General features: G+C 34.7%; 1 non-coding gene across 1 annotated transcript; it reads right to left on the bottom strand.

The window, feature by feature from the left end:
- Positions 1 to 38,157: 38,157 nt before the first annotated feature.
- Positions 38,158 to 38,260, bottom strand: LOC113260674 (U6 spliceosomal RNA). Its single transcript, XR_003318054.1, has one exon. It is a non-coding gene; the product is annotated as a U6 spliceosomal RNA (small nuclear RNA).
- Between the last annotated feature and the right edge of the window lie 105,919 nt (positions 38,261 to 144,179).

Here is a 144,179-nt window from a genome sequence, read left to right as displayed (position 1 = left end):
CTTGCCTGAGTCCCATCTCCAGAAATTCTGATTCAATTGGTCTGATGTAGGTCCTAGACATTGGATTAATAATAATAATTTTAAAACCCACGAAGTTCTAATATATACCCAGTATTATTGAAAACTGCTCTAATTCATTCACTTCTTTCTATTCCAAATTTTGATAACCTAATACAAACGAATACAGGCTAAAATCATCTCGTTTTTTAATTACTGCAATAAGATTTTGAGGAATCTCCTTGCTACTACTTTGGTATACTTTTTTTTTTATTGCGGCAGAAGCACTTATTATTTTATTTATTTTTTAAGCATATATGTGATCATGTAATGTCCATGCTTAATATCATTTAGTTACCTCCCATTGTACTTTGGTTAAAGACTAAAACCTTATACATGGTTTAAAACAATAGGTATAATTTTGTTGTTGCCTAATTCCATAGCCTCATGTCTTGCCACAACCCCCTCTTCCATCTCCATCCTTTATAATCCAACCACGTGATCATTCTTCATTTCTTCAAACATATGGTATTTTCTTCCTGTCTTGGGAAAGGACTTGCTCATGCCAATCTTTCAAACTGGGTCACTGACACCCTCCTCCCCCACAATGTGTACTTGCCTAGCTAACTGCCTAGATAAAGTCATACCTCCTGTTTTACATCCCCTTAGTACCCTTCTCTGGCCTTCATACTGTACATTGCTCATCATACAGAATGTATTTGTATTGCGGATGATATTACTTGCAAAAACTTATTCAGCACTTCAACGTGCCAAGCATTATGTTAAGTGTTCACAAACACAATCTCTTATAAACCATGAAATAATGTTCTAAAGGAGATACTATCAATATTCCCATTTTAAAAATGAGTAACCTGAGGTACAAATAGATTAAACACCTTACCCAAGATTATATAGCTAGTAAGTAGTAGGGATCAACTTTGAATTCAGGACATTTGAATTCAGAACACACCCTCATAACCCCTAAACATAAGTACACAATTATACCTTTATTTTATTTTATTTTATTTTATTTTATTTTATTTTATTTTATTTTATTTGTTAATTAACCACCATATTGACATATGATTGGCATGCCAAAAACTGCACATATATAATGTATACAATTTGATAGTCTGGACATGTGCATACACCGGTGAAACAACCACCACAACCAAGGTAATAAACGTAATTATTACCTCCAAAAGTTTTTTCATACCCCTTTGTTGAGTGTATGTGGTAAGAGCATTTAACCTAAGATCTACACTTTTAATAGATTTGTTAAGTGCATAGCACAGTGTTGTTAACTGTAGACACTATGATGTACAGCAAATCTATAGAGTTCATTCATCCTGCACAACTACACATTTATACCCAGTGAACAACTCCCTACTTACCCCTCCGCCCAACCCTTGGCAACCACTGTTCAATTCTCTGCTTTTATGAGTTTGACTATTTTAGATACCTCATGTAAATGTAATCATTGAATATTTGCCCTTATGTGACTGGCTTATTCACTTCACATAACATCTTCAAAGTTCATCTATGATGTCACATATTGCAAGATTTCCTTCTTTTAAAGGCCAAATAACATTCTATTGTATGTACATGCCCCATTTTCTTAATCCATTCATCTTTTGATGTAAATTTAGGTCTTCTCCATATCTTAACCATTGTGAATAAGTATATAATGAACATAGAAGTGTAGATATCTCTTCAAGTTACTGATTTCAGATCTTTTGGATATATACCCAGAAATAGAGTTGCTGGATCATAATCTGGTAGTTTTATTTTTAATATTTTGAGGAATAGCCATACTGTTTTCCATAATGGGTGTACCAATTTACATTCCCAAACAAGTGTACAAAGGTTCTAACTTCTCCTTACTCTTGCTATCACTTATCTTTTTTTGTTTTGTTTTGGTGTTTGCCACTCTAACAACTGTGAGGTGATATCTCAGTGTGGTTTGCTTTGCAGTTCCCTAACAATTAGTGATATTGAACACCATTTCATATACCTGCTCACCATTTCTTTGGAGAAATGTCTTTTCAAGTCCTTAGCACAGTTTTGAATTGTGTTGAGGTTTTTTTTTCTGTTTGTTTGTTTTGCTATTGAGTTGTAGGTGTTCCTCATATATTTTGCATATTAACCCCATATCAGGTATATAGTCCACAAATATTTGCTCCCTATCTGTAAGTTGCCTTTTATTCTGTTGCTGTTCTGTGCAGAAGCTTTTCAGTTTGATGTAGTCCCACCTGTCTATTTTTGCTTTTGTTCCCTGTGCTTTTTGGTTTCATAGCCAAGAAATCATTGCCAAAAAAAACACAAAATTAATTGTATGACTTTGGAATTATATTAAATCTTGCTGGTTTTCATAAAATTTGATATGCTATTCAATAAAATCAAAAATAAAAGGCTAATGACACCTTTTTCTTATTAATAAATAACAAAAACACACTTAAATAATAATATTGGGCCATAGAACAAATTTCATAGACCAAAGAAATTTCAGCCATAATTCTAGACAAATGCATCTTACTGGTATCCTTTGAACTCTATTTTTACCATAATTACCAAGAAAAAAGCATTGAATATCAAGATTAGCCAGTTGTCATTACTTTCTCTTATCAAGTCATTACAGCTCCAAAGTACAATCAGCATTTGAGCAACAGTAGTTCAGCACAAGAAAGTCTATAGTTACAATACAGATATTAGTTTGTACTGTTCCTAGATTTAATTTAAACAAAAACTTGTAGATGGATGACTATATGACCACCCGCCAATAGCAACCAACCAACACCTGGCCACTTACTATGGGCCAAGAATTGTGCTAAGTGTCTTGAATGGTTTACTTCATTTAATAAAACAACATTGAAGTAGACACCATTATAATCCACATCTTACAGCTGTGGCTAGGAAGTCTTACAGATGGTGAGTAATGTATTTGAAATCACACAACTCATAACCGGCAGAGCCAGAGCCAGAAACCCAGACACGCTGATTTAAAATACAATGCTTATGTTTACCCTGGCAAGCACACTTCTATAGATGTTAGTTCTGGATGTTTTGGTGAACCAGATGGGAAAAGATAAGATTTGCTGGACATATCAAGAGTGTAAGGAACTCATAAACACCTGGAGGTGAATGGTAAGACAGTAAAAAATTTTCAGAATAAAGATGAAGAATATGGAAGTTGGCTAGGAAATCTGTTTCCTGCAGAGCTTAAAAATATATCTAACTTCAACTGACATTTTCATATGCTCTCTTGCAGAGTTATGTTTTATGTATATATTCTTTCTCTGCAAGAAATATCTGGCCTAATTAAGGTCAGGGGTCATTTGTTCCCCTTTGTATCCTACCACGTAGCTCCTTGATTTACACTTGCTACAGGAGGTTACAGAAATTAGTTCATGCCATGCTCTACACAGAGAAGCCATGTGACAAAATGAATGTCAGGTACTTAACGCTTTACTGGCCTCAGAATCATGGTAGAATTCAAGGAGTAATGGTATAGACAACTTTCATCTATACAAAATACATTGTCATGTTTTTAATCAAAATCTAAATGAACAGCCCTGTACTCGTCTTGATGCCTTATGATCAAGGGTTCTAGAAAATGAAGCCTTGAAATTCCTAATTGATTTTTTTTAAAGGTGTCCTGATTTTTCTTAGTTTGCCTGCACCTGCAACTCACATAATGAATTTTGTTTTCATGACTGAATTTGCTGTTTCCCTTCTTCACACAATTAAGCACAGAAGGTTGATAAGTATTAATGAGGTATTTTCAAAGTAGCTTTACATATTTTATAGAATAAATAGTATGAGGAACAGGATGTCGGTAACAAATAGACACATATAATGGTCTTGTGATTCATTTGAAATTTTCAAAGTTTACTTCATCAACTCACCTAAATGTGCATTAATTTTAGTCACCTTCAATTATTCTAAAATTTGAAAGTGTGAAAATAATGACACCTGATTAATATGTGTTAAAGAAGGCATTTCTATGTATTAATGATAAAGACACATTATTATTGAAGCCACACTTCCCCTTGTTTCCTGTAGTACCTGCTTTTCCAAACATGCCTCAAATTATTATTCAAACATTCAGGTGACTGTTCTGACAATGTAATGATTAACACCTACTCATTGTTCTGTCATCACTATCAAAATGGAAACCATCTCTCTGGAGATAGATAAGTATGTGAGCATGATTATGATTAAGTTCCAGCCACATAAAGCACCATGCTGCATTGACATAGTTAAATACTTTTTAATATATTCTTACCAAAAATAATACCTAAGAACCCAATAGAACCTAATAGAAAAAAAAAAAAAAACTTTACATGGTAATGGATTCAACTGCCATGAAACTACTGTTTAAAAATTCTACGCCTTCTTTATATGTCAATGTTTTTTGATGAATACTATAACTTTTGGTCAGCTAGCTTGTTCATGTTTTCATAGAATTAATTTGTTATTGGTTTAGACTTCCTTCCCGCAAGCAGGAAATGTACCTGCTGTTACAATATTTTTATGAAAATTTGCACCCAGTATGTAATTAACCTGAAGAAAATTTTAGGGAGCAGTTTTTAAGCAACATTTTTCAAGGGCAGGACTATTAAACATTTTAATTTCTCTTCTCAACCCATTCAGAACATGGGCAAAATAATCACCCACTTTGATTTATAAAGATTTGCATTCAGGACAGGAACTTCACCCAAGACATTGGTTTTCAAACACATTTCGAATTCTTATTTAGTAGGAAGAACTGAAGACCCCATACCTTATCAGGAATAAATTAGTCTCCTGTTAAACTGGCTGCTAAACAAGGAGCTACAATCCTATTAAAATCCAATTAAACATGCATCACATTTGATAGATATAATTAGAACAACTGTAGAGGGTAAATGCCTCCAAGCACTGGAGCCGGAAGAACTGTAGATCAGTGTTAAAAGGGAAAATAATAGACAATATGCTGGGGATTTGTTTCTTCAATGATACCTTCTTTATTGTGGCAATTTTATTTATTACCTTTTAGCTATTTTTAATAGTTTCTCTAACTCATCAGGGAATGATTGCTTTGCTTTCATGTTTGCTTCCACTAATAAGGATACTGTATTTGCTTTTATGGGGTAAATAAAACAGCGTAATAAAAAATAGCAGATCTTGCAAATACTCTAAAACTTGTAACATTTAAAAATGGTTTTAAAACCTCTTTCAGAGGACCCCAGGGTGACTCAGTCGTTAAGCGTCTGCCTTTGGCTCAGGGCGTGATCCCAGAGTCCTGGGATCGAGCCCCTTATCGGGCTCCCTGCTCTCTGCTGGAAGCCTGTTTCTTCCTCTCCCACTCCCCCTGCTTGTGTTCCCTCTCTTGCTGGCTGTCTCTCTCTCTGTCAAATAAATAAAATCTTTAAAGATAAATAAATTAAAAATAAATAAATAAATAAATAAATAAATAAATAAATAAAACCTCTTTCAGGTTTTTAAATGTCCTCATTGCATCATATACAATGTAGGTATGGATATCTCTACAACTGTCTTTCTCAGAAGGATGTAATCACTAGGAATTGCTGACCTAGACATTGTAACAATTAGGTGGATATGCAGTCATTGGTTTCCCTATACACTCATGTATTTTCCCATAGTAGCTGTTGACAGTGTCTTTGCTGAATCCTTCCAAGTGGTTCTTAGCAATAATTTGTACTCCTTATATCCTATTTTTGCTTATCAAAATGTAGAGGAATATTTTTGGACTTTTCATATGGCTATAAACCAAACCTCCTTTTATATTGGGGTTAAAAGGAAATATTCTAAGCAGAGCCATGACCACTGCACAATATATTTTTGTAAAGTATGACAAGTACTATAAATGCAACCATGGAGGACATAAATAGAATATTAAACATCAGTATACTTGCACTGACTTGGTAATGTTAGAATTTAATATTCAGATAATAAATATACTATGAGACATTTAAGGACAAATCAAGGATGATACTTGACCATTTTTATGTGTTGCTTTCACTTTTTAAATATCAACTTATTTTTACCTATTAGGTTTTATAATACCAAAATATTCAATCTCTCTTGAACTTCCTTGTAATTGTAGTCCCCACTTCAAGTGAGTAGTTTAGTCTTGGCCCAAATAACAGCTCCTAGCCTGCATATCTATTCATTGACACATCAGATGGGGGAAAAAATGGACATGAAGAAATTAGGAACCTGAGAGTCTAGAATTCATCTTTCTCTTTAAGTCTTATATTTCTGTTTCTCCACAATTGGCCTCCTTTTCTCTTACTGAATACATTATTATCTAAGCAAAAAAGAGCCAAAGGCAGCTCTCAAGATATTCTAGGAGAGCTAACCAGAGGAAAAGAAGTTTTCCTATCAATGTCTTGTAGTGAAGTTCCTAGGAAAGAGCTCACATGGGCCCTATTTAGCCCAAGTACACAGTCATTGTGACCATGATTGACTCAAACTTCGTCTCATGCTCACTCATAACCAAGAAGGATTCCATTAAGGCAGTTGGGTTGGGCACGGGATCTGTGTGCAAGGTAGACAGGGATAGCAGTTATAGCATGTCTATTCCATGAAGCTGCTGCCAGACAATCTTTGAGATTTCCCTGCCTTCAGAGACTCTGGGCCCTGTTATGGCCACAGGTAGCTTATGGGCTTCTTGCGAACCTGCAAACATTTCCCTGATTCTTCAAGCAAGGGAGGGGAAGTAGAAAAAAATTAATCTGTTTTCCTGGGATTTCTGCCTCTTCCAATGCTAGTTTCCCCTCACTCTCCATAGAGTACTTTATGCTATACTATTTTGTCATCTAATTGTCCCTCTGTTCTTCAACCTTCCTCTATATATCTATAATAAAACATTTTCACATCAGTATTAATAAACGTACAATTATATTTCCTTACAGTTTCACTTGAAAAATGTTAACTAAAGTGAGAAATTCATTTGTATGAAATAGTTAAGGTCAAGATATGTCCATATTAGGCTTTCTTTACGTAATTTCCTTCTAATATCCTGTGTACATACAGAATTGCTTGAGTCTTTGGATTCCAGCAAAGAATAAGCTCTTATGGTAGAGGCATGTCAAAATATTTGGAGCTTAAGAAATTTCAATGTACAATGTGAAATTTTTGAGAAACTATCAAATTATTTATATTTATTAAATATCTAATAGACTAATTTGGTAGACATATACTCAAAAGTAATAATTCATTTTGAGCTAACTTGCTCTTAAGAACTTTTTTTTTTCAAAATACCTTAAAGGCTCTGTTGACCCTATAGCTGGTCTATTGCTTGTAAGTTCTGGCTAAATTATTATATTAAAAAGACATTTTATGCTGTGGTATTTGAGTATTTTATGATGACCTGTATTTTATGGCATCAGAAATGTGAAAGTGAAATTATCAGAAATAAAACTTGAAAGATTCATTCTTACTTGTTAAAAGCAAAAATGCATTCATTTATGTAATTATTTTAGAATTACAAGTACATGATTAACGTATTCTTTATTTTTTAAAAAAGTTTATTTTTAATTTTAAATGCATGACTTTAAAAGGAAAAAAACATTGAAGAATCACTGGGGCAGGGTTAATATTAAAAATGTACTTTGTGAAAATAATTTACATAAAACCTGACTGTCAATTCTAAACTGATAAAGACTCAAATGCATTTCAAGAGATATAAATCAAAATCATACTTGTATTCTAGTCAAATAACAGAAAACCTAACTTATGGAAAAACAGTTGTGTGAAATCATGTGTAAAATTAGGCATGATTTCAGTCTAAAATTAAAATTGAACGTTTACTAAACAAATGCTTCTAAATAATTAAAACTTAGAAATAAGTAACTCTTAACATTTGGTGTTTCTCTTCCTAATAAGCTCCTGAAACTTTCCTTTCAGAATTGGTGTCAGTAATTTAAATATATATGTATTTAATTTTCTTATTCTATAATCTGCTTAACCACTGTCAAACTTGACTCACACTTGGAGTATAAGTAAGTTGCAAGCATGAAGTTGCTATTTGGCCTATGCTTTCATTTTCTAGTAGTCAACTTCCAGTCCAGGACCTTATAATGGAAAAGAGGAACCAAAGATACTGTCAACAGTTTGGGTGAAGGTATATGAAGCACTTGAACAAAAAGATGAACCTATCTGGGTAGAATTTTGTTCCCTTAATCTTGTTTTCTTAATCTTTTTTGTCTATGTATTAAGTAAATGTTAGCAACAAAGTGACAGGGGTGGTAGTGGTGGGGATACATTAGTCAAAAATGGGAACTGATATGCGATATATGATCTCACAGGATATATAGCTATATTTACTTATATATATATATAAACCAAACAGATTTATTTTCAATTTATTTCCAATTTTGTTTTCTCTCATTCTGATAGAAATTAATACATGTTTATACAAAAGCTATAAAGTAGAAAATATTTGTAAGATAAATTAAGAAATGACTATATCCCTTTTATTGTTAATTTTTATCTTTGATGGTTTCATAATTATTATCAATGTTTGAAAACACATCCCAAAAATTGTTTTGTGTACTCTCTCATACACTATTTTGTGACACCATTTCAAGCGTAAATAAATTCTAAACTTTTTTTACCCTAACATTAAATATTCAGTGAAAGCATGGTTGTTAATGACTACAAGTATTCTATCATGTGGCCATAATACAATTTATTTTATTCCATTCTCTGTTTTTCTTCTTTACTTTTATTCATTTTACGTTCTTACCACTTTAAATAAAATGGAATTATAATTACTGTGTTTATTTATTATGTTCCATTTCTGATTATTTCATTGAGTTATATTGCTAAAAATTGATTTACAGAGTAAAAGATTAAAAGCATAATACAACTTTGAGGTTCTTTATTTTATATTGGCAATGTAGTGTCAAGAAAAAATTTAAAATTGAATTATCTCCTTACTTTTAGACTGAGAAAAACCTCTCTGACTGCTATTAGTTCTTTTTTTTTTTTTTTCAAAAATAATTAGTACTTTCTCCATAAGTTCTACTATGGGAAAAAATCACAACCTTTTTGTAAGAAAATGTTTTCAAATCAAATTTTGGATTATCTTATTAACTCTAATATTAATATATAGAAAATAAGTTAAAACTCTGTTGTGCAGTGTGTATAACATTTTGTTTAGTAATTGAGGAAGCATCAGATAATAAAAAGAACACAGGATTAGTAGTACTAATTTGGGGTCAATTGTCTACAAATTCTTACTAATTATATCAGTAAGCATTTAAAATGATCTATTATTCCCTTTCTGGGACAGTTTGATTGATATTCATCTCTTTACTCATCAGTATGAAAATACCAGGTTTTTATGGATGTTGATCATTCTGATTGGTCAGTATTCATGTCATTTAGATTTCGGCCTCCTTCCAATTAATCAGAGTGAGCATGAACAACATGATAAACAGTTTCCTGCTAAACTTTCTCTTGTGGCTTCCCATGTTTCTCAGAATAAAATCTGGACACATTCTTATAGTCCATAAGACCTTCATGATCCACTTACAGAAAGCTAAATATGCTCCAAATTCCAACATTTTTGCTTTTATTTTTCTTTTGTGGGATTACTCTTTTGCCAATGTTCATATGGCTTACTGTGTCCCTTAATAGATGTCTTTGTGCAAATGTTACTTTCTCAGTGAAACTTACCTTATCCATTCTATCTAAAATAATGTCATCTCACACAACATACTCCACTCTCTTTCCCAGATTCTTTTTCTTAATCTTCTTTACCAATACTTTCAGCTGCATATTTATTATGTGTTTGGTTTTTGTCTTTCCTACTAAAATGCAAACTCTATTAGGTCAGAGAATTTTTGTTTGTTTGTTTGTTTGTGTCTACATCCTTAGTGCCCAGAGCATGCCCAGCATGAGAAAGTTAAATCCTTTGGAAGCAAATCTTTACTAAATTTATTTAGTTTCCTACTTTTTCTAATTTTTATATTCTGAAAAGTTTCTTTTCTCTCTTAATACCAAGAGTAGAAGAATGATTTGACTTAATTATAGGTCATAAAATAAGTCCAGTACTGCTAATTCATATATATTCTCATGGAAACAATATCATCCATCACAAAAAGGAAAATTAATAGAGTAATCTTAGACATTATTATAAGGGCTTAAGTTACTGTAAACAGAACAGTTAGAAACTTTCCAGTATAGTCCGTTAGAACTAACAAAACTGTTAATAGCACAGAAGTATTTTTCATCAATATTTTAAATAGCTCCATTATGTAATTATTATTCCTGAAAATTGTGGTAACTATCGTTCTCTATAAATAGGAAGGTTACATGAAAAGGATAAAAATAAAAAGTAAAAAGTCAGTCTGCATCTATAGCTGCTAAATTTCATCATTGTTGTAAACTCAACCCTCATAAAATTATTCATTGTGTGAATCAATTCTTCTAATAAACAATGAACTACTTATTAATAAAACATATAATAGCTATTCTGGCATAGAAACTTTACCATTGTTTCTCAAAATGTTTTAAATACCATATCTCAGGGAATAAACCCAATGATAGAGGTCTAGCTATCGTGGGGACAAAAACTTCATTTACCTCTTAAGTGAGGTTTAAACCAGTTAGCTGGCTTAAATGACCTTTGTAATTTCTTTTTTCTTTTTTAAAGATTTTATTTATTTGACAGAGAGAGTGAGAGGGCACAAGCAAGGGTAGCAGTAGAGGCAGAGGGAGAAGCAGACTCCCCCCTGAGCAGGGAGCCCCAAAGCAGTGCTTGATCACAGGACTCCGGGATCATGACCTGAGCCTAAGGAAGATGCTTAACCAACTGAGCCACCCAGGAGCCCTTACCTTTGTAATTTCTTAATAGAGGACAAACTCCTAAATTAATACATCTTCTTTATCTTATACTTAAGTTCATATTTGTATTCAAAAATCAAAGTTGTTAAAATACTCATATATTTATGCTCTTTGAAATGTGAGAATGAAGATAATTTTTCCAAAGTTATAAAAATATTTTATATCCAGAAACTCACTTACATTATTTACTTTCATGTGAAATAACTTTTATTATAAATACTTAGATATAATTTCACATTATATGGGGTACCTATAAATTCTTCTAGATTTTTCCCCAGAAAAATGAATTTTTAAATTAAATTTAAGTACATTTAAATAAATATTGGAATATTAAATACTGGAATTCTAATAAAAATATGGACTATAATTACATTTCTGCTTTATAAGTATTTGGAATGAAAATTAACATAATAATATGAAAATACCCTTTATCTATTTTAATACCATCAATCTAGTAATCACTACAACTTCAAAATATGACTATATGTAGAATTTCCTTTCAGTGAATTGACTTACTCCCTCGTCTATATTTTCCCCATAAGAATTCTGAAGAATGTTAACTGTTCAACGGAGAAAACTATAATATATAAATGTATAATTCCAAAAGAGAATCACCAAATTAGTGTTTATCACTTTTCTTTCAGTAGCATTCCAATGATGCAGTGAAGGGGGAAAAGTTAGTTGAAGACCTGCTGGGAAGTCCTTTCACCAGTCATGTTCAAGTGTTTCGCAAGCTAAGTTTAATCTAAGATTAAACTTATAATTGCTCTAAGCACATATAGCAATATTGTAATTTACTATAATTATATCTGTAAGGAAAATGGTAAATAATTACAAATATGTTAATGTTAATATGCTTACAATTAAGCACAAAGTTTAGGAAAAGAAAAGGTACATCACAAGCAAATGCTGGTGCTCACTGCTCTCAGCCCCAAAGAGTTAACACATCTTGAAACTGATTTACTTTTGTAATTTATTTTCTATTTCTTCTCACATGTCATTTCTCTAATTTTCCTCTTTCATGGATAAAGTAAGAGGGAAATCTTACAGTTTTAGCAACCACTTGTACAGAAGCAAAACTGTGGTGGTTGTTCTGGAATGTAAGTATTCTAACTCTGTAATATACAGGCTGAAAAGCAAGCTGCCTTAAACTTGTGAAAAGGATGTCGTTGTAGGGTAAAGTGGAAAATATATCTGTAATAAAGACTCTGACTTCATTTTTGATGTTCGCTCACAGCTTTTATGCCTTACCCCTTACACTTACTTCTTTACCCCACAGCTGGGCAAGCCCCAGTACTCTCTCTTTTGCCACCACTGGGAAGTTCAAACCCATGGGCAGGAATGGTCACACTCTTGACCACAATAAAAACCCTAGGCAAATCTCCTTTCCTTGCTCTCTCAAGGCATTTTCAGAAATGCTGAGGGCCACCCTACTCTCCCTGGAAAATCTCATTATGTACGTAATGAACCTTTTCATACCCTCTCTGTGTATGTGTGGCATCATCAGGCTTAACATCCAAACCAAATTTTGGGTAGGAGTCCATCTTGCTTCTGCAGCCTATCATTAAAAATATTTCTTTTCTTTGTGTAAGTGCTTCTTCATTTGGATATTCTTTTTTATGTTTTTTTCTAGGTGACGAATTCTTAGTATCTAGGTTTTCTCTGAATGGTTTGTCTACTACAGATATAACAAGATTGATCTCTGCTAACAATCACACACAGTCCCAGTTTAATGAGGGTAGATATGCTCTGGAGCACAACTTAAAGTTTTTAATCAGTTGTGGATATGTAGATGTGCAAAATATGTTAATCTTGGAATATAAATAAGTACTGCTTTATTAAAGCACATAATTTTTAAGTCTGCCCACCCCTGTGCATTCCCATAAACACCTTTTACAATCACTTTCAGTGTAGATACTCAATGCTTTCATTCTGTCCCCTCGGGCAACAATTTCCATCAGGATTTAACATGTTTTATGAGACACTCAGGCCTAAGTAGATGCACTTTGAAATTGGAAAATGAGTAAAAAGTAATATTTAATAGAAAAGAATTGGTAAAGTTTAGAGTTTCAAAGACACTAGTGCTTGGACGGAGCATCTTTTTGAGTTTGGTCACACAGTCAATGACCTAATCTACCAACATTCCATACCAGCAAATTTACTGAATATGTAATAGTATTTTTTTTCCCAAGGAAAATGATGAAAAGACGTAGAATTATAATTAACATTGCATTCCTGGTTGTAAAGGTATTTGATTAAAGCATCCTCATTCGATTTTAAGTTACCCAAATAAAGGAAGCCTGTAACAGGCAAGTAATAAAGGCTCATTGTATAAATGGTAGTTGTTACAAATTACGATGCAGTGGTCCGTTTGGAAAGCTAGGGCAGCATTGAGCATGGACTTAGAAGAAATTCAGACCTAGATTACAATCTTTGCTGACTAGTTATGAAATGTAGATAAATTACAGTTACTCTCTGATTTTCTTTACCTGTAGAATGGAATAATAACATTGAGTTCCCATGGCTGTTGAAAGTATTAATGCACATGATGCAGAACCTATAATAATCGTTATTGTTTCTATATTTGCCCTCATTTTACCCAGTGGAAACCACTTATATGCATTTCATCTCTACACTAAAAAATTATTGTGGACAAACATTATGTCCTTTTGTCATTTTATTTCTAACAAAAACTTTTTCTAGGAATATGCCAGTAAAGCAGCAAATGTGTGATGCCTTAGTTTTTTATGCTTTTAATTTCAAACCAAGCATACATTCATTGGTCAATTCTTTTAACTGTATATGGTATTGTTGCTGAAATTTTCCAACAATTGTGCATCAACTTTGCCAGGAAACATTTTGTCTACTACACATTCTCTTATCTACTTCTTTGTTGTAAAATACATACAACAGCATTGATTATAGTAATTTCTTCATGGTGTACACAATCATTAGGAAAATTAAAAGGTGGGATTATTATTTTAGATAGCGGTGGACTACGAAAAGCCAGATGCTCTTATTTTCTAAAACCCTATAAATCAAATCCAAATTAACAGATTAAACATTAAAACTTGCATTTGAAGCTACATTACTAGGCAATTAGTTTTGTAAATGCGAAGTTTTAATATGAAGTTCATGAGTGTTACCTACATAATAGTATTTTCAGAACAGTGTTATCTAAACCCAGTTTCCAAAAAGTAATTTGAAAAACAGTCCAAATAAAATGGTTGAAAAAAATTGGCTTCCTAAGATCCAGCATCCTCTCAACACTTTTAATCCTAGGTAAATTATGCAGACATTCTAAGGTAATACTTGGTAAAATGGCTCCAAAAGAGTAGAAAAATAAAAATATTTGTTTAAATTCCAGAAGCATTTATTGAGTGCCTATTCCATGCCATAGACTATGAATAAGATGTGATCCTGACCATGAAGGAACTCACAAGCACATATGTAGTTGAATACAATTTGAGAAATGGATTAATAGAGCTGTGTAGTGTTCCAGTATATGAAAGCAGAGGCTCAGGAAATTAATTCTGCTATTTGAAAGGAAGAGGCAAGAAAGTCATGATAAGGGGCTTATGTTTGAAATTAATCTTGAAAGATAAATAGAGGTTTGAGAACAAGAACATTTTCAAAAAGACAGTATTTACAATGTTTAACAATATGAGAAAGGATGATTTGCTTGGGGGAGAATAACAAGTAGTGCATTATGTTAGGAGCATAAAAAAGGTGCCAAAGAAGAGAAGTGTGAGATGAGAACAGAAAAGTAGACCAGGATTTGACAATAAAACACCTTTTATTCCAGCAAGGAGGCTTAGAACTAAAACTATAAATTGAAGTGAAGCCATAGTGTTGAAGAACTGTAAGAATAGGACAGATAAAATTAGTGCCACATTTTAAGATATCCTCTGGTTACAAATTTAGGAATGGACTGGGGAATGGTAAATTTAGAATCAGAGTAATAAAGGTGATGCAATGGTCTAGGGAAAAGATTATCAAGGTTGAGTAGCAGTAGGATAGTAGTTGGGTTGGAGTTGAGGAAACAGATATGAGAGATATTTAGGAACTGACATTAATAAAATTTGATGATAAGACATGGAAAACAATAGCAAGTGAAGAAGTGTAAAGATTAGCACTTAGTGTATAGTTTAAATAAGAAGGTAGATAGGATCTTTAGTGCTTTCACATCACAATATTTATGGTCTTTCTCCAAGAACATGGATATTGCCATTTGTGGGAAAGTGTGGCCACATGACTTGCTTTATCTGATGAAATTCAAGAAGTAACATCTCTACTTTCATGAGGAAGCTTTAGAAGGAGAGTGTGATTTTCCATCTTCTTTCTCTTTGCAACAGTACCCAGTATTGTTAATAGTTTATGCTTCAGCAGGCTAAATCCTTGAGTTAAAAGTTATGCTAACCAAAATCCCCAGCCAAGCCAAATAGACTGGTAAGATTATGAAATAAATTCTTGTATTTTTTTAAGGCACTAAGTTTTTATGGTTGTTTTCTACTATACCATGGCCTTGATAATACTAAAGTGATGACGGAATAAAATTAAGTGAGGAATAGATGGGTTTACAAGTAAGATCATGAGATTAGTTAGAGACATGGGACATTAAATGTTAGGTGATTGGGTGATGGGCATTAAGGAGGGCACATGATGTGATGAGCACCAGGTGTTATACAAAACTGATAAATGATTGAACACTACATCTGAAACTAATGATGTACTATAAGTTGGTTAATTGAATTTAAATAAAAAGCAACAACAAAAAAAATGTTAGGTGATTATATTGGCAGGTGCCAGATTTATAGAGTTGGGTTTTCAAAATCTAAGTGTAGATGGGAGATATGGACAGGTGTTAACCAAAGTCATGGAGGCAGACAAAATCATGTAAGGAAAATAAAGAGTAGCAGAGAAAACTGCCAAGAACAGAACTCTGAAATACAGCAATACTTACTGTTTTGAATTTGAATTTACCTTGAAGAAAATGGTTTGTCCTCAGAGGGTTAAAATAGAGAAATGACATGGTAAGAGCTATGATTTTGAAAAGACACTCTGTGGTTGGGATAATTAAGAATAAGGATAATCTGTTTATTAACAATTTTCTTCATTCTTTGTTTATTCATTAAATATTTATCCAGAAATTACACCTTGAAAACATATGTTTTTCCTAACACGTCCTCCTTTGGCCATCCTAAAACTATATCATAGGCAATGGTTAGAATTTGGGATTGCACTTCATACCATATATAGCTTCATGGCTTCTGAATAGATCCAGAGGACATATACCTTATTGAAGATAAAATATTTCTTTTTCTTTTAAGATTTTATTTATTTATTTGACAGAGAGACACACAGCAAGAGAGGGAACACAAGCAGGGAGAGTGGGAGAGGGAGAAGCAGGCTTCCCGCTGAGCAGGGAGCCTGAAGTGGGGTTCGATCCCAGGACCCTGGGATCATGACCTGAGCCGAAGAAAGACACTTAACGACTGAGCCACCCAGGTACCCCTGAAGATAAAATATTTCTAAAAGATGCGTGTCCTTGAAACCTGGCACATGTGTTTTACAGGATACCTCAGAACATATCATCCTGCCAATCAATTCATATATTTTCAGCAATCACACAGCACTAATCACTGTAAATGATATAAAAGAGTAATAATGTACATTGCTGACCTCAATGTTAAAAATCAAGGAAGAGATTGAAACAAAATATCTGTGAAGATCTTTCTTTAGAAAACAAATACCTTACATGACGTTGGTAAATAATGCCTAATGGTCGCACAGTGTTATCTCTTGAGTATCATGTTCTTCTTTAATAAAAATTCAATTTGATTTTTGTTTTCTCTATTTCATATATAAAGTGCTCTATTCCCAACAAAATTTTAATTTTTTCACCTTTCCCCTCATCCACGGATCAACTAATTATCTAGTTCTTACTTTTTTTATTACATTTTCAAGATGCTCAATTTTAATAAGCATTTCTTATTTTCTCCAATATTTCACTACCTAACACTGAAAAATACTAGCAATAGCAAAATATTACCCACATAATATAGTAAGCTATTTGAACCTAGGTCAGGAAATACTTTTCATAGTTGAATCATCCAATTAATGAGAAGATGATTAGGCATATATTTTGAAAATCAAAAATAATGCTATATCTATAGCTTGATCACAGCCTGCTGAGTCATGTTAAGAGTTGAAGGAAATAGTCTGTTAATTGGATGCATACACACAACAGACAAGAGGAAGAAAGACAATACCTCAAAAATGGCATAGGAAGGATTGTAACAATATAGAAGTTTGGTTCTTTAAAATAAATGGGTGGCTGCAGAATGCTCCACATAGACTGTTGACCTTGTCAGAACAAATACAGAAGAGGAAAAGAAAGAAAAAAGAAAAAAAGAAACACAAAGTATATAAAATGACCTCACATTGAATAAAACAGGAAATCCTCTTTTCTAAAATAGCCCTGTAATCCCTATTTGAGTGCAGCAAAAGAAATATTTCTATTTTATACTTTATTTTTCCTTCCCAATTTATAATAGTCTAATTCCATTTTAAATTAATGCATCTACAGTACTATTTTTCCTATTATACCCCAGTCAGCTACATGGCTGCCTGTTCTATATTATGAACAGGTTAAAAGTCTGTAATAGAAAATGCCATTTTTACTCTAGTTTCTTCTCCTACATAATCCTTTTTTTTTAGAACAGCCTGCAAACAGTGGCAGTTTCCCTTAAATTAAGATCTTATGATTATCATTAATAGTATCCTAATTTGATGCTGGCATTTGCCCTGCATATGGATTAGAATCAGAATGTAAAACAGACATTTTGAAAAACAGAAAGGAACAAACTGAAAATCTCTTCAATACAGTGAGTCTGGATATGCATCAATGCGATATGTTATGTCCAGCAGCTACTTTTTTCATTTAAATCTCAAAGAAAATATTTTTAAGGCATTACAGCTCTATTTTTGCAAGTACTATATCTAATTTTTTTCTAAACTGCATTTTCTGGTAAGTACTAACAATAGAAAAACTGAATGTATGTAATTATTTCCATGTCATCAGGCAACACATTTTTATTGCCATGAAAGGATTATACTATTCTGAACTAAATGCTAAGAAGCAGATATTTTGATATAAACTACTGTCATATCCTCAAATATGTACAATCTTTCATTGTACCACCTGGAAATCCTTAAGTGCAGACCGGTTTTAAATGATGGTGATAAATTTAACTCTCTAAGGAGTTTTCTGAAATACAAGAGAAAAACACAATATAGTCATTATAGTTTGGTAATTATCAATTAGCACATTTATTTCCAAAAACTGGACATCCAGCTGTAAAACACAGCATAATTCTATAATAACAAAAATCCACAAGAAGTAAAGATCTGCCCTATCAAAGTAATTAAGCTTTCATTTATTTATAAAAATACTCAACACTGTTTTAACCAGGTCTAAGATTTGAAATTCCCATAATAGACATACATGTTAAAACACTTCTACTCACTTTTAACCTGCAAAGACTTATATTTTAACTTCCATTTTAAAACTATAAGAAACATGTTTTTCTCATGTTTCAAATTTATTACACTGACATCTTGTTTCTTTTGGTGTTTTCAGATTTGTGGCACTTCCTAATATTAAATCAAACATGCTTATGAGCTTCCAATCACCCAAGCAGCTCTTGAATTCTTGGCTTTTCTATAAACCTTAAAGAAAATCCTTCAGCAAATGCTTTTGACAATTTCCTAAAGAGGATATGTTTCTCTTTTGGCTTGATCATTAGTTTTGGAATTACTGGTTTAAGTCTCAATTTCTACTAGACTACAAGCTCCAAGAGGACAGAGACTATAGCTTTGTTATTCACAGATATGTCCACAATACGTAGGTTATATGTTATATGTTATTCACAGATATGTCCACAATACGTAGGTTATATGTATAACATGATAGAGGCACAATAAGTTAAGTAAGCTGTAAGTATAGCCCATCTGCACAGAGTTTACCAAGTGTGGAACTGACAGTAAATTGAGGATTTTATGATTTTGTGAATTATATTGTCAAAGCTTTAGTGACGTGACTTAGATCACTGATGTAAACAAGAATATAAGACACATTATCTCTAGTTATCCAAATATTTCTTCTTGCCAAATGACTGACTCAGATTCTAGTCTTTTATAGTGACAAACCCAATAAAGGCTGAGGAAAATAGTGCATAGGGAAGAATAAGTCTCCTTGGATCTTACCATTCTCTCCCCTGTTAGGTTTCCCATCAGTGTTGGCATTCTCAGCAGCTGATTTCTTTTGGAAGTCTTTGTTGTGGTGATCTGCTATTATTTATGCTTACTTCTGCTATTCACTGAGATGTTTAGGCTATACAATATGAATATAAGAATTATTCCACATGATTTTTTAAACCTTTAACTACATAATCTACTTTGCAAGTGTGGAAATCAAGACATAAAAGAACATAAATGTAGTTTGTAAATAGCTTATGAAACACTTGTTTAGCAGGTCCTTTTAAATTTACTTTAAATTGAGGTACTATGCATTCATAATTACTTAATGAATTCTAATGACAGTGGAAAATCATAGCGATAGTCATACACTGAAATGGATATTATCTCTAGTGAGTTAGTTTACCCAGAAGTGCATATGTATGTGCCCTAGTTACTACCCCTTCACAACCTAGTATTTATTAAAAATCAACAAATTAGCAAGTTATACGTTGCCCTTGTCGCCAATACAATAATTTATTTACTTAGTTAATGTATTCAATCTGTTTAAAAGGGTTTATAACATGTAAAAAGGCATTTAAAACAATTAGCTCTGGGAAAACACAGCACGTACATCATTAAGCTTGACTTAACAAGAAGATTTTGATATATTAAGTGGTCCCAGTAATATAGGGTGACAAAGTGTCAATGTGGGATCAATCTATTAACTTATTAGTTAACAGCATCCTGTTATCTACATTAACTTCTGTCACTCATAGATATAAAAATTAATGCCTATAGGAAACAAACAAATAAGTACATAAACAAAATAAAATCTATCCCTATGTGATCAGACTCAACCGCAGAGTGAAGGTATATATTTAACTCTTTTGCTGATATTACTTATCATTTGCTTGATTCCAGTGTTCCTAGCAAGTTACATGGCTTATTAAATTTAAGGTGAAAGGTTTTGCGAGAATCAAAAAGATGAATAGTTACAGATGGTTTTGAACCCAAAGCCCAAAGCTACTAACAATTTTTGCACCTAATACATACAGAGTCTATGACTAAAAAAGGTATTTGAATAAATGACTGCTTCATTAAGCACACAGAATCACTGCATTACTGTGAATACTTGTCCTTACATTTTTAAAAGTGCCTTGATAAATTTTTATATATGAGCTCTAAATATCCACATTCCATATCTGTAACCTCTATCCACTATTAACTTACGGGAAGGGAAAGTCTAAAATTCATTGCTTTATGGTAAATTTGAAAGAAAGGTGATATCTTACTCAAGAAAATTATTGATATTTGCTTTTATATTGCTTTTTAAGATTTTTACTTTAGTTGTCCATAATATTTATATTAAGGTTTCCAGATTGTAGAAGCACAAAAGGCTATAAATATCCTAGAACATCCCTATACAACTAAAGGGGATAATCTTACAAAATAAGAACCCTGGTTTCTGAGCCCTGAGAGATGTTATGTAAAAAAGGTATTATCAAAAGCAATGACAAATAGCTACATAAAGCCAAGTCTTGCATAAAAATAGGCATCATCCATCATTACAATGAACTACTGAACACCTACTGAGTTCCTGATAAGCAGTAGTATAACAATTAGGTAACCTTACTTCCTCCAGGGCTCCCTTACATAGAAGCTAATTGCTAAAATTCTGGATTAACTAGGGAATGGGGAAGATTAATTCATTAAAATATGCTGAACACCTACTATGTGGCCTTCAGTGTGCTACGGAAACCAACACAAGAGATCAGGCTATGATCCATAATCAAAATACATACTCATGGTCTAAAATACACATGTGATCTCTTTTACACACTTCTGGGAACGATAAAAGTGCCTAACACTTCTCTAGAAGTCTATGGTCATTTAAAGATGTGCCCAAAATGATGTGCTCCCTGTGGAATCTGTTTCCAACTCAGGATTCTCCAAAGAAGAAAAATCAGTTGCCCTTCAAAAAAGGATAGACTGTGGGAGTCTTTACATATTAAGAAACATCCAAACTTCCTATAAAATATGGGAGTTGAGGGGAAATTAGAGATCATCCGGTTTATTCCTCCAGAATTATTTGACCAAAAATGGCTAATAAATTTATTAATCTAGCCAGTTAATGGTAGACCAGAACAAGTCTAGACCTTCAAATTCCCAATTCAGAGCTTCTTCTACCAGAATATAACCTTCAATTGTTTACCAAGAATCTTATATGTAAAATTGGCTGATGTTGAATATAAGGTCAAGAAAATCATAAGTATAAGATGGCATTGTGAATTTGGTAATTAACAAATATGAACAGGTTTTAGAACTATTTCTTAAGCCCCGGAGAAATCTTTCCCACAAATACAGTTAACAAGCATTTTCAACAATCTTTGAGTCCATTAATGACCCCAGAACTGTTACTTCTGAAGACCATATTATAAAAGCTTACAATGATGGCTATAAAGAATAAAAAGTACAGAATAAATAGGAATATAGTTTTATAGGACAGACTTTTAACTGAAGTTATCTTAATTTGTTTTCTGATGCTTCTTTCTGACAATGACTTAAATCAACCTACTAAATATGCTGCAATGAAATATCAGCAAGAGTTCTATCGTCATTTGCCACATTGCTCTTCTCACAATTCTTACAGTGTAAGCATGTTTGTTTTACTGCTCTGTCACTTTTCTTTGATGCAAGAACAGTGAAATTGTGAATGATTTGGCTGGTCGTTGCTATATATGTTAATAGGACTTACATTTTCATAGTTATTCTCCAGATTACTATAGATCTTATAAACTGATCTGAAGAACATTTCAAAAAAAGTATGGTTTACAACTAATATTTTCTCTATACCTTAAAAAAAGTCATTAATTATCAGAAGGTATTCTTTATGTAATATTCAACCATGAAGAGAGAGAAAAAATCTTTTGGCTTATCTCCTACTTTGATTTAGAAAAAATAAAAATCTCAATATTTGCAAATCATACAGATTTAATTTCATGGAGAAGAGAGAAAAATAGGATTGACTTAATTCAGATTCTCTATTTCCTAATGAGAAACTTTAATGAAGGTAATCTGTTAGCAGTTTTGGAGGTTTAGATACAACTCATTAATCTACATGCATAGAAATTTAAACCCCAAAGAAGCAAATTTATAGTGCAAGTCTTAGGGAATCAGTAATGCCATCTCCATCACCTAGATCGCAAAATATAGCAGCAATGATTAAATCAGTATGGCAGAGGGAGCTTGGGGAGATGGTGGACTAGGAGGAGCTTGAGTTCACCCTGTTCCACGTTTTCAATTAGATATCATCTATATCCAAGTCAATAAACCAGAGAGTGATTTGAAGACTGGCAGAACAAACTCCACAACTAAATATAGAGAAGAAGCTGCATCTGAAACGTTGGCGAAGTGAGAAAGGTGGAGGGAGGCTGCCAGCAGGAGACAGGGAACTGCATGCACACAGAGGACAGAGGAACACGCCGTGGCACTAATCCTTACAATGTCTGGCTTTAAAAACAGGAGGGGCTGAATTCCATGAGTTTGTATAACCTGTAGGACTTGGAACTTGGAGCTTTAGTAGGCAGCTGACTCAGCATTGGGCAAGCCTGGATGGTCACCACCCTTAAAGAGACAGCAGCCTACATGAAAAGGAAACAAAAACTACGGTTTACATGCTGAAGGCAAACGTGAGACGGATCTGTTCATACCCATTTTGGAGTATGTTGGAGGACTTCTATGAAAATGAGGGAGCTGGCAGGTGCCATTTTCCTCCCCTGCCCCTCAGCATAAACGCTGCCAGACGCTATCTAACATGCTAGCAGTGCATCATGCCCACAAGTTCTCCTAAGGACTCGACTACTCCAAGCCTGCTGGCCAAAGTCCTGGGCTCAGGGCAAATATTATTAAAGCTGCATGGGCACTGAACCCAACTGCTAGGTGCACAGCTGCTACCAGGGTCCACAAACATCCCTTGAACCGTGCTTAGCGTTATGGTCCCAGCCACCATCACGCACCCAGCCAGTGCCCACAGGAACCAGAGCCGCCTCCAGGACTCACTTCCCCAGCTGGTCTTCCATAGGTACCTTTGCATGCACGCTCAGTTGCATGCCCCTACATACTCTCCACACTGCACCCAGCCTTATGCTCCTGGCCATCCAGGCATGTAGCCCCCAGCTTCCACTAGTGGCCCAGTGAAAATTTTGCTAATATCACCAACTTGCTCCCAACTTCCCCAGCAGGAACATCCCCACCCAAAGTTGGCCTGCCTGGGTCCCACTCATACCACAAAGAGCGAGCACAGATCATAAAAGGCAGAAAATCAGTGCAGATGAGTACACTGAACAGAAAAGTGACTCAGACACAATAGCAGAGTGTAAGCAACACACATAGGATACTCACCTGAAGGGCCAAGTTCTGGTGTATAGAGGACACTGTACTGCAGGGCACTCCAGGACCTCTTTGTAAAATCACTACCATCAAGAGCAGAAAACACAATAGATTTTCTTTTTTTCTTTTTTCTTTTTCTTTCCTTTTTCTTTAAGATTTATCTATTCATTTCAGAGAGAGAGAGAGGGAGAGCACTAGCGAGAGGGGCAGAGGGAGAGAGATAATCCCAAGCAGACTCCACACTGAGCACAAAGCCCAACACAGGGCTTAACCCCATGACCTCAAGATCATGATCTCAGCCAAATCCAAGTCAGACACCCAACCAACTGTGCCATCTGGGTGCCCCAACAGAACAGATTATCTTAACACAGAGAAACAGACACAGGGAGGTAGACAAAATGAGGAGACAGAGAACTTTATCCCAAATGAAAGAACAGGACAAGGCCACAGCCAGAGATCTAAATGAGACAGAAATAAGTAATATGCCTGATAAAGAATTTAAAGCACTGATCATAAGGGTACTCACTTGAGAAAAAAAGTAGAAGACATGTGTGAGACCCTTAACACAGATAAGGAATAACATAGCAGAGATAAAGGGCTCAAGAAGTGAAATGAAAAACACACTTGATGGAATGAACACCAGGCTGGAAGAAGCAGAGGAATGAATTAGTGACCTAGAAGACAGAGTAATGGAAAGTAATTAAGCCGAACAAAAGAGAGAAAATAGTTTTGCAAAATGAAAATAGACTTAGGTAACTCAGTGATTCCATCAAATGTAATAACATTTGTATTATAGGAGTTCCAGAATAAGAGAAAAGAGAATAAGGAGGGAAGGAGAAGAGAATGGATTCAAACTTAAACAAGCATCAACTTAATGTAGACTGCTATAGGCAGGTCAGGTTGTACACAAACCTAATGGTAACCATATATCAAAAACCAGTAATAAATATGCAAAGAATAAAGAGGAAGAAATCCAAATATATCATTAAAGAACAATAACCAAAACTTGAAGGGGAGAAAGAAAAGACCAGAAAAAAATCTTCAGAAACAACCACAAAACAAGTAATAAAATGGCAATACATACATATCTATCAAGAATTATTTTAAATGTAAATAGATTAAATGCTCCAATCAAAAGACATAGAGTGACAGAATTGATTAAAAAAACAAGATCCTGGGGTGCCTGGGTGGGTCAGATGGTTAAGAGCTTGCTTTCAGCTCAGGGCATGATCCCAGATTCCTAGGACCAGGCCCCATATCAGACTCCCGGCTCAGCAGGGACTCTGCTTCTCCCTCTGTCTCTCCCCCTGCTTGTTCTGTCTCTCTCTCTCTCTCACTTGAATAAATAAAATCTTAAAAAAACAACAACCCAAGATCAATCTATATGCTGCCTATAAGAGGATCAATTTAGACCTAAAGACATCTGCAGATTGAAAGTGTGGGGACAGAGAAATACTTACCATGCAAATGGATGTCTAAAGAAAGCCAGAGTAGTGATACTTATATTGGACAAAACAGACTTTAAAAACAAAAACTATGACAAAAGACAAAGAAGAACCCTACATAATAATAAAGGCGGGGGGGGGGGGGTACAAACTAAAAGTTATACCAATTGTAAATATTTAAGCACTCAGCATGGGAGTACCCAAATACATAAAACAGTTAATTTAAAAACATAAAGGAATCAATCAATAAAAATAGAATTATAGTAGAGGACTTTAAAACCCAACTTAACATTGATGGATAGATCACCTAAACAGAATATCGAAAAGGAAACAATGGCTTTGAATGACACACTGGAACACATGGATTTAACATATATTCAGAATACTCCATCCTAAAACAGCAGAATACATATTTTTTTCAAGGGTACGTGGAACATTCTCCAGAATAGATCACACATTAGCATATAAAACAAACCTCAACAAATTCAAGACTATTGAAATCATACCATGGATATTTTCTGACTACAATGCTATGAAACAAGAAATCAACCACACACACACACAAAAAAAAAATATCTGGAAAGACCACAGATACATAGAGGTTAAATAACTTGCTACTAAAGAATGAATGGATCAACAAGGAAATCAAATGAGCAATAAAAACTACATGGAAACAAATGAAAATGAAAACACAACCATCCAAACCCTCTGGAATGCAGCAAAAGTAGTTCTAAGAAGGAAGTTTATAGCAATACAAGCCTACCTCAAGAAGCAAGAAAAATCTCAATCTAATCTTATGCCTAAGGAGCTAGAAAAAGAGCAGTGAACAAAAACTAAATCCATCCATCAGAAGGAAGTTAATAATGAGGATTAGAACAAAAATAAAAGACATAGAAACTAGAAAAACAATAGAACAGATCAATGAAACCAGAAGCTGGTTCTTTGAAAAATAATCAGTAAAATTGATAAACTTCTCTCCAGTATTATCAAGAAAAAAAGAGAAAGGTCTCAAATAAATAAAATCACAAATGAGAGGAGAAATAACAACCAACACCACAAAAATACAAACAATCATAGAAGAATGTTGTGAAAAACATTATGCCAACAAATTGGACAACCTAGAAGAAATAGATAAATTCCTAAAATTATGTAAACTGCTGAAACTGAAACAGGAGGAAATAGAAAACTTGAACAAATAACCAGTAAAGAAATCGAGTCAGTAACTAAAAACCTTCCAACAAATTAAAGTCCAGGACCAGATGCTTCACAGGTGAATTCTACCAAATATTTAAGAAAGAGTTAATACCTATTCTTCTCAAACTATTCCAAAATATAGAAAAGGAAGGAAAACTTCTAAATTCATTCTGTGAGACTGGTATTATCCTGATACCAAAACCAGATAAAGATGACACAAAAAAGAGAACTACAAGCCAATATCCCTGATGAACATAGATGCAAAAATTCTCAATAAAATACTATCAAACCCAATTCAACAATACATTTAAAAAAATCATTCACCAGGATCAAGTGAGATTTATTCCAAGGTGGCAAGGGTGGTTCACTATTTGCAAATGAATCAACAAGATGCATCACATCAATAAGAGAAAGGATAAGAAAAAGTTGCAGAAAAAGCATTTGGCAAGGCACAACAACCATTCATGATGAAAACCCTCAACAAAGTAGGTTTAGAGGGAACAGACCTCAACATAATAAATGGCATATATAAAAAAACCCACAGCTGATATCTTTCTTAATGGGGAAAAACTCAGAGCTTTTCCCCTAGGGTTAGGAACAAGACAAGAAAGTCCACTCTTACACTCTTAGTAATGGAAGTCCTAGCCACAGGACAACAAAAAGAAATAAAAGATATCCAAATCGATAAGAAAGAAGTAAAATTTCCACGGCATGATACTCTATATAGAAAACCCAAAAGAGTCCACCAAATAACTACTAGAACTGATAAACGAATTCAGTAAAGTCAAAGGATACAAAATCAATGTACAGGAATCTGTTGCATTTCTACACTCCAATAATGAAGAAGCAGAAGAAGAAATGAAGAAAACAATCTCACTTAGCATAATCCCCTCCAGTTCCATCCATGTTGATGCAAATGGTGGGTATTCATTCTTTCTGATGGCTGAGTAATATTCACTCATATGTGGAACATAAGGAATAGAGGAGAGGACCACAGGAAAGGGAGGGAAAACTGAAGGGGAAAAAATCAGAGAGGGAGACAAACCATGAGAAACTATGGATTTTGGGAAACAAACTGAGGGTTATAGAAGGGAGGGGTGTGGGGTGAAGTGGTGACCGGGTGATGGGTATTAAGGAGGGCATGTGTTGGGGTGAGCACTGGGTGTTACATGCAACTAATGAATCATTGACTACAACAAAAACTGATGATGTACTATATGCTGGCTAACTGAACATTATAAGAAAAAAAGAAGAAGAAGAGGAAGAGGAAGAGGAAGAGGAAGAAGAAGAAGAAAGAAGAAGAAGAAGAAGAAGAAGAAGAAGAAGAAGAAGAAGAAGAAGAAGAAAACAATCTTATTTACAATTGCACCCAAAATAATAAGATCTCCAGGAATAAACCTAACTGAAGAGGTGAAAGATGTATACTCTGCTAACTATAAAATACCGAAGAAAGAAATTGAAGACAACACAAAAGAAATGGAAAGGCATCCCATTGTGGATCGGAAGATCAAATATTGTTAAAATGTCCATACTCCCCAAAGAAATCTAAACATTTAGTGTTATCCTTATCAAAATACCAATAACATTTTTCACAGAACTAGAACAAATAATCCTAAAATTTGTATGGAACTACAAAGGACCTTGATAGCCAAAAGATCTTGAAAAATTAAAGCAAAGCTGGAGCATCACAATTCCCAACTTAGAGTTATATTTCAAAGCTATGATAGTGAAAACGGTATGGTACTGGCACAAAATTAGACACATAGATCAATATATCAGAATAGAAAACCCATAAATAAACCCAACAATTATATGGTCAATTAACCTTCCATGAAGCAGGAAAGAATATCCAAATGTGAAAATGACCATCTCTTCAACAAATGGTGTTGGGAAAACTGGGCAGCAACATGCAAAAGAAAGAAACTGGACTACTTTCTTATACCATACACAAAAATAAATTCAAAATGGATGAAAGACCTAAAAAATAAGTTCTAAAACCATAAAACTCCAAGAAGAAAACAGAGGAAGTAACCTTTTTGACATTGGCCACAGCAACTTTTTTCCAGATATGTCTCCTAAGGCAAGGGAAACAAACACAAAAATAAACTATTGGGCTACATCAAAATAAAAAGCTCTGCACAACAAAGGAAACAATCACAAAACTCAAAGGCAGCCTGCTAACTGGGAGGAGATATTTGCAAATGACATCTCCGATAAAGGGTTAGTATCCAAAATATATGAAGAACTGATACAGCTCAACACCCAAAAAACAAATAATCTAATTACAAAATGGGCAGAAGACACAGACATTTTTCTGAAGAAGACATCCAGATGGCCAACAGACACATGAAAAGATGCTCAACATCACTTATCATCAGGGAAATGTAAATCAAATCTACAATGAGATATCACCTCACACCTGTCAGAATGGCTAAAATCAACTAGATTAGAAACAACAGGATGTAGAGAAAAAGGAACCCTAATGTCCTCTTGGTTGGAATGCAAACTGGTACAGTTACTCTGGAAAACAGTATGGAAGATCCTCAAAAAGTTAAAAATAAAATTATCTTTCTGATCCAGCAATTGCAGTACTGGGTATTTACTCCCAAAATACAAAAATACTAATTCAAAAGGAATACATGCACCCCTATGTGTATAGCAGCATTATTTATAATAGCCAAGGTATGGAAGCAGCCTGAGTGTCCACTGAGTGATGAATGGATAAAGAAGAGGTGATATCTATATCCATACCTGTATCTATATCTATATAATACATGTAATGGGGTGATACATATATATGATAGAATATATATTATAGAATATTACTCAGCCATAAAAAAGAATGAAATCTTACTGCAATGACATGGATGGAACTAGAGAGTATAATGTTGAGTGAAATAAGCCAGTCAGAGAAAGACAAATACTATATGATCTCGCTCATCAGTGAAATTTAAGAAACAAAAGAAATCAGTAATGGGAAAAAAGAGAGGGAGACAATGCAAGAAACAGACTTAACTACGGAGAACAAACTAATGGTTAATAGAAGGGAGGGGGGTGGGGAGATAGATTAAATAGGTGATGGATATTAAGGAGGGCACTTATCTTGATGAGCACTGGGTGATGCATGGAATTGTTGGAACACTATATTGTACACCTGAAACTAATATAACACTGTGTGATAACAAACTGGAATTAAAATAAAAACTAAAAAAGAAAAAAGAAAATAATAGTTGTAGCAGGAAATTATTTATGTATTTATTTACTTACTTATTAATTTTACTTTTCTTTGGTGAAGGAATTTCATGTATTCCAACTTTAAGGGCATATGATTCATGAGCTAAAGTAACAATTTTTTTCAAAGGTTCTTTCCTCTAATCCTTTCAGCTTTTCCAGATGTTCTTTTGTGACGGTACCCTACCACTCTCCAGCCACCATCTGGAGCTGAATTTTCTCTTGCTCCTTCCTTTGTCTTGTCTAGTTCTTTATTAAATGGGTTGAAGTCAATTGTAAAAGTTTTATCTAAGTGAACCGGTACTGAGCTGAAACAAGGGTGATAGGAAAAAAATGGTTCTTACACAGGGTTTATACGATTATTTAAATATTTAAAACAAAACATAATTATCTGTGTGTGTAACTGTGCCTATATATTTTGCATACCATAAATTATAAAGCATTTTACAAATATTAACAGCAATGTTGGTGTCTGCTATTTTTAAAAAGACATACATACCTATAGTTCACATGACTGAATCATGATTTGGGACAATATTTTCTACTCTGAAACAAAGTAGGCCAAACAAATGTTTATGACTGCTTTGTTGATTGTTTATCCACACCCTGAAGTCCATTATAATATTTACTTTTTTCTGAATTGAGAGAAATGCCTGCTAATTTTTGAAAACTTAGGATATAGAGAAAGAGAAAAGAAATTCTACTCTCAATTTTTTTACTGCTTAATTGTATACAATCCTTAGCTGCACAATTTCCTATGCTTTGACCTCTCAACAGTATGTTGTGGGAAGCAGTTCCCATTTTATTAAACTTTCCTTGAAAAACATGATTTTAAATGTTGGCACAATATTCCATTGAAAATGGGTACCATTATTTAGATTAGCCAATACTTGCTATTTTGAAGGTTATCATACATATATTTTTGTATATTAATTACATGAATCAATGATCACTTCCCTAACTTAGTTTCCAAGCAGGAAATTAGTGATTTGATGGGTATTACCATTGATGGCTTACCATAACTATTGCAGGAATGATTCAATGGTACATAAACTGATTCCTTGTCATTACCCACAAATTTTCAATAAGTACTCAATGCCCTCTAAATGTCTGTCATGAGAAAATATTAGCTCGGGGCTTCATATAAAGCAGGTAAGCATAAAGGGCATATGCATGCTGTTCTCAGCTGAGATCTGGGGGAGGGAATAGAAGTCATAGTTATGTATGCACTTTTTTATTGACTCCCCAAAATGGGCCACACCTATATGCAGGGTACTTCACACACATTTTCTCAAACCATTATCTGAACTCTGCAAATTCAAAGAGCTGCTGCATTACGTTGGAAAGTTTTCAATCCCAGTCTCTGGCCTAGGTAGTAGAAATTGAGGGGGAACATAAGGACTTTCTGTCACTTTCTCGCAAATGGGATTCTTCTATTTCATGAAGTAAAGTGTTATTAGACCATCAGTGTCCCCCACCTCAATATATTTGCATTTCACTTCTATTCCTTTCTATGAAAGTTCTCTTATACTCTGATAAAAGGCTCTCTCTCCATCTTTGCTTTCAGAACACTGTTTGCTTTTCAGTCTTTCTATGTCTTTTAAAAACATTATCGTAGCAAACTGGTAAATCTGTGTCAGAATCTGCTGGACAAACGCTATTTCAATTTAATGTCCTTTAACGTTTACCACTTGTGTAAAAGCAGTTAGAATTGATGTGAATTAGCCATTCTTATTAGGGAAAGTGTGTAAAAAATGCACTCTGCTTTGGCAAGCACACCACTTTATTGTAGGGAGGTCAAGATACTATTAAAGTCAGTACTATTTTATTGATTAATTTGATGTAGCTATGTAATAACAGAAGTTAAAGGAAGAAACATTGTATTAAAAAAAACTTCCAGTTTTTATTATTTTCCCAGAAACTGACACCAATTCTGATGATTTTTTTCAATGGATTTTTTTCTTTAAAAACTGAAAGTTTGTATACTTGAGGTTTTTCTAATCTAACTCAGCATTATTACAGGGAAGGAAATATCAGAAAATTGAATAAGAAATGTATTTACAATGATCTAAGCCTTTCAGAATGATATGCTCTTTTCAATATTAAATCTCTTGTTATATGTGATATAATTATCTACCAAAAAAAAGTCTCCCAGCTTTTGAACAAATTGTCTTGAGTATTATTAATATCTTAAAACTGAGTGTTCTTAAAAGGTATTTTTGTCCCTGTTGGTGACTACTAAATACTCAAAGATAAGGAAATACATTCTAGTTATAATATAGATTCAAATAATGTATCATTATAAAATAAAAACACTGATTCATTATGCTAAGTCAGACTTTCCCCTTCTTTTTTCTTTGTTAAAAATTACAGGTCTAATGCCCTATATTGAGGTTGCTCAAAATAAAACAGGCAATTCTTATCTGCTTTCTCTGAGATGTTTATGTCATCTGGTGGTTTAAACATATTATATAGGACAAGTAGAATTAATTTTTTTTTCTCTTTTACCTATTCATGCTTAAAAATTCTGTGAATTGGGCAGGTACTTCAATAGTAAATACAGTTAATTTAAAGGGAAAATGTTTAGGGTTCACAATTAAAATAACTAAGAATGTAATATCTCAAATATTTTATGAAGATACTAAAAAAATCCCTGTACATGACAAAAATTACTTTCCACTGAGCTATATTTGTATTTTTAAATATAAAGTCACTTAGTTAAAGCCACTTGGATACTTATTTTCTGACATGGAATTTCTTTTTAGTCTTTATTTAAATAAATAGTACAAGTTGCCTGATCCCTATAAAATTCTGTGGGTAAACAAGTACTATAAGATGAAAGGTGTCAGAACACTGATGATACTTTGCATTCATTGACCCAGCAAAGGTGCTGGACAAAGGCTCATTTTTAAAATGGAGCATAATTCAAAATTATGGACTAGGCAAATCAATAATTCTTTATGCACATCAGGTAAAGCAATTTTTTTAGTTAGATAATTGGCTTTAAGGAAAATATCTCACTAAACTAAAGACTTTAGAGGTGCAAATGAAAAATATATCTTTATTTCCCCTTAACTGTAAAACCAAAGTCTGAATATCTTAATTTGGACTTTCCATGATGTATTTATTTTTCAAATTAAATTTTCTCATTGTTTTCTAAATTCTTTTTGTAAATTTCTGAACTTAGAACACAACTGAACTCCAAAAACAGATAAACCTATTACACTTTGCAAGGATTTATGAGTACTCTTATAAGTGAACGTGAGTGTATATTTGGAAGAATTGATTCATAAAAGCCGGAGACACTGACTACTTCTTTAAACTCCTTGAATAAGTAAACTTTACATAAACAGATTGTATTACCTGTAAGAATTGTTCATCTGATATGCTGAAATATTTACTCTTTAATGCTTAATGTAATTTGTAAAATACATAAATGTCAAAGGTGAGGCCAGAGAAAGTAGTTCTTTAGGAACTTCTACAAATAGTCCCCTTCTCTGGTAATTAGATGATTGAAACTATTCCTCCTACCCCTCCAAATGGTATAATGCCACCAACCAAACTGTGAAGAGTGTATTTTGTTACTAATTTCAAACTAAAATGATGTCAGTTGTAATTGTTTTAGAGTGTCTAACCTATTAATTTGCTTCTATGTGGCCATGTATGGGACATGTCACAATTGGATGGATACTGGCAAGTTGAGTCCCCTTAAATTGCTTTAGATAAATCATTTGATTTCAGCTTCTCCTTGACTGATGTAAATAACAAACCTGGGAACTGTTTATATTGCAAAGGTTACCAATCTAATAGAATCAATTTTTTTTCTAGCCCAGTGGACTTCCTTTCCATCTGATCAGCCTATGGCACCCATTGACTGACAAGTAGTCCACAGTCAGTTTACCTTTAAAAGAAAGTAAGTTTTATCACTTATTTCTGTACATGTTTTCCTTTTATTACGGCTTACATTTGAAGTGCCCTGGGGGTCTTTGGTATCTTATCTTTTCTTTCCCTGGACTGCTTGCAATTCAGTTGCAAAATACTTATTCTCTCCCAACATTTTGTTTATTTATTTATTTATTTTTAACTTCTCACACCCAAACTAAACTACATCAATACCTTATTCCCTGGCACTTTTATAGAGGAGATGAATGAAGTAGACCACTTCTGATAGAAATAGCCTGTTTTCCCTGTTTCTCTTAGAGTTCTTTTTAATTTTGGCCATGTGGTCAAGGATCTCAGACAAGCAAGTTTTTTTTTGTGAGTGACTGGTGTGTAAATAGTTAACTTAGGAAACTTGGGATGGAGACTTGGCAGGGGGCCCATGGTTCAGAATATTAATATTTCTCTATCAGTTTAAAGATGGAAAAACAGTATGACCTTCTTCAAACAGCCAAGCTATAATTTCAGCTGCTCCTAAGGATTTGTGTGTGCTGTTTTATTTTTTTTTCCCCTCATTTCCTCACAATCTAGAGAGTCAGCAACAATGTTCCTATAATAAACCTCTTTGGCTTAGAGCCAATAAATTTTTATAGGTAGGCAGAACCTCAGCCATCATTCATTTAGGAATTTTTCATTCTGGGTTCTGGAGTGCCTTTATGTTACATTAAGAATATCTCAGGGGCGCCTGGGTGGCACAGTCGTTAAGCGCCTGCCTTCGGCTCAGGGTGTGATCCTGGCGTTCTGGGATCGAGCCCCACATCAGGCTCCTCCGCTATGAGCCTGCTTCTTCCTCTCCCACTCCCCCTGCTTGCGTTCCCTCTCTCGCTGGCTGTCTCTATCTGTGTCAAATAAATAAATAAAATCTTTTAAAAAAAAGAATATCTCAGATCTTCTCAGGGGAAAAGGGAGAAGACAAAAATTAAGAGTTTAAGATCAGAAAGTGTTCACCCTTTTATGAGAATACCTCCAATTTATCTGATATTGGAGTGGTACTTCAAATTTTATGAAATACCAATTTTAATGATTAATCACTTGGAAATCCCCTATTTTCTGTTTTTCAACTTTCATTGCTCAAGCATGATAATAACAAATATTACTTCCCTGAGTCTAGCTCTGTTTATCATTGGAAGACATCAGAAACCATTCTATTCATTCTATATTTGTCTCAAACTCAAAGAAAGGCCCTATCCTTCTCCAAACCTGTCTATAGGGACATGCACAGTGGAATTCAAAACATCAAAACTTCCACGTCTGTGTCATCCCTGCAAAACCGCCTCTGGTAACTGCCAAAGTCGCACTGAGTCAGTGCCCCACTGTGCCTCATCGGATGGAAACTATTCGGATGTGTCAATACCTCAGAACGGTTGGAGCCTGCAAAGAATGTTGAGATCTCTGAGCTCTTAATATAAAAAGAAACAAGGTGTGCTCTCCTCATATGTGGGGAATCTTACTTCCTAACTATGCTAATCCATGAGTCCCTAGGCAATGCTTTGACTTTCAGAGATTTTTGTGGAATAACTGTATCTGTACTTTCTACCAAATTCTTCTCCTCAGAGAATATCCACACTGGTGGATATTAGGCTAGAAATAATGTGATACTTAACACTGGGCTGTTCAACCTCCCCCTTTCCTACCTTCCCCATTAGACCCTGAGATAGTTTTTTAGGCCTTGTATGCCTGGACTTCATTTTTCCTTGTGATAAGATATTGTCCTGGAGATTCTACAATTCCTTACATAAATTGCTCATGGCTAGACATGGCCCTCAGACCCTCCAGTGGAGCTCCTATATGCATGCATCCTATGATATAAGCAAAGCTAAGGTTCAAGCTGACATAGGGAATTGAGGTCCACACAGATGAGAATGACTTGCCTAGAGTCTCAGAGCCAGTGACAGGACCAAAAACATGATTTACTGTGACGAGTTCTCTGTAATACACAGCTTCTCAGGAACTCTTGGTCAACATCTCCTTAAAACACATTCAACCAATATCATTTGACACCAAATTACGTAAATGTCACTTTGAAAATAGAATCAGTAAGAAAGAGATATGAGAAGAAGAGCTAATTCCAATTTCCTTGATTTTTACCTAATTATCTTTTCCAAGACCCTATTTAGGATACCACATACATTTAGCTATCATCTCTCTTTAGGCTCCTCTTGGCTATGATAGTTTCTCAAACTTACTTTTTCATGATGTCAGGAGTTCTTGAGGAGTGCTGGTCAGGTATTATAGGATGCTTCTCTACTGGGACTTGTCTCCATGTTTTTCTCCTGAGGAGACTTGGGTTTTAGAGAGGAAGAACACAGAGGATCACATATCGTATTCATTATATCATATCAAGGGTACACAGCATGACCATGATTTATGACTGCTAATGTTAACGATGACTACTCACTTCCTAAATGAATGTTTGTAATTTTCCCCACTGAAGTTACTCTTTCACCCCTATTTCCATACTTCACTTTTGGAACAAAGTTTCTGTGCACAGCCCACATGTCATGGGTGGAGAGTTACATTTCCTCTCCTGTAGGCCAGGAAATCTAAATCAATTATTTGGAATTCTGTATGGAAGATTTACCTCTTCTTCCTCTGTTCATTAATTCATTAAATCATTTATTTATATTCATGGAATCATGGACATTTATTTTATACTTTGCATTATAATCTAATACTACTTTATTTTGTTGTTCTAATTATTCCTTTCAGCTTTGGCCACTGGAAACTCTTTCCATTAGCTCATAGGCTCTTTGACAAACCTAAATAATGTGAGTTTTTTGGGAAGGGGTTAATATGGAACACTACATGTCTTTTTTCCACCGGATGTTTTTTCCTTCTTTATCAAAGATTAGTTGCCCAAAGAGCTGAGGGTCCATTTCTGGGTTCTCTATTCTGTTCCATTGGTCTATGTGTCTGTTTTTGTGCCAGTACCATGCTGTCTTTGTGTTCACAGCTTTGTAGTACAGCTCAAAATCTGGCATTGTGATGCCCCCAGCTTTGTTTTTCCTTTTCAACAGTTCCTTGGCGATTCGGGGCCTTTTCTGGTTCCATACAAATTTAAGGACTATTTGTTCCAGTTCTTTGAAAAATGTCATTGGTATTTTGATCGGGATAGCACTGAAAGTGTAGATTGCACTGGGTAGCACAGACATTTTAACTATGTTAATTCTTCCGATCCATGAGCATGGAATATTTTTCCATCTTTTTGTGTCTTCCTCAATGTCTTTCAAGAGTGATTTAGAGTTTCTAGACTATAGGTCCTTTACGTCTCTGGTTAAGTTAATTCCAAGGTAACGTATGGTTTTTGGTGCTATTGTAAATAGGATGGGATTCCCTAATTTCTCTTTCTTCAGTCTCATTATTCGTGTATAGAAATGCAACTGATTTCTGAGCATTGATTTTGTATCCCACCACATTACTGAATTGCTCTATAACTTCTAATAGTTTGGGCGTGGATTCTTTTGGGTTTTCCATATAGAGTATCATGTCATCTGCAAAGAGAGACATTTTGACTTCTTCTTTGCCGATCTCTTCAATTAATGGTGCTGGGAAAATTGGACAGCTACATGCAAAAGAATGAAACTTGACCACTCTCTCACACCATACACAAAAAAACTCCAAATGGATGAAAGACCTCGATGTGAGACAGGAATCCATCAAAATCCTAGAGGAGAACATAGGCAACAACCTCTACGACATTGGCCAAAGCAACCTTTTTCATGACACATCTCCAAAGGCAAGAGAAACAAAAGATAAAATGAACTTGTGGGACTTCATCAAGATAAAAAGCTTCTGAACAGCCAAGGAAACAATAAAAAAAACTAAGAGGCAGCCCACGGAATGGGAGAATATATTTGCAAATGATGCTACAGATAAAACACTGGTATCCAAGATCTACAAAGAACTTCTCAAACTCAATATGCGAGAAACAAATAAACAAATCATAAAATGGGCAGGAGATATGAACAGACACTTTTCCAATGAAGACATACAAATGGCTAACAGACACATGAAAAAATGTTCAAAATCATTAGCCATCAGGGAAATTCAAATCAAAACCAGACTAAGATACTACCTTACACCAGTTAGAATGGCAAAAATTGACAAGGCAAGAAACAACAATTGCTGGAGAGGATGTGGAGAAAGGGGATCCCTCCTACACTGTTGGTGGGAATGCAAGTTGGTCCAGCCACTCTGGAAAACAGTGTGGAGGTCCCTTAAAAAGTTAAAAATTGAGCTACCCTATGACCCAGCCATTGCACTACTGGGTATTTACCCCAAAGATACAGACGTAGTGAAGAGAAGGGCCATATGCACCCCAATGTTCATAGCAGCATTGTCCACAATAGCTAAATTGTGGAAGGAACCGAGATGCTCTTCAGCAGATGAATGGATTAAGAAGTTGTGGTCCATATAGACAATGGAATATTACTCAGCTATCAGAAAGAACGAGTTCTCAACATTTGCTGCAACATGGACGGCACTGGAGGAGATAATGCTAAGTGAAATAAGTCAAGCAGAGAAAGACAATTATCATATGGTTTCTCTCATCTATGGAACATAAGAACTAGGAAGATCGGTGGGATAAAGAAAGGGGGGGTAATCAGAAGGGGAAATGAAGCATGAGAGACTACGGGCTCTGAGAAACAAACTGAGGGCCTCAGAGGGGAGGGGGGTGGGGGAATGGGATAGACTGGTGATGGGTAGCAAGGAGGGCACGTATTGCATGGTGCACTGGGTGTTATATGCAACTAATGAATCATCAAACTTTACATCAGAAACCAGGGATATACTGTATGGTGACTAACATAATATAATAAAAAACCATTAAAATAAAAAAAAAAAAGAAAGGAACGTAAAAAAAAATATGGAACACTACATGAATTTGCATGTCATCCTTTTGCAGGGGCCATGCTAATTTTCTTTGTATCATTCTAACTTGAGTTTATGCTTCCAAAGCTAGCATTAATGTGTTTTTGCTTTTGTTTTCTTTCACCACTTCCTTACTTTTTGACACAGCAGGAGTCTCTAGTCTCATCTTAAGTATTTCCTTCCCTAGTCCTAGAATCAACCATGCTTCAAGGAATATTATTCAAAACCAAGATTTGGGCCTTAGGGTGTGTTCATTTTTGCTGGGGTGTTATTTCTTTTAGGCTTTCTCATCTGACAGAGCAAAGAAATATATGTTTGTATACTAACCCCTATATATACACATATCTACATATATATGTAGATATAGGTGGATAGATTATGTAACCTTCTGTAACAATACTAAGCTAAACATAAATTCTTACTGAGAGTAGTTACTTTTAAATTTCTCCTGCCTCTCAATTTTTATCTTTGCACATTTCCTGCTTTTATTCTGTCTTCCAATTATCTCCTTTAAATTAGGCTTGCTCAATCTAAATAACAGTAGGCTGGAAGCTTCTAAAAAGCCACCATCAACATACTGGTAGCTGCTAATTAAAACTCTGAAATAAATGAGGTAACTCAATAAAACCTAATTGAGAGGTAGGAGTCTGATGGGCAGCCCCAACATTTTTGTTTTTTGTTTTTAAGATTTATTTACTTATTTTGGAGAGAGAGAGAGTAGAAACAAGGGGAGGGGCAAGGGGAGAGACAGAGCACCCTCAAGCAGACTCCCCATTGAGCACAGAGTCCGACTTGGGCTCAATCCCAGGGCACTGAGATCATGACCTGAGCTGAAATCAAGAGTCAGTCGCTCAACCAACTGAGCCACCCAGGAACCCCACAGCCCCAATGTTTAAGATACAAACCCAGAAGAGGAACACCAATAGTGAGTGTTATTATTGAAGCTATCAGAATGTGTTTGTTCATAGCCAATTAATCTTAATTCCCCCAACAAGTTTTATTTTTTCAAGCCTCCATGCCTTTGCATGTGTTGTTTTTGCTCTGTCTAGAATTCTCTGCACAAATTATTCCAGTTGGTAAATTTCATCTTACCATTTTTTAAGATTTTATTTATTTATTTGAGAGAGAGACATACAGAGAGACAGAGAGAGAACATGAGTGGAGAGAGGAACAGAGGGAGAGGGAGATGCAGACTCCCCCTGAGCAAGGAGCCCGATGGGGGGCTCCATCCCCAGATCCTGAGGTCATGACCTGAGCCAGTCAGACACTTAACTGAATGGGCCACCCAGGCACCCCTCTTTTTACCATTCCATACGTCCTCTCCCATCACCTAACTCCCATTTAAATATAACTTCCAGCAAAGTTTTTTGTGATGTCTTAACCCAAATGGTTATGTGTACATTTCATTCTAATTTTGTAGTAACTGCCTTTCTTATGATGTTTACCTTACTGTAGTGTAATTGTGTGTTTAAATGCTTTTGTCTTTCAACAAGTTGTGAATTTTCTGTTATCATTTGCTTCCAATTCTAAAACAGTATCTGGCACATAGTAGACATTCAAAAAAAAAGTTTATGAATTGAGCAATTGAATTAAAGAAGAGAATATTTCATAGGGATTAAAAGGGCAAGCATATAGGTGAATTTGACAATGAAACTTGGAACAAAGTTATATTAAGGTTATTAAGTCTGGAAAAGTCTCCAGTCCCAAATTATCTATTCCATTTACCTGTCACAGGGTCTGAAATTCACCATTAGAATTTCTTTCATTCATTTCAATATATTTTTGTTCAAAGTATCATTTTTCAAAGTGAAAAAATATCCATCCAGGGTAACCTTTCAACTGATAGTTAATGTACTGTCAGTCCTTAATGCTTTAGTGTGTGAAATCATTAGATTTCCTGATGGCTTTAATACTGAACACTGACTGGATAGGCAGAAGAGAGTTTATTTGGTTCTTAATGTTGATATTAGACTGGTGCAAAATCTGTTTTGCCCTTTATAATTTTTGGCTTGATAATAAATAATTAACCTCCCCAAATCTCAATTTTCTCATCTGTGAAGGTTTCTAGAATCTGTATAATTGAAAATTGTGAAGATTAAACAAGATTGCACAAATGTTACCCCAGTGCCTTATACACAGTAAGAGTAAGCACTCAATAAACATCAACCATTATTATTATTTTCATATTCCTCAGGAATGAGAATTTTGATAAGAGTTTGGTAGAGAGAGATTATTTTCCTGTAATTATAATGGATTGCCCATACTGGAAAACCTCAAGTAGGATATTAAAGGGATTTGTAGCATTTTCCTAAAACCCAAGGCATCTATTAGAGAGCTGGAAGCTGGAGGAAGCAGACTAAAGAAAAAGGAAAGATTGGATTGACCGCTAGTATAGGTTAGAGTATATCCATGACGGATGTTGAAAAGAAACATTTTTGTCCATTGTAAAGTATTATGGAGGGTTTTGTTGGCTTGGAGAAACTGAAAGTTGACCAGTGATTCATTCTTTCAACAAGCAGTTACTGACAACACACTATGAATGGCCCAGGCACTAATCTAAGCACTGAGGATTCAGTAGTAAACAATAGAGAAAAAGGTCTGTGCTCACTTTTAAATGTTAGTGGAGGAGGCAGTATTTCTCTATGCTGGAAATAAGACTCCAATGGCAAATGGTTTTTCATGTTACCATTAAAAGTAGGCTATGCTTTACTCTTTTGAAATACATCAAAATAACTTCTAGAATACTATCACATATCTCTCACACACTTAACATGTGCAAGGGACTATGCTAACCCCTCTATCAAATAATTAAACTCTCACAACAAATTTATGATGTAGGTTATCATTATTATCTTAATTTTTCCAATGAAAGAACTGAATCCCAGAGAAGGTAATTAACTTTTCTGAGGTCACATAGCTGCTGAATGTTACAGTCAGTATTCACAGCCAGAAGTCTGACACCAGAGCTCTTAACCACCACCCTATCCAGTAAAGTTTAAGACAAATAAGAATGTCCTCCACCAGGCTGCTGCTGTCATCATTTTTCCCTAAGACTCCACAGAGAATAGTCTATTGGCACATCTCCAATACTTTTTCTCCCCGCGTAGTCATTCCCTTCCAAATCCATAGGACATGAGTCATTCAGGAAAGAAATCTGAACCAAAGTGGGCCGCGTTTTTGCAGCTTAGGTCACACATGATTTTTATTTTTAATTGAATACACAAAAATCAATACACTAGTCAGTCTGGGAACTCTTATTTTTTTCTCTACTGAAAGGATATATATTTTTGAATAATCTAGAACGTGCCTTTAATCATAGTTTTTAAATACACCAATTCCATAACTACTCTACAAAAAATACATCAAATTTAATATTTTGTACAAATAGCATAGCCACGGTAACATTAATAGGCTACTCTAACAGTAGTTGGCAAGAAAAGCATTCTGTAAGAAAGAGGAAAAGAGCAAGAAAAAAGACTCCAGAAATATCCAATAAGTATAAAAGGAAAATTGCTAAAATGCATGAATTCTTGATTTCTTTAATGGTTTGCCAGTTTCTAGGCAAGGAAAGAGTACTAATCTCAAGCCACTTACACAGAATCTAAAATCCATATTTTAAAATATCTAAATCACTCACCTTATTCCTATATAGTAACTGTCATGAAATGAAAATTTTGTGGGTTAATAGAATCACTGAAGTACAAACAATAAGAACATGTTGAAAATAATAAGGGTACTCTCTCTAAAACCCAGGGAATATCATTAATTTGTTTCACAGAAATCGTGATTTAAACCAAATGATCAGCTTTGAGGTTTTTTTTTTTTTCATTTGCTTATTATCCACTGATATTCTTTATTCTTACACATAATCTTCAACTAGGACTAAAAAGCATGCCAGTATACAAGGATTTATAATATTTACCTCTTAGTTCATTTTTGCTTTGAATTTGAATTCAATCATAATTAGTCTCTGACAGCCATCCTTTACTGTCCCAGATTATCTCTCATGGGTTTTTTTTTTTTTTTTTTGGTTTACCTAGAACTTTTTTTTCTTTAAGTAAAGTGTCTTTCTCTTAATCTTTGCAGATATTTTTAAATATCCTATTATAATTCTAGTTTCATGTATAGAATATAGAATTAAGTGATAGTTTCAAGCTTCATCTAAATGCAGGGAACAGACATGAGAAGTTATAGAGCCATTTATAGGAATTAAGTATAACAGAATTTCTCATTTAGTATTTTTATTGCTATTTCACATTTATAATTACAGTACAAAAGTGATTTTAAATCTTTCTTACGCTACTCTTCTTTGCAGTACCATGATTTAATGTAAGTACTTCTATTTTCAGTTTTAACTTGTTAAGTACAGAAAAAATGCTAACTTTTTGATTCTCTTAAACTAAAATGGGCAGTACATCATAATTAAATACTAGAATAGAGAATCTTAGCAGAAGAGGGATCAAATTCCACCTCCATTACTTACACATTGTGTGATTTAGAGCAAGGCACTTAACCCCTTTAAAATACAGGCCACTCATCTGTAGAAGTGAGGTCAATTATATTTGCTTCATATAGTGGTTGTGAGAATGAATGGTACTGCAAATAATAGATGTCTTGGCATAAAGTAGGTTGCTCTCTATGCACGTGAACTTTGGGTTATATTAAGTTATTCTTCTCTTTTTCAAAGAGTATCCTCTTCATTTCTGAAACAAATTGGTAATTAAATAAATATCGGTACTGTAAATTTAAATTCTTTAACAAGAGAATGTAACAGAAATCCTTTTCTATATTCACAGAACACCAGGCCATGCACCTTTGGGACTCAGAGAAATTTTAAAAGTCGTGTTAGCATGTAGGTAAAGCAGGTTTCAGCCCAGCTGTGTTTGTGTATATATATCACACGTGTGAGCATCTCTGCCTCTGTAGATCTTAATTGGGAGAGGAATGTGATTCACTTTGTCAGTTTCAGTTTCAAGGTGTTTTTCACATCTTGAAAGTGTTGGATTAGTTTAAAAGTTGAATATAGCCTTTGGGGGTTTGCAGAAGAGAAGAACTGAAAATCTGGGTTAAGGTATTTTAAAAGAAACATACTACATACCATGTCATTTCAACAACGTCATGAAAGAGGGTCTGGGATATTGATATACAAATTCAAATTGATTGCAATTGATTAGAGGCATTATCTAGAAATAATATTTAGTACGGAAAAGTATGAATGAAAGTGATAGTTAACAACCGCTAACAACTTGTAGAAGTGGTCAGATGTAAGGGGCAAAGGGCATGGGTCAGTAACACAGTGCTGTACTTTTCTTTTTCCTTGAGAAGCCCCCATGGTTTGTTAAAATTAACAGAGACACATTTTTTGAATGGAAGTGCAAGCAATGTCCTAATATTTCCTCTGTATTCAAAACCCCTTTACCTAAACATGAATTAAATCAAAGTGAAAAGAGATAGCAATGATTCTAATCAACAGTTTTGTTTATTTATGACTTGCTTATTTTGTTTTTTGTTTTGTTTTGCTTTTTTAATGTGACGATTTTCTGGAAATAAAAATACTAAATGAGAAATGTTCTTTAAGACCACAAGCATATGAAACTACCTTATTAGAATATAATAAAAACAGGAACAATAATAGTGGCAACTTATTTTTTTGTTGTTTTAAATACCAGTGTGATATATTTCATTGAATTATTCCCTATAGTTTATCAGTTCATTCATTTATCAGACAAGAAAACTGAAATTTGTAAAGGGAAAGTTTCTCATGGTCATATAGGGTATGCACATATTGATTTCCATTTGCCTTGAGAATGTGAGCAGGTGAAATGAGTTTAAGTTGCAACTATAAAGGAACGTCATTAATATTAGAGATTTTTAAAAAGAGAAGCAGTTGCCAAGGTGATGCCACTTGACCCATTCTCTTCCTCTTGAGTTCATTTAAGTGTTGTTCTTAGAGGTAGGTTTCTTAACGTGGGCTTCAGGAATTTTGGCTATGCCTGAAAATTGTATGCAAAATCATATGTGTATGTGAGTGTGAGAATGTCTGCTTATCCTTGTGGGTTTGTATTTGGATGTGTAGGTGACTATGGATGTGTTTGGATTTATTTTTTTTAGGGACAAAAAGACCAATAGTTATCATCCAATTTTCAGAAGTTCCTATGATACAAAAAAATGTTTAATAAGCAAGTCATTGTTTCATAAGTAGCAATGTTTTAAATTAGCTAATGGGTAAACTGAAGTATATTAAACATTTTAAGAGTTTTATTTGCACAAAAATGGCTTGGAAATTTGATTGGCTACAACCTTATATTGATTGATGTTTGCCTAATTCGGAAAAACTTTGTGGGTTGTGTGTGTTTGGTTGTTGTTAGATTTCAATTTGTTAACTCTGAGGCATTTACAGGCTTAGGTTTGGGTTTGCTTGTGTAGGCTGCTAAGGTATTTGAACCACTAATCTAATGTCCTCTTTGATTAATTAATTTAATAAGATCTGTGTTTCAAATATTACAACCCTGAGATCAAGACCTGAGTTAAGATCTAGAGTCCGACCTTCAACCGACTGAGCCACCCGGGAACCCCAACAATTGTATTTTAAAGATAAGAAGACTGGTCCTTAAGGAATTTATTGATATATATTCACACAGCTAATGTTAAATGACACTGGGATAAACATCCAATATTTTCTGACTCCAGAGACAGTAATCTTAACCCCTATATTTTCTCTCTATTCTTGTATTCCTGGCTTATATTCCTTGTCTGGTCAGCTTCCCTAACCTTGTAATGGTCAGGAAAAGGAGGGATCATTTCTCAAAGCAACTGGATTCGCATGGGTCTCAAACTGAGGGCTGTTGGCCCACTGAGCTATTTAGAGCAGCATTTGGGAAGGGTGATAAGCAATGATTCCAAAAGCAGGAGACGCTGGTTTTAGCCCCAAAAAAGTGCTAAGAAGTCCCAGAATAAAGAAATCCTTATTGCTTATCCAAATATCTCCTACCCTATTTCAACCCAGAGTATTTTTGTTTGTTTATCCTCTCTGGAGAGCTACTTTTCTAATTTTATACCAAATACAAGTCACATTAGTTTCAATGTAGCATTTACATTCCGTGTTATCACCAAGCTTAGGAGACACATGAGGAGTTCTTTTTTATGATATCTGTTTTATCTGTACAGAAAGAGGCTGGTGGAACCACACACTGAAGCTAGTATTCATTGGGATACTGCTAATGGAACAAATACTCCATCAGATAAAGTAGCCTCTCTCTCATAAATACATCTCATACACGCACACACACACACACACAATCTATGTGTATATTTGTATTTCATTTATGCATATATTTATATGTATATGTGTGCATGCATGTGTGTATGAATGCATATGAACATTACATTCCTGAGAGTCATGACTCCCAAATAGTGATATCTCATGATAAAGAATGATTCCAAATAAAAGAAAGTAGCAATGATTCATTCTCACCATTTTAGTCTTAATGTAATATTTCAGATCTCTCTACATATCCACTATGTTAATTATGATTCACAACCTCTAACTTCCCTTACACCCCTCCAGGAAATAATTGTGTTTTCAGGAAAAGCCTGTAAGTGGTATTTTCTGTGAGTGAATGAAAATACAAATCTTCTATGCAGATATAGTAACACATGAGAATGAGTCATAATAATGTGAACTTACATGTTACCTTCACAAAGTTCTCTTACGTCTAGTCTAAGAACTGGGCTTTGCATCCATATTCACAGGAAAAGATTATAACAGTTGAAACAACACAAATATGGGCAAGTTGGAGAAACAATTGAAACAACAAATGTGCTCAAAAATGCATATTTAGATTTAAGTGTTTAAATATTTATACAAACCCTCAAAACTCATCTTGTTTTGTGTTTAGCTGTAACTAGGTTTCTTTATAATACCACCCACCTCTGGCACCAGTTTCCCTGTGTTTATTTTTTTTTTTTAAAGATTTTATTCATTTATTTGACAGAGAGACAGCCAGTGAGAGAGGGAACACAAGCAGGGGGAGTGGGAGAGGAAGAAGCAAGCTCCCAGAGGATGAGCCTCACATGGGGCTTGATCCCAGAATGCCAGGATCACACCCTGAGCCAAAGGCAGACGCTTAACGACAGAGCCACCCAGGCGCCCCTAGTTTCCCTGTGTTTAAATCATACGTATGTATTCAACTCCCATGCCATTCAATGGGCATAACTGTATTTTTTTAGCTACTTTGTATGGGACCCATACAAGTCTTTCTCAGTAATAACCAGAATATGAGATGGCTTTCTTTCAGATGTGCAAGGACCATTATCCAAAGTGGACAAAAAAACAAAACAAACGTGTATTTTTTTGCCCCACTTGGGAGATAGTTTTTTACACATATTTATATGTGTATATATTTATCTTATAAGTGTTGTTTGGTGTTAGATTGGCTCTTTTTCACATTCTTTATATGTCGCTTATTTTTATAAATCTGTCTTTTTCTTTTGGTCAGGTATTCGTTTATTTTTAACATATTCTCATGAATATACTAATATCATTTTTAGTTTTATCTCTTGTCATTCCATTCTCTATTGGAATACTATGGTGAAATACACAGAATTCTCATTATCTTGATGTAAGTCTTTTTTATTTTATTATTTTATTTTATTTAAATTATTTTATTTTATTTTATATTTTCCTTATGGGTTTGTTTTCTGTGACTTGTTCATTTCACTGGTATAATATAAATGTCTTTCAAGGCATTTTTCCTCCTTTTCCATTGAGTTTTAATGATCTTGAATCTAGACATAATTTAGGATCTAGTAAAATTATATTTCTGTTTTAACTACATAATGTTATAAATACAGATATGGTGTATATGTTTGTATATTTATGCATAATAATATATGCTTGTAAATAGGTAGATTTTTTCCATTTTTTATTTGATAGCAATAGATATATGGCATAAATGTTTAACTTTATGTACTATAAATATATACATAAATGATAATTTATTCCTTTATAAAATGTAGGTATCTCATGTGAAAATAAATTGTATTTTAGTTAATTTAATCAGTTTTGGGGCACCTGGGTGGCTCAGTCAGTTAAGCATCTGCCTTTGGCTCAGATCATGATCTCAGGGTGCTGGGATGGAGACCTATGTGGGCTTTCTGTTCAGGAGGGAGTCTGCTTCTCCCTCTCCTTGTACTCCCCACCCCCTGCGCTCTCTGTCTCTCTCAAATAAACAAAGTCTTTTAAAAAATTTAATCAGTTTTCATTTCAGTACACCATGATGAATATAATAATGGGATGAAAAATAATGTTAGCCCTATCAGATTTTCATGATCTGGGCCTGGAGTTAAATAAAAGTAATCCAAGAATGGTTAGCATCTATAAAGACAATTATTTGTAGCATCAAGTCGAATAGCAGTATTGATCCTCCCATAGATAATTCCTGCTGCTGCTATTCACCAATTTAATGCTGGCTTATTGGCTTATTGTATCACCTCTCACTAATTCATGGGCCCAAAGACATTTTGATTCATACCCTTAGACTTTCCACATAAACATTGTGTGATAAAAGCTGTCTGAATCTGAAATGTAAATTAGTGAAGAATTAATCAGTTTGGCAAAGGTGTTAAACAACACTCTAGCACGGTGACAACTTCAAGACATTTATCCAGCAGGTAGTTTTAAGATTAAATTTACTACTGATGCAGGGTTGGGTCAGTAATTCAGTTGTTAATAGGAACTCAAATGTGTAATTTAATATTTTGACTTAAGTGAATTGGATCTTAATATAGGACTTAAAATCTTATAAAACTTTATGAAAGTTTTTGGCCAGCTATATAACTTGACTTTCTCCAATACAGACTTTCCTTCCTTTCCCTAGGCTTCTGTCTATCTTTGTGCATATAAGCAGCTTGATGGTTTTACTCTGGAGATTCCTGTTTTGGAAAATTTTTAAAAAGCTTAGCTACTCTCTTCAATGTGAATTTCAGCCATAACAGCAAGCAGCTTGATGCTGTTTGTTGGAATACCTTTCTCATACTATAAAATGTCAAACCACTAGATAAAATGTTCAGAAATATAGGACACAGAAATGTTTTGAGCAGTGTTGTTCTCACCACTTGGAAAATAATTGGGATATGTTTCACGAGACAGATCTGTTAGAATGGGGTTATGATCAGAAAGGAAATTCATCTGAACTCAAAGCTCATAATTGTCCTTGATTTTAGGCGACGGTTCCTGGATTTGAAAACATACCCACCAAAGTATAAACATAATTCAACCATTGACCTTATATTTTGAATATGAAATCTGAGTATCCAATTTTTACCTAACAGCTACTTAGATTATACATTCTTGGTTTTTAACTAAAATGAGGCCATTATACCTCACTCTCTAAAATTTTCTTGATACCAAGGAAACAGAATTCCTAAGAAGGCAAGAATCACTGGTGATAGTCAAGCTCACAACGGTTGTTCTCAAAACCTCTTTTGGAGTTATCTCAGGTCAGCAATGACATGTTCTTTGTTTCTATTGTCTTGGGTACAATTTCTGCTTTAAGTTATGATATTTCTTAGCCTCATCTCAAAATAATAAACGCTTATAAGCATAGAGAGGTAAAGACCATAACTTAACTAACTACAGTCTTAAAAGATAGCAGGCTGTTATTAATAACTGAAGAATGTTACCATTCTCTACCTTCCTAAATTACAAACTATGTGTTCATACAAAACACAAATTTATCACATAGAAACATAGATAGGAATACCATAATGGCTACTAAGTTTCCCCCAAACAATCCATGAAAATCTATCTAATTTGCAATGAGATTCAAATGTAGAACTATAACTAGCCTATTTCTGGTATCTAGGAGCAGTTGGTCACATGATACAAGAAGGAAAAGAAAGATACCTCCCCGTTCCTTCCCCACACACTTTTGAGTCAGGAAAAACATAAGAAAATGTTCTATAACTGTTCTGTTACTTTCCTATGCTTTTTTCCCTCTATATCTCTTCAGTTCTATTACCATTTTTTCATTGTCTCCCTTTACTAATACTCTTTCTAAATCATTTGTCTCCACATAATCAAAACTTCCACATGTCAACTAATTATTAATTTATAAAGATTCCCATGATGCCCATTAATTTTTTTTTTATTACTCACATTAAGTGGGAATACTATCTAGTTCCTCATGCTGGTCAATTGAATTTTCATTTTGAAAACTGGTAGTCTTCTTAGCAAGGTAAGATAAATACTCAGGTATTGTGAAAAGATGCATATTTGGGCAGAGATCCTAAAAGATGAGGAGGCCTTCTTTGGAATGTACACTTCACCATAAGCTTCTGTAGGTGCTCTTTCTGCCTTTCATGGTTTCCCCCCTCTTCTCCATTTCAGAATCTAAAAATTCTTTAAGAATTCTTAGGTATTTTTATAATTGGCGCAATGGCTGCAATAGTAGGGAGGTTCGCCAGAGAAGGGCTAAAAATAGCTGCTTTCACATTCAGATTATTTGTAATTTGTGATATCCTGGTAGAAACGCAAGGATTTAAATCTGTTTGGATAAAGAAAAGCACACATTGATACTCTTCTAGGTCCTTTATTTTTCATTTGTCATTAAGTTGAAAGTTAAATGAGTCCCTGAGCTCTGTAGTCATGGCTGGCAGAGTTTTTCCAGTTTACTCTAGCACCCCCCTGCTTAAGCTCAGTCTGCTACTTTGCTCTATTCTCATTTTTATGCTTGTTGTCTGTGAATAAATAGGATCTTGTTATAATCCATCTTTACGTCTTTCAATCCTCACTTTTTACCCCAGTCAGGTATCTATACTTGCCCTTTCTCTAAGTAGATTAAGTGTTGGTCTGGACACATCAGATATTTATTTCCCAGACAGAAGTATGTGGATCTATTCTGAAGTAGGTATTTTCCCTTTCAAGATTTCTACGTTCCCTGTTTACAGCAACTTCTCTCTTAAACTCAGGCCTTGTTTCTGACATTGGCTCTTGTCTTAATCAACAGACAATGAGTATTCCTAGACACCTAACATTTATTTTTAGCATGTGTGTAGTATGTGGCTTGAAGTCACTTGTTCCATTTCTGACTTGCTCCTTCAATTCAATATATAGCTTTTGGTGACATATAGTAACTTAGTAATCCAAATGCACTCTTCTATTTGGTTTAACATTGGGAAGTGATGGTCAGCTAACTTGTTTTGCCAAAAGTGATTTTAAAGCAGCAGTTTAACCTATAAGATCCGAGATTTTAACTCTTAATCACCCATACATCTAGGTATGTATGTATGTATGTATGTATGTATGTATCCAATCTGTGTCTGCCTTTACAAACTTGATTGAGGTATGTATTTATGTCTCTTAGATAAATACCTTGGATCAAATGGTAGGTGAAAGTTTAACATTTTAAGGACCTTAAAGGTTTCTTAGATTTACAGTGTATTGTACTGTTTTATATTCATGTTAGCAGTGTAAGAGAGTTACATAAGAGTTCAAGTGGTTCCATATAATCAATAATACTAAATATTGCCAGCTTTTTAATTTTAACCATTCTCATGGGGGTGTAATAGTATAGATTATAATAGATTTTAATTTGCATTTACCTGATGAGAAACCGTCACATATGCACTGCATGCATGTAGCTATTTGCATAGATTTTTTTGTGAAATATCTGTTCAGATATGCTCATTTCTTATTGGGGAATATATCTTCTTTATGACTAGGTTATGAGTTCTTTATATATTATGCATATAAGTCCTGTGTCAGCTATATGTATTATGACTATTTTCTCTCAGGGTGTAACTTGCTCTTTCTGTTCTTAATGGGGTCTTTCCAGAGCAATTTTTTTTTATAATACCCAATTTATTATTTTTTCTTCTATGGCTTATGCTTTTATGCCCTAATTAAGAAATCTTTGCCTACACCAAAGTCACATCGGTTTTCTACTACATTTTCTTCTAAAAGTACTATACTTTTGCTTTTACTTTTAGACTCATGATCCATTTTGTGTTAATTTTTATGTATGATGTGAGGGAAGGGTTAATGCTCATTTTATTTTCCCTTTCGGATACTCATTTATGCAGCACCATTTCTGAAAAAGCTTTCCTCTCCCCATTGATTGCCTTGGCACTTCAGGAAAAAGTCAATTGGCCAAATATGTGCAGATCTATTTCTGAACTCTACTATTTCCCATTCACCTATATGTCTATCCTTCTCCAAGTATAACACTACTGGATAAAAACAGATGTAAAATAAATCTTGAATTCACATAGTATAGGTGCTGTGGTTTCTTTTTCTCTGGTTATTGCTTTGGTTATTCTAGGTAGTTGACTTTCCATACATATATTAGAATCAACTTGTCAAATTTTTAAAATAAGCTTAATAGAATCCTCTTAAAGAATATAAGCTATATCACCAAAAAAAAAAAGTCTACATTTGCTTGCAGTGTTATTGCTAGATTCTAGAAAAGGCAATCATATAGACATATAACAAATATTCGTATGATCTGCAAATTGATGGAGAAATGACCTTTCCTTGTGTAGTTTAGTAAAAAAGCAATAGAGTTAGAATCAGAACTGAGAGATTTTAGTATTAGAGTTGTTAGCATAAAGAATTTAGAGAAGGTGAAAAATAACATTTTTTTTCTCACGCATAAACAAGCATCTTTAATTCTGTAAGTTCTCTCTTGTTCATAGGTTTCAGATGTACTTTTTATAGACTTCTCTAGGCCAATTTAACACTTTCCTAATATTTTAATTTTCTCCTACCATAGCAATTACCACACTATATTATAATATTTTCTTTATTGTTTCCCTCTTGTTTTTTTGAGCACAATGAGGGCAGGGACAGTATCTTATTTTCATCTTTATATACTGATCACCAGACACAGAGTCTGCCCCAAGCACATTTCACAAAGGATACATGATTGAATGGCCAAGCAAATTTTTGGTGATTTTTCTTTCGAGTGCGACATCAGGTAGTGCTGATAAAACTACTCAAGATGATGAATATGGCATTCTTGGCAGTTATATTTCCTGTGACCATATAGATTAGACACAAATACTACTCCAGAGACTTAGAGCTTTGCATAGTTAGTATATCATGACTGTCAACTTCTCAAAAGACATACTGACCTTTCTTAGTGCATCATTTGGAATTTGTGGCAATGGAGCTTCTTGACAACTTTTAAGCTTGAAAATTCTAGTCTGCATGTAAAGATTCCCTTGTGAAAGCAGGCCATGATTTTCATCTTCTTCATGCTTGTCATTAGTAGCTCTTTGCTGACCCTGCACATCTTTAACATGCAAGAATGCAGTCACTAGCAGTTTCTGGATCACTGTTATAAGGATTTATGATGATCTTCATAGCCTGTTGAGTTAAAAAAAAAAAAGTTTCCCAGAGGACCAGAAGCACACTATGACACCAGCTTCCAATTTTAGCATATGTCCCAGGGTAAATTTAATGTACTGATGACGGCTTTAAAATAAACCTTTCTTTCACTTAAGAAACATATACCTCTTTTAATTAAAAGTATTCTGTCTTCTCTAATGAGAAAAGAAAATTAAATGGCAGACGAGGAAAGAAAAAAAAAGAAAAAGAAAACAAACTTGACATGAGGAGTAAATATGTAATTGTCTCTTCATATAGTTAATTCAACTATCAACTTTATGTCCTAAAGATGATGATGCATTAGGGTGATGATTATCTATGATTTAGGTTTGTTTTTGCAAGAGTTAAAAATCTGAAGCATGCAGACAAATCACTCATTATTTTTCCTCTCCCACTTACTCACTTAATTATTGAGTTTTAAAGTTTCAGAATGTTATATCTGACTACATGCTATTAAAATATTTCAGCCATTTGGTAACTGATTCAATAATTTACAAATGCATTTCAACCATTTTATGGTCACATATCTTTAACAAAAGTCAAATAGTTACAAATGAAAAATCATCCTATTACATGGGAACTGATTTCTGAGAAATCATGTCTGGGATTTTGGGTTGGTTTTTATTCTTGTCATGCTTATAGAACCAAGTGCCAAAATGTCCCAAATAAAAATGGAAATGATAAGGTCATGGTATGGATAAAAAAAATGTTATTTTGAGAACAAAAGAGTCATAATGAATACTGAAAGATAAGAAGATATAGAAACAAGTACAGTAGCCTGCCTGGTCTTTCTACCACTATGCATGATCTCCTACCCGCTGTTCTCTATCCAGCAGGGTTTTAAAATATAAATTGGGTCATACTACTCCCTTCCCCCAAATCCTCTAGCAGATTCTCATGGGGGAATCACTCTTTGAATAAAATCTGTAGTCCTAGCCAAGGCCGAACTGCCCCACATGACATAGTTAGCCTCTTACCCCAACTTTGTCTCTCCAGCTCCACCCCAGCTCATCATCTGCTTTAACCACCCTGGCTTCATTGCTGTTGTTGAACAAACCAAACATGTTCCCTTCTGAGGGACCTATTGCTACAACTTTTGCCTAGAACATTTTTCATCCATGTATTCATTTGGCTTTCCTGCATTTCATTCAGAGAAGTTTGTCTGGCACCTAATTAGAGTATCCTCCTAATCATACGTCTCTTTACCCTGCTTTCCTTTTCTATTTAACATTTATCACTATCTATTTTATACTTACTTACTGCTTCTCTTTTAATAGAATATAAACAATGAGTGCAAAGACTTCACTACTTGACTGTACCTGTCATTTTTCCATTTTTAGTTTACCCCTTGTTTTGCTAAAGTCCATTTTCCAGTAGATTTCTAAAAAGTGGCTAGAAGAGGTAATCATTTGAAGGCTTGAGTGTCAGAAAATTTCTTGAATCTATCACCCACCCATCCTTGGAATAATAAGAAAGGCACTGTTTTATAAGATCCAGTATGTTTTTAAGAAATGATATCATTTTTTTCCCTGTAATGTTTCTGTGAATTTTTTTTCATGTCCTTATTTCTGGACACTCTTAAGATCTTTTTTTTCCTATTTTGGTGGGTCCTTTCATTCTAGAGACTGGAATCCTTGGTGTTAGGGGAATAATTTTCTCCTACTTTGTAGGCAATTTCCACTATCCTTTATCTCTCTCTTTTTTTTTTAATTTGAAATGTTGAAGATTTTTAGATTGATAGTCCAAATTGTTAATTATATCTGCATTTTTCAACTGATTGTTTTTACCTTTTCCTACACTTGGAGAGATTTTAACTTCTCAACATTCTGGAAGGGATAGAAATATGGAAAAATTATCTTTCTAATTTGTAAGGGCTTCCCTGTTTTCTAAATTTATTTATAGCATATCATTCTTTTTGTTTATATGCAACATTTTGCTTATCTTCAACATAATTCACTTTTGAGGTTTTCTTTTGGTCTCTGTTTTTTAAGTCACTTTGTTTTGGTTTCGTTTGTTGTGGAGCTTTTCCCTACATTGCTGGGGATCCCTAACTGCCCCTCCCTAATCAAGAATGAGTTGACTGCATAGACACAGCTGGTCACCTGGTGGTGTTTAATTGTTAATCTTACATCTTCAATGGGAGCTTTAACAATTCTTAGTATCTGAAATCCCCTTGTTTAGAATTATTTTGTCAAGATAGTTTTCTAAACTTTGGTGGGGGTATACAATTGTGGTAGATGATATATACTTGACCTAATTTTTTGGGAATCAGGTAGGGAAAGAAAGTTGCGGTTCCCACAATTTTATATGCAGTGATTCATGTAATCTCTCCTCTTCCTATTTTCTACAGTTCTTGGTATCTCCAAATCTATTCTGTTTTCATGTAGGGGACAAGTACGTGAGGATGTGAGACAAGAAAGTCTAAGTGCTTTTTAAGCAGATTTTCAACCAATCTCATTGTTTTTTAAGGCATTAACCATGTTTCTCAGCATGTGTCTGTAAATGCTGAAATGTTTAGGGGTTCTGCAGGATTGATTGTCTTCCTTTTTTATTATCATTGATGATGGTCATCATCAATGTGTCTTTCAGCACAAACCCAGGTGATGACTTCATTGACTGGACTAAATCAGTTACCACTGTATTTCGGTTGGTTTTCCAAAGCAGTTCCTGAGGTGAGGAACTTTTTGAAAGTGGTTTGTTAGGCAGTGTTCCCAGGGAAAACTAGTCAACAGTTGAGGCAATAGAATGGAAAGGAAAGAAAGTAAAACAGGGATGTTGAATCAAGCAAAATCCCCACAGAATTTTTTAGTTTAATCCCGCCTTGGAATTCAGGAGACCCACTGTTGATACAATAAAGGGGCAAGAAGTTGGTGTATCTAGACACTCACACATACCAATCATTGGATAAGGGATACCTGCTGTTCTCTGGTGTACACAGGCATATGGAGTAGGTACTCACAGCCTAGGAAACAGATCTCTGACAGAGATGCTAGTTTTGGAAAAGGGCATGAAGTGTCAGAACCACTGTGCATGAAAAGCAGATCAGAGGGAATATGACTATAGTACTAATAGCAACCAGTATGCCATTTTTCTATCCATAATCTTACTTTTAAAAATTTGTTAAAATTTTACTGCCTTTTCTTCTCTCAGTAATTTTTTGTCATCACAATTTTTTTTTGCTTTATTTTAGCCATGATATCAATCTGATACATTTCCTAGAATTTGCTAGAAGTCCTAAGTTTTTTATTAATATATTCTATTTTATAAGAAAGAAAATATTATGCAATGGAAATAAACAGAAATATGGATAATTTTAAGAGGAAAGAATAAAAATTATTTGTTGATTACTAAATACATGTATCGGGGCACCTGGGTGGCTCAGTCAGTTGAGCAGCTGACTCTTGATTTCGATTCAGGTTGTGATCTCAGGGTCATGAGATCAAGCCCCGAGTGGGGCTCTGCACTGGTCTTGGAGCCTGCTTAAGATTCTTTACTCTCCCCCTACTGCCCTGCCACTTGTGCACTCTCTTTCTAAAATATAAATACATACATAAATACATAGTAAACAAATACACGTATCGTATTGGTCAAAATACAGTTGTGATTTTTTGTCTTAGATCAGTCAAGTTGATCAAAAGTAATTGGGGAAAATACGCAAAATGGGTGAAGGACAAAAGATAGCAGAACAATTTGAATGAACAGAATTGGAATGTATCACTATGGACTCTGAGAAACAAACTGAGGGCTTCAGAGGGGAAGGGTGTGAGGGAATGGGATAGACTGGTGATGGGTAGTAAGGAGGGCACGTATTGCATGGTGCACTGGGTGTTATACGCAACTAATGAATCATCGAACTTTACATCAGAAACCAGGGATGTACTGTATGGTGACTAACATAATATAATAAAAAAACGTTAAAAAAACAAAAAAATGATGTTTTTCAAAGATTTATAAAATTAGATATGAAATAATTTTAATGAAAAGACAATTACAGTTGAGTTACAGAAATTTGGTCTATATAAGTTATTGGAATTAGGAATGCCATCACTTATTAACTAACCATTGATTTGAGGATTTTTTTGTATAGTTAGAAATAACCTTGGTATTTCTTTCCATCTAGTTTTCTAAAAATTTGTGGAAGAAAGCAAAAAATTAATTGCAATTTATTTAAGAGGAACTCAAATTTATTCCCATTGAATGTAATGAATTGCATAATTGATTTTTCTGAGGGAGTGGCAAGTTCTATGAACATCTCCAATTTCATCCTCCCCTACCCCAAGTAAAGTGCTCCAAGAAGTTTAAATGTCTGTGGTTTTAAGGTAAGCAAATGGGAATAGGCCCGTTTCTTTCTACTGCCAGTTGCTAACTATTCATACAGATAATGTATTTTAAGTTTTTATAAATAAAGTTATAGATATAGGTATAGAAAAATGTGTGTATTTGGGTCTAATCTGAGGTTCTAAATATTTTGGGGAGACAATAACAAAACTTGATAATATAATAAATCTTGACTATTGCATAGCTTCTTGCTGAACATGTAATAGGTAATCAGTAAATAGGTATTATCTGGCAGTTAAAGAAACATGGCAATTTGAAAGTCAAATTGCTTGGGAGCAGAAAAATATCAAGCAGTTTTATAATTTTATATCACAAAATCTATGAAACAGGAAATATCTCAAAAACTAGTATAGGAAATAATCATTCAATTTATTTCAAACTCATTTCTCTAAGTAATATAGTTCTGAAGAAAATAAAACTATATTCACTTGATCTACAACTGCTGTGGTTTTCTAGCATTTTAGGGAAGTTGCTGACCACTTAAAAAAATGAAGAAGAAAATTTAATACCTCAGAGTGGGCATTGTTTTCTCATTTATACAACTTAAAAATGCTACCATATTTCCAAAACACGTATCTAAGGAAACTTTAAAATTGTGTAGTCCACAAAATTGAAGTTAGTTATTCATGTATATTGAATTGGCTTTTTTTTTTCCATTGGCTTTTTATGAAAGATACATTACCCGAAGTCTTCCTAATCAATCAGATATTACCTGAGAACTGGAAATAATTCATTGGATATGTCTCTGAGTAATGCCTTAATAATACTTCTGTTTCTTTGCAGATTAAATACAAGCATTTCTATAGCATTTACTATGAGCCAGCTATTGTTTAAGCACTGTGATTGTCCTAATTTTATACATAGGGAAACTGAGGGACATAACCAAATCGTCAAGTTCATAAGATAGCAATAGGTCAAAACCAGGTGAATCAGACCATCTGGCTCCCATATCCATGCTCATATCTGCTTTAAATTACTTCTTCTTGAAGAGCATCTCCTATGGCAATGAAAGGCATGAGCAAACATTAATCACCAGGAACATTTTAGTGTGACTTCTGTTAGTAATAGTGTTTCTTTTTTAGAGTAACGTAATTTTTCTCCAAATAAGAAGATAAATATGAGGATAAAGAAGGAAATGGAGACAGTAGTTAGGTGCTTCTTGGAGGCAATAGCCAGAGGGAAGCAGTCAGAGTGGTCTATCAGGGTTTAAATTTGGAATGAAAGAATAAGAAAAAACTAGAATATATAATATAGGGCAACTGATGGATAAATTTTTAAATATTCAGAATGTTTTTGAGAGAGCTACTCTTGAGAATAAGGAAGAAAGGGAGAAAAGAAGGCAGAATAATTTAAATTAACAGATATGGAAATACATCAATTTTTGCTTTTCAGAGATTCATGGGTCTATTTGACTTTTCACAAATAAACGACTACTTAGTTTTATGAGGTTCTAGTTCATCCAGCACTGTCTTTGGGCTTTTTGCCATGGAGAGTCAAAATTTCTCATGGAATCCAATTTATATTTTTAGATAGTTTCTGATAAGAATGTGATGGCAAGATCAAGGAGCTTCACTTCTCAAGGATCTATTAGATTGAGAAATTGGGCAGCTCAACACCATGGTCCAACCAAGTGGCTAACCAAGACTATCTTTGTCAGGTATCAAATACCTATGCGTTTTGACTAAAGGGAGGAGTGAACACCATTCAAGTCTGTTATTTGATGAATCACTTGTGGAAATATTCTATGGAATCCTAAGCCTTAGCAAAATCTTTAACCCGTGCTAAAAATACAAATATCTAAAAAAGACAGCCTGTATTTTCCCCCAATTCAAAATAAAATAGGGAGTACTTTTATCCTTATAGTCACATTTTTTTCCTGTTTTTGTGATCATATTTCTTATGATTTACATTAGTGATTACCTAAAAATATTACCATCAGAGTTAGTGACACTTAAGTCAGTTGAAGTGTACTTTTTATAGCCCAAAGGCATGTGCAAGCATTCAGTGTGAAAGATGAGTAGGGGATCAACATGGCAAAAGACTGGAAAAAAACATGTGTGCATTGTTATCCTAGCTTAAAGGGAAAAAAGCATGCTTGCAGAGAATAAATAGTCATTCATCCCTTGACACAAAGAATCTGAATGGATATGTTTCCTTTTTTTCTAAGATGAAACACTGGCTTATGAATTACCTAATCCTTTAATTCAGATTAAAATCCTTTAATCCTGCAGAGTATAGCCCAAAATGGGAGTTAAGAAAGGTATTTCAAATGCATTCATAATTATGCCAATGAAAGTGTAGTCCTTGCCCAGGCTGATCCTGTTCTCCATTGCTTTTCAGACCTTCATCTGTTCCAGATAAACAAATGAACATAAACAGAATAGCAGAGAGGAATTGAAGGAATTGAGAAAGTAAATTTTTGTTTGCATCAATATTGAATGTATAACCTAAAGTATTATTTTATTCTTTTTATTTAGAGATACGTTTAGGATTTTAACAGTGTGTTGTTGGACAAAACTGTTTATTACAACTACTGACAATACTGATGATGATGATAATAATAATAATAATAATAATAATAATAATAATAATAAAGATTTAAAAGTTAGGATAAAGAGTTTGAATGGTTTCAAAATACTGACTAGAAAATATCTTACTGGACAATAGAATTGACTCTAACCATAATAACTGGTCTGAAGAGTGCTTTGTAACTTTTGTGAATTTCATCATTCCTAATTTTTAATGCTTTTGGTTTTCTCTTTGACAAATGAGTACCAAGCAATGCACAGTCTTCTGCTTGACTGAGAAAGTAAAATACATGTTTTTGTATGTCGGTAGAGGAAAATGTGTTATTAAATGGTGGTTACCTACAAGGAGCTTCATAAATATCTGTTGAGTGATTAACTATTTCATCCTGATCACACTAAATCATTGGGCTGGTAGAGTGCTTCCTATCATTTGATATGATATATTTTTTGCAGTCATCCTAGAGAGCTCATCTTCAGTTGGAATTTTCAAATCATTTCGTAGTGGTATTTGCCATTTTGCAACATTTCTCTCCTCACCAACCATGAGAAATCTAGGAAAGATATCTGAAAAATGTAACATATAAATTATTTTCATATTTACCTCAGTTAAAATGATACCTTTTGATACCCAGCACAGTTAGAGGACTTACTTAGTCCTAATATTATTAGGAAATAAGAATTAAGTGATAATAATTTGTTCAAAAATACTTATTGTGGGCTTAGTAAGTGTCATTCATTAATTCTTCCCTTAACAGGACAATCCAACTAATAAGCCACACACCCTGGCAATAATGGGTACACCACGAAGAACGAATAGCAGCAACCACAAAAACACACTTAGCTTACCATATTCAAAATTACTAAAAAGCAAAGAGAAAAAAAATTGAAAGAAGCCAGGATTGAGGGTATGTCTTTCCTATAAAGGAGCAAGATAAGAATTATAGAGGACCTCTCATCACAAACCATGCAAGCAAAAAGAGAATGAAGTGAAATATTTAAAGTGTTGAAAGAAAAACAACAACTACTAACCTAAAATTTTACATCAGCAAAAATATCCTTCTAAAGGAAGAAGAAGCAAAGATTGTCCCCACAATTAGAAAGTGAGGGAATGTATCATCATTTCTGTAATAAATATTAAAATTATTTCAAGCATGAAGAACATAACATTGGCTAGAGACTTGAATCTACAGAAAGGAAGGAAGAAGGAGAAGGAATGAATGGAGATTTTTTTTTTCTTTTTCTTCCTCCAAATTGACCTAAAAGATCACTATCTGAAGTAATAATAGTAATGCCAGTTTGATATATAGATTTAACCCAATTAAAATGCAATGAAAACTCAACAAACTATCTCATGGATATCAACAAAATGATCCTAAAATTTATATGGAAAGGCAGAAGTCACAGAATAGCCCATACAATAGTAAGAACAAAGTTGGAAGCATCACACAATCCAATTTCAATAATTATAAAGCTACAGTAATCAAATCAGTGTGGTAATGATTTAAATAAAGACACTAGAATTATAATATAAATAAGATATAAACATAGAACAATAAACATAAAACATAGACTACAAAATATAGACATTGCAACTAAAATATAAATCAATGAAACAAAATAAAAATCCAGAAATGACCCATGGAAACATAGTTTTTTTTTTTAAGATTTTATTTATTTATTTGACAGAGATAGAGACAGCCAGCGAGAGAGGGAACACAAGCAGGGGGAGTGGGAGAGGAAGAAGCAGGCTCATAGCGGAGGAGCCTGATGTGGGGCTCGATCCCATAACGCCGGGATCACGCCCTGAGCTGAAGGCAGACGCTTAACCGCTATGCCACCCAGGCGCCCCCCATGGAAACATAGTTAACTAGTTTTTAATAGTGGTAAAGACACAATTCCAAGGAGAAAGGATTGCCTTTTCAGCAAATGATGCTGGTACAACTCGATATCCATACACGCACATGCACACAGATGAACCTAGACACATACCTTACATATTTCCTAACAATAATGCAAAGTCTATCATTAACTTAAATGTAAAATTCAAAACTGTACATTTTTTAGGAAAAAAAGTAGGAGAAATTTTTATATGACTTTCAGTTTGGTGATTAATTTGTAAACTCAACACCACCAAAACAAAAACATGAAAAAAAAAATAGGTAAGTTGAGCTTTATCAAAATGAAAAAGCTCTTCTCTGAGACATTGGTAAGAGAATCCAAATGTCACTGCAGATGGGGAAAAATATTTTCTAGATGCTTATCTGATAAAGACACATCTGATAAAGGATTTATACTTGAAATACACAAATAAATCTTAAAATCAATAACAAGAAAATAAACCCAATTAAAACTAGGCAAAATGGGGTCGCCTGGGTGGCACAGCGGTTGAGTGTCTGCCTTCAGCTCAGGGTGTGATCCCGGCGTAATGGGATCGAGTCCCACATCGGGCTCCTCTGCTATGAGCCTGCTTCTTCCTCTCCCACTTCCCCTACTTGTGTTCCCTCTCTCGCTGGCTGTCTCTATCTCTGTCGAATAAATAAATAAAATCTTAAAAAAAAAAAAAAAAACTAGGCAAAATGCTTATTTTACTTAGCATAATACGCTCTAGGTCCATTTGTGTTTTCACAAATGGCAAGATCTTATTATTTTTGTGGCTGAGTAATTTTCTATTGTGTGTGTATATGTGTACATATAAACATCTCATATCTTCTTTATTCATTCATCTATTTATGGACACTTGTGTTGTTTCCATATTTTGGCTATAGCAAATAATGCTGAGATAAATATAAGAGCACATATATCTTTTCAGTTTAGTGTTTTTATTTTCTTTGGGTAAATAATAGTGGAATTACTGGATCATATGATATTTCTATTTTTATTTTTTGAGAAACCCCCATATTGTTTTTCACAGTGGCTGCACCAATTTACATTTCTATCAACAGTGCACAATGGTTCCCTTTTCCTCACATCCTTGCCAACACTTACTTCTTGTCTTTTTTATTCTAGCCATTCTGATAAATATAAGGTGATATCTCATGGTGGTTGGGTGTGCATTTCCCTGATAATTAGTGATGTTGCATCTTTTCATGTGTTTGGCAAATAAAATATGATTTCACTTATATGTGGATTCTAAAAAATAAAACAAATAAACAAAAAACAGAAAGAGACCCATAAATATAGAGAACCAACTGATGTTTTCCAGAGGGGAGGTGATGGGAGGATGGGCAAAATGGGTGAAGGGGAGTGGGAAATACAGTCTTCCAGGTATGGAAGGAATAAGTCATGGAGATAAAAGGTACAGCATAAGGAATGTAGTCGATGGTATTGTAATGACATTGTAGGGTGGCAGATGGTAGCTACACTTGTGGTGAGCTATAGTATATAATGTATAGACTTATTAAATAACTATGTTGTACACCTGAAACTAATGTAACCTTGTATGTCAACCATACTTCAATACAAAAAGTAAAAATAAATAAAAAACAGGTAAAAGATCTGAACCCTACCAAAGAAAATATACAGAGGACAAGCATGTGAAAATATGTTCAGTATCATTTCACACTAGAGAAATAGAATTGCACAAATAAAAAAAAATCAGTAATACCATTTGTTGGTGAAGATGTTAAGGGGCATGTGTCTGGCTCAGTCAGTAAATCATCTAATTCTTGATCTCAGGGTCATGAGTTTGAGCCCCACTTTGTGTGTAGAGATTACTTAAAATAAATAAATTTCTCTAAAAAATAAAAGACGCTCAATCAGGCATGATGGGAGAGCATAATGGTGCAACTACTTTTAAAGACATTTTGGCAGTTTATCCAAAGCTAAACATAATCCTAGTATATGATCAAGAAATCACACTCCCAGGTGTTTACCCAACTGATTTGAAAACATTTCTACACAGAAGTCTGCACTTGAATGTTTATAGAATCTTTATTCATCATTACCAAAATTAAAAACAACCAAGATGCCCACCAAAGATGACTGGACAGGGGTGACTAGGTGGCTCAGTTAGTTAAGCATCTGCCTTGGGCTCAGGTCATGATCCCAGAGTCCTGGGATGGAGTCCCACATCAGGCTCTCTGCTCCTTTCTCCCTCTCCACCCACCCCTCCCCCTGCTTGTGCACTCTCTCTCTCTCTCTCATTCTCTCTCTCAAATAAATAATAGATAAAATCTAACAAAAACAAAGAAATAACTCAATAAACAAATGGTGGTACATCCATACAATGAATGCTTTGAGCAATAAAAAGGAATGAACTAGTGCAAAGACATGGATGAATATTAAAGGTGTATTGCCAAATGAAAATAACGCACCTGAAAAGTTAAGCTTGCAACTTTACAGCATCCTAGAAAAGGAAAACTATGGATACAGTAAGCAGTTCTTTGATTGCCAGTGCTTTGGGGAAGAAGCAGTTAAATAGGTGAAGAGCAGGGGATAAGTTAAGGTAATAAAATTATTTCGCATGATATTATAAAATTGTACAGATAACACTATACATTAGTCAAAGCCCATAGAACTTTACAGCACAAAGAGTAAATCTTAATGTATGAAACTTCCAAAAGTCCCTTAGGGATATTGGGAACACAGGAGGGAATACAGACTATGTAAAGAATCTATTATAAATATACGAAACAGTCTCACTGAATAGGGTGGAGAAAATACATGCTGCCTTAATAAACAGTGGAAAATAAGACTAAAGGGGGGGGAGAAACTGTGTAAAACTATAGAATTTCCTACTCAAGTATCACTTGCCACAGAGTGACTTCCTTCTGATAAAGTATGTAATGAGAAGTAAGGGGAAAGAGTAACTTTACAGTTACTGACAGACACTACTTCAGCCACATGATCAAATTGAACATTCACAGTGATGACATGTTGATAATATGTACTTACACTGGATACCATGTTATAAGAATGTCACTTGACTTCTGGTCTTTCACCCAAAAAAAACCCATAACCTAAGTTTAATCTAAGAACAGCGGATATATTCCAATGAATGGTCAGTTTGAAAAATATCTGACCATTAATCTTCTAAACTGTCAAGGTCATGAAAAACAGAGTATCTGATGGGGTGCCTGGGTGGCTCAGTCGTTAAGCATTTGCCTTCGGCTCAGGTCATGATCCCAGGGGCCTGGGATTGAGCCCCAAATCAGGCTCCGTGCTCAGCGGGAAACCTGCTTCTCCCTCCCCCTCGCCCATTCTTGCATTCCCTTCCCACTGTCTCTCTCTCTGTGTCAAATAAATAAACAAAATCTTTAAAAAACAACAACAAAAACAAAGAGTATCTGAGAAACTGTCACAGCAAAGAGAAGTTAATGGAAACATGATAACTAAATATAATATGGTATCCTGGATAGGATATTATATAGAAAAAATAGGCAAAAACCAAAGAAATAAAAAGAAAGTATGGAATTTATTTATTAATAATGTATTGATACTCATTAATTGTGACAAATGTACCACACTAATGTATTAACATAGGGAATACTGGGTGTGGCGTATATGGGAAATACCAGGCAAATAATAATCAAAAGAAAATTGAAGTAAAAAAGAAAACTGGAGTAGTTATTATCAGGTGAATTAGATTTTAGAGCAAAAAAATTGTCATATGGAAAAGACTTTATGGATGAGGCTTTCATTTTATAAGTTCATCAAAAGGACATAGCAATCCTAAAGATTTATGAATGCAATAACAGAGATAGAAAATACATAAAGTAAAAACTGATAAAACTGCAAAAAGAAATAGACAAATTCACAATTATAGTTGGAGACATCAACAGTCCTCTCCCAATAATTGAGAGAAAATGATGACATACTTGACCAGCCTATCCACATATTTGACCTAATCGATCTAGGAAACATTCTACACAACAGTGTAGAATGCATATTATTTTTAAGGCAACAAAGAACTTTTATCAGGATACACCAAATTCTGAGCAATAAAATTACCCTCAATACATATGAAAGGACTCAAACAATTTGAAAAGTATGTTCTCTGATTATAATAATTCAAAATTAATAACAGCAGATATTTTGAAGATTTCCAAATATATGGATACAAAATAACACATTTACCAGCAACCCATCACCAAAAAAGAAAGAGAAATTAGAAATTATTTTTAATAGAATGAAAATGAATACACAACATGTCAAAATTTATGGGAGGGAGTTAAAATAGGGCTTCAAGGGAAATTTATAGCACTAAATGCCTATATTAGAAAAGAAGAAAGATCTCATACTAATGACCTAGTATTCTACTTAACAAAGCAAAAGACAAAAAAGGGAAGAAGAAGAAGAAGAAGAAGAAGAAGAAGAAGAAGAAGAAGAAGAAGAAGAGGAAAAAGAAGAAGAAGCAGCAGCAGCAGCAACAGCAGCAGCAGCAGCAGGGAGGAGGAGGAGTAGGAGGAGAAGAAGAGATCAAGCTCAATATTAGAAGAGTTTTTCTTAGAAGAAAGAAAAATAGGATAAAACCACAAGTAATAATATAGGAAACAAAAACAATGGAGAAAATCGATGAAATAAAAATTGGTTATTTGTGGAGATCAATACATTTAATCTACTTCTAGCCAAGTTGATGAAGCAAAGAATGGAGATGACAAAATTATCAATACCAACATTGAGAGAGAGAATATCCCTACAAATCAGATAAAATAGGGGAGAAATTTGAATAACTTTGTGGTAGTTTTGAAATAGTTCTTTATTGATCCCCCATTTAAAAAATAGAAATTTATTGTCCTTTCCTACAGTTGTGAGCCAGATTCAGTAATTTGCTTCTAATGAATAGTGTAAACTGGAAACAGTGGTGTGCAAATGTGGTGGTTAGATCATGAAAGGCGCTGTGGCTTCCTCTTCTCTCACTCTCTTAGAGCGCTTGTTCTGGGAGAAATTTCCATGGTGGGAGGACACTTAAGTACTTAAGCAGCTTATGAAGAGGCCCATGTGGTAAGGACCTAAAGCATCCTGCCAACAGTCATGAGGGAACTGAGGTCTTCTTCTGACAGACATGTGAGCGATCCATCTTGGAATCAGATACTGCTAAGTATCAAGTCTTCAGATGACTGCAACCAAAGGCGGCACCCTGAACCAGAATTATCCAGATAAGCTGCTTCTGAATTCCTGACCCAGGAGAACTTGGTATAATAAATGTTTGGTGTTTTAAGTATTACATATTGAGAGAATTTGTTACACAGCAATAGGTAATAAAAACATTACACCAACCAGTTGGGAAACTTAGATTAAATGGACCAATTCCATGAAAGACACAAAATACTGATGCTCAAGGAGAAATAAATAACCTGAATAGCTTCAAATCGATTAAAGAAATTGAATTTGCAGTTTAAAACTTCCCCCCCCAAAAAAATGTCAAACACAGATGTCTTCAGTGGTGGTTTCTATCAAACATTAAAGAAAAAATAACAGCAATTCTATAAAAACCCTTCTAGAAAATTGAAGAGGAGGAAACAAATATCCATTTATTCAATGAAGTCATCATTATAACCTTACACCAAAAACAGAGGTCATTGGAATAAAAAAAAAAAATCTATCTCTTTGCAAATTTCTTTCATCTAGATGAAAAAAGCTTCTTATGCAATTTTAGTATGTTTAATCCAACAATATGTAAAAAATAGTATTTTATCACAAAGTGGGTTTATTTTGGGATTACAAGATTAGTTCTACATTTGAAAATCAATGAAGTTAATTTACCATATCAGCAGAATAGAGAAGAAAAACTATATGAGCATTCTCATACACAGAAAAATTTTTTGACAAAATTCAATATCCATTCATGATAGAAAATTTCAGTGAACAAGGAATAGAAAATAACTTCAATTTCTGAAAGAGCATTTACCATAAACCTATATCTAACATAATACTGAATGGTGAAAGACTGAATATTTTCTTCCTAACATCAAGAAAATAACAAGGTTTTCTAGTCTAACCACTGCTATTCAACATTTTCCTCTAGGTCCAAGCTAGGGCAACAGATCAAAGAAGAGAAAGCAATGACATACAGATTAAGAAGGAAAACATAAAGCTGTCTTCCTGCATCAACATGATTGCCCATGTATATTCCACATATTTAAAAAAAAAAAACAAAAAAATTCATGATCGTCTCTGCTCTCAAACATCCTTGTAGGCCTGCTTTTCCTTTTTTACTTAAGGGCACCAGCACCTACCACCAGATTGCCTGAGTCAGAAACTTCCTGTTCACACTGAATAACATTATCTTAATTACTTTCTTTATTCTATCACAAAGACCAGTGAAGTTCCCCTTCTAGTATCTATCTCATCCACCTCCTGTTCTCTATTTCCCCTTCAGCTGCTTTTGTTCTGACACTCATTTTTTTTGCTTAGGATAAAGCAATAAAAGCTTATCCGATCTCTGTCTCCACTTAGGTTCTGTTCCAGTCTTCCCACACATGCTGACCAAGAGACCTCTTCAAACGCAAACCTAATCACAATATACCCTTATTTTAAAAAGGATTCCAATGCTTCCCAAAGATTTCAGAATAATATCCAATTAATTAAGCTTTGTCCACATTGTATTCTATCTCATGAGACCTCAACATTTAATCCAGTCATAAGCAATGACTGCAGCTTCTCCATTTGCATGATACCATTTAACAACAGCATGGCTATTAACATTATTTGGAATACAAGCTCTTTCCAAACCCAATATCCAATATGTGCCCAAATAACTACAATTCATCCTTAGAAACTGAACTTTTATTTGCTCAGAGAAGTTTCCCGTGATCCTCAACTCTTACCCTCAAGGTTCCTAATGTGTTTCTACCTTGTGATCCAATAATCCTCCTCATATAGATCTGTCATAACTTGGGTCATAATAAATTGTAATATTTGATTTACATTTTTTTTTAACTCCAGATACTAGTTGTAATGTTGCTGAGGACTGAAACTGTATTTAAGTAGTTCTTAGAATCATAATTTCAAGGATGAGTCCGAAATTTCAATGTTTCCTAATAAATGCTTCTCTGATAAAATGATAATCAAATTGTTAAAAAAAATACCTTAAAAGTAAAGCATTAATATGACATATATGGTATCACATTTTCCTTTTTTTTTTTTTTTTTGTGACTGAAATGCTAGTACACACATAAATTAACCCAGTAATTTACCAGAGGTAAAAACAAATAAATGACATGAAAATATAGTGACATATATTATTTTTCATGTATTTTTCCAAGTATATAGTCCTAATTTATCACTCTTTAGTTAAGGAGCTTAACTACAACTTCAAAAATTTGTCAAGGACCAGGAAAGGACATTAATCCCAGTGTTTGCAAATGTCTGATATTTTCTCTAGTTTCCTCATCCTGCCTTTTTAAAATTAGAGTTTCTATTGAAATTACGTATATTTATACAAGAACTCAGAAAGCTCCAGTTTATTAATTTCCCCTAGATTTTGATTCTTCCTCGAAGATTTAAAAACACTCCACTGGAAAGATATTCATGACTGAAAATGGTGTACTGCCAGTTTAAATAAGTCTAAGCATTGGTTTCACACCAGTGAAAAGAAGCCCTTCAAGCAAGATGACTCTGAAGGAGAAGTATAAGAAATGGATAGAACAGATAACAGTATAGCCTGTAGGTTCTAACATGTGATTACAACTACATCTATTGAGGCTTATGGATATGCACATATTCACTAGAACAAAAGATTCTCAGTCTTAAGGAAAAAGAGGCATCAACACTCAATGATAGGCAAATTAAAGTGCCCCAGCTCTGACAAACTGCAGCAATTCACACACCTTATAATATTCCTTTTGAAATTGACAATAGTAGAACATTCTGTCCCCCAAATAGTTTGCCCCAGTTAAATATATGAGTAATTCATAACTCCTGGAAAAACCTCATTACTGCATTATAAGACTGAAAGCTGTACATTTCAATACAAAGAAGTCATAGTATTTTAGGTTTTACATCTTATTGGCACCATACTAATCCATTTTTATTAGCATTTATTTTCCTTTTACTACTTTTAAAAGGAATTATGTTTTACTACTGGTGGCTGGAAAACAGATACAAGGCAAAGGCTTTTAGTTTATAAAAGACTACTAGTTTACAGTGGAGTGCAATTCCAAAGAGCAGAAGTTGAGGGCAAAGGCGATTGGGACAGGGAAGAAGTCAGTTCAAGTATCAACTCCTGGTATCAAGTGATGAGGGAACGGAAGGCAAGCTGAGGACAAAGCAGAAGCTGACGCCCTGCAACCCCCTCCCCCTGGGATGTATACAGCATTCCTCAGGCACTCCTGGCTGCCCTAAAGGACAAAGAAACAGTTAACCTATAGATACCACAATCTTGCAAGACTTGAGTCTCCCCCAGTATACAAATGTCTTAGCAGTTTACAAGAACAAAGCTATCAGTAACCTAACTTCCAGAAGGGAATGTATGTAGACACAATTAAATTTCCTTACTTACTACCGACAGCCCATTGACAAGTCCTTGAAACAGGCACAGTGACATTCCTCTAGGAACTCAGCTGCCTCAATGTTAACACTTTGCTAAGAGCCAAAGGCAGTCCTAGCCTGACCCCCTCCCCTCCACCAAGATCCTATATGTCTACTTTAATGTATAAAAATTCCTTTGGAAACTTCCTCTATCTCTAACCCCCACCCCCAAAATATGTGTTGGCAATCATCCCCCAATCATATGGCCCACTGATATACATCTGAAGGGTCTCATGACTAAGGATTTATTAGACAGTAATAAATGACCTTTTCTCCACAATAGCTAGCTCCCTCAAGGTCCTGGAAACCTTGCTTCCAAAATTCCTCAGAGACTTACACTATCCCTAACCCCCTCCCAACTTGAGGGTATATAATGGGCCATTCCTCATGACTCTGGAGCAGCTCTTTCTGCACATGCATCCTGTCCCCATGCTTTAATAAACCACCATTTTGGGGGCGCCTGGGTGGCACAGCGGTTGGGCGTCTGCCTTCAGCTCAGGGCGTGATCCCGGCGTTATGGGATCGAGCCCCATATCAGGCTCCTCCGCTATGAGCCTGCTTCTTTCTCTCCCACTCCCCCTGCTTGTGTTCCCTCTCTCACTGGCTGTCTCTATCTCTGTCAAATAAATAAAATCTTTAAAAAAAAATAAATAAACCACCATTTTGTACCAAAGATGCCTCAAGAATTCTTTCTTGGTTGTCCGCTCCAGACTCCACCCCACTGAACCTCACCTATATTCTGCAACATCACCATCAAGTGTGACGGGTTATTCAGTCTTGCTTGATCATCTTCTAAAGGGCCATGGACACAACTTTTTCTTTGGATAGACTGTGGAATTTGGGGAAGACCTCACACAGAATTAAGCACAACAGCCATGTGTGGGATATAGAAAGTGACACAAGTCCTGGAGATAAGAGATAATATGACAGATCTATGACACTGTGGTGATCTGATGTGGCACTTAAAAGGTATCTAGTACAAAACATCACTTAAAATGTCTTAGATCCAGATTCTTGTTTCTAGAACAAAAGTCAGTGTTCTGTCCCTTTCTAATTATTGCTTTCAAGTTCATAACTACTTACATACTCTATGGCTCTTTGCAAAATTGTAAAATACAGCATGGCTGATGTGATTATTTTAGCCCTCTCTGTGGATGATGCAGTATGTTCCCTTGGTGTCAGAACTGCTTTAGTCACTTAGTTAAAGGGTTGGGTTTTCTCTTATAAAACTTTGGAAGAAGTGGGGAAATTGTCCTTTGTTTTCCTCTGTCACTCATTGCATCAATTAAAGATGAATACAGTTTGTAAAAGATCTCCAGACTACATGTTAAAAAAAATAAATAAGTAACCATTTGTCCTTAATATCAAAAAGAGGAATGGAACAACTTCATTTCAACCTTGTGAGGATTACTTGGAAGACTAAGAGTCAGCAGTTAATATAAAAGAAGGCACTTGCTACCCTGTACTTGGCCAGATGTGTGGCGATTACTGCTTTCTAAACTTGAGAGTAAATGGACGTGGCACAGAATCTGACCTATTTATCATGTTCTTGGTATAAACTGAAAAGTAGGAGGTCATTAGACATATAAAGAAACTCTTTTATGTACAATACATGAGAGGGATAGATATTTGGCTCCTGGGGTCTTGTCTCTGGAAATATGTAGGCATATTATTTCTTTGACAATACCATCTCTGCTTTATCGTTTCTGGTGGTATATCCTCTACTCTACCTTCACACACGTTACTTATTTCCAGCGGTCTCTGTCACAGTCTACAAATTATTTTGTCAGTCTTTCTCTTGAGCTCAGCTGAATTTTAAGATCAATGAACTTACTTGCCAATTTGACAGGGCTATCAGTTGTTCTAGCAATTAATTAAGCCTTACAAATTATTTTAACCCACGACTAGCAGTCTCTACACTGCTTAATTGCCACTCAATCACACAGTTAAATTTGCCTGAAATTAACACCGTGTTCCACAAGGGAGACAATTTCAACCAGTCTGTCCAGTTGCTAATTTTCTGCATATTTCCTTAGGCATAGCTTTGAAAAAAGAATATTAAAGCTTCAACACAGGAATCCTACTTTTCTGAAAGCATTTGAAAATGATCTTTTCTCCTTCAAAGACTAATTTGAGGTCGAGCAAAGTGTTGATGTGAAAGCATTTTTCTGTCTTTGTTATATTTAGCACTAATTTAGGGGAAATAAAGCAACTGGAGAACAGAATATAGAAAGAAAGGGTAAAGAAGGCAAACATATGCAAACACGCATATCCACAGTTTCACTTCTCTGGTTCATTGACTTTGTCTTGTGAAATGATAGTCAAGAAAGAGAAACTGGTAATGTGAACAAATTCACAGCTGATCTTCACACTTAAATATCATTCACCATGACAAGCTGACTTGGAAACTAACAATCTATCCACCTGTAAAAATATATATTTAGATCTGCTTAGTGCTAGCAAGCATTGTTCACTGGCATGGACCTAGCAGATATGCTGCCTTTGGAATTGAATGGCAAAATGGCAGTATTAGGGTTTTTTAAATCACTCTTTGTGCCTGGATTTTTAGTTCAAGCTGTATAATGCATGCAATATTATGATCTGCCTTTGAGATAGCTATTTAAAAATGACATGGTTTCCTTTTCTAAGCACATAAATATACATGCTAATCAGTGCCCAGCAGGAGAGCTACCTCTTCATTCTTTGCTCATGTGAAGGAGTGGGTTGTCATTAGATGGGGGGGGGGGAGGTGCTGGGGGGAGTTATGTTATAGAGGAAAACCATCTTCCTTACAGAATTGAAGACTAATTTTCCAGAGGTGAGGAGCTGGTGAAGGGAACCTACCTAATAAGTGCCTAATAGATTTCTGTCACTAGATACTAGCTGCTTTATATATGTATTCTCTAATCTTCATAACAAATTTGAAATGTAGCCACTATTATCCTTTTTATTTTTAGATGAGTAAGCTAGACTCAGAATAGTTATGCAGTTTAATAAGGACTTACAATTGATACAGGGAATAATCTCTTCATCACCTTTGCCCCTTCCAAACCATTTGTCACACTTCTAATGGAGTCATGATCATATCACATCCCCGCCTAAAATTCTCCCATTATTCCCTATTTCCTAAGTCACAGAGTTCAAAGGAAGATTCAGTCTGTACCTACCTCTTCAGCATCGTCCATCAACTTTGTGTACATTGCACTAAGTTACATCAATAGTTAACTACTTGTGGTCCCAGAAAAACTCTGATCCAGATTTACTCTAAGCTTTGGCATATCCTTCACCTTTGGGAGATCTGGTGCCTGCCTCCTTAGCCCCCTCTTTCTGACTTAGTGTTTTTATATATTTACCCTGACTAATTCCTCATATCCTTCAAAATTGAGATCAGCTTTACTTCCTTTTTGATCCTTTCAAGGACTTGGCCTTGCTTCAGTTTCTTTTCTGAATGTTTCCTTGGCCACTTGCACTTGCATCTTCCCTTGTGATTGTGTTATTGTATATTAATGTATTTGCCACACAGTAGACCTTGGATCTTTGAAAGAAAGCCATGAATTACAGTTCTAGAACTAGCACATTACCTGGCACTTCATCAATACTCAGTACAATTTGATCAAATGAATGAATTGAATCAGACTAAAGTAGGTGTCAAAGTAAAGGCAGTCCAAGAATGCTGGTTTGGGGAAGAAAAAAAAGTTTTCCATCCAGGAGAAACTATCCTCAAATAAAGAAATGAGTGGGGGGGGGAGGGGCAGAACTTGTAAAACTTAATTTTAGGAAAAGTATTAAGGAAGGGAAGATATCTCAGTTATACTAGATTCAGTTTTCCTTATGCAACATTCACTGCATTTTAGAGTGATAAGAATGGCAATTTTGCTCAAATCTATTTTATTTTTGTTTTTGTTTTCTTATTGCTTTGTCCTCAGGATAAATATATAGAACAAATCATACCTAGCCTGGCCATCTGCTAGTAAGTATTTATGAGTTAGTTGTATGGTGGTGGTGGGTGAGGGGAAGGAAAAATGAATGGAGAAATGAGAGAAAAATGATATGAGGTTCATCAAATTAATCTCAATTAATAAGTTTATAACCTAAATCTCTTAGTAAATTCTTTTTTATAGTTATGGAATTTATTGCTTACAGTTCTATAGTGTTTTGATAATCAACCAGATTTCAATTTTTAAATAAAGTTTAGAGAGTTTTTCTTCTTGTTTTTAATAATCTCCTTTACCTCAGAAGAAACAAAGTTTTTACATATATTTTACTGAACATTGTATTTGCTGAATGCATTTTAGAATTTCAGCAGATAATATCTATTCTTGAGTATTTTCTTTATTTGCTGGTTTAGAAGTTTATAAAGAGTTATAATGGCTTCTGTGTGTACTCTTCTCCCCTAGAAAATTAGTTCTGATTTTTTAATGAATTGCTATTTCATTCCTGATTACCCTTCTAAAAACTATGAAGAAAGAACTCACCCCATTTTCTTAGCTAAATCTTATTGCATTGGCATTAAAGAACCCCATGTTTTCCTTTTAAAATCCAATTGATGTTTTCCAAATTTTTCATTATAATTTATTTAAAAGATATTTTTTATACTCCTATCTTAGTAAACCAATAATGATGTCATAAAGCATACAGCTAGAGGGTTTTTTGGTTGCTGGGAGTCCAAACACATGAAGTTTAGTAAACTTGCAAGGAAGTAATCTATCCTGAGCAAGGGAAATTTGATTTAAAGAGAATGGGCCACAGTTAGTGTTTCTGAAAACAGCACAGCATATGCTTCTTAAATTGTTCTCCAGCCTCATGGAATATCAATCAGTTTTTAGGCAGAATGAATGTAATAGTGAGCTTCGTTAAAAGACACTACACGGAACCTGGAAAGCTCAATGTTAAAGTAAAATCTGATTCAGATAATTTATTTTCCCTCATTATTAATTTTTTTTTAAGATTTTATTTATTTATTCGACAGAGATAGAGACAGCCAGCAAGAGAGGGAACACAATCGGGGGAGTGGGAGAGGAAGAAGCAGGCTCATAGTGGAGGAGCCCAATGTGGGGCTCCATCCCAGAACGCCAGGATCACGCCCTGAGCCGAAGGCAGACGCTTAACTGCTGTGCCACCCAGGCGCCCCTCATTATTAATATTTTAACTCACTTTTCAGCCCTCTTTGCCCAAAGTAATAGAAAATATCTCTAGAGCAGTAATCCTTTATAAATATGGATTTGGGGAGGAAATGCATTTTTAAAAACTCCACGAAAACAGAATGTTTTAATAACTAGGCATTATTTAGAAAAGCATTGCTTTCATTTACATAATAGCAAAGTTGAATTTAGCTCCAGATATTTAAAATAAAATGTAAGTATACTTAAAATAATTTTTGAAGCTAATATTAAAATATTTTTAAACTGACCAACATTAAGTGGTCTTAATCAATGTTTATTGTTTTGTTACTTTTTTTCCAAGGAACATAGCCTGCATATCAGAAATTAAATAATAAACACAATAAGGATTGGCAGAGTTTTGAGATGCATCTCCCAACATTCACACTCACATTCTGCCTCTGTCTCTCTCACACACAGGCATGCATGTTTTTCATTAGGCAAGAACTGTTGTTCAGCCAGCATTTGGCAATATCATGTAGACATATTACAGTTGTCCCCTTTATTCTCTTTTTGGAAATCTATTCAAATGTTTAACAACCATTGCCCACCAGGGAAATCTTCCAATGGTTAACTTAAATCACTCTTGTAATCTAGAGCCGTTTACAGTTTTGCCCTCAGTCCTCCTTAGAAGGAGAACTGATAGAAGATAAGCACTAAATTATCTCCCATTCACCTTCTGGTGCTTTTTTCCCTTTACACAAAACTTACTAGTATATAGTTCTCACAAGTATTTGAACTCAGGCATTTACTAAAAGAAGTTAGAAATTACAGAAAAAAAAATGAGGGCCTTGACAGAGGTTTAGGGGAACAGAAAGAGATTTTTAAGTTAGACCTTGTTATTCAGGAGGTAAAAATAAAAACTCAGTCTCCATGGGTTTGTATTTTTTTTCTTTATGTTGGAAATCCCCTACACCAAAATTGCCCATTCCTGTTGCTATGGAAGCCTTAAATTGTTTAGTATATTTCTAGCTTCTATGGATTCTTCCAATTCCATTTTTTAATGCCATGTTCCTCTCAATGAGCATAACATTGATTTGTACACAACATTTGGGTCTGTCATTTTAATTTACCAAAAATAAATAATCTTTTTAGCATGTAAGGATACATGATATATTGGTTATTGTTTAATATAGGTGATCAATTATATTATGTATAAATTACCTTCTACTACCTATAAATCAACAGGATTATTTTTTAAAAGCTAATTTTTTTTGTAGATTGTCTTTTAAGAGTTTCATTTGATAAGTGGATTTTATTTATTGTGCAAACTCTCTGGAAGTTACTATGGTTATAAATATGAAAATAAATTCACTTTCAAAACCTCATTTAGGGCTCACACTAATACAGTTTTAATAAAACAGTCTCATTAAATACAAAGCATAAAAAAATCCAGTGGTATTACTGCCATCTGATGCTATCCATCCATGCAACAAAAATTTAAAAGCAAACTACACTCATGTCACAGTTTGAGTTTCACTGGGAGCAGACTCTGAAGCAAAGATTACTTACTATTCAAGAAGTTTAGAGAAAGAGGGCCATTTGAATCACCCCTATGGGAAAGAAAAGAAAGATGCAGGATTGGACTAACAGCCTCAGCCTATCCCATGGTAGAAGTTGAGCTAACATAGCCATCAGGGACCTTCTGTACTGGGCTGAAATGGTTGGGTCTTGATCAAGCACAACTTGGGGTGAGGTGAATCTCTGTAACTGAAGTGGTTTCTGGAGGGGATAATGGCTAAAAGTTGGCCCTGAATGGCTCTCCTAGAGTCTAGGTCAACAATTTTTTCCTTGAAGGGGAAACTGAGTAGTGTATATCCAAGTACACCAACATTTATATAGTCGTGTGCCAGACATTGTTCTAAGTTTTCACATATATTAACTCATATAAAACAATACCATATAAGAAAATCACTCATCTGATACTAATTTTGCATGTATAGAAGATGAAGATCTTACAATTTAAGTATCTTGCTCAAGGTCACAAAACTAGTAAATGGTAGAGTTGGTGAACTCAAGCAGTCTGATTCTGGAGTCTACTGATTACCATTATGTACTGCCTCTAAGAGCCACTAATTCAAAGCTTACCAAAGATTACCAATTTTAGTTGCCAAAATCCAAGTGTCCAAGTTTTCAATTTATTCTTTGTGTTATTTATCTTTCTGAATTGTCTGGTATGGTGTACCTTGTTTTACTTCTTCAGATTCATTCCTAGGGTTAATTCATGTCCTTATGTTGATTTTAATACCTAGTTTTCTGAGATCTTTCTGGCAACTCCTCTTCATCTCTCTACTTCTTAAATGTTTATGTTCTTTAAGTGCTCATTTCTGTTCTCTATTCTCTACTCATTTCTGTTCTCTATATGCATTATTTTAAGTGTACCTCAAGCATATTTCATCCATGCTGCTACCAAGTCTTTTATTATATTACAAAAACTGAGGCATCAGATTATATTAGGAATGGAAGTGGTAGGACTGGAGAGGATAGAGCCAGAATTTCTCCATGCAAAGTTTGATGAGAAAAAATCCAAGCAGCAGTTTCAGCCCTTGGACCCTGGGGAGGGGCAGGAGTTAATATCCAAAGGGCATCTGTTATAAGGGATGAGAATAAAATACAATCTAGGAATTACGGAAACAATAGCAACAGGAATAGTAGCACCTAGGGAAGCAATTAGATGGGAATTGCAAGATGCTAGAGAATTCAAATTAAAGACCAGGACGTGACAGTGCAGGAAAACAAAAATTAAATACTTCACCCTACAATCACCCAGTGGAGGTATGAAACTGATCTTCAGTTTAAAATCAGAAATAGAATTTAAATGTGGAAGAAAGAGATTGATAGGAAATATTTTACTTCCAACATAAAAAAATAATAAGACTAAGATAATTTTCTTTTATTAAATTTTTAAAAATTTTTTTATTATGTTATGTTAGTCACCATACAGTACATCATTAGCTTTTTTTTTTTTTTTAAAGATTTTATTTATTTATTTGACAGAGAGAGAGACAGCCAGCGAGAGAGGGAACACAAGCAGGAGAAGTGGGAGAGGAAGAAGCAGGCTCATAGCGGAGGAGCCTGATGTGGGACTCGATCCCACAACGCCGGGATCACGCCCTGAGCCGAAGGCAGGCGCCCAACCGCTGTGCCACCCAGGCGCCCACATCATTAGCTTTTGATGTAGTGTTCCATGATTCATTGTTTCCATATAACCCCCAGTGCTCCATGCAATACATGCTTTCCTTAATACCAATCACCCGCCTAGTTCAATCCCCCACCCCCCTCCCCTTTGAAACTCTCAGTTTGTTTCTCAGAGTCCATAGTCTCTCGTGGTTCATTCCCTCTTCTGCTTACCCCCCTTCATTCTTCCCTTCCTTCTCCTACCAATCTCCTTGCTATTCCTTATGTTCCATAAATGAGTGAAACCATATGATAATTCTCTTTCTCTGCTTGACTTATTTCATTTAGCATAATCTCCTCCAGTCCCATCCATGTTGCTGCATATGTTGGGTAATCATTCTTTCTGATGGCTGAGTAATATTCCATTGTATATATGGACCACATTTTCTTTATCCATTCATCTGTTGAAGGGCATTTCGGCTCCTTCCACAATTTAGCTATACTGGACAATGCTGTTATGAACATTGGGGTGCATATGGCCCTTTTCTTCACTACGTCTGTATCTTTGGGGTAAATACCCAGTAGTGCAATTGCTGGGTCATAGGGTAGCTCTATTTTTAACTTTTTGAGAAACCTCCACAGTGTTTTCCAAAGTGGCTGTAGCAACTTGCATTCCCACCAACAGTGTAAGAGGGTTTCCCTTTCTCCACATCCTCTCCAACATTTGTTATTTGTTGCCTTGTCAATTTTTGCCATTCTAACTGGTGTAAGGTGGTATCTCAATATGGTTTTGATTTGAATTTCCCTGATGGCTAATGATGTTGAACATTTTTTCATGTGTCTGTTAGCCATTTGTATGTCTTCATTGGAAAAGTGTCTGTTCATATCTTTTTTTTTTTAATTTTATTTATGTACTTGAGAGAGAGAGAGAGAGCACAGGGGGAGAGTGAGAGGGAGAAGCAGATTTCCCGCTGAGAAGAGACCCTGATGGGGGCTTGATCCCAGGACCCTGAGATCATGACCTGAATTGAAGGCAGATGCTTAAGCGACTGAACTACCCAGGTGCCCCAAGGCTAGGATAATTTTTAACCACTTATTAAGAGCCTGCTTATTTAATGGAAACACATGTAGGAAGTCATTTGTATTTGGAATAAGAGTTGGGGGATTCCTTCAATAATTTAAATTCTGTCCTATTGATTTGTGAAAGGAAAACTTGTCTGTATTCTTAAACTTCATTAGTGATATTCTAATATGTCCAGCATTATATGTAAAAATACATTAAAGAGATATGTGTGTAATTTCCTAATGAATGATTTTAGAAATAAAAAAATCACATGCCATGAAGATGATTTAAATATTATTGATGGTAAAACAAAAACAAAAAAACACATGAACAGTTAGACTTCATTGTTTAATACTATAGATTTGCTTGCACATACAAGCATTATATGTATTTCTAATCTAAAATGCTCTTAATTATCTCACTTAAATATGGTCTGAATCAATTCTTCCTTGAGCTTTGTAGTGTTTTGTTTATTGCATCATCTATAATAATATATTTTAAAAGATTTATTTATTTGTTTTAGAGAGAGAGAGAGAGCATGAGTGGGTGGGTCAGAGGGAGAGGGAGAGAGAATCCCAAGCAGATGCCCTGCTGAGCACAGAGCCTGATGCTGAGCTCGATCCCAGGACCCTGAGATCATCACCTGAGCTGAAACCAAGAGTCTGATGCTTAACTGACTATGCCACCCAGTCATCCCTCATTTATATTAATATTAGGAAAAGTTTTGGTGTGTGCATTATTTTTCATTATCCTTTATAGTTTGACAAATTTGTTTCTCAAAAATTTAGATGACCCTTCTAAGTCAACAAATGCAGAGCAACAATTTTCAGACTGTTAAAATATTAATGTGAACAAACATTCTTATATTATGTAAAACATTTGGTGAAGTATTCTTTTTCTTTGCCATTGTATGTCTGACAAATATGCTCATTAAAGTTAGGAATCAGTTCTATCACTAAGACACAGAAATAGTAATTCTGTAAGATAGCAAAAATTCTAGAATTTACTCATTATGCTGTATGAGGGAAAGTGCCTAAACCTGAGTCATTCATGTCACCAAGGAAATGTGCTCATTGTTTAAAAACATGGACTTGTTCATAGAATTAGGGTGTGATGAATGAAGAAGGGATGTTTTGACAAGCATGGAGGGGGAATGGATGCTAGGTGACAAATAGTAGATGTCCATTGTAGTGAATTTGTATGTATTAGGACTATGACTTAGAAATATGTGACAATGGAATGCCTGGGTGGCTCAGTCAGTTAAGCGTCTGCCTTCGGCTCAGGTCATGATCCCAGGGGCCTGGGATCGAGCCCCACATCAGGCTTTCTGCTCAGTGGGGAGTCTCCCTCTACCTCTGCCACTCCCCTTGCTCATGCTCTCTCTTCCTCTCTCTCTCAAATAAATAAATATAATGTTAAAAATGTAATATTACATAATAAAATAATAATTCAATACTATAGTTAATGCTGTTACACAGAAAAATAGCATTACATTTTGTACTTAAAATACACTAACATTTACTTCTTTGTTGTTTCAATTAAACAAGCCATAAATTCACTTCTTCCACTTATAAGATGTCAGAAAAATCATGATAAGAAATATTATGTTTTTTAGGCTAAAAGATAACTTAACTCTTGAAACTAAATCAAATGCTCCTGAATCACCTGAAAACTCATAGGTGCTTCAAAAGAGAAAAGCATTTTTCACTTCATGATTTATGTGTTTCCCTCATTATTGTAGGATCCTATGGTAAAATTGCCAGTGTTGTCAAAATTTCAATTCCATAGAAGTGGTGAGTTGTCAGTTTCAAAGTGGAAATGTATTGTTATAGCTACTCAATGTTAACATGTATATAGTCTAGAACAAGTTAATATATTCAATCTTTCATTTATTTCTATTTTTTAACAAGTACTTATTTAGCATCCCTATTTTCTAAGCAACTTTCTAGATGCTCACAATGTAAAGATGAAGAAGACAAGATGAATGGCATGAATAAAAATATGAGTTTGGATAGCAGATGGTATATTGGGAAAATATATTAGGTGTGCTGAGAGTAAGGGGAGATTATATTGAGGCCAAAGTTTGAAGGATCTCTTATGTCATGCTAAGGAGTTTAGAATGTATCTGTTATGGTGAAGGTTTAATGAAGCTTTTTAAGTTGTGAAATAACATGACCAAATCTGTACCTTCCACAGGAATTGATTAGAGAGGGGAAAACATGAGAAAGGAATTGAAAACCCATTATGTGCTAGGACCTGGGGATAGAAATATTAATAAGGCATGATTTCAGCCCTCAAGGAATTTAGGGTTGTGAAGAAAACACACTTACAAAAATGCAAATTTAGCAATGTCTTTACTAAAAGAGTAAACACTGAAGGGGGAGTGCCTAACTGCTTGTTTGTGGGTATGTGCCAGGGATCCTAGTGGGGAGTGGGGTTCTTGAAGGTAGAGGATATTCAGGACAGATACTCAAAAGTGATACATGGATTAGAACTTGAAAGAAGAGATAAAAGATTCATAAAGCAACAAGAATTGGGATTAAGATCTTTCTTAAGAGAGTTAATAGCATATGTAAAAACAACAAGGTATGAGAAAGGGTAGTGTACTTGGAAATATCAAATAGGCAGGGATTACTCAATCAAAGCAAAGTTGTAGAGAACACAGTGGGAAATTATGCTAGAAAAGTCTACAGGGGCTAGACCAGAAAATGTTGCTATCCTAGAAGTATTATTTTTTTCATCAGGATCATTATCTTTTATTTTTTTCGTTATAAAAGGCTTCATCAAGCATATATACTTTTAAATAAAAATTGTATATATTTAAAGTATACAACATATCTATCATCTATCTGTCTATCTAGTGAAATTATTACTATAGTCAAACTAATTATTGTAACCATCTCTTACATGTGTTTTTACACTAGGAAACAAGAAAATTTTGTAAGATTTTATGTAGAAAAATAGATATTGTAGGATGATATCTCTGTTGACAGAAGTAGACAAAGACTAGAGGCAGAATATAGTAAGAAAAAAAATTATGAGGGATGATAACTAGCACTAAATGGGTAAGAAAGAAAGAATGAAAAGGATATATAAATTTAAGGATATTTAAAGGATAGAAATTACTGTATTTGGTGATCTCTTGGATACAAAGTTTTAAGAGAGAGAGAGGATTTCTGATGGGGCAAAATGTGGAAGTTAGCAGACACTTAAAACAAAGGCAAGTGGTGGAAGGAAAAGGGTGGGGAAGATTATTCATTACTTTAGACATAATGAAGTTTTGGTGCCAATGTGATATAGCCAGGATATAGCACAAAAAAGCACAACATGAAGCATGGCAAGAAATTGGGTTTGGTTTGTCAGTTTTGGATTAAAGTCTGAGTTCCTGATTTATCTAAGCCTATTGCCTGTCCCTCAGCCCTACCTGACTTGAGCGATAATTAATACAGTCTGGGATTAAGAACAAATTTTTAATCAAGGACAAAGCCTGAAAGTATATATGGAACCCACTCCCCATTAGCAGGTAGGATTTGGACATGATTTAGATTCCAGCTGCCATAGGCCCAAAGGTCTGAAGATGACTGAAACATTATTTTCTTCCCTGGATTTTCTTCCTTGAGCGTCATGGTCAGTATTTTTGCCAACTTCCTTTCACAGCTAATGTGGTTGATAAATGTCTGCTGGAAACACTCATGGAGATGATAATACACACAATGTTATGATTTAAAGGTAGTCTAAGTCTAGCTTTCTAGACTTAAAAAATACGGCTACTTGAAATTCTCTAAAGTCATAATTGATATCATTATACCCCATCTCAGGTATCTCTGGGCACGTGTCTACCATACTACGTACATATTACCTGCACAGGAAATTATACTAAATTCTAATGAAATCCTGCTGTAGGTCTTACAAAAAATTTAGATATAAAACAAAGAAAATATTAATATAGAATTCACTTGGATGTATTTTTAAATTATTAATTTCAGAATAAAACTGCTTCCTTTATCTTTTCAATAGTTCCCTTCAAAATCATCTTCTCTGTGTGAAATAAGTTTCTTTCAGAAATAGCTATTTCATTTGTTTTGTAAAGTTATGTAATGTATTTTTTTATTAGATTAATATAAACTATCAGTCTGGTGCTCTGAATTTTAAGTACATATTATTAAGATACCAAAAATCTTAAGTAAAAAATTAATGAAATAAAATCCACTGTGGGACACTTCCTAAAGGCATCCAAACATAAGAGTGGACAGGAAGACTGCAGACGCCCAAAGTAAAAACCTATATCCATGAATTTCTATCTTTGAGCAGAAAAACAAAAAATGAAAAAACAAGTTAGTCCATTAATCCATTAGCTTCCTCATGTAGAAAATAACTACCTTTTAATGTCTTAAAGACTGCTCTGTGGCATTTTTTTATCTATTCCAAAGTGATACAACTATAATAGTGGGTAGGTTATACAGAGTTACAACAATGTAAATTGGGCAGCCAGCCTTAGGAGATGTAATCCCATAGGGTGAACAGCCACATGATACAGATATTCTGGATAGGATTCTAACAAGTGATTGGATTTAAATAACTCCTATATCTTCTTCTTAGCCTCGCTTTTTAATAGTATATAATGCTATGAATTATTGTCTTTATTGCTATCTTGATTTGACAATATCTGAAACAAACTTTCTGAGTTTGTGGTAAGGAATAATATTGAGGATAGGGGAAAAGGGAAGAGGAGTCTAATCTAGAAAATACCAATAATTCAGTACAGTAGTATAATATAAGTTGATCCTAACTAATTAATAAGAGGAGTTAAGAAAATGCCAGAAGCCATATTCTTTTTTTAAAAAAATGAATTTCCTCCTCAGCAAGCAAGCACAGGTGGAAACAAGTTGATACTATGCCTTATAAAAGGTTAAAAAACAAAACTAAGCATAAACCCTTACCTAGGTCACATCTAGGATAGAAGCCCATAGAGCCAATCATTTTTTTAAAGTTTTTATTTATTTATTTTTAATTCCAGAGTAATTAGCATTCAACAGCTCTATACATTATCCAATGCTCATTGTTGATAAGTGTACTCTTTTTTTTTTTAAGATTTTATTTATTTATGTGACAGAGAGACAGCCAGCGAGAGAGGGAACACAGCAAGGGGGAGTGGGAGAGGAAGAAGCAGGCTCATAGCGGAAGAGCCTGATGTGGGGCTCGATCCCAGAACGCCGGGATCACGCCCTGAGCCAAAGGCAGATGCTTTAGGACTGCGCTACCCAAGCACCCCAAGTGTACTCTTAATCTTCACCTATTTCACTCATCCCCTCGCCCACCTTCCTTCTAGTAACCATCTGTTCTCTATAGTTAAGAGTCTTGTTTGGTTTGTCTATCTCTCTCTCTTTCTTTTTCCTTTGTTCATTTGTTTTGTTTCTTAAGTTCCCCATATGAGTGAAATCATATGGTATTTATTTTTCTCTGATAGAGCCAGTCTTTACAATATATTCTCTTGGCCATTCAGCTATTTTTCTTTGGGGAAAAGTTACATAGGAATTTTTCTTTAGAAAACATGTTACTTATTTGAAAAAAATTCTTGCCAGAATTAAATCCTAAAAGAAAATTTTCACTTGGAATCTTATATAAGAAATATAGTGCTCCGTGTTCCTTACAACAGCTTTGTGATGAATGACAAACTCACTTCCACATGGCAATTTCTTACAACAGAATTTAGCAAAAGCAAAGGATGTAACATTAGAAAGGACCTCAGAGAGGATATTGTATGGAACTATCCACTTTTTATCTAAGTACACAATATTCTGCTAATCTACTTCAATCTGAAGGAAGAATTTAGAGTTGAATTGTTGCTCTTTTTGACTATCTTCTCTAAAGAGCACAGTCTCAGACCTTCTTTTGATATAGCATGACAATCCATTCAAGAATATACCCTGTGAATTTTTCAAGTGATGAGTTCTGTGTTGCTGAAGGAAGACTAATCCATATTCTCTATAAACCAGAAATCAGAAATGGGGTCAAAGTTGTGCTATATGACCACTAACATTTTTTGGCAAATATATTTGCAAGTAAATATTGGCAAGTAAATTAGCAAGAGGTTACTTTCATGAAGTCACTATATATATAACACATGTGTAAATAATCTATTGTCTAAAGAAGGCGTAGAGAAAGTGGCAAATAATTTTAAAGGAAGATCATAACAAAAATATCTTGCCAGACACTTTAATTTGTCATTTAGCTCATTTCTCTTAGAGATAGTTGCCAGTAGTTACTCATGTTAGACGACTGATTTAATCCAGTTGCACTTATTCTTACTTTCACATCTGTAATCTTTTGGAATGGTTTATGCTCTAGCTGCTCTGGCTTCCTTATTTCCTGATAGTTCACCTGATCTTTGCCTCCTTAAGATGCAGGAACTAAGCCATCAGCTTAATTACTGTACTTCATCTATCTCAAAGTGAGTTTCAAGTCTGGAAAGGTGTTGACTTCTGGTTAGGTCTGATTGCAACTGAAATTAGTTTTTTTTTAAGATTTTATTTATTTATTTGACTGAGAGACGGTACAGGCAGGGGGAGCAGCAGGCAGAGGGAGAAACAGGCTCCCTGCTGAGCAAGGAGCCCAATGCAGGACTTGATCCCAGGACCGTGGGATCATGACTTGAGCTGAAGGCAGACACTTAACTGACTGAGCTACCTGGGCACCCTGCAACTGAAATTAATCTTAAAAGCAAGGTAATGACACCTATTCACTTTTGAGTTTTAACCATCCTAGTGACCATATATTTGCTCGTATTCAAATAACGCCTAATATTCATTAAACACATTTACAGCCTTAACATTTTAAGGCTTAAAACAAAAATGAAACAAACAAAAAAAAAAACAAGATAAAACTTATAAAATATTATAAGGGAGAATTCATTAGTGACAGAATATAAAAACTCCACTGTCCCCTGCCTACCTCCAGTTCTTTAAGTATTTGCCTATTTCCGCTCCTACTCGACTCTTTTCTGACTCTAACGTATCCAAGGTAGATACGAAAATCCTTATAAAGCAAAGACAATATTGAGTGATTTACATTTCTCCAAAATATATTTTGAATGTCATTTTATAATACAGTTTTAATGACAGAATTGACCAAAACCAGTTGTTTTTGTTGTAATGGTTGTTTCATTTTTTATTTTTTATTTTTTTTTTTTTTTTATTTTTTTTAAAATGGATCTTCTTTTTTTTTTTTTTTTTTTTTATTTTTTTTTAAAGATTTTATTTATTTATGTGACAGAGAGACAGCCAGCGAGAGAGGGAACACAGCAGGGGGAGTGGGAGAGGAAGAAGCAGGCTCATAGCGGAAGAGCCTGATGTGGGACTCGATCCCGGATCGCCAGGATCACGCCCTGAGCCGAAGGCAGACGCTTTAACAACTGCGCTACCCAGGCGCCCTGTTTCATTTTTTAAAATTTTTTACACAATGTATTCATAGTAAGTTATAAGGAGTTGTTTGTATTTATTTTATTTTTTTCTAGAACTTGAAAAAGGATAATAATAACTTCATACAATGACCATCTCCAGCTGACACTTTTTGTAAGAGTTCACCATATATCGTCATTTTATAGGGAAGGGTTTCTGAAGAAAGCACTTATGCTACCCCACAATTACCTTCTTCAATTTATCATGGAGAGATTGCTTTTATTCAGTAGGTAATATTTGGAAAGCTAATCTTTGCCCCTTTTTCTTCCATTGAACTCTTTATAATGATTACAGAATGTGAGCTAGTTCTATTTTTCCATCAATATTTTATCATTTAGTACCTGTGGAAACAATTCCCACTTTACTAAGCACACTCACGGCCTAATATGTTTTGGACTAAAGTACTTCTAAGTATCAGGCACATAGGCACACAAGGGCACATAGTTATCAAATACTGCTGTTCACTGACTAACCCAGAATGCAAGGTACAAACGAACATTTAAAGAAATGGGCATAAGAATAGATATTCAATAACAATTTCTAAAATGTATTGAATTTATGTTGTTCCTTTCTAAAATTGTTTTTCCTTCTCATTCTAAATATACAGCTTGGAAACTTGGACCACACAGGAGTTGTTCTGAATTTGAGATTGTGTTGAGCAGTTTTGGTGTACTGAGTTAGAAACAAAATTAGTATCTTTCATATATATTGCCCTTTGCAGTTTCAAAGCACTTTTAGTTATGATATCACATTTGATTCTGTAATAACTCAACCTAGAAAGTGCTTTCAAAACACATCTCCTATGCTAGGCCATATTTTAAGTAAAGGGGAGGGTGAGGTAGGGGCAGCGGTTAGGACAAAGTGGAAGTAAAGGGGCCTAAATGTAGGTATTTTGAGAAAGATCCTCTGTATTTCTGCTGCAGATTTCGAAGCTAGTTGTAAATAAACGGCCCATAGTAGTAGTTCTTGAAATATGGGCCCCACATCAGCTTCACATCACCAGACAGGATTTATTGGAAATGAAAATCTCCAGGCTCCATCCAAATGTACTGACTCAGAAAGCCTGGGACAGTGTGATAATCTGTGTTTTAAAAGCTCTGCAGGAGAACTTGACATATGCCAAAGTTTAAGAGCCACTGGTCCACAGCTATGGTTCACAAACTTTTGTGGAGATCAGAGAACCTGTGTGAGTGCCTGGATTTCTTCCAGGGCTACCAAATCAGCTTCTCCTAAAGGACGGAGAAATTTTTGCAACTGAGTATTTCGAAAATTCTGTAGGTGAATCTAATGCATATTAAAGTTTGAGAAGTACTAACATAGTCCGCTTTCTGACATTTCTACCACTCTTTCCCTCATTCCTACATTTTAAAGTCCAATTACAACGTAGGTAACTCCACAACATTTCCTAATACAAATGAAATGTAAAGCCACTTTACCTTTAAACCACGGGTCCTCTGGCAAACCTTACTCATCCTTCCTGTCCTTGATGAATTGCTGTCTTTATTGTGAAGAGACATTTCAAAAAGACTTAAAATACAGTCTTTTCACACTCCCTCTCATTGTCCTTATCTCTATCTTTGTTATATCTTCTATCTAATTGTATTAGACTTGATTGTTAAAAGAAAGAAAAAGAGGGGCGCCTGGGTGGCTCCTTCGTTAAGCGTCTGCCTTTGGCTCAGGGCGTGATCCCGGCCTTATGGGATCGAGGCCCACATCGGGCTCTTCTGCTGGGAGACTGCTTCTTCCTCTTCCACTCCCCCTGCTTGTGTTCCCTCTCTAGCTGGCTGTCTCTCTCTCTCTGTCAAATAAATAAAATCTTAAAAAAAAAGAAAGAAAGAAAGACAAAAAAAGAAAAAAGACTTGATTGTTAAATGTCATTCTCTAGGATTAATCTGAGTCCCTTAAAAACATGGACTTTTTAATATCTTACTACTACCCATTTAACTCAAGACTCCCTGATTAAGATTATAAGTGAAACTAGTACTAGCTGAGATTTACATATGTTCCAAGCACTGTTTTCAGTGCTTCACGCACATTTTCTCTTTTAAAAAATGTTTAAGTTAATTTTATAGCACAGGTACTCTGATAATCCATGTTTCATGAAGGAAAATATGGAAGTTAAGAAATTTACCCAAAGTCATACACGGAAAAGCTAGGATTCGAACCCCGGCAGTCTGGGTCCAAAGCTCAGCCTCTTTGCCATTACAGTAATGTCCAAAATATAATAATATCTCAAAGTCTATTCACTTTTCCCCCCTAGCTTCATATTTCTGCTTGCAGGAGACAGTGCCCCACTGCTTTGCCCGCTGTAAGGATCCTATGTCCCCATCAATTGGCCCAGCTCCATGAGTGCTGCTGCTCCTTAGTCTTCCCATCGTTTTGTAGGTTTTATTTCATCCAGAGCCTCAAATATCTTTCAGGAAAATAATCCACAGCTTCTAGGGATTAAAATCTTTCTGTACAAGGGCTCAACATTAGTCAGCTGTGCTGAGCATGGGCACAAATTCCACACTACATTCTCTGTTTGTTTAATCGTGGTAAAAAACACATAATATTAAATTTACCATCTTAACCATTTTAAATGTACAGCTCAGTACTGTTATGCATATTCACATTGTTGTGAACAGATGTCTAGAACTTTTTTCATCTTTTAAAACCGAAGTTCTATGCTCATTAAAACTAGTGACCCCTCACCTCCCCCCAACCCTTGGCAACAACCTTTCAGCTTTCTGTTTCTATAATTTTGACTACTTTGTATACTTACTATTGAGTGGAATCATACAGATTTGTCCCTTGTCCTTGAGTTTCATGCAATACGTGACAGGAATTCCTTCTTTTTTAAAGCTGCATAATATTCCATTGTGTGTCTTTGCTATATATATATATATATATATATATCCACTCATATATATATATATGCTATATATATTGCCATATATATATATATATATATATATATATATATATATATATCCACTCATCTGTGGATGGACATTTGGATTCACTCTCCATTCATTGTTTTTAACAACATACTCAAACTTCTTTCCACTTCTTCAAGCAAACCCATGTCTACTCAAAAATCTATGTTACAAGCTCACTAGTTGAGAAATAGCTATATCCTGAATTTCAGTTTGGCTTCAGCTGAGTCTCCTTCCTGTATCTATTCTGTGGCCTAGAGATTGGCATACCGTAGTCACTACATAACTTTTTTTTTAGTCACATGTTCAAAGTCAAATAGTTTAAAAAGTAAACATGGGTTCAGAATAAGAGATGTCTTAACAGCTGTTTTAGTATATTTTTCACAATGCTACTTAATTTTAAGCTTCCACTGGCAAGTGACATCTCCCCCACTGCATTTGATTAATTATATATGCTTGTTTTTGCAATATATATTTCCAGGTATTAGCATCAGAAATATCAAAATTTGAACTGACATAATACTGACATATAGTACATTTTGTCTTTCTCAATTCCATCCTTCACACTGTATCCAGTGTTACATCTAAATTTGTAATATGATCATGTCTTTCCTTTGCTAAAAAAATATTTAAAAGGTCTCTGCCTAAAATCTAAAACCTACGTATTTTCAAGGACATTTGAGATCTGGCCTTCCTTTAACTCCTACCAGTACATCCTCAGGCTTTACTATATTATTGTACACTCAATTATATGGGAAGTCCCTTACTCTGGCCATGCTCTTTCATACATTGATCTCTTGCTGTGGTTTGGCTTCTCATAGAATTCTTTCCCCCACTCATTAGCTTAGTTAAACTCTACTCATTCTTCAAGGGATGCAAGTTTCCCTTGCCATCAGAAGCAGCCTTGTCTCCTATCTAAAACACATCATCACCAAGTATGAGTGAATTATTTTTCCAGTGACTATGGATCCTCCATAAGACCTACCCTTATCACCTCTCATTGTTCCCAGATCCATAACTGGGTGCAAGTAGCAGCAGAGCACCAAAGAAAAAATACCCACACAGCAAGGTGAGTATACACCAAGATATAAATGGACATGAGGTGTTATATACAGCAAAAGAATTCCAAGATTTTTATTTTCATTTTTTTAAAGATTTTATTTATTTACTTGAGAGAAAAATAGAGCTTGAGAGACAGAGATCACAAGCAGCAGGGAGAGATAGAAGGAGAAGCAGACTCCCTGCTCAGCAGGGAGCCTGATGTGGGGCTCGATCCCAGGACTCTGGGATCATGATTATTATCCATTTAATATTTGTAGGAACCTGAAGGAATATGTTGAGAATGGATTGTAAGACTATTATACAAAGGAGAAAGGAAAATCTTGGTGGATTCAGCCCAATTATTGACACAGTGGGATGGCCCAGAGATTCTGAATTTAATACATATTAGTTTAAGCAGCTAAACTGGGGGTATCTCTATTGCTTGCTCTATTGTTTGACTGAAAACTGAACCCAATGGTGGCCTGCACTGAAGGAATTGAGGTGCTAGAACGACTTTGAAAAACTGTGAAGAAAGAAATCAATTGGCTCAAAAAGTCAAAAAGGAGGGGTGGATTTTTTATGTCAACTTGTTCACCTACACATACTTCACAAAGCTTTGTATATTGGCTCTTTTCTTGATATCATAGTACGTGGGTCACTGCCTAAACATTAAAATTAGATTATTCTCTTTGTTTTTTATAGTGAACTATAAATTCTTCAAAAGGCTACAATTATTCAGCTGGTTTATATCAAATGCCTCCTACACCCCCATTACTTTTTTAATGGACACGAAAGAACACAGCTTTGCTTATTTTGTTTCCAAGCTATGCTATTAAAGATTTTATTAAGTATATATTTGATGACCAATATGTTATTTTAGAGATTTCTTAATTATATTAATGATATATGTTAGCTATTATGAAGGATTTGTTTTTTCATTCACAGTTAATTTTGATATATATACATATATATATTTATATCTGATTTATTACTTTTAACTTTATATAACTAAATATATTGCATGACATGAATATGCTTCATTTATGTCTTCACTTTTAAGTCTTTTCTAGGTTTTCCCTGCAATCAAAAATATTTCCATAGTCATCCTTTTGCCTGTTTTCTCATATATGTAAACAAAAGTTTCTTCATGGTTTCTTTCTTCCACCTACAATCAGAATTTAGGAATTTTAGTGTACATAAAGTTTTAATTTTGCTAATCTCCATCAGGAGTATATGAGTTCCTCACCAATCCAAAATAGTATAATTTGGTTGGTTTTAATATTTTTTCTTAACATTTAAAAACTGGTGAATAAAAACAGCATTATTCATATGCTATTGCCTATTTTCTTGCTTATGATATGCCTTCATATCTGTTGTTCATTTCTGTTATCTTTCCTTGGTCAAATTGCAGCAGATTTTGTACATTCCCTATGCCAATGCTTCGTGAATTATCTGTTGCAAATATCTTCTCCTAACCTCAGATAGGTCTTTAATGTCATATATGATATCCTGTCGCCTATGAAAAGATTGAATGATTTGATCAAATTTATAATTATGTTTTTCTTTATTCTGAGTTCAAAACAACTACCCTCTACATTCTTAATTCTGTCTTAATTTGTTTTATTTAATCCTTTCATATCTTAACTATTTATCTGTATTTTCTTAACTTTTACTACATTTTAAATTTCCATAGGAATTTTAGAGTATTTGTTTAGTTTTACAAGGATTATTTTGGGTCATTGATTGAAATTGCATTAAATTTATAGAATAATATGGGAAAAACTGACATCTTTATGAAGCTGTATTTTCTCTTTCAAAACTATGCTATAACATTCCATTTATTCAGCTCTATTCTATTCAGTTCCATCTATTCAGTCCTTTATAATATTTTTCAGTAATATAACATCTATTATTTGTTTGATTCACTCTTTATAGGTTTTTATACTATTAGAATGAATTTTTGTTCACTGCATTTTCTAATTAGACATTCCTGATGAATATAGTTGAGATTTTTTAGATTTTTTAAAAATTTATTTGAGGGTGAGAGAGAGAGAACACAAGTGGGTAAGGAGCTGAGGCAGAGACTGAGGGAGAAGCAGATTGCCTGCTGAGCAAGGAGCCTGATACCGGACTTGATTCCAGGACCCTGAGACTATGACCTGAGCCAAAGGCAGACGCTTAACCGACTTAGCCACCCAGGTGCCCCATTAACTTTATTGTTTGCAAATAAGAAAAAATATGTATCTTTCTTTATAACTTATCTGGTAACTCCTATTTTTAACTGATGCAGTTGCTAGAATGTCTAATAAACTATTAAAGGAACAGGAGTTATAATACTTGCCTTTGTCTTTAATGAAATATTTCTTAAATAGTAATTTAAACCATGTATTTTGTGGGATTTTGACCTGGGTATTTACTGAGTTAAATAAGTTATCCTCTATTTTTAATTTGCTAAGTAGTTTTTTTTAAATCATGATTGAGTATTGTATTTTATTGGATGATTTTTCTGCATATAATAGGATAATTATGTGGGATTTTCCTCATTTTGTTAATATGTTGAACTATACTGATAGATTTTTTAATGTTGAAATGTTCCTGCAGCTCTGTGATATTGTATATTTGACCATAGGGTAGCACCTTTCTTAACACATGACAAAATTCAATTTGTTTTGGATGTTTTCTTTAGAATATTTTTATCCATGTTCATGAACAAAATCAGTGTATAATTTTCTATTCTTGTTCTTTCCTAATTTTTGAAAGATTATACTAGCTTCAGAAATAAATTTAGTAGCTCTTCCCTTTTTCTTTTCTTTGAAATATTTTGTGTAAAATAGTGACTATTGTACTTTGGAAGTTTAGAAATCTTTGCATGTAAAATTCTTGGTCTGGTAGCAGATGTCTGAGACGCTACAAACAATAGTCAGTTCATGTGAGCTGCAGCTGAGTATGACAGTTTCTAGATCATTTTCTCTATTTTCCCAGTCTCCAAAACCATAGAAGTTTTCTTATTCCATACAGGGGTCCACACAAAGATTAGTGGGGACTTATTCTTTAACCAGTGGGGTAGGGAGTTGAGAGTTAAACGCTGACGACTGCTTGTCTGTAGGAGTTTAACAGAAGTGTATGCTATAGTGATTTAGGGGATGCCAGGAGGGGTAGTTCCAGTTGCACATAGTACTAACCTGTTGAAGAAGACATCTTTTATTGACTCTCTCTACTTTTCTCTTTCACCCTCCTATCTCCCTCATTTCTGTGTCAAGAGATTTCTTCTCAAGTAAACTACCACATCTAAATTCTTGTCTAAGGTTTTGCTTTTAGGAGTTGCAAGTAAGTCCATATAATTGTGAAAGAGGCCTTGGAAGTTAACCTACAGGATGGGATTTAGAACTAGGTCAGTCCCTGATCAGGTGGCCACAAGGACCCCATTAACAGTGTAAGTATGTACTATTAACTCCTGGCATGCTGTAGAATAACAATTACTAATCTGTCTCCCTATTATGAATTAAGAAATAGGGAATAAGAGGTAAAATTGACTTATGTAGAAGCAATCTAACATTTGAAGGGAATGAGAAAATGGTAATTATAAAGACTGTCTGTTGCCTGGATTTGTTAATGGCTGTAAAAACCTTTAAAAAGGACTGACAGGTACATGTTAGCCAATTCTCTGTTCTGTGCATGCTGTGAAAATGTGAAGGGCTCCAGAATAGTATTAAAAAAAAAAAAAAGTCTCCTGCAGCTGCAGCAAAGACTATGCTGATAATCAGGCCAATTTAATTAAAAAGGTGGCAAAATTGCTAAGGAGACTGAATACACAGCCTTGATACAACTCAGAAAAATAAAATCATGTCTTAATAGAGAAGGGTAAAACCCTGAGAACAGGGATGGGGACATTTAGGTGGATGTGCCTGAGACTAGCTTCCACTAACAGTATAAACCAGCAGAAGTCACACTCTCATTTCTAGAAGAAGGAACCTCTCTTTGCCTAAAGACTATGCAAAGAACTCACATATGGCTATTTCTTTAGAAGATGATGCATTTTCTCCAAAATATCCCTTTCTGACTTCTCTCATTGTCTCTAGACAATAACTAATGTCTTATCTCTGCTTCCCCTGAATGGGGCATCCATGAAAAAAGAGACGTGGCAATTGGCCAATATGTAATGGCAGAAATAGTGGAACTTGGGAAGGTTTGGATTTTGAGGGTGCTGAAATGGAAGATGTGGGTAAAATATGAGACTAGGTTGGGAAGAATTGATTAACATAAAATAAATCTCATGTTGTGCCTCAGAATTTAATATCCTGACAAATAAATCTGAATCTGATTCTAAAACTTTGCTCTTTAAAGTTTGGGCATGATGACAGCCTACAGTAATTAATTATGGATATCTGTTTGCTGGCAGAGTATTGAGGAATGGGTCAGAAGACAAGTACAGCTAAACATGTCTACTATATGTTACCAGAGAATATACCACCTAATTACTTCCTAAGAAAAGACCAGAGAATCTTTCAGTATGGACAGTATTTATCAGGCAACCAGCATCCTTGAGGACCTCCATGGTGGCTGTTCTCAAGGATCAGAGTTGACAAAAGAGGTTTTGCATGGAATTGGGATCCCTGCCATCAATAAAGATGATGAAATTCTGGACACTTGGAGGCCAGGTGGCAACAACCATCAGGAACAAGATGAATTGTAATTACCATAATGGACATCAAGAATAGATTGACAAGTGGTACCGTTTGTCTTGCCAGGATCTATGAAGTGGGCGTAACTGAATTATATTCTGAACTAAATTATATGGGCGGTCAACAAGGCTGTTTATTGTCTTGTATAACCAGAAAAAAATAAAGAACTGGTATATGAAAGGCTCATGTTTATTGCCACAGTGAAAATTCACTGATCTTTGTCCAGTTAGCATATTTGAGACAGTGAGTAAGATTCAGAAGTCATTGGTTCAGAAGAAGGTTAAGGTCCCTTAAATAGGCCTTTCACTATCACGGATGATATGTAAGAGAAATATTCTAATTTTTGCTTAAAGGGATCTAGTAGTCATATACTACAATAACATCATTGAAGAAAAGAGGATACCTAGGTATTTTTAACTCTACTAGGTTCAGGGTCTAAACTATTACTTATATCATGGAATGTAAAATGCCATTATAGCTAGTTGATTAGAGAAGGGGCTTATGGAATACAGGTTATAAAGGAAGTCCTGAGCCCATTTTGCAATGAGTCACAAGCATCTATGGCCACACCTTATGGTAATTTTTCAGGTCCTTACATGCATAATTGGGGTGGCTGTACATAACTGCTGACTAAACCCTCAATTTGGTTTCTCTTAACTATGGAAGAAGATGCATTATCATAAGTGATAGATGAAAGTCCCAGAACCAACTCCACCACACACACACACACACACACACACACACACACACACACACGCACGCACATATATTCCAGCTATATAATCTAAACCCCTTTAAAGCAAACGCCAAGTTATTGCACTTTGCACATTTTTCCATTAAGATAATGACACAGTACTTATAGATCTTTTTGGAATTTAAAGACAAAATTTACCACCAAAGATTCCCTAGGGGTTGTGGTGCCCTGAACAAATATTTTTGAAGGATCAAGTCAATATAACCAAATTTATAAAAATGCATTAAAAAATCCATAGGGCCTTGTGAAGTATAACAATTTATGTATAAAGATTTACAATACTGAGTAAAAAGGAAATGTTTAATGTCTAATTATTGTACCTGAGAAGATTTTGTGATGTCCAGGCAGCATGTACTTCTGTTCAGATTCAGGAATATATGTCTTCACCGTGCTTTATTATCAAATATGCTGTTCCTGGAGAAGTTCAAATCTCAATGGAAGTAATGCTGTTATTACTCCCAGTGCTCTGGCTCTTCAGAATCTATGTCTATTAAAACAATATAGATCTTCTTGGCTCTTGAAGTCACCTGATTCCATTTATTGAATGCTTACTACATCATACTCTGACTCTGTATATCCATTCTAACATTTGTAAATACTGGCTTCCAATGACACTTTCGAAAGGTGTTCCTCTGTTTCATTGATGATCTCAAATGCAAATCTTCCCAGATAATGAAGGAAAATATGAAAAATAACTCATTTGTTGCCTCTATTAACTTACTGTTTTGAATTTTATAGCAAAATAGTGAACCAAGACATTTTCTAACTTTGTGTTTTCTTGAATTCTTTGGGCCCTAATGACTGTACTTTGGAATGTGAGCACTTCCAACATTGACTGCACCTGTCTTCCACACTCCGTGACGAGCATAGGCAAAATGTCCATGGGCAAACTAAGAGCAAGCAAAAAAAAAAAAAAAAAGTCTATCACTTATCAATAAGAAGAACTCATTGGTGTTGTGGAGCAAAGATCTCGAAAATTTTCTGAGGATAAGGGAGTACTACAAATATGAAGATGCCACAGGTAAAGAAAAGATGCCTGCTGCCACCCTTACTCCCTGAAGTGTCTGGATTAGAGGAGGCACTACTATTGGAACACAGAGAGATGAGAATAACCCACAGGCCCACACAGAAGCTCAATACCAATGGTTGGCCATGGGAATGTCGATAGCCTAGACCTTGGATATGTTCTGTGTCCAAATTAAGAAAGTCACCAAATGGGGTGCCTGGGTGGCTCAGCCGTTAAGTGTCTGCCTTCGGCTCAGTTCATGATCCCAGGGTCCTGGGATCGAGCCCTGCATTGGGCTCCCTGCTCCTCAGGAAGCCTGCTTCTCCCTCTCACACTCCCCTTGCTTGTGTTCCCTCTCTCACTGTCTCTGTCAAATAAAGAAATAAAATCTTAAAAAAAAAAAGAAAGGAAAAGAAAAGAAAGTCACCAAATATCAACAGATCAGCATCCTTCTGGCAGCCCAATCTCACACAATCCCACAAAAGTAATACTGTTTGCTAGGCCACCACATAGAAATGAGACCTGACTACAGGGACTGAACAACCCTTATAGGGACTACTCTCAGAGCTTCTTGAAACATTTAGTCAATGTCACATGTGGTAATGGGAGTGATTAAAAGACAGAAAACCAATCAGTGGTAAAAGATGGGATAGGATCCCTGTTTTGGCTTCCTAGATAGCTAGTCCCAGGCACCAGAGGGTTTTCATGATCAAAACCCACAGGACACCTGTTCTTTGCCTGGCTCTGCTAGCCCCAGCCCCAGACACTGGAAGAATATTAGAAAATTTTGAAGAAGCTACTCCAAAGTGTGGGCCCCTTCAGGTAAAGGTCTTCAAACAGGGGCCCCACTTGCTCAATGAGAAGAGCAGGGCTGTATGTAATGTTATCTGGGAATAGAGCTCCAATCATCACTAATTTCCACTATAGTATCTGACAAATGATATTTGTTGGAATAAAACAAATGAAATAGATTACATGACGTATTTCAATTGATTCATATTTATTAACTAGTTCTACAAAAACTTGCTGAATTCTTATTGTGACAAACCCTGTTTATGCTGTGAACAGAAAATAAAAGTACCTACATAGAATTTATAAACCGTCGAGATAGACAAACAATAAACTTTATGAATATATATATATGTAGATATACACACATATACACACAATTTATATAATGAAATTACTCATAAAACATGTAAAACTTAGGCTTCGTAAGAATATAAGTGATGGAGATTAATAATTTAAATAGAATCATTAAGGACGGTGTCTGAAGAGATGATATTTGAGAAGAAATTAGAATGAAGAGAGGGAGATAATAATGTGAATATCTGGGAGAAGGGAGAACATTAAGTACAAGTTGGGTTGGGGAAGGTTGGTGATGGCCATTTTGGTGGTTTTAATTATTTTTAAAAATTATTTTCCCAGCCTTATTGTGATGTGATTGACATATATATTGTATCTTTTTAAAGATTTATTTATTTGAGAGAGAGAGAGAGCATGAGCAGGAGGGGCAGAGGGAGAGGGAGAGAGCATCTCAAGCAGACACCATGCTGAACATGGAGCCCAACATGGGGCTCGATCCTCTAACCCCAAGATCATGACCTGAACAGAAACCAAGTGTCAGATGCTTAACTGACTGAGCCACTCAGGCACCTCTATATATAGCACTTTGTACCACATTATTTTTTATAATGCACATCATTTTATATATATTGTGAAGTAATTGCCATGGTCAAGTTAATTAGTAGCTTTAAAGAATAACAGTGAAAACAGTTAAGAAGCAGACTGAAAAACTGGGGAAGTAGGAGGGGATAAGGCTTGAGGAGTGACAGGAGGATGTAAATATGGGCAATTGTGAGGATTCTATATTTTGTGCTAATTTTGATGGAAAATCATCAGAGGATTTTATGCTGGAGAATACTATGATCTGGCTTATGTTTTTTAGCTTGATCAATCATTGTTTTGTGAAGAATAGAATGTTATATTAAACATGGAAGCAAGGAGACTAGTTAGGAGGCTATTATAATAGCCTATATGATGAATTTGTTAAAGTTCATCAGAATGAAACAGTTCAACTTCTTCAGTGCTTTTCACAAGTTAGTACATAATTATTTGCTGATTGCATTTTATATCTATATAATAATTATACCTACGTTTCTTAAAAGTTATTAAATGTAAGTTTACCACAACCATATATTAATATGTAAATCACCATACGTCATTCAGTTGGCAACCTAGTTATGGGGAGAAAAACTGAATTTCTAAAAGGAATAACTGAAAGCAATCCAATAGTGTTCATAAAATATTAGAAAATAGATTTTGTAATTTAGAAATGATTGACTCTACTGACAGGAAGGTTATTTCCAACTTAGAGTAAATATATTATCTGTTATAGATTTTCAAATTTGTGATGCCAACCATCAGCCACATTTCAAAATTAGGCTATGGTGAAACTCCAAAGCAAAAATAAAATATAAAATTTTACGTGATATATATTCATTCTTTAAATATTTCCAATGAAAATACCTAATGTAGAGGAAATCAGCCAATCTAAAATACAACATACAGATATTGAATAATCATGCTCTCCACTGCAGTTGATATATTTCACTATATCTTGCCAGCACTTAATCACTTTTATGGAATTACAATTTGGTTTTCACTAACTGTGATTTACTTAATGTGGGCTGATTTATGCCATTGAGAATTTGTTTAGTTAATGGAACATTTTAATTTATGACAGAAGGCAGCATAAAATTGCTTTGAATATCTGGATTGCATTACTATTGACTGCCAGTCAAAACTTGAAATGAAATGAAATGTGACAGATAAAAGCATTTCTATATCAGCTATACCTATCACTGGTAGAATATAGATTTAAAACTAAAAGCACAAGAAACTAGTAGCTTTTACATTTGTTTCACCAAACTCTTGACTAGATGTTGCAGTTCTCACTGACATATGGTACTGTCTGTGAAGTCTTTTCAGTGAAGCCTCACAGGGAAAGAGTGAGATGTTTCATAATATAGTGTCATCAGTATGCTATTGGCAACCAGCACTGGGTCTCCTTTCATCTGGCCCAGATGGTACAGATCTCTGACTCTTAAAGTGTCTGCCTGAGATAAGGAAAGAATTGAAAGGAAACTGGCTGATGGTCTATCCCGATGATTTCAGAATAGCGTGTATAGGTCAAAGAAGCCAGGAGCAAGTAAAGCTTAGCCTTCTCCATTAATAGAGGTTTATTTAACCTTTGCCATCAAGTTATACCAATCTTTAATGCCTGACGTATAAATATCCATTTCTATACTGCAATTGTTCATACATGCTTTTAAGTGTTTCAGGCTGTTAGAATTTTCTTGAAAGAATGTAATAAGATTAGCCTTTCACAGAATCAGAGACTTCAGCCTTCAGTTAAGTTCACTTGTACTTAGAAGTGTTTGAGCTAGATATTCACTGCCTTACCCACCAGATGCCTTCTCACCATAGGATCTGTGCACCGAGTGGGTGGGTGACCTCTGGGGATTCAGTCAACTGGTCTTTCTTGCCTTCTGGTCTGCTCTTGGATTTGACAAATTAAGTCACCAGCAGAAACTTGAGGTTGGGGGATGGAAGTATCAGAGGGATGTCAAGATGTTTATTTTCCCAGCTTTCTGTCTGCCAGGCTACAGGAGGTTGCAGTGGCTATATTCTTGACTAAGGCCTTAGTTCCTACTGTGGGGTCCTCTCCCAGAGAAAGGGACAAGGATCTCTGTTCCAGTCACCATTCGCTCCATTTAGCCCTTCAATTCCAGGTTGGCAGTGGCTCACCAGGATGCTACACTATCTCATGTTCATTTTCCTTAACCTTAACCATGCTTTTGCAATGAGTTTGTTCATTAAAATGTTTCCAATATCACTATTTGAGTATGCCATCTGCTTCTTGCCACTTGTGATAATACAGTAGATTTGTTGGATGCTTGAATTCTCATTATAACACCTCTACTAAATGGTCAATTTGACCATATGTTTGACTGAATGTAGTAACAGAGAACCCATTACTCCCTAAGACATCCTATTCTCTATTTAATCAACCTGTAACTGAATTTAATCTTTTATTTACGGCAAAATAGCAGTAAATCTTTGTGCAAGTGTAAGAAAGTATTTTCATGTTTTTGTGCAGTTAAAGCTTTCTGAGCATGGAAAACTGGAATCTGGGGTAACAGAATAGATTTGGAAGTGAAAGGGTGAGTAATTAGATAAGAGGCCTCTAGAGAAATACAGAGATCCAGCACTTCTTGGAGCCATAGGTGTACATTTCAAAACATCATAATACCAGGAGTCTTTCATTTGTGTTCAAAAGAGTTGTAAACTGAGAATTTATTTCTTCCTTCACAGAGAGTATTTCTTTATATTAGGAAGATAAGGTTTCTTTTCCACTCTCAGGAGTGGGGGAGAGAAGCTCTCTAGTACTTTCTGTATAATTTCACAGGTGCTCTCCTGTGGTACACACCCTTTTATAAACACATGCCTAGTCATCTGACTCTTATTGATATACCATAAAGAAAAGAATGGAGATTGAAGAACCAATATGGTTCTTGTTGTAAATAATAATACTGTGCTTTGGATCCCAAAGCCTCAAATTTGTTTTCTGGACAAAATAAATAAATATAGATCTTAAAAATTATGTTTTGATTTTCCACCTTTGGATTTACTCTATAAACATGCAGAAGAGAACACGTTTTCAGAAGACAGGAGTTTTTGGTTCTGATCTTAGTGTCCTGTATCTTCTTTTGCCCAGTCTACAAATGTCATAGATAAAGTCTCTTGAACTTCTTAGTTGTTTTCTTACAGAAACCCGCATCATATTCAGCTTTTAATTACATGCTGTAATAAGTCTCACCAATGCAAAATACATTACCATTACTCTTCTAGTTACTATGTAAAAGCATCAGTTTGGGAAAAGGTGGAGAATATCAAGGCCACAAGGACAATTATAGTGTTTCTATAATGTATCATCATCAGGAAGAATCAACTCTAATTATTTTCAGTCTTTGGGCACCTACGCTCAAGATTAATATGCCAAGGAAAAGTATCTGTTTAGCCTTGATTGGATTATATACTCATTCTTGGGGAAGAGAAGATGATGATTCATTCTGATCGTCATTCCATCTAAGTCATTTGGAAAAGGAAAAGAGGAGTCCCCAAAAGTACATAAGTATGCTGTTAACAGAAGAAAGGGATACAGATACTAAGCAGTCAAAAGGAAATATTAATAAAGGTTTTTGCAAGCATAGGAAAGATTTGAGCAAAGGTACACAGGCAAGGATGAGGAAGATATCTTTGGAAACTAAATAGTAGTCTGGTAAGAGGAGAATAAGGAGAAATGTGGGTGGAAAGAGCTAAATTAAAATGGGATAGGTTTTGTTGTTGATGTGTTTTGCTGTTCTCTTTTTTTTTGTTTGTTATGCATTCTTTGCTAGGAGCAGATCAAATTGAATGATAAATTAAAAGTGCTGAAAAATCCAATCAAGAGACCCTCTCTAGTAATAAAACACTTTCAATAGTGGTGACAAAATACAGAGGTTTTCAGACCAAAACAAAACAAAAGAAAAACAAAAAACAGAGAACATTTGCTTTCAGCATAGCTTTAATAAAAGAAATACTAAGAGCAGAGGGAAAATGCTTTCAGCATGAAACAAATAGGAAATTTAGAAAGAAATGAAGATTAGTGGAAAAAATAAATATGTGGATAAATTTAAATAAGAAGTGACAATACAGGGGCACCTGAGTGGCTTAGTCGTTAAGCGTCTGCCTTCAGCTCAGGGTGTGATCCTAGAATCCTGGGATCGAGCCCCACATCAGGCTTCTCCACCGGGAGCCTGCTTCTTCCTCCCCCACTCCCCCTGCTTGTGTTCCCTCTCTCACTGGCTGTCTCTCCCTCTGTCAAATAAATAAATAAAATCTTAAAAAAAAAGTGACAATACAAAACGGTAACAGTAATATGCTGTGCAAACTTAAGTATAGGTAGAAGTATATACTTAGCAACAATAATGCAAAGACAGGAGGATAAGTAGATATAAAGGTTTCTAAGGTTCTAGTATATGGGACAAGTGGAATATTATTGATTTGCATTAGATTGTAATAAGTTGAGAATATATATTGTGACCCTAAGGAAAACATATTAAAAATGTAATTAACAATCTAATTGAAGACTATGAAAGTGAAATGTATTTGTTAAAGTATAAGAAGAAAACAAGAAACAAACTGTGGGTCAAATAGAATACAAATAGAAGTAGATAATAAGCCAATGACATCATTAATTACATTAAAAACTAAATAGTACAATGAAAAGAAAAAATAATTATTTGACTAAAAAATGAAGGTTGACTACTTTCTATTTAGATGTAATATAAAATGATTCAAAGTATTTTTTCATCACTAGAAATCAGAAACAAAAAAAAAGAAAACTAAATCAGGGCCCACGGTTCAAAAATTAAACAATACAGTTTAAAATAACCCATGTTCAAAGAAGCAATCACAAAGAAAGTAAGAAATATTTTGTACTAGAGAATCATAATGAAATATGTCAAAACAGGTAAAATGAATTTAACACAGTGCTTAGAGGAAAAATTATTGTTTTAAATACACTTATTGGAAACAAAGTGTCTTAAGAAGCTAATTTTAAAAATGGTGAATCAAACCTAAGAAACTAGAGGACGGAATTAAAGATAACAGCAGAAAGTGAAAACAAAGAAACAAAAGGCAATAAGAGAAAACAACAAAGCCAAGAGCTGGTTCTTTAAAACAATTGATAAAATTATAGCAATACCAATCATGAACAAATAAAACACAAATTACAAGCAGCAAAAGTAGCAAGAAAGAAAAAGGTAGTATCACTATAGACATTATACATTAAAAACTCAATAGAAAGATGCTATGAATAACTTCACTCCATTAAATCTGACAATTTAGAAAAGAATCAATGTTCTGAAAAACATACTCTACTAAAACTGAAAATAGAGAAGAACTCTGGTTTTATTTATTTCTCTATCTACACCTATGTAGCTATCTATTTATTTTTTAGAAATTCTGTATTTCTTAAGTAAATTAAAAATCTACCCTATCGGGCAACTGGGTGGCTCAGTTGGTTAAGCGTCCAACTCTTGATTTTGGCTCAGGTCATGATGTCATGTTGTGAGAGTCAGCCCCACACCGAGCCAGTCGTCAGGCTTGAGGCTGGCCATACAGCCTGCTTAAGATTCTCTCTTTCCCTTTCTCTTTTATGTTCCCCATGTCATACTCACATTCGGTTTCTGTCTCTCTCTCTAAAACAAAACAAAACAAAAAACAAAAACGAAGACAAAAATCCTCCCCCGAAAGAAAATTCCAATCCCAGCTGACTATCCCACTGAATTGACCCTAAAATTTAATAAAGATATATCACCAATTTTACATAAACTTTCCCCAACAATCAGAGGAAGAGGAATCCCTGATGATTCACTTTATGAGGTTAACACATCCTGAGTCCTAAAACCTGACAAAGACATTATAAAAAAAAAAAGAAAATGTACAGACAATTTCCAAAGATAGATGCAATATCTAACAAAATAATGATAAATGTTCCCAGACATTAAAAAAAAAATAACGTAGCAAACCAAAGGGAACTTAGTCCAGGATTGGTTGAACATTCAATATTTTTTTAAATGATGTATTGGTGTATGGAGAGATGAATAATTATGTGATGAAGCAATTCTGGCAAAATCTTAGCAATTACAGAATGTAGGTGGTGGGAATATAGATGTGTCCCATAAAATTATTTTAACTTATCTGTATGTTTAAATTTTCATGATAAAATTTGAAAAATAAAGAATTGTAAACATCAACCATTGAAATGTATCGCTATATATAGGGAAAGGAAGAGAAGAAAAACTTATATGAACATTTCAATAGTTACAGAAAAAGCATTTGATAACACTGAACATACAGTCATGATTAAAAATTCTTAGGTAAGAATAAAAGGCAATGTCTTTAATCAGATAAAGAATATCTATCAAGAAAAAAAAACTCTATCAAACATCATATATATTGATGAGTTGAAAGCATTTCCTCCGAGATTGAAAATGTAATAGAGATAAAGGGGAATTGATGCGTAATACCACTACCTCTATTCCACATTGAACCAAGGTCCTGGCCAGTATCATAAAGAAATAAAGTGGATAATAATATGAAAGGAATAAATAAAATTGTCACTTTTTACAGACATTATTATACATTAAAAACATTTAAAATTTCAATGCCTGGTTAGACAAACACACTCCAAATGCTAAAATAAAACATACAACTCTCAATGTTGGTGAGAATGTGGATCAACAGGAACTCATACAGTGCTGGTGGAGGAGCAAAATGGTGTAACCAACTTTGGACAACTGTTTTAAGGTTTTCCCTGAAGTTGAAGCCAAAAGTACTCATATATAATCAACAGACATGCATACATATGATTTCAAAAGATATACATGAACATCCTTAGCAGCATTGTTCTTAATAACCAAAAACTGAAACAATCCAAATGCCTACCACCATAGAATGGATGAAAACACTTGGCCTATTCCCTAATCGATTCTATAGAACAATGAAAATAAATCAGAACTACTGTACACAAAATGCTCAGTGAATGAACTCAGATGGAAAAAAAAGTATCCTGTATTGTTATATTTATTAAATACCATTTAAAACAGGCAAAATTAAACTGTGCTATTAAAATCAGGGTAAGACTTAGCTTTAGTGGGAGTTGTAAAACGAACTGGGTATATTTGAGCTTCTGGAGGGCTAGTAAACATCTATTTTTTCACCTAGGTGCTGGTTATGTGGTCTGTCCCTTTATAAACATTCATCAAGCTGAACACTTGTGATATGTGCACTTTTCTATACATGCTATAATTTAATAAAAATGTTATTACTTACCGGGGATGTACTGTATGGTGACTAAGATAATATAATAAAAAATCAAAAAAAATGTTATTACTTTTTAAATATATGAAAGAAGTGGAAGCCACAGTAGAGTATGATTTGAATAAGGTTGGCTGTTAATCAAGAGAAGAAATTCACGGTAATTTGACTATAATAACAGTGTAGGAAAAGGTCATTTAGGAAAAGAAGACTGGAGCAGGTACAAAGGTATTTTTGAAAAAATTATGGGGAGGGGCACTTGGGTAGCTCAGTTGGTTAAGAGTCTGCCTTCGGATCAGGTCATGGTCTTGGGGTCCTGGTATTGAGCCCGGCATTGGCATTGGTCTCCCTTCTCATGTGAGTGAACTTCTCCCTCTTCCTCTGACCCTCCACCCTGCTTATGCTCTCTCTCTCAAATAAATAAAATCTTTAAAAAAAAAAAAAAAAGGACTATGGGGAGATAAAATCCTGATGACCCATATAAGGGTAAAGCCCAAAAAGTAGGGTCTCCTAAAGGAGAGTAAGAAGGAATATAGCTAACATACATTAGTGAAAGGTTTTTACATTTAGAACAGGGTAAGTGAAAACAAAGAAAATTTGAAATGGACATAAAATTAACTCAGGGATTTTCAGGCATTTTGCCATGATGAATCAATATTTTTGTAAGTACGATCATGTAGAGAGTGAGGGAAAATAGGGGACATTTTGGTCTTTGAGGAAAGAGATTGAAAAGAGCTCGAGGAGTTGTAATAGGAAATTAAATAATAAAACATTTAATGACTGTCAGGAGCCAAAGATGAATGCAAACCATCCAATTTCCCACAATATTAACATGACTTTCATCACAATACACACATTATAAGTAGTATACAAGCAAGTACGTTATTTATAAAAGGAACATAATTTACAAATGCATACATTTCTTCTGTTAGCTCTAATTGTTTCAGTTAGACTCATCTGTATTTAAAGACAAACTCTGAGAATTGATCATGTCTCCTCTATTTGGATTAGAGATCCTTTGTATTAATATTTTCGCTCACTATGATGGTATGTACTCAAATTCCTTTAAGCCAACAAATGGTCACTTTTCTTTAAAACTTGTGCCCTGTTAGTTAACAAGATTATCACTTTACTAATGACTTATGCCTGGTTATCACTGTAGTTCCAAATGTATAATTTATATGCTGTTATTTACATTATCTTTTTGGTGAATGGGTATTTACTTATGTGTAAGGATTAGGTGTGTTTTGTTTCAAAAATTATTAATAAAGTTATTGATTACCAGTTAGAGTTTGCTTTTTTTTTTTCTCCCATACTCTAGGAAGGTACACTTCTATACTTTGAAGAATGATTATATACTACTTGGTTTTATGTAGTTAGGAAGATAATTTTTAACTTGAATAAAATTCATGATTTATCTCTTTAGTCAATGCATTTTCCAATATATGCTTAATTTCTTTAAGCTTACATTTTAAGCTTCAGCAGTGATTTTATTGTACATGTCATGATCTCATTTATATCTGTCCTAATGATTTTTGCCTACTTGAAAAATGAGGTAAAAATTTATAATATGTTGTGAATTTACCTTGGAATATATGTATAAGTATACCTCAGATTTATAAGAGACAACTTAAAGAAATCAAGATTTATCAGCAAAATATTTGAAGATTTTAGGAAATTTTGCATACTTAATTTCTTCTTTTACAATTTTACTCTATTGGTCACAAACCAGAAGTGGATAGATCTTCAGAGGTTTGGTAGAAAATGAAATGTTTTCTTTCATTATATTTATGGATAAAATAACATATCTAATATCACTTATGTAAATAAAAACTCAGTAATAAAATACAAGACTTAAAAGGAAACAAAAGAAAGGAAAAACTTGGTATGGAAAAGTCTCTCAGTGCAAAAAAGCAAAGTAAGAAACCATAAGAGAAAATCATGATAGATATGACTAACCGAATAAACAAAAACTTGTGTAAAATTCCATAAGGCTGAATATAGAAAAATTGGAAAAAATCATTTTCAGCACATATTTCAGACAAAACGTTAAAAGTCACACTATAAAGAGCTTTACAATTTGAGATCAAATTTAAGTTACATTAGCTTTAATACTACATTTACAGAATTTAACAGGAATACTTCCCCCACCACAGGAGCTTCTCATCTCCAAATATACTGAAGAAATCCAGTATTCACTCACTCTGGCCCATGACTAAATTCATCTCTTAGGATGCACAGGTACTTTGATGCTTTCTGTAGTCAGATACTGGACCCCCTACATTACTGACTATTCAGTGCCTACAGAATCCCTTCCTGTTACTAACATCCACCTTCCTACCAGTTTAGTGATACCAGAATTGAAACTAAGCTAACTAGAGGTCGGAGGTTTTACAACTACTTCTATCATTGGTAAAGGTAGTTCTGGGGATTCCACACTTTCTTGGGCAGGCCAGGCAAATTGGCCACCTACCTCAAATATTAACCTCTCCTCCAAACCTTACCTTTACTATTCCATCTGGAAGATGAATTTGAGGTGAAGTTGTGGAGTCTCTCTCCTCTCGGGATTTAATATCACAGTATTTCTGCTTCAGTGTTAAGTATTTTTCTACATGCTTGGCAGTAAATATATTTAGCTACCAGATTCTAAGAGAGAATAGCAAAATAAATCTGCCTGAAATATTTCCTGAGGCACGGGATTTTCAGTTTTATCAATGAGCACCTTATTACATATGGGCATACGTGTGTGAAAATACTATAAATAATGTTACAAATATCAGTTATTGTTGGGATGGTTAAATAGGGATTATTTTAATTATATTACTTACAGTTTCTGTATTTGCTGAAGTTTGTATGGTGAATATATGTTTCTATTTAATTCAGAAGAAAAAGCATGAGTTTTTAAAGTAAAAATAAGTCCAGTACCATTCCATTTCCTTGTTAACATTAATAACAGAAAAACCCTTTTAAATTCTCTTTGCTATATTTCATTAAAAGTAAGACCAATTCAACTTTTCTCCTTAACATATGGAAGGTTTATCTGAAAATTTCAAGGACTATGAGTGGCACTAATATTAGCACAGAATAAATAATTAACTTGTTGTTCTTCATAACTGGGAAGGTATCCATAAGCAATATTTGGCATTCAGTCACGCAACAGTTATTGAACCTAGTGTATGCTAGTCACTGGGATCAAAATAATTTAACTACAGCTTTTGCCACATAAGAGAATCAAAATTTGTACTAGAAAAAAATAACTAAAACACTAAACACTCCTCAGGCAGTCTCTAAATATGAGTGTCATAGTATAGTCAAAGTGCCGTAAAATCACAGAGCTCTGATGCTAAATGAATTCCTATCTACCTTTCAGTGATCAGATTTTATTATCTTGTATCTAAGAGAGTTTTAAAAATCTGGGAATATAAACTGTTACTTCCATGGATAATCAACTAAACCATTGTGGACTCTTCAGTACACTCTAAATTTATACTCAAGTTTTAAAGCAACAAATATTTTGAAAATATATACCATGACAACAACATTTAACCTTGTCTAAATTTTAACAGAGAAGTAGGAGTAGTCTCAATGATTCAAAGAACTATGCTGTTGATTGAGGGTTTAAAAAGTTTTCTTGACTTTATCCATCCTTATTTTCTCCAATAAATTTCATCACAATTAAAACTTGCTAGGGCCAGAAAATCCCTTGTCTGCAATCTGAGGCTGTATTTTATAATGCCCATTTCCTTGGGCCAGTACTTTGTTATACTGCCCCAAATATTCTGAGTCTTCACTAATTTTTTTAAGTTTTTTAAAATTTGGATTCCTTTATAATTAACATCCAGTGTTATATTAATTTCAGGTACACAATATAGTGATTCAGCAATTCTGCATATTACTCAGTGCTCATCATGATAAATGTACTCTTTAATCCCCATCACCTCCCCTCTGGTAACCATCAGTTCATTCTATATAGTTAAGAGTCTGTTTCTTGGTTTTGTCTCTCTCTCTCTCTCTCTCTCTTTTTTTACTTTGTTCAGTTGTTTTGTTTCTTAAATTCCATGTATAGGTGAAATCACATGGTATTTACTTCCTCTGACTGACTTATTTTGCTTAGCATTTTACTCTCTAGCTCTAACCATCTCATCACAAATGGGAAGATTTCATTCTTTTTATGGTTGAATAATATTCCATTGTAAATGTGTGTGTGTGTGTGTGTGTGTGTGTGTATATATATAAACTCTTCCTTATATATTCATCTATTGAATGGCAATTGGGCTGCTTCCATAATTTGGCTTTGTAAATGATGCTGCAATAAACATAGGACTGCATACATTGTTTCAAATTAGTATTTTTGTATACTTGGGTAATAGTGCAATTACTGGAATACAGGGTAGCTATATTTTTAATTTTTTGAGGAACCCCCCAACTGTTTCCCGCAGGGCTGCACCAGCTTGCATTCCCACCAACAGTGCATAAGAGTTCCTTTTTCTCCACATCCTCACCAATACTTGTTGTTCCCATGTTTTTTATTTTAGCCATTCTGACAGGTGTGAGGTGATATCTCAGTGTAGTTTTGATTTCCATTTCCCTGATGATGACTGATGTTGACCATCTTTTCATCTGTCTCCTGGCCATCTGCATGTCTTCTTTGGAGAAATAGCTATTCATGTCTTCTGCCCATTTTTTAATTGGGTTATTTGTTTTGGGGAATATTTTTTTAAAACATTTATATATTTATGTATTTTAGAGAGAGAGAGAGAAAGAGAGGGTGTGAGCACGGGGAGGGGCAGAGCAAGAGGGAGAGAATTCTCAAACAGACTCCCTGCTAAGCTAGGAGCCCAATGACCCTGAGATGAAGACCTGAGCAGAAATCAACATGGGACTCCATCCCAGAACCCTAGGATCATGACCTGAGCTCAAGGCAGAAGTTTAACTGGCAGAGCCCCCCAGGCCCCCCAATGTTGTTGGTATTTTGATAGGAACTATATTAAACGTGTATATTGTTTTAGGTAGTATAGACATTTTAACAAATATATAACAATATTTGTTTCTTTGAGTCATCTTCAATTTCTTTCATCAACATTTTATAGTTTTCAAAGTACAGATTTTTCACATCTTTTGTTAAATTTATTCCTAGATATCTTATTATTTTTGGTGCAATTGTAAATGCGATTCTTTTCTTAATTTCACTTTCTGATGCTTCATTATTAATGTATAGGAATGCGATAGATTTTTGTACATTGATTTTGTATCCTGTGAATTCACTGAGTTTACTTATCAGTTCTAGTGCTTTTTTGGGGGGGGGTAGTGTCATTAGAGTTTTCTGTATATAGTATCATGTCATCTGAAAATAGAGTTTTACTTCTTCAGTACCAATTTTGATGCCTTTCATCTCTTTTTGTTGTCTAATTGCTGAGGCTAGGACTTCTAGTACTATGTTGAATAAAAGTGGTGAGAGTGGACATCCTTGTCTTTTTCCTGACTTTAGAGGAAAAGCTCTCAGTTTTTCCCCACTGAGTATGATGTTAGCTGTGGATTTCTTACTTAAGGCCTTTATTATGTTGAGGTGTGTTTCCTCTAAACCTACTTTGCAGAGGGTTTCTATCATGAATGGATGTTGTCAAATACTTCTGCATTTATTGAAATGATGATATAGTTCTTATCCTTTCTTTTATTGATGTAATACTTCACATCAATTAATTTGTGAATATTGAACCACCCTTACATCTCAGGAATAAATCCCACTTGATTGTGGCGAATGATTTTTTTAATGTATTGTTATATTTGGTTTGCTAATATTTTGTTGAGGACTTTTGTATCTACGTTCATCAGGGATATTGGCTTGTAGTTCTCTTTTAGGGGGGTGTCTTTATCTGGTTTTGGCATCATGGTAATATTGGCTTCATAAAATGATTTTGGAAGTTTTCCTTCCTCTTCCACTTTTTGGAATAGTTTGAGAAGAATAGGTATTAACTCAGCTTTAAATATTTGGTAGATATCACCTGTGCAGTCATTTGGCCCTGGACTTTTGTTTGGAGTGTTTTGATTATTGATTCAATTTCATTGCTGATAATTGTCTGTTCAAATATTCCCTTTCTTCCTGATTCAATTCTGGGAGATTATACGTTTCTAGGAATTTATCCATTTCTTCTAGATTGTCCAATTTGTTGGCATATAGTTTTTTATAATATTTTCTTCTAATCTTTTTTATTTCTATGTTCATTAATATTGAACTAGGGCAATACTCAAGCAGATGAGAAGCCCTACCTTAACTCTAGAAATTGGGATAAAAATTGGAGACTACATGAAATTTGATATTATACTCTAGGTGTTAATTATAGAAGAAATTCAGAAGTCTAATAATTGAAGACATTATGCTTTAAATTTCAAAGAATACACAGGTACATATGTACACTACTCCAAATATTTCTAAAGAACTTTGAATGTATCATGTGTCACTTTTATCTGCACAAGAAACACAGATTGTCTAGGCAGACATGTTATATATTTCTTGCAAGCAAGATAGAGAGATTTCCTGGTTTTTAAATGACTAGTATGTACCAAAAATAAAAGCAAATTAAGCTCTTCTGATTTCCTATCTGTTGCTACTTCTCTATGCAATACCTAGTGTTTACGAATCATTGTATTTCAAAAGATGGAGTACATAATTAAGAAATTGTCTGTCATATAAACTAATGACTAAATAAATGCTGTACTTTCGCATATAGAAAACAGAAATTAATATGTAATATGGTTAGGGGTGCTTGGGTGGCTCAGTTGGTTAGGCATCTGCCTTTGGCTCAGGTCATGATCCCAGGATTCTGGGATGGAGCCCTGCATCAGGCTCTCTGCTCAGTGGGGAGCCTGCTTCTCCCTCTCCCTCTGCTGTTCCCCCTGCTTGTGTTTTCTCTCTCTCTTTCAAAAAAATAAATAAAAATCTTTAAAAAAATAGGGGCGCCTGGGTGGCACAGCGGTTAAGCGTCTGCCTTCGGCTCAGGGCGTGATCCCGGCGTTATGGGATCGAGCCCCACATCAGGCTCCTCCGCTATGAGCCTGCTTCTTCCTCTCCCACTCCCCCTGCTTGTGTTCCCTCTCTCACTGGCTGTCTCTATCTCTGTCAAATAAATAAATAAAATCTTTAAAAAAAAAAATAAAAATAAATCTTTAAAAAAATAAAATAAAATCTAATATGGCTTTACCATCTGCAATTTTTCTCTTATTTCAAATAATAAGACATGAGGTAGATAAAGAAGACAACAATGGCACAGGAGTATTTGGGGGCTTTATATGAGTTAGGAGTCTTTTGGTTGTAAGGTAGAAAGACAGTATATAACCATAAGATAGTGTTTAAACCTGGGGCTCAAGTGATGCCACTAGAACCCTGTTCTTTCTTTTTATAGGTTTCTTTATTTTTTTAAGTTGACTCCATCTCCATATAAACCAGTTCTTGATAGCAAAAGAGTTCCAGTTGTTCTAGACTACAAATTTTCAGGTCCAAAAAAGTTTCCCTTCATTCAACTGGGTCCCAATACACCATGTGCCCATTCTAATGCCAAGCACACTTGCTGAAAATGTGATGTTCTGGTCAAGCTTAGATCAAAAGCTAAACTTTGGAGCTAGAAGTAGAAACAACATTACGGAGCCCATAAATGGTAGATTAAATAAGTTTATTTTCTCAGTGAATATTAAATAATCTTATTCTAAAAGGAAAGGGGTGGTAGGTGTCATTATGCATCAGTTAGAGTATTTAGTTTGTGAGTAACAAAAACCAATTTGGTCCAACTTAATTGAAATGGGCTAATTTTCACAAGACAATAAAACTGTCACTGATTTCAAGAACAGGGACTCATGAATGGTCCGTGTTTCTCCATTTCTGGTTTCTTATTCTCACTTAAAATCTTCATTCTTTGTTTTTACATTCCTGATTTCTCTTATACTCTGTCCATGGACAGTTGAATTCAGAGCCACAACTCCAGAAATTTTACGTCATTATTCAAATCACAATTAGAAATGCTTATTCCTAAATCAAACTTTTTAGGTAGGAGAATTTAATTGGGCCAGCCTGTGCCAAATGGCTATGCCTCGTCCAAATAGCTGTAACCAGAGGCAAGGTTGGACAGAATAAATATGGCTGCCATACCGCTATTAGTAAGCAAGATAGTTAAAGGTATTATTATGAGCTTGATGGATACTCCAAAGATTGGCTATCTCACATGAAGCACCTTCAACCCAAGGTAACCTCAAATCTTCCCTTAAAGGGGCTGATCCTTGTCAATGTCTAAACATTAGGGTGGAAGTAACATTTAAAAACTAGTAATAGTGGCATGCAATTTATAGCAATGTAGGTGGATATTAAAATGTTAAGAGAAGAGAACAGTCAAAGCAGTAGGTGCCTGAGGGAATGGGAGAGTCTTAGAAGGTGAAAAAAAGAAGTCAGATAAGGAAGTTGAGATTTCTAAAAATACCTATTTCATGAATTTGCCAAGGGCTAACCTTTCTTACGTTGTACTATCTATAAGCCAAGTAACTTAAATTATAAATCAAAGAGGGTTAAAATTATATAATTATCTTCTTACTATCCTGAAGAAAAATGTGTGGGCAAAAAAAATACATAAAAGATTAATGAAAATACCTGCCTTCAGTCCCCTAACATTTAAATCAAAGAATCAGGTTTATGAGTGGTACAACCCAATCCCAGCTGTGGCATGATTTACAGGTGCAGAGGTAATCTATAAGGCAACAGGAAGGCCACCAAAAGGGGATTTATAAATTAAAATCAATATGTGAATTTCACTCTGAAGCCTATAGTAGTTAGTGCTGATTGTAGAGCTCTGGTGAATGGCCTCTAAACCTGCTTTTACTCATAGATCACTACATTTTCCACCAGCAGGAGTTTAGAGACGGTGTGTGCCTGGGAATTCTAGAGGGCAAAGTTATTCTATGAAAGACTAGCTAACCTTGGAATATTTTCTAAAATACACCACACACACACACACACACACACACACACACACTGATTTAGAGATGAACACCTGAGAGAAAAAGATTTTGACTTTTAAAAAAATTATTTCTTTTTTTGTTTGTTTGTTTTAAAATGAAGCTTGAAAAAAATAAGTGACCAAATGGATAAAAAACAACAGACACCAAATTGACATTTTAATAGCTGACATGCAGGCTTGCTTTTATTTTCCTGAAAAGCAACATTGTGAAATGATTAAATGCACCTACTCTGGAGCTAGGCTTCCTGAGTTCCAATACAGGATTCAAACAGTAGGATTTGAGCAAGTTATTTAACTTCCCCCCACATCAGTGTCTTCCTCTGTGAAATGGGTGTCATTTGGCACACTACCCCTTCTCACCTCTCCTCATTTTTCAGCCGTAATCAACATAAAAATTTCTTGTTTAAATTTTTGGAAATGTTAATGGATTTCAAACATTAAAAATTACATTTTTTACATAAATAAGATCATGATATACCTTGTGTTTTTCACTTAACGATATGTCATCTTCAATCCTTCTATGCTACTATGATAGAACGCAATCATTTTTTTAAACAGGTGCCTACTGATCCAGTGTACGGATGAACCATCCTTTTTAAATCTCAGAATAGAAATTTATTTGTTTACAATTTTTTGCTACTTGAAAAATGTATGGGAAGAGAAGTGGGAAATAGCTTTATACTTATCCTATTGCGAAGAAGTGTAAGTGCATCTGCATAATGAGTTCTTAGATATGGTATTGCTGGGTCAAGGGGCTAGGAGGTTTGAAATGGAAATCTCCCCTTCACATTTAAATTTTGTTACCTCTTATTTTCTATAAAGTGAGGAACCAGATGGTCATGTGTATTTGAATTGTGTATAACATAATTCTGGAAAGATTTCTGCAGAATAAAATACTTAGAGGGTGTATGATCTGCTTCGTTGTTTATATAGTCTGTTTTCTCCTTCTCCTGGTTTTTAGCTGTGTTCTCAGAATCCATCATTACTGGTAAGTGAGGAGTTGTTGCTTAGCACAGTATCAGATGAAAATTTCATACTTTTCAAATATTTATTAGGTAAATGACTAATTCACCCTGGCAGTCTTTGAAGGGACAGACAATAAATGATAACAGCAAATATATTGTTATGTTATGGAAAACTTTGGCAAAATAGCTAACATTTGTTTATATTTGAATTTTGCATTTCTCATATAAAATGTTTCCAATGACATGTTACAAAAAAGCCAATTTGATGGGGCGCCTGGGTGGCACAGCGGTTGAGCATCTGTCTTCGGCTCAGGGCGTGATCCCGGCATTATGGGATCGAGCCCCACGTCAGGCTCCTCCACTATGAGCCTGCTTCTCCCTCTCCCACTCCCCCTGCTTGTGTTCCCTCTCTCGCTGGCCGTCTCTATCTCTGCCAAATAAATAAATAAAATCTTTTTTTTTTTTTTTAAAAAGCCAATTTGTTGAATGAAAAGGTTTATAATAATGAAAAAAAATTTCTCATGAAAAGGAAATCTTAGAGCTTTGTGTAAATAAATAATCTTAAATCTCTTCTTGCCTTTCTTTGTCACTAAATTTACTGACACTTTTTATAGGATTTTGTTCTGTCAAGGTGTCCCTTTGCCATGGCACACAATTTTGACCATCTCTTAATCTTTATTTAAGTTTTTCTTCAGCGACATCCTTTATCTACTAAGATAACCAACTCCTTTTATCTCCAGGCCTCTCAGATGAAGGGCTTAAGAAAAACTGGAGCAGGGAGCAAGAACAGGATAGTCCCATTCTTTACAGGACTTTAGCTTTTCTTTTACTCTGCTTTTTATGCATGTGAGAAAAAAGACTCTGAAATATCAGGTTGTGTTTCTTTTTTTCCTTTTCCACTTCTCCCATTTGCTAAGTATTTTTATGTATTTCCTGGGAAACCAATACACAGGAGAATAGTTTCTTTGTTTCATAACTAATCTTCAGTTAAAGTGTTTGAGATTACCATAAAATAATAATCTGAATTTAGAAATTGCTAAGTGCACATGGAGGTCTTAATGACATGAGTGAATGGGGGCGCCTGGGTGGCACAGGGCGTGATCCCGGCGATCTGGGATCGAGCCCCACATCAGGCTCTTCTGCTATGAGCCTGCTTCTTCCTCTCCCACTCCCCCTGCTTGTGTTCCCTCTCTCGCTGGCTGTCTCTATCTCTGTCGAATAAATAAATAAAATCTTAAAAAAAAAAAATGACATGAGTGAATGATAGATTTGGTTTTTTCCTCCTCATAGTATCCACATTCTCCTCAGGCTTCCAAAGGTAATCTTACCTAGAAATAAAAATTAAAGGATTATTAACTTTTACTTCATCAAACTTACTAAATATACTGATTATTATCCACTTTATGGTAGAGAAATCTGGACTTTCTCTTTTTAGATCTCACCTACATATTACAGTTCAGTGAAAGGATTGCTCTAAGGAATATAAAATCTGAGTTTAACTCAGCCTTTTTACGACTTGCTGGCAATGTGGCATCTTGATAATTAATCTTTGAGTTTCGTTTTTGCATCTGTATTTGCAAGGAAAATTTCTAGTTTCTCTAAATCTGTGGACATATATCCTGAGTGTTATTTGTTGTTATGAAAGGATATCATGGGGTTGGACAACCAGTTATGGAATTGGAAAACCTGGCATTTGTCTAGGAAAACTAAAGAGATTAATTAATTTATTTCTCCTCCAGATGTAGTACCATTCACTTTTTTTCCCCAGCCAATTTGATGAAAATATCAGTGTAATAAAGAGGTGGACATGTCCACTTTTTAATTCTTAGCATTCCATATTTTTTCTCTGTGTTTGATTTGAAGTACAGTCTATATTGAGAGAATAAGGAAACTTTTTTTCTTTTACTAACTCCATCTGGAGACTTCCAGCTGAGATTACAATTTTCTAAGTCTAGAGGTAGATACTATCAATTACCAGCTGTTTCTTAGCTAGATAAGTTTGAGTAGCTTTTAATGTCTTTAAATGCCAAATGATTGACGATTAGTACTAATTATATGTAACATATTAAGCTACTGAAGATTTCTAATGTTAATAGTGACTAGCAGCAGTTTTGAATTAGGCCAATATTTAGCACCTCATTAAATAAGCTTTTCACATCTTACTAGTAAGTTACAGATTTGACTTCAGTATCAGGAAGCAGTTTTGTGGCCTGGGGAAAAAAATAACCATAAACAATATTCTTTAAATCTCTTTCCAAATTTGGTAAGTGAATAAAGAAGCTAAACATATCCTTTAGTTATTGTTATGAAAATATTACAAATTTCCTATGGTGAAACAAAACTAAAAATTGGAACAACTATTATTTACTAAATGTTGGTGTTTAACATTTATAAGTTTTAGAGTTCATGCATGACTTCCTGATTTAATTGGAAAGATAGATAAATTCTTAGGTGTCTGAAGCTACCAGGCTACAGTAAGGATTAATAAAAGACTTAGTGGCAACTCTGTATGCTTGAGCTGGGATGGATGAGTCCAGGGAAAGAGCCCAGCTAGGCTGGATCCTGTAACCCTCCGGGGTGCCTAATATGGATGGGCATTGTTTTACATAGATAATCTCATTTAATTGCCAAAATATGCTTTCATATTATATTTGTTTCAAAAGAGTAAGAGAGGATATAAAGGAACTTGTTTGGAGAATTTAGTCAACAACCCATGGATGTCTAACTCCAAAGTTCATTTATTTTCATTAAACTATAGGACCTTCCAAACGATGAAGAGGAACAAACTGTTTTAAAAGTTAAGACCAGTGAACCTAAAACCCAGTTTGCAATGAAATATCAATTTGTTGGCTCAAAATACTTTTACATACTGCATTCTATGTGTCTGGCACTGTGCTAAGAATTACTGGGGGGACGAGAGTTTAACAGTACATCCTAGAACCAGTTCCTGATTTAAGTCAATTAGTTCCCAGAGTCCTAGCTCTTTTTATTTTTATTTTTTGATCTTATTTATTTATTGTGAGAGAGAGACCATGAAATAGAGAGCACAAGCAGGAGGCAGGGAGTGGGAGAAGCAGGTTCCCCACTGAGCAGGGAGCCAGGGGCGGGCTCCATCCCAGGACCCAGGGATCATAACCTGAGTGAAGGCAGACACCCTACCAGACTTGAAACCCTTTTTGATTTGCATTAAGAAAATTGAGAGATCATATGAGAGTGGGCATTGGAGTCTGGGCCACTACATTCCAACTTAAAGAAGTGTTCTAGGCTTTCTTGAATGGTATGTGCTACCGTGTTAGCCTCAATAAAGACAAGCTCAAGAATTTCTAAGGACAGATACTATTAAGTATGTTCCACTAATGTTTCACAGTAAAAGAAAAAAAAAATCCAGAAGAACACAGTGTATTAGGACTAACTCACCAGAAAAACATAATAATTTATAAAAATCCAGTAAATTATTTCTTGATTAGCTGCCTAGAATTAAATGCCTACCTATCTATGTAAAAGTAAGTTGGACCTTTAGAGGCCAGTTTAAATAATGAGAGTTATTTTCTTCTTACTATTGTGTTATAAAGCATTTTTTTAAGAAATATACATTGTTTAAAAAAGAGATGTTTCCTATTAAAAATTATATTTTGTTTTACTTTTTCAATTATGAATTTCTAGCATATGTATTAAATAATGAATATGTGTGAAATAAATTTTACTTTTTATTTTAATCATACAAAATGTTTATGTTTTCATAGAAATGCTTTGGCTAAGGAAATATGTATAATACTTAAGGCAGTTAATATTTAAAAGTCACGTATTTACATTAGATGAACACTATAGAAACTTAAGGTCTAAAATTGTATTTTCGTAGGGCACCTGGGTGGCTCAGTTGATTAAGCAACTGACTTTTGATTTCAGCGCAAGTCATGATCTCAGGGTCATGAGATTAAGCCCTACAGCAGGCTCCACACTCAGTAAGGAGTCTGCTTCTCTTCCTCTCCCTCTGCCCCCCACACTTATGCACTCTCTCTCTCAAATAAATAAATATTTAAGAATTTATTAAAATTGTATTTCCCTAATAATTATAAAATATGAAGATTAAATACTTATTTAACATAAAATCCATTTTTTTTCTTGGACCTATGCAAGGGTTATAGGTAACCAAGAAATCATATTGTAATTTAAAAGAATTGAATTTCTTATTCATATGAACATATTGCTGAACCAAAGAGAAAAACAACTCTAGTTTAGAGTGGCTGCTAGAATACATTTTCTGTGAACATTTTACCTTCAACTTCGTACATTTGGAAACATGGGATCCATTCCTATCCATTTACTCATTTACTCTGGACATCTTCTGATGAATGACCCAAGTCAACATCTTTGCCTTGCCTGTGAACAAACCAGCTGGGACCAAAGGCTCAGCACCCATCCCTACCCATCCGTAGAGATTGCATATAGACAACTCATCTGTCCACAGGAACTGAGATCCTCAAAGTTTCTAGGTTTGGGGAAGTGGTTTTTTCCACCAAGATCTAACTGAATTAGTTGGCACATAATCCCAGACAGCTTGGTGCCTAGGTCCAAAATGCATATTCTCCCCATGCAAGATGATTTTTATTCTAGAACCATACAAAGAGAGAGAAGAGAGATGGGGTCCCTCTGATAGTAACTCTTCTGCCTCTGAATTCCAATCTTTACCAAACAATGCTCCTCATATTTGCCAAAGACATTGTTAACAATTAATAATAAGAGTTTGTATTCTTTCAGGTCATTCACACAAAATTCAAATGAAAATCCAGTACTTTTACATATACAATTTTAAAAAAAGCCTTTCTCAAATACTAAACACGAAAGTATGACTGTTTTATGCTCTAGAAGTTATCTGGTCATCTCTAAATCATCTTAATGTTTTATTTGTACCTCAGGTGTCCCAGTGTGCAATTATTTGGCCTGAGGAAAGACACAAAAGTACAATAAGTATGAATATTTAAATTTTTAAAAAATCTGGCTAAACTTTTAAATAAAATATGTTTTATTTTCCTACTTTGACAGATATACTTTTGTAATAACATGGAAGGAAGGACAGGTTTGAATTCAGAATTTTCTGATTCCTTAGATTCTAAGTAACTAACTCAAAAAACGATGAGGTCAGATCCCTGGTCTTGCCCAGAACTTCTCTCTTGAGCTCAGGCTTAGTCTTATACTTCATGAGGCATGTTGTCATAGGAAAGTGTAACCTAATTTGAGGAAGCTCTCTTCAGCTAAAAGAGACCCTGAACGAGCTGACAGCTAGATGCTGTTTTTGAGTCACACACCTTACATCTGGGCTGTAAGTTCTTCCTTGAAGGGAAATCTAGGCTGTGCATATTCACATCTACCACAATGGCCAAACCCTAAATGTCCATCCTCCCATGACAAGACCATACATATCTAGTTTTCATTTTAAAGGAAAACAATGAGGAGAGAACTTTTTCTGGAATCCTGTTGCATGGTGTGTACAGCTAATACCTTGGCCCAAGTCTGCTGCTCTGAAGTATAATAAGTAAAGAAATGGCTCATTGGAGGGCACAGGATAGGTGGGTGCATTCCTGTAATCAAGTCGGGGAAAAGGGGAGGGGAGGAAAGAAAGAAAAAACAAGTCTATTGATTCTTTTTTTTTTTAAAGATTTTATTTATTTATGTGACAGAGACAGCCAGCGAGAGAGGGAACACAGCCGGGGGAGTAGGAGAGGAAGAAGCAGGCTCCCAGCGGAGGAGCCCGATGTGGGGAGTCCCGGAACGCCAGGACCACGCCCTGAGCCGAAGGCAGGCGCTTTAACGACTGCGTTACCCAGGCGCCCCAAGTCTATTGATTCTTGATGTCCCGGTAGTACACAGCTTCAGGCACTAGCAGGCTGTCACAGATGCTGGGCAGAATCTTAGGGAAGTTATTGGATGAATTGCCAGGAAGAGGTTGTGCCTGCTGTAAGTGACGCTCCCTGGTTAGTTTGCTAGAAGCTGATGCTTAGAGTAGTGTCTACTGTAAGTTAGATGGAAAATTATTTCAAAAATTTAGGGGAAAATAGATAGGAAACTAGAAACCATTATTAGAAAAGGGGAGGACTATCCATAAGACTCTGTAAGGAGGAAAAGGGGAGGTATCTGCATGATTGGTCAAAAAAAAAGAAAAAAAAATGAGAAGCATCTGGAACACTGAGCATGGAGAGACTCCAGGGTTGGATTCCCTTCGGAAGGTGATTTTTAACTGCTTTCTATCCAGAAAGCCACTATAGTCTCCAGATGGAGAAAGATTCAGCAGAAGAAAAGAGGGGAAATATTCTTGTACAAATTCTTGTTAATACTTTCACCACTGAACAGCAAGTAGCATAAGAGACTAATTCCCCAATGTGAGACTTTTTAGATCAAGAGAAGGCTATGAGTGAGACTCAGTATCCTGCCTTTCCTCTCCAAAAAGATGCCAAGATCAGGTCCTTATTGCCCAGTTAACAAGATCTGTTATTGAGGAAAAAAAACCTCTTGGGTGCTTACCCAAAAAAAAGAGAAATAAGAAGCAGAGTCTCTGTAGGCAGAGCTCTCGGGTACAATAGCTGTGTTTGGGCATGAGCATCTCTGTACATTGCTTGAATGATCTGGGGATGCTTGAACCTGTGGATTCTTCTGCTTATGAATTCCAGCCCCCACCAACCACTGCTGCTGTTGCTCGCCCCACACTATTTACTTAACAAATTTATTATATAATTTTGAAATTTTTTTAATCTGAGCATTTATAAAATGACATTTATATCAGGCACGTTCCTCTTAAAATATGAATATAACTTACAGAATTTTCTAGTTCTATATAACATATGCCTTTTCATATTAGCAATGACCTCCTAGCAATGCATTTTGGAAGCCTAGTGGTTTTATGGTGCCATTCTTGAGTCCAAGTCTGAAAGAATGGCACTAACTTCAATACTTGACAGAATAAATCTATTCAACTGACAAGATTTATTTTGCATCAAAAGATATAAGAACAGCATAGACAAATGCTACAGTTGAAAGTCCCACTATTCATCTTTTGTTCCTCAGGGAGAAGTAAACAAAATAACATCAACAGGCACTGCTGAAGCTGTATCTTAAGCATCCCAAACAAGACTGCCCTGGTTTTGATATCTTCCCCTGCCATGAGGGTCTTAAAATACCCAAGAACTTTTATTACCAGTAAATCGAGACCTAACAACTGGATTCAGGCTTCTAAATTCTTAATACCCTATCTTCAGGCAGCTTTTCTTATACGCTCTTGAGTTATATGACCCAACAAGTTTCTAATTATGTGGGTTTATAGTCTCCTTGTACATTGTTCCTATCGTGAACCATGACCACATGCTAGCATCAACCAGAGCTCCTCCTCCTTTGTATGTTTGATACCTTTAACTCACATATCATTTTATTAAATAAATTCATGGTTAATAAATGCTGAAAACCATTATTTTATTTCCTATTTTATCAACGCACAAATTCAGTGGCCAAATAATTTATTTAAAAGGGATAAATTGGTCTTTGGGCCTTCTCTTCTACCTTTCATAGTTCAGCTACCATGTTGTGAATGTGTCTCATTTTTGTGCTGGCAACTGAATTGGCTCACCAGTTGGAAAGAGCTTCAAGCTGCTTAAATACTGTGTCTTCCAAATATGTGGGATATCAAGTGTCCTCCCCTTGTGTCTTCCTTAGAGTCTTGCTTTGTAAAACCTGTCTTATTATTATATGACAATAGTGCACTAATAGTTTCTAAATAAGCTAGTTAATACATTATTCTTGTAAAATAACAAGACACTAACTCCTAAGAACTGGGGATGATACTAAGCCAGTCAGTGAGGCAAGTTTGAAAGGCATTAAGAAGGCATTTTTCTTAGTTGAAAATGGGCCCCATAGAGCATGCCTGTTGTTCTATACCCTTGAAAACACAGGGTATTTCAAATCTTAAGCTACACTATATGCATGTTTTTGGTTGACCTAAATTCTTCTGTCTGTTCTTTATTCTACAATCCAAGTTCACCTGAATGTCAATAGGATGATCTTAAAATAAAAGAAACTGGGTTCAGTCCTTTATAGCCTATTAAAATACACTAAAAATTATCAGAATTTTTTTTAAAGATTTTATTTATTCAACAGATATAGAGACAGCCAGCGAGAGAGAACACAAGCAGGGGGAGTGGGGGAGGAAGAAGCAGGCTCATAGCGGAGGAGCCTGATGTGGGGCTTGATCCCATAACGCCGGGATCACGCCCTGAGCCGAAGGCAGATGCTTAACCACTGTGCCACCCAGGCGCCCCAAAAATATCAGAATTTTTGCTATTTAAGCTTCAAAAGCTCAAAGTGTTTTTACCAAAATGACAAATAATGTGTGAGAAGAGTATTGAAGGAAAGGACACAGGCTGTCTGTAATGAATACACCCCAGCCAGAGTGGTGACCAGGTGCTGTCTGGCAAAGAGCAGAAATACAGTCAAATAGTAATTTCTGGGGTGAAAAGAAGAGCTCTTGAGGTAAAGGTTATTATGCACTGAAAATATCCCTTCCAAGGGATGTTCCTTTCTTTTGCCCCTAGGAAGACGGAGAGAATCCACTAAACAAGAAGGGCAGTGTTTATAGACAGGAGGTTATTTATGAATGCCAATTATGGCCCCAGAGCCGTTAATTTGATTTCTCTCATGTTTCACAAAGATTATAACGTACAGGAAGTGTCTTTTATTTCAATTTCTTAAAAAGAGATCTTAGCCGATCACAGCTCATAGTTATAAACACAGGATTAAAACTAGGTGTTGCTTTGATGTTACTAAAGAGAATTGACATTTTACGTATCACTTTGTTAGATTGATGTTAATTAAATCATGGTGGTAATTTTACATGCCTTCTTATTTTCTTGATTCTTCCTTTAAAAGAAAAAAAAAAGAACATCATGAGTCAATTCATGCTTCTTCACTTACCCCAAAGGAAAAAAAAAAAGATTTTTAAAAACTTCAGTATTTAAATTAATAAGCAAGATTCACTCTATAAACAGCCTTGGCTGTTTGCTGACAACTTCTAACTTCACTCCAGGGTGATATTTCGGAATTTTAAAAACCCTTTTATTCAAAGTACTGATTTTCATGATCTTTAATAAGTTGAAAATCATAATTCAAAGGAAATAAAATGTATGAAAAAGAATGAATTTAGCGATGAAATTGATTTTTTTAATCCATTTTTGTCCTTGAAAGTACATCTGGGCCATTAAATGGTGATATTAATCAATACCCAGTTAGACCCCAAACCGGTTAAAGCATGCTTTTATGCTTCCTTATGGGAAGAGCAGAGAAAGGTCCCATTTTTCATATATGACCCTACAGCATTATGCTTTATAAGAAAGAGTCTTTCCCATTTTCAGCCTAAACAGCAATCTCTGCTTGCAGCTGTTCTATTTGAGTAACCTGATTAAAACTGAATGATAACTTTTTTCCAAGTCTTTACTGTATTTATGATTGCTACAATAAATGGCCACAATCTTCTTTCTCTAGATAGGATATTTTCCTTGAAGAAGCTCAACATCTTTTAACTCTTAGTTCTGAAGACTTTTCTTTTCCTGGCAGTGAGTGCAGATTTTTTTGATCAAAGCATCTTTTATAACTAATGGCTCACCTCATCATTAAACTAGCTAAATAAATGGTATATAGCCCTATCCATTGAAAAGGATTGCATTAATGGATTTGAGAGGAAGGACATAAATAAGCAGGGTACTGGGATCAAAATTTTTCTAGAAATACTTTCTCAAGACTTGTTCTCAGAAATCTATTTAAGAGATAATGTCCCTGGAAAGAAATGTTGTCCTTGGATAACGCTTTGCTGCGTACAAGTAAATATTGAGGTAAAACCAAGACATTTGTTTCTAACAAAACAAAACAAACAAAAAACAAAAAATAAAAACAAAAACAAAAAACAACCAAACTGCTACATCCTTAACAATGGGTGAAACAAGATTTCACTTTTTGAAGTATAAAGACAATTAAGAGCAGGAGTTACATTTAAACATACATCTCAGAGTTGCAACAGAATTTAAGGTCATCTAATTTACCCAGGGATAACACTGTCTTTTATGTGTCCTTGACAGAAAATCATCCAGCCTTCCCTAAAAAACGTGCACAAATAAAAGTCTTTAGAGTTCATGAAATAACCCACCCCATTATTACTTAACATTTTATTAGTGACTTTTTCATATGTTGAGCAAAAACATGCTTTCTAATATCTCCTGTTAGTGCCAATTCTGGCCAACCACATGCTACAGTGAAGTCAAATTCTTACGTAACTCTGCCAGTATTTAAAATATGTCATTATCCCAGTCGTCCCAAGTTCGTCTTTCCAAAGCTAAGAATTTCTCTGTTTTTCAACCCTTGAACTAATATCCACCTTAATATTAGACAAAATTGAACACTGTATCCTTGATGAGGTTCAGGAAAATTCTTTCTTTGCTCATCTTGACTAGGCAGATTATGAGTGCAGTTATGTTTATAGTTGCCTTGGTGTCCTACTTGTAGCTGCTCAGCTAAGAGTAACACTGTAGTGTTCGTTAGTAGTTGTTTTTGCTATTGGTGTATATATGTGTATATTTAAGTGTATATACACATGTGCACACGTACACAAACACACTTTCCAAAGCTTTTTCAAATTTACTGCTATCGAACTATGCCCCTTATCCTGTGCTTATGTAATTAAATAAACAAAAATTGAATGTTGTTCTTTAAGTTTTACTGTTATTGAAAATGGTAAGAAATGATATTTTCAATTGTTTTCCTCTTGGAAAATGTGTGTATCTATATATATATCTATATCTATATATAATTTTTTTAACTTTCTTTTTTTTAAAGATTTTATTTATTTATGTGACAGAGAGATAGCCAGCGAGAGAGGGAACACAAGCAGGGGGAGTGGGAGAGGAAGAGGCAAGCTCCCAGCGGAGGAGCCCGATGTGGGACTTGATCCCAGAACGCCGGGATCACGCCCTGAGCCGAAGGCAGCCGCCTAACGACTGCGCTACCCAGGCGCCCCATTAACTTTCAACCTAACTTTGAGTCTCCTCCAAGATCCAAATTCTTACTTTAGTCTACAAAGCAGCTTTACCATGATTGACTTCTCTAATCCTTCTTCCCATGTATGAGAAGTTTTCTCCTTTGGTCACTGACACTGTACTTTCCGATGTCCCTTCCTGATTTCTTCTATTATATATAGCAAATTCATTCCTAAGATGTTTGTAATATGTCCTCAAATCTTTCCTTTCAGCAAATTGTACATGGCCTTGAAAATCAGGTTACTATCATTATATAAACAAACAGACAAACTGAACAATGCTGTGGGGGAGAAAAAAGAGAGTGTTACAATAAAGGATTACAACTTTTTACTAAATTTTAAGAAACGTGTTAACAAGACCCTTAGTCCAAAGGATACAGATTCAGTAAAATGATTTGGCATAAGACAATCAAAGGCAAACAGAGATGGATTCTATCTTTGTTTTCCATTTCCAAGTAAAGTGACTTTGGGCAATAAATAATGTTTTTGAAGCTCATTTTCCTCATCTGTACAAAAGGGGTAATTTTTTTTTTCCAGGCTGGTTGTAAAGACTTAAAAATTATTTTTGTTAATTTATTTTTTTCCTGTTGTCTTTCAAACACTGTACTCTGATCTGTGTATTTTTAAACTTTAATTTACTATTCATAATATCTATGTGTCTAAAATAGCATATATGGGTGGCTCAGTCAGTTAAGCATCCAACACTTGATCTTGGCTCAGGTCATGATCTCGAGTCGTGGGATGAAGTCCCACATGGGCTCCATGAGGTGTGTGGAGCCTGTTTGGGATTCTCACTCTCTCTCTCTCAGCCCCTGCCAGGCTTGGCTCTTGCTCTCAAAAAAAAAATTAATTTAAGAAATTATAAGAAGTAAATAAATAAAATAGCATATGTGAACGTCTTAACACTGTGTCAGATACACAAAATGCATTCAATGTATGTTTATGGCTTTTCCCTTACCTTTATACTAAAATTATAGAAAAATCTATTCTCAAATCCAGGCATTCTATCAATCTGCATGCTATATTGCCCACTGAACTAAAATAGTAATAATAATAATAATAATAAATCATACACTCACTGATTTGCATCACAATAAGGATCAGATACATGACTTAACATTAATTTTAGCATGAAGAGTTTGAAGCATTCAAAAATTTCCTTCCCATCTAATAATTTATTTAGTTTTTCAGCTTAAAATATTTCCAAATATAAAGACTTGGCAAATTTTATGCTCAGAATACTTTGCAAAGAATATTGTAAACAATTTACAAAATCCTGAAAAAATTGCCTTAAAGTAAAAATTTAACAAAAGGTTTAAAGAATGATTCGAAATAATTGTGGAAAATATAACTTGTACTGAAGGTAAATTTGTGAGTGTCATGATCACATATGCCTAGAAACAGTTTTGCATTTTATCTTCATTGCTTATTTAGCATATTGTCTGGCAACTTGTGGGCACTTAACACAACTTTGTGAAATTAACATCTCTTACGACAAAATAAAGTCGTAAAGTAATTAGGGCTAATTGGTAAGATAGGTAAAACAAAATCTTTGGGTCCATAATGTACCGGTGTGTGAAACTTAAAGTTATTTCTTACCAAATTCAAGAATGTCTTTAATACATATGGAAAGACCTTGATTTAACCAAAAGTGATTTTTTTAAAAGTATAAATATGACCCAATTAATAAAGGGCTAATAGCCCTCTATTTTCCGAATTTTTAGCATTTTTTTCTTTTAATGTGAACATACGCAAGACGGAGGAAGAATAATGAAGACACCAGGCTCTCTTACTGCAGAACTAGAGACATTGTGAAATATATTGAGTGACAGAGAATATGTTGATATGCTGCAGCAAAACACATCCAGCTGCAGTCCTGAGAGGATTGCTCCAAAGCTTTCAATGCCTATGCTTTTTCTGAAAACCCCTTTCCGTTATCTAGAAGCTTGATTATCTTACTGTTTCTTATTGGCCTTTAACCTTGCCACATTCCCCTCTTTACCATGTCTGTCAAATTAAAATGATAAATCAAGAGCTAGGAACTTTTTCTCTGACATTGTAGTATTCAGTAAAATGATCATATATGTGCTTTCATTCTCTAGACCAATACTTTTGTGGGGAAGTATTGTGAGCCACACGCTGTGTTAGGCACTGGAATGTGATAACTAAAGATAGATATTACCCCTTCTCAAGGGTTTATGGTCTGTTGGGAGAGAATGGCAAGCTCAGCAACTATGATACAGTGTGATACTTGTTATACATGTCATAGAAAGACCTCTGGAAAAGTAAAACCAGAGTCTGGGAAAACAGAAAGCATCTAAGAAGAAAAACAACGTCTAATGGGAGGTCCAAAACACATGTACCGTTTGCTCAGGTGAAGGCAGAGTAAGGTAGGAGTAGGTAAGAGAGAACTTAGCTTCTTAATGGAATTTTAAATTTCTATAGAGCTAGAATGTAGAGAGTAAATTAGGAATGACTAGAAATGATGCAGGAGAAATAAGCACTATACATATTATGAAATACTGTAGGCTTACTTTTTTCTGAGTACAACAAGGAGTCCTTGCTAACTCAAGGTAACAGAGACTTAAGACTCACCAGACTTGGATCATAGTAAAATCAGCCTGAATGCACCACAGAAAATGGATTTAATATAGAGCTGAAGGTAACAATTAGAAGTCTTTTGTAGTATTCCTAGTAAGAAATAATGGTGGTCTGACCTTAGAAAGAAGCAAGAGGATTTTTTTTAGCCGGTGGAATGGTAGGCTTATTCATTAGGAACACCAAATAACCACTGTACAGTTTCCTACAAGAGGAAAAAGTAAGATAATTATGGATTTTTATGAAGCATTTATAGATGCCCTACTATTGGTTTGACTCATAGACCAAAATTTAATTTATCCTTCATAATTACCTTTCAATGTAGTTATTAGTTTTATCATTTGAAAAACTGACTGCCCTAGGTTATACATCTAATAAGTGATAAAGCCAGGATTCTAATCCAAGAGTGTCTAATTCCAAAGTTCACACTTTTTTCCTATGGCTTGTAGCAACCCTTTATTCTTAATTTCAAATTCAGCAATTGTATAATATTAAGAATGTAGAGAATTTTAACTGCCCCCAAATAAATTTGTTCCAACATTAATGACCAGACTAAAGATTTATTAATTAATGGATAGAGTAATCATAAAGTTCCAGGTTCAGAAAATATTTATCTGATATATGGGTCTCCTAACAAAATTCTTTCCAAGTGATGCCTCAGGCTATTTTTACTGCAAGCGTGGTCCATGCAACACCAACATGTGAGTCCAATGGGCTGTTTATTAAAGCAGGTTCCTGAGCCCCATGCTGAACTGAGGGCATGGTTCAGAATCTCTGGAGATACAGGTGAACCTAACATTCTAACAAGGCCTCCAGGTGAGTTTTTATGCTCTACGAATGTTGGTATCACAATATCTAGAAATATATATTTAACCAAGTTTATCCGTACAGAAGAAAGAGAATAGGAAAAAATAACTTTGTAAACAAACTTTTAGTCACATATCACAATATGGGGAATTTTATTTTTCTGTTTAAAAGGGTTGGTAGGAAAAATATGAGACATTAAAGTAAGTTAAGTGACAGCAAATTAGTTTGAGAAACAAACGTCTTTAGAACGCGTCCCTTCATTGAAAAGAACTGAAATGCTTTCTATATTGAAGCTTAGGAATAATTTAGCTTCTTACACCGGATAATGTATTTGATTTAGTTTCTTTTTTTTCCCCATTAAAATAGCTGTTCTGAAGATTACTAAGAAATGCTGATTTTGTTAGTGTATGAATAGGCTAAATGGATGAGAAACATTGCAAAATATAAAAGTAATATAATAAAGGATAAATAAGATACTGAGAAATTCAAAATACTTCCTAAGCAAATTCCTTCCCTTCCAGTATCCCATATGCATATATAGATGTGACCATTGTGATATATGTCTAATTTTAATGTTTTAAAATACTAAGATTTATATCCATTTTGGCATGTTAGCTATCAGGTTTATTTTTTACACGATACAAGTTTCTGAGAAGGGAAAGTCAACTTACACAGGAAATGCACAAGTCTGTGTGGTTATCTTAGTGTATCTATATTTGACCTGTTCAAGTCTTGCCTTGTCACAGCCCAACTGAAAGATTGCACAAGATTCTTCTGCAAGTGGTGGAGGTCTGTTTTTTCTTTCCATCATGGTTTTTTTTTTTTTTTAACTAATCATTTTCTCTCTAAGTGTTTTTGAAGAATCTACCTTCAGGATCTCCTTCAGAGGTTAATGAGTTTGCTAGACAATCAAGTAAAAAATAAAAGTCATATGTATGGAGAAGTACATTTTCTGACTTTCTCTGCATGCTCTTCTTGAAAATGGGAAGGAAGCACAATAGCAAAGAGAATATATTCCCATGTCAGAGCCTCAGATATTCTACCCTATTTGAGCTCAGAGTGTTTCAGTGTGTGAACAGATACTGCATGCTTCATGAAACAGTCACATTTGAATCCATAAAAGAAGGGAAGTTAGTTTTGAGGAACTCAGATATTAATTTGATGCTGAATCTTCTACCATATACCGTGGTGCTCGAAGGGCACTGCAGATTTGCAGTCAGAGCGGCAACTTCTTTAAGAATGTATTTGACAGAAATTGCAGGACGATGAGTTGAACACAGGGAACTCAGTCAGTTATTTATTTTACATTTAGAAATCAGCCTTCCAAGGAGACCAGCTTTTGAAAATATTTGTATCATAAATTATCTCAAGTGTCCTATAGTTCCTTCTTGTAGTGATGCTTTCCGAAGTCATTTGTTATTCAGTAATTTCACTGGTGCATTCTATTAGCAAGAATTTATGTTTGCCAATGAAACCTGAAGGGACAACTTGACACCTTGACATTTAATGCTGTGGTGAGGTAAAGTAAATTGGTGGTTTCATACTGCCTGTGCACTACAATAATTTATGCGGCTTTTGCACATATTGAACAATAACGTTTGAACCCATAAACAAAACTAAGAAACAATAGTTTAAAGGAACTCCGTCAATAACATGTATCTCACTGAGTTATTACCTCGCAACTAAAAATACATATACATTGCCAGATCAGTTTCCACAGGTAACTTAGTCTTTTCAGGTCTCTAGCTAAGCTGAGAGTAACTTCAGGGAGGATATGAAAAGCTGGGTTGACCCATTAAATAATATTTCCAATGTATTTAATTATAGATATAAGTTCTATTTTACAAAGGCTTTGCATCTAATTTGTTTACAATTTTTAAGTTGGGAGTCTTTTGAGTGACTGGTTAAAATATTTGATCACTTCCACTATTAAAGAGTAATAATGAGAAAAGAATCATATCTTCCATGTTTGAAGGATATTTCCCATATATGAATATCATACATAATAGAAATAATGTAAATACAAATATAAATGTCAATAATATAAATTTAAAAATATATATGAATTTTATCTCTAACTTCATTAAAGACCATAACCAGTAGATATTATGATAAATTTATGTGAGCAGAGCTGTGGATCCTCAATTCCTACAACTGAAGCAAGTGTGTTTATTCCAACACATTTTCTCCTTCACAGCAACTCATTTTACTTGAAGCTTAAAAGGAAAAAAATTAAACTCATATTAATATCTAAAGGATGCAAATAGATTTTCTTCTTTTGCCTCTTTGAAAAAGCAAAAGTGACTTCTGTTGAATCAGGAATGAAAAGTAGGTTCAAACCTTTTTTTTAAGGGTCCATCAGAGTTGTCAATTTTTTGAGCGATTTCTCACATTAACCAGTCTCCTCACAGGAAAACTGCATCCAAAAGAGGTTAAGTTTTCCCTCTGTCTTTTTGAATATCTAAAAGTACACAGGTTTATTAGTTGCTATTTCCTTGTGAGACAATAATTCACTTAGTTTCATAAAAGGGAATGAAACTACCAAAAAAAGATAATTTTAATACATTGGCTCTACAAGCTTGGTTTTGTAGAGATAGAAAACAGAAGCATTCTTCATTTTAAACTTGGCTCCGGTCACTGACAGGACTCTAACTGCAGCACAATCTTTTCGCTACTGAGCCTCAAGGACAAGCTGAGGTCACTGAATATCACTTACAATTCAGACAGTTTGAGGTGCTGCTGAGCAATGTGGTACTGCCACATTCTTCCAGCATCTTATTTTGTGAACCCTGATGTTGCAATTTTAGAGGCATATTAGTTGGAAGATTTCATTCTTCACATTTTCTTTCAATTCGTGCTACATCTAAATACTGAACACTCATGAGGGAAACTTCCCCCAAAATTCAGAAGCTTCAGAAAACATTTCAAAGCTAACATCAGATAGGAGAGTGGAAGGCAGAAAAAGGCTGCCATTACTAAATCATCGCAACTGCTATTTAATCATCATAGGTTTTGAAATCTAAGCACCAGATATTCAACCTAACTATTTTGGAAATTTTGTATAACTAGAGAAGGGAACACAGCAAAAAAAAACTTGGATTCCACAAATAGATTGATAACTCTTTCTTAATGCAAAAGTAGGTTATGGATAGCTCAGAAATATTTGCATTAAGAAAAGATGGAAGAGAGACAGAGACAGACACACACAGAAGGAGAGAGAGAGAAAGAAAGACGGAAATGAAAGTAGATCTTTTCATACAGGCAAGAGGATCTTTAGGGGGAAAAAATCTATACAGACCTTTGGGTTTTAAGCATATACACGTTGATTTAAAAGTATCCTCTCCATAGCACTGTAGTAACTTTAAAATGCTTCCTAAGGAATGCATGTAATAAATTATTCTCAGAATTTATCAGGAGTTAACTGAAGCCATTCATATACATGTTTCACACTAAAAGCTCATACTATTGCTTATTGCCACTATTATATGAGATTTTATGTACACAAAGTTCTAAGAAGCAAAAAGTACTGCTTCCTCAAAAATTTAAGTCAGAGACATTAATGATATACTTTCTACTAAGTACTAATATTCCAAAGAACTTTCAGAATATATATAAATGCAAAAAAATGAGAAGAGGGGCTGGAGTAAATGGTGAGAATGTGTGTGTGTGTGTGTGTGTGTGTGTGTGTGTGTGCAAGCGCGTGCGCATGCGTGTGTGTGTGTGTGTGGCTGTGTGTGTGTGTGTATATATAGAGAGAAAAGTAAAAGTAAAATAGAGGGAGGGAGAAAGGGAGTTTGTGTCTACTCTTATTAAGGATGTTTCAAGGTACTTCCTATAGAAAATATTTTACTGTACTGTTTTCTTCAATTACACTCAATTGCCTTCAACAGTGTAATAAAATTTTCCATTCTAAAATGCAAATGGGATATGTAAAGGGCTGGTTGCAAAGGAAACATAAAGACTCTCTAGTCTTTTTTGCCAGCAAGTCTGAGACTCATGATTGGTAACAGCTATCATAATTACTGTAGCCTTCCTTGAGCAGCCAGTAGGTACTGGGAGCTCATTTGGACAGTATATGCAACTACTGTAATCTTCCCAACAGCTTTGCAAGAAAAGTGTTATCATTCCCATATTAGAAATGAGGAGGCTAATGCTCAAAAAGGAAAAGTAGCTTTTCCAGAGCACGTGACAAATAAGTAAGAGTCAGGCTTTGAATTAAGGTCTTACTGCCTCTGCCAGTCGATTTAATCCACACAGCAGTGGCAGGAGGAGAATTTGAATGCCCTGCATTACATTACCATGGAGTGTTTTTTTTTTTTATTCAAACATGCTGATCAATGGCACTGCCATTCGGAAAACATCAGGATGAGATTAGCAGCCATGATGTAAATGAAATTATCATGCCCTCTTCGGGTCCACTACAAAATGCCATCTCTGTGTAGATGGTATTCTCTGTTTACTTTCCCAGACCCTATAGTACTTACTTCCCTGCTTTTTGTTTTCCTTAAAATTCTTAAGATTTAGGCACAAGTCTGATATCTTAAAACTAATAGGTAGCTGATGAAGAAGGGGCCATAGGAAACGATGAAACCTATGCTGGAATAAAGAAAAATGTCAGAATAATGCTAATGGTTATAGAAAGCCTACTTATTGGAGAAGGTGATAGGGCAAAGCAGAAATGGATAATATGATGCAAATTCTTTAATGCAAAGGAGAGTGTAGTTTATATTTACATGGTATAAATGATAATTGTTATTTATACAGAGATCCTCCTAGTTAAATTCTCGGACTGCATTTGTAACTGAAATACTAAAAGAAAAAACACTCTTAGGTTTTCTTTTATATATTACCGAATTACAAGAACCTATTTGTTATCTATCCTAGGTATATGTAAAGGCATTGTTAATTAAGCTTTGGTGACTTTGAATTCTAAAGAATGGAAAACTCCATTGTTCCTATTACTTATTATTAAAGAAAGTGTTGACGCTAATATTGTTGGTTACTGATTGTCTTCAAGTACCTAAATCAATGGATGGGGTCCATATGAACAATTTAAATTCAGAGCTGGTGTAAAGGTCTGCTCAAGTCAACAGGTAATATTTAATTTTGCATAAGCCTGCCAATTGTAATGCACTATTGGTCTGTGTTCTCTCATTGCAAAAGCAAGATTATATATAGCTATATTGATGAAAATGGGAAGAAAAGAATTTGAGGGCAGTGGTTCATGGTCATAAAAGTTGGGGAATTAATAGCAATAGCTAGAGCCGAAACTGTAACAACTTCCCCTCGTGCATCAGGAAAATAAAACAATGCCTTTTCCAGTCAAGGGTTTCTACTATGGGAAGATAAATGGTTATAATAATATTCAGCACTTTCAACCAAAGATCACAAGGTATTTTACAAACCAGTATGTCATGGTCTCAAAATGGAATAAAAATATGGGTTCACAATAAGGTGAAAAACTTAAATAGAACAAGATGTTCTATTTTATAAAGTTTAACCCAGCTTCCAGAAGCCTCTGGTCTCTAGAGCAGCTTCTTTATAACTGCATTTGAAACAGCGACACTTTTGTTAAGTCACCATATTGCACAGAATATTATGTAGCATACTTCATTTGAAAAGTTAATAAATATATTAAGAAAATGGATGTGTAGTTGAATAAGAGGGATACAAAAGAGTATTTGTTACATGATTATATGATCCAATTTTTAAAAGAAATTACATCTACATATGTGTATGCATATACATAAATGCACATACATTTGGTGTAGAAATTTATTCACAATATGTTAGCAATAGTTATCTCTGGGAAGTAGAATAACAGGTGAGTTATGAAAATATAATTTTACTCATCCCATTTTTGTGGTTACACATATTGTAATAGAGAAATAACAAAAAGCAGAGTTTATAAGATGGTTGTATTTAAAACCATTTTAAAGAATTGTTTACCTAGTGGTCCATAACTAATATAGAGCCACAAGTCCATTAGATCTTTTGATGTCATTTGTATCAAAACTATAGCAATGTCATAAAATATACCAGTTCAAGACTTTTAAAATGTTTTGAATGTGTCACTGATATCAAATCCTGTCTTCGACTAATTTGGCTTATAATTTTAGTGCTATGATTCCATAATTTTCATTGCATTTTCCATTTCTAAATGCCATCTACCTTTTCTGGAAGTTCATAAATTAAATCACAAGAATTCATTCATAGAGCACCTCTTTTGTGGCAAATACACAGTAGATACATCACGAGGATCATCCTACTAATTTCCATAAAAACTCAATGAGTGAGACATTAGTGTTTCCGTTTTGCAGATAAGGTAAATTTACAATAGAAGTTAAGATAGTGACTCGAGGTCAAACACCTAGAAAATGTCAATACGAGACTAAAACCAGATCCACCTAAATCCAAATTCAACACTTTCTTCTGCAACACTAAGAATTACTGTAAGAAGTTAGAGGGATAATCAATCCGTATGAACTTTGAAAACTTATTTAGAAGCATTCATATATTAAAATGTACCACACAGTTAATTTCAAATCTTCTGGGATTTCTCCCTGACTCCACAGAACTTGAATTTTTAACCACCTTGCTGGCCACGTCATTAACAATGCAAACACTTGGCAGAACTCCATGACTAAAAGTGTCTCATGTTAATGCTCTTTAATACAGTTCAGACAATAAAAGCAATTCATGATTTACTTATAAAAGAATGTATTTTAAAGAATAATTCCATAACTCCATAATATCTATCTATCTATCATCTATCTATCTATCATCTATCATCATCTACCTACTACCTGTCCTCATTGGAGGGACAATATACATGAGCTTTATAATCACAGTTTTACAGAAAGCTTACTGAAATAGCAGTGTATAACCAAAGGTTTACTTATCTACATGTTAGGCAGTCCAAAATATTTCTTGGATTCAGTCTAGTCAGAATCCTTCACAGTTTTCCAGCCATGGCTTTCCAATTTACTTATCCACTCACCACCTGCCTGAATTCTGCACCTCTGCTCATATTCCTGGGAATATATTTAGATCTATGTCTTCTCCGGATACCATTTCCTTTCTCCCCCACCACCTTGCCCCACCAACTTCCTATGTTGTTATGTTTTTAAATCATCCTTAGCTGATACTTTATAATAAGAGGACTAGTACAACTCAATCTGCACATATAGGGTCCCAAGACCACCATGAGTCTCAGGCTCCAGTCTGGCTGAACTTGAATTTGAACCTGGGAAGGATAAGCTTTATAGCAGATCTGAAGGACTGTTGGTGTGGCTTTCAGGGATGTCCAGGAAACTGTCCCTAGCACTAATGCCAGCTCTGGGTCCAGACTGTTTTAGTTTGTGGAGGATGGAAGTGTTAATTGAAATCTTTGCTCCGGCCTGACTTTACTGAATCTCACTTTAGTTATATTTCATGTTGTATAACTATGAATTGATTAAGAACATGGGTCTTGATGTTGTGGTTCCCAAATAATATCCATAGAAGACTACTTGAATTCCTGTATGACGAGGCTTGGAGGGAACAGTTGAGCTTCCTAAATGTCTGAGGTGATCCTTATTCATTCAGAAATTAACATGTTCAACTGAATCCTACAATGAGGATTTCAGGGGTCCACAAGCGTGCATCTTTGTGTCTACTTTGAAAAATGTTGCTAATCTCTCTTCTGGGTATTCTGACTGGTATGAACATGTTTTTGTCCTTTTATTATGCAAATAATCGTGTACTTTACCCAAATAATACTTATCTTAGTCTCTTCACTAAGTTGAACTTATTCTTAACATTTATCAAAACTATAGCTGGGCATAAAAAAAACACACAACTATATTCTACCATTGGGTGGGATTGACAAAGTCTTAGACCCATTATTGCAAAATTCTGTAGGGAGAGTGCTAGGATAATGAAGGGGAGGATGATGGTTCAGTGATGCCAAAATTGTTCCACTGACCCTGAGGGCTGGAGGTGATTAGCGTCTAGAGATGTTTTAAAGCAAGTAGAGTTTTTTAGTGGAGAACAAAAGCCATACCATGAACTCCTAGGAGCCTGACCCACTGATAGATTCAAAACTTTTTCAATGGACTGATTTTAGTAATGCTGTGGTAAAAACAACTTAAACCAGCAAGGAGAGCTGATGTAATATAGATGTGAGTACAGGATGCAGCAGTTTATTGATAATCTCTGAGTACCATGGAAAGAGGTGATAAGGGTTCATAGTATCTTGGAGGAACATAGAGATTCAGAGACAGTGAGATGAACAAACTAAGGCTCAGAAAAGGGAGATAACTTTCCCAGGATCAACAACTTGTTAATGGTGTAGCCAGATTTAGAATCCTTGTTTCCTGACTTCCAGAACAGAGGTCTCTCTGAACTCCTATTCTTGTCTTGGCACTGCTGTCCAAGGTAAAGGTATGATTCCCGAGGAAAGGCACATTCCAGTGTTTTGCTTCCCACCTCTCTTAACTTTTTCTTCCATCTTCATTCTATTCCTTCAGATTCCCTGTCATTCCACTATATCCAATTCAGTTTCTCTGGACACAGAAATTTATGTCTTAAAACTATTTATCACCCTTTCCTGACATCTGTCCTTACGGGTTTCCAGGATTTTGTTTGCTTTCCTTACTTTTTGGCCCAAAGAATTTGAAGAATAGTTAATTATGTATGGCCCAGTTGCCGAATTAAACAGTCAAATGTTGGCTATAGCCCAGTTCATTTGTACGTATGTATGCATGGGTGTGTGTATGTAAATATATTTTACACTCAATAACATTAGGGATTTATTGTATTTGGAAATGTACAGTCACAACGTGTTTACATGGAACTAGGGCTTATTAAAAAGCTGTGGGTCTATTAATTTCAAGTATTGTTGATTGTGTTCATACACTGAGGACATGTTCTTGTGCAATGTGTAATTGTGCTCATTACAGGCAATAGAAGGCATAAGTACATCCATCATTGTTGGCTTAGACAGCTGCAACTTTGGACAGCAGTATAAGTAAATAGAAAATGTCATAGGTGTTCATTAGTGGGCTCAGAGATAGCATCTTTGCTTGACTTCTTCTGAAGCTGCTTATCTTTCCACATTGCCGACATTACTGCATGGACATATAATTTTTTGACTGTTTGGCATATTCCTAGAAGGTAAGGGCCATGATACAGCTGGTAGATTGACTATAGTATACTAAAAGTCATAGAAACAAAGAGGTTTTAGTTTCTGACAATTTTACTTTATTTTTTTTATTTTTCTAAAGATTTTATTTATTTATTTATTTATTTGACAGAGAGATACAGCCAGCGAGAGAGGGAATACAAGCAGGGGGAGTGGGAGAGGAAGAAGCAGGCTTCCAGCGGAGGAGCCTGATGTGGGGCTCGATCCCATAACATCAGGATCACGCCCTGAGCCGAAGGCAGACACTTAACAACTGAGCCACCCAGGCGCCCCATAGTTTCTGACAATTTTTCTGGTAGAGAAAAATTATAGCTACTATATGGCTAGGGCCTGGCAGAGACTGCAATAACATGACTAAAATTTGGATTGTTCATTAATATAAATTTCAAACTGACATACCAGCGGATCAGAGAATTCATTTCATAAGATATAAAGTATAGGATCAAGCCCAAAAATACAACATTCAATCATCTTCTCTTGTGTCATAAAATTTCCAAAGTAACATGGCAAAAAAAAACCAGATTTGTGCTCTGCACAGAAGTTCCTGGCTGGTGATATCAGTGAGGGCTGAAATCTAGTTAGTAAAAACATTTTTTAGACCTGGTATTGCACCAGCCAGAGGAAGGAACACTATGTTACACACCTACAAGAAGGGTGTGTCATTTTTCAATTCATTCCTACAGAGTTGCTTCAGTAATTCACACAAAGGAACAGTATCTGCTTGCAATGTCTTTGATAAGTTGAGCTTTTAGACATAGTCAATGTATTTCTTCAAATATCACTTTAGTTCTTCTTTCTTATATGCAGTTGCCAGAAGAGTTTAAATGTCCATTTTATATCACTCTAGTAACATGATCACAAGTTATCATTTTACACTATGTTATATCAAGTTTGAACTTAAGTCTCAATATGTTTCGTCTTTAACATATCCCCCTCTCCTTGACTTATTTCACTTCACATAATACCCTCCAGTTCCATCCATGTCAATGCAAATGGCAGATATTCATCCTTTCTGATAGCTGAGTAATATTCCATTGTATATATGAACCACATCTCATATGTGGAATATAAGGAATAGCTCAGAGGACCATTGGGGAAGGGAGGGAAAACTGAATGGGAAGAAATCAGAGAGGGAGACAAACCATGAGAGACTCTGGACTCTGGGAAACAAACTGAGGGTTGCTGAGGGAAGGCGGGTGGGGAGATGGGGTAACTGGGTGATGGGCATTAAAGAGGGCAGGTGATGTGATGAGCACTGGGTGTTATATGCAACTAATGAATCACTGAACACTACATCAGAAACTAAAGATGTACTATATTTTGGCTAATTGAACTTAATATTAAAAAAAAAATCCCACTCTCCAGATAAACCCAATCCAACCATATTTTCAAAATAATTATTTAAAAAAATAAAAAATACAAAGACTAATGTAACAAATATCTGTGTATTCACCTCTTCAAGTAAACAAATTAAAAAGGCTATTATTTTGGTGTATTTATTTTCAACATATTTTTTTCAGAAATTAAAGATGAAATCCCTATTTATCTATCAAGTTCCATTCCTCTCTACCTCCAGTCACAATGACCATGAATTGGATCTATAGCTCATCCCTATGTATATACTCTTATTACTCATATGTAAATGGCTTTATATTTACAAGTCATGTGCTTGCAAATTACATAAATGCAATTTCCTGTAACTTCTTTATTCTCCACTTTCTGAGATAGATCGGATCTAATCCATTTAACTAATGTATCCCAAGTATATTATACAAATATGCTATAATATTTTTCACCTTCCCCTTTATTATCCATCCTTCCATGCTTCACATATTTCAAATAATGAGTCAGTGAACATCTTTGTACCTATCTCTACCTCACTTGTGTTAAAATTTCCTTAGAAATGAGATCTCTAGGTTACATGGCATATATACAGTCAATTTTTTTGTATATATTTAGTTGTTTTTTAAAGAAATTGTCTTTAATTTTTCTGTTCTAATTTCCAGTTCCACCAGATTTGTATGGAGTGTCTGCTTCCCAATCTCCTTTGTCAATTGATATGGTCAGAATTTTGAACATTTCCTGACTAACGCATATGAAAAGATATCTGATTATTATTTGGAATTGTTTTTTACTGATTACTGGGGAGATTGAGAGCATATATTTCTTGGCCATTTGGGTTTCTCCTTTTTTGGGGGGAGGGAGGAACATTTCTTCTTTGAGTTGTTTACTCCCATTCATATTTCTTTCTTTTCTTTTTGATTTGCCTTTTTCTATATGAAGGATTTATTTATGTACCATGCTTACTAAAATTTTACATAAATTGTATGTATCTTTTCCCAGTCTGATTTTTATACTTTTTTAGTAAAGATTTTAATTTTGATAGTTTCATTATTCTTTAATTATTTTAAATATGTGTCTTTCATATTCTTCTCTCTATATAGGCCAAAAAGACATTCATCTATATTTTATCCTATCATTTTGTAATGTTTTCATTTTTTACATTTATATCTTTAATACATTTATATTTTTCTGCTTCCATATGGAAAGGTGATTGCCTTCGCATTTTTCTTTCTCATCTGTAAAGACTCTATCTTGCTTCAACTCCATACGTGAGTCAATTCCTGCTATCTAACTTATATATATTTTCTTACATTAGCACCAGCAGTTCATTACATTGAAATTAAATTTATAGCTACTTTTAAGACTAGGCTTTGAGATTCTCTCACCCAGGAAAACTTCTACACCTGAACCAGGTTTATACCTCACCATTACTGAGTATTTATGACCACCAATTTCACTCTATTATTCGGTGCTTATTAATATGTATCTTTTAAATTTTGTCTTTTGTGTATAAAATATGCTTTAAGGCTAATACATATTAAATGGCAGAGAGCCAAAGTGCATTAAAGAAAAATTTGTGGAAAAAAATGCAAACAAAAACAACAAAAAATTCCTATTTGGTGTCTCTTTCTGTCTCTTTGAAAAAAATATTGTATATTCATATACTATTCATGAGACACTATATGTTACTCAAACGGAGTGGGTTAGATCTTATCAACCTCAAAACTCTATATTACCAAAATTTCCAAAGAACTACCACATCTGGGCGCATGAAATATATCTCAAAATGCCTTCTAATACAATGTGAACGTTTCCTCTTTTTATAGTTAACTTACATCAAAGGGCTACATTAATTTAAATTTTAAATTTCTTACCTCATCACTAAAGGCTCTTCAAGATCTAGCTCCCTCTACTACCCACACTTATCCCTTAGAAATCCTCAGTCCAACTTGCATCCAATAAATCAACTTTGCAAAGGAAATTTTAAGGTTGATTTTTCTTGTCTCTAGGCCATTCACATCCTGCTGCATCCCAGTAACAGACCCATTTCTCAAAGTTTCTTCACCAAGAGAAGTCTTAAGTCTTCTTTACACTGAAGCTCTGATATTCTTTTCTCCAGAGAACTATGCGTGGCCTTCTGTCCCTAGTACAGTTTGCTTACTCATACCATGTTAATTGATCCTGTATCTGCTATTTTGTCTTTTAAAAAATATGTTTGATGTGATTTTTAAAGGCAGAGAACATACACGTGGATTTGTTAATCTCTGTATGTTCAGTACTAAGACAATGCTTTTAAGGTAATAGTAATATAGCCAATATTTGTTAATCATTTAGCAGAATTGTAGATGCACTGGGAAATATAAAGATGTATAAGACATTATGACTCTACTTATAGTCTGATTAGGACCACCTATAACTTTATATAAGATTAGTTAGCAATCAAAACAAGTGTAATTATAATACCAAAATAATTACAATTAAAATTATCCTATAGCATACACACACACACACACACATATATGTTAAGGATAGCATATTTTATGAGTAATCCATAGTGAAGAGGAAAAAAACCCAAAATGCAAATAAAACAAAAACAAATTTTAATAGATACTACTGCTAACAATTATTGGCCTCGTTATATATATACTTTCAATTTGTGTGTGTGTGCATATACATATGTATGCCTGTGTATGTATATGTATGTATGTATATGTGCGTATATACATATGTGTATATAATAAAGAGAAGCAGAGAAAGACACAGAGAAGGAATTTTGAACACCTTTTCTACATAAATTAAAATATGTTCTTATTTTAATGACCATAAACCAATTTTGAATATTTTTTTAATTTACTTAACCAATCCCATATTAATAAATACTTTGTTTGTCAATCTTTGCTATTATTATCATATAATAAGAAAGACCTTTTTAAATTTTACCAAATATTTAAAACTATATTTCTAACCATGAATTTGCTAAATCACATATTATGAATGTTTTTGAGAAACTTGACACATATTGCCAAATTGTTTTCCAGAAATTTTGTAAGAATTCACACTCAAGGAGTACCTGGTTGGTGTAGTTCATAGATCATGCAACCCTTGATTTTGGTGTCTTAATTTCAAGCCCCATGCTGGGTGTAGCGATTACTTAAAAATAAAATCTTAAAAAAAAAAACAACAAGAATTCACCTTAACT

Source organism: Ursus arctos, unplaced genomic scaffold (assembly GCF_023065955.2).
Source record: "Ursus arctos isolate Adak ecotype North America unplaced genomic scaffold, UrsArc2.0 scaffold_18, whole genome shotgun sequence".
Lineage (NCBI taxonomy): Eukaryota > Metazoa > Chordata > Mammalia > Carnivora > Ursidae > Ursus > Ursus arctos.
Note: the sequence above shows the minus strand (reverse complement) of the source record. Positions and strands in the feature narration are given on the sequence as shown.